This window comes from Borostomias antarcticus, assembly GCF_949987555.1.
Source record: "Borostomias antarcticus genome assembly, chromosome: 21".
Classification (NCBI taxonomy): Eukaryota; Metazoa; Chordata; class Actinopteri; order Stomiiformes; family Stomiidae; genus Borostomias; species Borostomias antarcticus.
Window position 1 is genome coordinate 11,533,042 of NC_140254.1, and position 144,179 is coordinate 11,677,220.

A 144,179-nucleotide genomic window follows, 5' to 3' on the forward strand; every position below is an offset into this window, starting at 1 on the left:
CGTCTCTATCTTCACTTCGATTATACCTTTTTCCTCGCCTAACCCTACCAGAACACTTCCTATTGTTTCTCTGTCGCCACTGTGGTCGTTGTTGGTTCCAAATTAAACTTAGCCTCAGATATAGCTCTAGCCAATTCTTCCTTCCTGACCTGTTCTTGTTCGGTGTAATACTTCGTAGAAAGGGGCGCGCTTAACTCGTATTGTAGAGGGGAGAGAGAAGGGACGTGGCTAATGGCGGGAGCATGAAAAGGGGGAACAACAACAGCCTGGTTGGGCGGTGTGAGCACGGGGCAACGAGTCGAGGGGGACAGATCTAATTTTAAATCAGAGTTATTCTGCTGGGGAAATGGCGGAGAGACCGTCTGCTGAACCTCCTTATCTTTCCTTCCTGACCTAAAAAACCCCTCTCGTGCTACTCTCTCCCAAATCTTAAAAGCAGACCAGTCTATAGAATTAACAGGCTTTTCCCTTAACCTAGACATCTCAAACACCTCTAGCCGAATCTTAGCTAAAAATTTAACACTAAGTCTCAGATGGGGATGTAAGAAATCGAAAATGCTTTAGCGCATAACGAAATCTCATCAGGGCTAGACAAATTGCAAGCTAGCAGTAGAATCCCTAATAAACACGACGCAGCCTAAAACCCCAAAACAGCAATGAAAAGAAACCTTATAGTTAACTCACGGCGGGAAAGAATACAATCTAAAATAGCAATGAAACTCAAATACACAGGAAATAGAAACAATTTCGAAAGAAACAAAGACACATTAAAGACACATTAAACCGCTAAGTAACTCACCCAGCAACTGGTCCTTTGTTCTCCCTCTGGCTCGATGGCGGATCACCGGGAGAGCGGAGTGGTGTTTTCCTGCGTCTCCCAGACAACCAGCTAGCCTACTGGAAATCTAGCAGTTACGATTTAACAGTGTACAAAATGTGAACAATACCTACCTGGATAATAGGCGCGCTTAACAAACAATACAAGGCAAGAGCCGAAGCTCAAAAATGCAATCAAAAATCCCACTGAGCCGGCGAAATAGCGCTAGACAAACACAAAGACAACACAACCCCGTTCGGGGACAAAAACAGACACTCCGGAGATTAGCTGGTAATCGCACTCACTGCGAACTTCAACCCATTTGGAAATCGCACTCACTGCGAACTTCAACCCTGTGGGAATCGCACTATCTGCGAACTTCAACCCTGTGGGAATCGCACTCACTGCGAACTTCAACAGGTTCCCTTCTGTGCTAATTCTGGAACATCGAACTAAAGCAACCCAATACGTTATTCTAGAAGTGCACTCTCACTTCTTAACTACAGCCGAGCCGACAAACAATCTAAACTGTAGTCTACATCAACTGTAAGGGAGCGAGTCCCAAAACCAAAATTACACCTCTTCTGAAGAGAACCCCGGTAGCCTAAACAAGGACGAAGTCAGAGAACAATGCAATATCACCAATCCTAAACTGCCACTGTTAAAAACAACGCCTTATCGCCACCACCTTCCCCGGGGAGTTTGCTTTCAACAATACTGCCAGACCCACAACACAATCTGAAACGAAACCAAGGCAAATACCAAGCATAAAAGGATTTGTTTTTCAACGTACCGTGAGTTTAGCCGAGTGAAACCAAACGAGGCGGACTTCTCCGAACCAATGCCAATAGGCGCAAAGAGAGAAGATTTTCCAGAGCTCGCTAATGCTCCGCACGTCTGGCTTCCTTCGTTGTTCACTCCAGGCGAACCTCACAGCAGCCGATCCCGTCCCGAGTCGTCAAATTGTAATGGAAATTACTGATCTAGTAAAAAGGATTTACCAAGATTCGCTCAAAAGGTTAAGTGTGGTTTATTGTGAAAACATACGAGCGCAAGGACTTCCTGAACAACGCAACAGAGTGGTTTATTCAGCGAAGTGCCGGCTCTGGGCTTTGCTGTGCCTTATATGCAATCAAAACACAGGTACGGTGCTTCCAGGATGTGATTGGCTACTCCATTGTTCGTCATATGAAATGGCAGGCGTGGCCAAGAGTACAGACATGTGACATGAGAAAAAGGCGGCAATTGGGGACAAAGGATGGTTATTCTGTTGTAGACAGCACAGCTATGTGAATATTTGGGGGAGGTGATGAATTACAAAAGGAGAGAGAGGACAAAGGTTTAAGGTGTTTGGATGTAAATTCCTCAACACTTCACAAACTGCCTTTGGTAGAATAGTAATGTTTTCCTTCATGTTTGCATATGTTCTCTTTTGGACATCCAAATACAAAATTTGAAAGACAAAAGCCTTCATGATTGTGCTTCTCTATTCTCAAAAGCAAAAAGCCTATTCAGTGCACCCTGAAAGCTATCATTGCAGAAAATGTGAAAAAGTACATGACGGCTGTCTCTCTCTCTGAAACTCATGCTGTTTATGGGGAGGGGGGGGGCAGGCGGTTGTTTACTGTCAGCGGACAGAGGCAAATGAGAGGTGCTGCTGGGCGACGCGGAGTGGGTTGGCGTGCTTGAGGCGTCAGAGGTGTTTAAGGCATCCGCCAATTTGAAAGGATCCCAATTCTATGCAAATGTAAGAGCAGCGGACAACCAACCAATTCTGCAAACTGCTCACAGATTTCTGCAAGCATTTTTAGGTACAGCAGAAAATCGCCACTTTGTGAAAGGTAACAAGTGTTGGTTGGCTAGATTATTATAGCTCGCACCGCATACACATATCACCAGGGGTTAAAGTGGGATTTGTTATGTGGGGGGGGGGGCTGTGTTAGCAGGGTTGGCAAGGGTGCCCATGGGTGCGGGCAGTGGCAGCAATGATGGTGGTGCTTAATACTGCTTCATAAATAGCAAATATCAAGCCTTTAATGATCTATCGTTGAAATTAAATTATTCTTGATTAGATACAAGTCTAACACTTCGCTTCTCAACCCTTTGCTGTGCTATTTCACCCTGCACTGCATCACTCTCTAACTATTACTGGATGTGGTGACTCATTCCTAGAATATATAAAAACACTGTACAGTTTATCAAACTCAGCCTATGATAGGCTAGATTAATCCATGATCAGATTACCTGAAGCTAATTGAACTCGCTAAAATAATAACTTCTACAGTCCTTAAGCATCTGTAAGTTTTCTCCTTTTAACTCCACTCTGTCTCATTTCTGTTTTAGCTTTTAAAATAATGTAACTTAAGAAATGAAAGGAAATAATTAATTTCTGCACTGCCTGAGTAGGAGCAAAACATAAAATAATTTAGCCATCTTGCTAACGGTAAACTATAGACCTACCTAGATAACGTAGCTGGCCTAGCTAACGTGGCTGATGTGATAGCTTGCCATGTGGCTTCATTTAGCTAATACTGTACAGTAGCATGGCTACCGTTAACTTGATAGCTTGCCAGCGATTTCTGGCAGACTAAAATCTCGGTGTTGTTACAGAAAACATTGTTTAATCGGAATATATCAGACGAAATCCAAGGTATACTCACTCATAAAATGATCTGAGCTTCCTATCCCATGCCATGAGTTCACAGCACTTCTAATCTAACAACTGGAGCGAAAGTGAAGAGTAGACTAGCCTACCCAGGCCAGTGAAAGTGATGACGCAATATCATTTTAAACTTGAAAAAACAGTAACTAAAATGAACTGTGATTTATTTTAATGGTGGACACTAAATGGTTGCATTATTAGGTGTTATTCTAATATCTATTACTCGTGATATTCCCACTATTTATTTCTTTCTTTCTTATTCTTTTTCTCCTCAGTTTTTTGGCCCTTAACTACTTCTTCATACTTTGTGCTAGAAACTTCATTCAAACTTTAAAATGTTCATCGTCTTTAGCTGTTTCCCAGATGTATTCAGATTTTTTATATTTTTTTTATATTTTTTTAGTAATTTTACTTTTAATAGTATTTTTTGTGCCATTGAAACTGCTGGTGGAATGTTCAGTATCATTATGTTTTTAGAGTGGTGGCAGCTGTTGCTTTGAAAATATTCACACATTTTGTAAACTGCTGGCACTCCTACAGTTTTGAAAGCTCACACACATACATCAAAACATTCACACAACTGTGCTGATTCGTACAATGTAAGTATCTAAGCTGTGTGACTTATAGTTTTCATGGTATGACGATTTGTTCGGCAACTGCGCTCCCCATTGAAACGTATGGTGCCGCACTTTTGAGCTTCTAATTTAGCATTTTTACCCTTTTTCTAACTTGTCGCCATGCCTACAGTTTTAACAGCTCATACACATATTATACATCAAAACGTTCACACAACTGTGCTGATTCGTACAATGTAGGTATCTAAGCTGTGTGACTTACCGTTTTTGAGCTATGACAATTTGTTCGGCAACTGTGCTCCCCATTGAAACATATGGTGCCATACTAACTTTTGAGCTGCTAATTTTGCATCTTTACCCTTTTTCTAACTTGTCGCCATGCCTACAGTGTTTAAGATATACAGACATATTATACATAGAAATGTTCTGCAAGTTCTCAGGATTCCTGTGGTGTCAATATATACGCTGTAACATTTATAGTTTTCGCGATAGAGCTGTCTGAAGCGGACCATGTCTAGGATCAGAGTGTCAGTTGGGATTAGAGTGGTGGCAGCTGTTGCTTTTTTTTAAATTTGTGTGCATGTGCAGCTGCTCTTAAAGGTTGAGCACCCTTTTATAACTAATGTGGTAGCACAGAACTCAGCCAAAGTGGAATAGAGACACATGATCTTTACTGGTGACCACCGGCCTGGTGGGTAGCCCGAAGAGGAGTACACCGTCCCTGACTGGCTATGACCAAAAGGGGCGGAGCCTCGCCACCACGCCACTATTCACGCCACAGAACCCACTTTTCAGCCCCTGAGTGGGCTAGAGACACAGAGTCTTCAATGGTGGATGTACACTTTCCCCGACTGGCTCTGACCTGAGGGGGCGGAGTCTCACCACCACGCCACTATCCACGCCACGGACCCCACAACTCAGCCCCTGAGTGGGCTAGAGACACACGGTCTTCACTGGTGGAGTCAGGTAGGTGGCCTGGAGAGGGGTACACTGTCCCTGACTGGCTCTGACCTGAGGGGGCAGAGTCTCACCCCCACGCCACTATCCACGCCACGGGCCCCACAACTCAGCCCCTGAGTGGGCTAGAGACACATGGTCTTCACTGGTGCGGGCGGGGAGGTGGCCCGGAGAGGGGTACACTGTCCTCGACCAGCTCTGACCTGAGGGGGCGGAGTTTCCCCACCATGCCACTGTCCATGCCACAGACCCCACAACTCAGCTCCTGAGTGGGCTAGAGACACACGGTCTTCGCCGGTGGGTGCATGGAGATTGCCTGGTCCGTAGTAGTTCTAGCAGTAGCTGTTACATACAGTTGCAGGAGCTAGCCCACCTCACATTTTCTCCAGGAAATGTACTTTCTAGTTTTAACAATGAAGACAAAGAAAAAATGTAAAAATAAATTAAATGTTGATGATAGGGCCTAGATGTTCTTGGGTTGAGCTCTGGCTGATGACATTAGGGAACCTATGTGCCGGGGCTGAGCCCCGGATACCCCCGGCCCAATTTATCCCCTGCATATCACACTGTATATATAAACATCACACACATATTACACACTGTACACTTACTGTATATACACTCCATTTTGTATTTAGTATTTTGTACTGCTCATTTGCACTGTCCTGTCTTTGCACTGGACCGTCTTGTTCCTGCACCTGGACCTCCATCAGTGTTATGCCTCATTGATCGAAGCAAATTCCTAGTATGTTGCAAACTACCTGGCAATAAACAGATTCTGATTCTGATTAGAATATTCGTACAAACCGTAGCGACTGAGGCTGATGTTGTACCATTCTGTGAATGTATCATCTTAGGCTACTTCTATGGCAATTCAAGAAGCTGTCATTCAAAGAGAACTTGTATAATGAACACTGTACTGTACTGACTGGCAAACATCTCTTGGTTATGCATTCCGCCCCCCATGTATGTATGCACAGTGTGGGTCAATCCTCTAGCAGGGAGCTCATGCCATAAGCCACGTTTTGATCACTCCCTCGCCGGAGTGCCTGCTGGGTCAATCAAGGCAGTGGGAATTTCACTGCTTTCAGTGCACCTCTGACGCCTGATTGCAATGCTGGGAGGCCATAATAACAGAGGCCATAAGGACAAAGTCACTGTGTGGGGAACAGAACAACAGATTGCTGTATTACCTCCGCCTTGGTCTGGGGCCATTTTATGATATGTGCCTGATGCATGAATGTGCCTAGGAATCAAACGGTGCTCCAAAAAAATTGTCAATTAAATGTCTGATGCAAAACCGCTGTAGTGGCTTCAAAGATGTATCTGGGTGATACTGCACGTTTCTTCAAGTACTTCTTGAAAAACTTTGTTTGGTATGTCCATGTTTTATTTTATCTTGTAGCGGCAAACCGGATGCATGTTCACCTGTTCACTGATGGATCAGGCTCCGGAGATTCTGAGCCCGCCCGGGTTCAAGAGGCGGCCACTCACGTGGAGGACATCACCGACCCATGCTTACTTTGTGCTAGAAACTTCATTCAAACTTTCAAATGTTCATCGTCTAGCTGTTTCCCGGATGTATTCAGATTTTTGATATTTTTAATAGTTTTTTAGTTATTTAACTTTTTATAGTAATTTTTGTGCCATTGAAACTGGAGATTGCCCGGTCCATAGAAGTACTAGCAGTAGCTGTTACATACAGCTGCAGCAGCTAGCCCACCTCACATTTTTCCAGGAAATGTACTTTCTAGTTTGTTTTGGTGTTTGTGTTATGTCTGTGTCTTATTTATTTTCTGTCAGATTCTGGCATTGTCTGTATTGTACTGTTTGGTTGTGTTTATAGTGATCTTAACAGAAAATAAAAAATTTGGATCACAAAAAAAGAAATGCAAGGCAGTCTCGCCTGGAGGCTCGCAGGGGAGGAGGGGGATTGCTCAATGCTTGCTGCCCGCACACCTCCTGGCAGCTGTGAGCATTTGATGACATGTAGCGGAGTTCCTGCCCCTCCTCCCTCCGGATGATCCATCAACCCCTGCACACCCCAGTCCAAACCCTGTCTCTAGCGCCCCCACACAAGGAGTTGGCTTCATTCTAAGTTTTCATTCAAAACTACTAAACTACTACTATAAAACTCAGTGGAAGGGTGCAGCATGGGCCAACTTAGAACCCATTCAATTTTAGAGCAGATCTGAATCATGGGGCGGGTCCACTAGCTGCCCAAACACGGCCGGCCATTCACCGCCAATTCATTATTTGGACCAGGATTACACAAAAACTACCAGACCAATTTTCATGAAACTTGGTGGAGAGGTGTAGGATCGGCCAACTTAGAACTCCTTACATTTTGGAGTAGATCCAAATCACCGGGCGGGTCCACGAGAAGCCCAAACATGGCCGGCCATTCCCCTCCATTCATTTTTTAGACTAGGTTTACGCTAAAACTACCAGACTGATATTCATGAAACTCGGTGGAGGGGTGTAGCATGGGTCACCTAACAACCCATTAAATTCTGGAGCAGATCTGAATCAGGAGGTGGGTCCACAACAGCCGCAGCAAATTAAGCAATACCAAGCATGTCCTGCTCAGAGCCACAAAATGCATTCATGAGCAGAGGTCTTTGCTCTCTGAGCAGCATTTCTACTGGACATGGTTTCCCCCACTAACGGGCAAGATTCAGGGGCAAGCTGACCTCAAATCTGTGCAGGGAGAGGTAGGGGTAACTTAGGTAGCTCCAGAGGTATTGCCCCTCCCTTTCTAGGGCTCAAAGGTCATTCATGTGTCACACTACAGATCCAGTGTCTCATAGCAACAGCCAGCTGTCGTCACAATATGTCACTTTGCCATCTGCAGCCATGCATTCATGCAAATGAACTGCGATTAATTCATACACAATGATTTGTTTGCACTAATACCCCCCCTCGACAGTAGCAGAGATCAAGGAGGATAGCTCTAGGGATTTATTTTTTTTCCTTGCTGACTCCGGTCTCTTGGTCTGACCTCCTGCTTGTCACTAACTATCTGGGATATATTTCTCACATTACAGTAGAGCGGTTCTCAACTGGTGGAGCCTCAGGACCCACATTTTTCCTTATCATGAAGTCGCGACCCAAATTTATTCCACAGCACTCAAATTTATTCCACAAAAATAGAAAAAGTCTGTGACACATAACACAACATTGGCACACGCTAAGGTTAGCCCACTTCCTGTCATGTCTCATAAATAAATTATTGAAATTATTGAATTGAATTGAATTGTGTCCTGCAAAATAAAAACACAACATTTTCTCTATAAATATATATATATATTTTAAAATCCCTTAAAAAAAAAAAGAAAAGAAAAGGGAAACCGCCCACAAGGCCGCAACCCAATCAAAACGGCTCCGCGACCCACCTTTGGGTCGCAACCCACCAGTTGAGAAACGCTGCAGTAGAGTGTGGTTAGCTGCAGTTTGAGTTTGCCTGTCAACAACAGCACACATCAACTGCATCATTAATAGCAAGGGGAGTTGGTCGTTCTTCAGTGTGCGTCAGTCTTGACAATTGTCCTCCGAGAATAGACAGTTGGGACAAAGTCCTCAAACGGAACTAGCACACCCAAAACCTGGTTGAGACAAAAATGGCAGCTCTGCCTCATGCCTATTACCTTGCTATGGATTCAGCAGCAGGGTAGCCTGGAGCTGAACTAAACCTGCTCAATCCAGGGTGAGCGTGCACTTAGGGAGAGATCTATGAGCAACTTCGACTCCACAAATCCCAACCTTGAACACAAGAGGAGAGAACTAACCTGACCTAGGAACAGTTTCAGAGAGGTGACTTCATCCCACTCCCAAGTTATCCAATGCACTTGAGATGATGGTGACATATAGTACTGTGCAAAACACCTTGGCCCCCTGTTCTCCAGACAGATGGCATGTGCCAGTTAAAGTCTGCATCCGGCTGTTGACAACAGATAACACTGCCACCAATTAGTTTTAACTACCATCCACCATCAAAATTACATGACCAATATGCTCCTATTTGGGAAAGCATCTGCAAGATACATCATTATAGCCTATTTACATCATGCTGTTCACATTCAATAGAGAAGACTGTCTGCAGAAGTCGAAGAGTGTGGTAATAGGAACGAAAGAAACCCCACTTATTCATTAAACAGGTTGTCCTTGACAAGTGTTATGGAGTGTAGTTTAGCTTGTGAATTTGACTATAACAAACATGATAGTTGATTAGGAGTAATTATACATAAATAAATGGTTGCCCTAGCCAACAGTCTGAAAAATATCATTCAGTTGACAGTGAACTAGGCAAGGGTATGTGTGTGTGTGTGGGGGGTGCCCCCCCCCACTGCCACCCCACACACGGATGGCAGGCAAAAAAAGCCCCAAAATTGAGAGCCTCCATTCATTCAAAATTCATGTGCAGCTATAAAATGCCATAAATTGTTTTATTTCTTCCCCAGAACACATTGTACCCCAAGTTCTAGTTCCCGCGAGAACAGTGGGAATGAATGTCAGTGGGAGCGCTGCTGAAAAAAGAAACCACTGGTGTTACACTAAGACAACGGACCACAGAATACATGACCAGCACAGTTAGGGAGAAAGCCTGTGACTGAAAATAACTGTTTGCAGATAATGAATATACTGCTAGTCCATTGACACATCACTCCCCCTGCACAGTCATATCGAACGTGAAAATTGGCGTTGTGTGCAGTGAGATTTACTTTCTCTCAAAACATCCCCCATTAAAAACCAGTAATTACCCAGCCCGATGGTTGTATACAGTACGTGTTCGGAAAGGCTAACAGGAAATTTTCACAGTACAAAGAGCAGGGAACGCAAATCAACTCAAAGTACTGTACTTCCTTCCTGCTCGTTAAGTAAGATTCCTCAGCTTCAGGGTTCTTTAAGCTGTTTCTGAGGGACTTGGAAAAGCTGATGGTTTAAAGCCAATGAAGGCGATTCCACTTAAAATCAAAGAACTTTTATAAGGCTAACTGATTCTTAATCTTTCCAGCACACTGATTTTACAGTACCTTGCTCTAATTCATGCATCACAGAGGCCTAATGAGAATTCTTTCATTTTACTAACAGTGTGAGTAATAAACTATCATGGATAGTTTATCCATGATAAGAGCAGCTGTTAAATATAAAATTAACAACTAATCTTCTTATACAATATTTGCATAATTTGACACATAGCTTAACAGAATTAAGGAGATGTTTAACCCTTGCCCTGAGGGCCAACTTGAAGAGGACACTGTGACCAACCATAATTAAGAAAGAAGAGACAGCACTAAGTTAAAAACAGTACATAATTATCCTCAACGAGCGCTTTAAGCAATAAGGCATATTACCTCTGAAATTAATTAAATAACCCTCCAGATGTTTGGATAAGAGACACTAATTGGATTGATGACAGAAAAAATAATTTAAAAGAATATGCAAATGAGGAGAAATGAAGAGAACTAAGCTAAAGTTAAGACTGAAAACTCCAGTGTTGTTAGTTTCGTAGCACACAAAGCTGACCCAGAAGAGCAGACAGGAAATGCAGCTGCTCAAACAGATACGATTACAGGAAGAAATGGTAAGGCTGTCATAAGGGCTACTTTTGGCCTGACTGATATACTGCCCATGTCCTCTAATTTAGTTATGTCATGGTGCGTGAAGAGTACAAAAAATACTTTATTGTTCGCTGTATAAACATGCCTTTGACTTGATACTAGAATATCACAGAGGCAATATCCTGAATAACAGTGACTTTCAGTCTGCTGTGCTGCATCTTGATGTCTAAAGTTACACGTCTAATCAATCATGTCCCTTAATGAAAAGCTATTACCGTTTCATTAATTATCTCATCTATGAATTGATAATTAACAGTTCACAGGAGTAATGAAGTCCCCTAGACCTTGTCATCATGTCAGCCAGCGCAACCCATTTAGATGGATTCTCACAGGGTTTGTCTTCAGAGACTATGCCTACAGAACACACATAAACAAACAGGAAGACAATGGAGTCAGATAAAGCCTGGAAGACAAAGGGGCCCCCTGCCCTGCCTCTCCTGCCAGCAGGCGCCGGCCACGTAGCCACGGACCTCACACTGGGATTGTGGGTAATAACAGAGAGTGGTGGCAGAGTCACAGGTTCTGGGAAAGAAGTTGACATTAGTTGTGGGAAAAACGAAACATAACCTCAAACCAGCAACTTCAGAGAACCCTTGCCCTTTGCAGACATATCCAGCTAAATATGACATTGTCACACTCATCTCATCCTCCACTACCCCCCTTGGTCACTAGTCAACAGACCATGCCTCATCCTGGCGCAAGACCCTGCATGTGTTCGTAAAGTGAAGCACAGAGGACTGACTTGTCATTCTCGACAGCTATTACTCACCCTCTGCATGTCAGCTGCAATCACTACCTTCAGTCCCAGCATGCCTCTGTGTTTGCCCAGTGTGGTGCTGGGAAGAAGAGATTGAGGTTGAATCATAAAACACTTGTCTTGCTTATAATGTGCTTTTGTGTTAGGTTTTTGTGGCTCAAAGGAGGTAGCCTGGCTGGCTTTTTTGTGTGGTCTCTTGATTCACCTTTAAGGTTCTCTAAGGCTCAGTTTTCAGTGATTTTTCCTGATTTGGAAATGTTTCCATTTAATTCACACTTGATTGCCTGTTCGTAACTAGAGAGGAAAAACTTGTTTCTGGCGCCAAGGGTGAACTTTGAGAATGGACTCTAAATTGCTCTCACCACCAGTCTTGGAAATTACCCTGTTGGTTTTGCTTTGATATGTGTGTGAGAGAGAAAGAGAGAGAGAGAGAGAGAGAGAGAGAGAGATATTGGCTGAAGTTTGTAGAAAAGGTGGATCACAGGATTAACGCTATCTATTTCTTCAACACAGTGGCATAGTATGCAGTACATTACAATAGACAACTGTCTTCCAATGCAGCATGCAATCATGACTCGATCTGCATTCTATCGGTAACAGCGCATATGCATATACCTGTAGGCAAGCGTTGACAGTTGAGAATAATTGGGTGTGCTCTAGTCTACCCCGTGCCTTCACATCCCATCAGGTGCGAAGGCGGGAAAAGGTTGGTAATAGCAGATGACTGCACTTGTTCTACTGTAACTGTGAGTCAGAAACTATACGCAGAACCCTCCAGCTGCACAACAAAGGAAGTGTGCATAAATGTATACACCGAAAATAAACCCCTATTTTCTGCATTTGCTTTTTTGGAATCCAATAAAGCGGTAACATCATGCGCCCTTCTCAGGGCCATATGCGCCCCCCAAATTAACAAGAGGTGTGCACATGCACACACATTCACACACATTAACTGATCATGAGTCCTCTCACTCTCTCAGCAAACAGACACACACACACACTGAGCTCATCCTCCCACACTCTCAGCATGTCCTCTGGACTGTGATCCCCAGGAGGGCAGAGCAGGGGATAGCAGTTGTTAACTATGAGGGCTATCATGGTGTGAACAAACTAATCCACTGCTTCCGCTTATCAAATCAGATGACTGCCTGGCTTGACGCACCAGTCTCTTTACATGCTCCAATGTTCCTCGCCATTGATCCAAGCCAGGAGGAGAGCCATGAATGAGAATGAACAAAGACCTTTCTCCCGTTATTGAATGAATGGTGAACAATAATGCCTAACACAAAACTGTACAGCAAATGGACACAGGATATAAGCCTAACAACTGTATATCTGTTATACCCTTTAACTCAACACTGAAAAGCCATGAGCATTCTTCAAGTGGGAAATAGAGTGCGAGTTGAGGGCTTTTCACACTGTACTTAGCCTAGGGCTAAACACATTCTTAGAGCCTTCTTAGCCCCAGGCTAAGGGAGCTGTTAGCCCCAGGCTAAGAAAGCTTTCACACTGGCACCATCGTGGCACATTCCAAAGTGGGCTAACCCCGACTTTAGCCTAGAGCTTGCTGGCCTGGCTCCGGAGCAGGGTTAACCCCAAGTCTGCAGGGTTATCCCCTGAACATCCACTAAACTCTGGGCTAAAGTGCCAGTATGAAACGGGGCTGAAGTAAACAATGGGCTTTGTATCACGTTTTTGTTTGTTTTGTTCATCACTTCATTACAGTAGGCACTATCAACCAGAATCATTCTAACTACTAGCAACATCACTAAAACAACAATAATATGTCCATAAAATATTTTAAAAGCTCAAATTGATCGCAGGCGGAAACAGAAAAGTCAGTTCAGAACAAACTAAAGTTGCTACTCTTAATGTGTAGGCTAGTCACAGGTCATTTGATGTAAACATTAGTCGCATGTTCCAACATACATTTAACCCAGGGGCAGGGCTAGTAGAACTGCAGTGTGAATCATATAGCCCTGTTCTTAGTTTAACCCTGGGTTAACAATGTGTGTATCAAAATGGGCTAAATTTACCCAGGGTTAACTCTTCGCCCAGGGCTAAAGATAGTCCTAGGCTAAGAATATGCAGTGTGAAAGCCCTGAGTAAAGTTGTTATTATTCAGGAAAGGCTTAGGCTTGATAATGATGAGATTGTGAAGGTAGGAAAAAGATAGCAGTTCAAATGCAGGATGTAAACATTCATTTACTTGATTTGAACAATTGATACAGTCATTTGATCAACCTAGTCCAACTTCACAAAATTATTCTAAGACATGACCTGAAAGGCTCAATCTTTATTTTCAAAATGTAGCCTTGACAACGTTTTGAGCTAGGTTGTTAAATTAGAGATTCAACAGTCATTGAATGGTTGAAGCTTGATTTAAAATGTTAACAAATCTATTGACAGATGAAAGCAAATAATGGAGCATTGGTTATGCGAGGCAAACCATCTGGCGTGTCAGTTTAACTGAGACTGGTAAAATTACACCCTGTGCTTCCCGTCTCTGAAACATTTTCAACGCATTTACGGGTGCCCCATTGACTTCCATTTTAGCCCAGTGAGATCCTGCAGAAAAACTGCAGCTAGCTCAATACTGGAACGATTAGTGAAATTATTATATCTCAGATTCATGGTAGATAAACTCCAAAATAGTGAACTGTAGTGACATTGCCCAGTGTCGACTGTGACTTATGAAACACACACACACACATATATATACATATATATATATATATATATATATATATATATATATATATATATGTGTGTGTGTGTGTGTGTGTGTGTGTGTATGTCATCATATATTAATGTAAATCATATTTGTACTTTATTGTTTCGTCCCTCTAAGAAATGCATCTGGACACTCTAATTTGGCTATTCGACAAAAGTGAGTGTAACGCTCGTGTGGATTATGGCTGATTCGCTAGATCCAGCAACTTCACGCAGCAGCATGTGACACTTGTCACTGACTGGTTCGCTTTTAATTTCCCCAACACGGTATGATTAGCGAGCTCTTATAGTCTCCCTCTCTTTAATTGTTTACAGCCAGTTTCAGCAGTGGAAGCTGAGGGTGTCATCAATCTCTAGTTGAGCGCGTTTAGAGACTGACTTGTGAGTCCAGCGAGCTCCTGGATGACAGCTGTCCTGCCGACCTGGTCATTTCTCCTCTTCTCCATGATTAAGTCCTCCAGACTCTGAAATTCGAGCACGTGTGACTGTTTCTCTGATATTAATATGTTCAACCTGTATGGTTGCTTTCCTATTCGTATCTCTCCGCCCACTTTGAGCTCTCTCTTACCGAACCTGCACCAAACCGCAAAGCATTCAGAGTTCCTCCAGCTCAGCTCGCGGTCTTTCAAGCCCACCTGTTCCATGGCATTCTGCACGACCATGTCCGGGTCGAGGGGTTTAAATTTGTACAGTTCGTTAACAATCCTACATCGTCTGCCTTGACTGGCATCTGTCAAAAAGCTGTTCTTTACCTCGGAGCGATGCAGGTGGACCACCTGAAAGTCTCCTACGTACACGGCCCAGTGAGGGTACTGGCCGGTTGCCACAAACTCCACCAAGTCACCTGCTTTGCACTTGTTGAGTAAATTCTCCGGAGAGTACGTCTCCAGGTCTGCGCTCTTGATGCTCTTCTCGTAAATGCACTCGTCTCGGTTGTAAACGGCGCACTCCACCTCGTTGCGTTTGTCGTAGTGCTTCTCTTCCTGGTTCTGGTCCCTATCTGCTCCACCCGGATTCTCCTCCAGTTCATCGTCATCATTCGAAAAGATGTAAGACACTCCGATCCGTGTTCCTTCTTCGGTGTCCACGCCGTTCGGATCCACTGTCGGAACTTCTGCGTAACTTAAATGTGACAGCTTGCCCACTTGATTTCCCATGCCACCTGCCCCGGGAGCAGCTTTGAAATGTGAGAGATGCTGCTGGTGGACTCCACACGCACCACCTGTTACCAGACAGGGGCCGTGGCCATCTGGAAACCAAACCGTAACGCACGACCGCGCAAAACTTAATAAAACCTTGACAAAGGTCTCCGCTCCATCTGGAATTGCCGGTCTCTCAAAATGCGCAAAGACACGAAGCAGTGCACACGTACTGCCTACAGCAACACGTGTCTTGTCGTGGATGGAAAATATAGTGTTATATTTCAGCGAGTCTTCTCCATCCAGGTGTAAGAGTCTTCTTGCCGCACCTGCTTGATCTCCGCGCAAAAGTTATAGCGTCGTCTGTTGCCCAATAATAAATATTTAAATATTCCGACCTTGGACAGAAGAAACAAAACGATGCCGCTAACCCACCCAGTAAAGTGCGCCAAAATGTATTTCCGCACTGAAGCTACACTGGAGATCCCGATAGTGAACTGCAAGTGCGTACTGTATGAGGTGGTGGCAGGCAGATCTCGAGCCTGACACAGCTACAGCGACTCTTATGGACGGCTTCTCATTTAAAGTGGAAGTGCGCAATTTTAAAACCAGTCAGCTGGCATAATCTTTGATCTGATGTCCATTAGGCTTTTAATGATAACACATTGACGCATCATTTTATTGTGAAATATATTTGAGGCTACAGGAAAGTAAATGACTGTTATTACATTTAGGCTACAGTATGCATTCCTTACAGTGCTGGCACCAGCCTCTGCGCAGGCTAGTAGGCTACATTCTAATTCATATTTGATGAACCAATACATAAGAATGGTACCTTAAAGCTCTCAGATGGTAAACAAAGCTCTTGATGGATCTTTACCAGAAATGTATGTTGTGTGGAGCCAGCGGGAGAGCATCATCCCAGACTCAGATGGGTTTCTAACACTCTCCCACAGCCTGTGTGGATGAGCTCAACAAATCGCTGAAATGAAACAATGCTTCTGTTATAAACACCTGTCCAGGATATATAATACATAAACGTGTGACTGTGTGTGTGTGTGTCCGGGTCGAGGGGTTTAAATTTGAGATAAACAAGACTATGTGTGTGTCTCGTAGAAAGTGAGACTGAAAGATGAATGTAGCTACAGCAACAGAAGGTGTGGTTGTCAGACGTGAGAAAGTGTGAGTTTTCCCACCTGGGTGGAGCAGTCGGAACACGTTCCTGACCTCAATATGAGACGGATGTCACTAGGGGGGTCTGGCAAGTCGATGCTATATTACACTGTCACACCCTGGAGGTACTGTCACCAAGGGCTCATCCCAATAATCTGTGTAGGCTAGTCTGTTTCCTATAGTTTCACATAGAACAGTTTGAATATAATAGGATATGATAGCTTCAAACAAGACTAGGCTTCTAGAGGATATACCTGTCCAAGGGCTCCATAATGAGAAAAAGATGCATGGTGAGGTGATCACCTTAGAATATTGAGATACAGTACATCCCAGGGACAGAGGGTGAATCAAAGATGGAGATTGACTGTACAGAGTATATGACAAAATGAAGTCTCAACACAGGAATTTAATTGAGTTGAGGTGAGTTCGAAAGAGTTTGAAAAAAAAAGTGTATGATAATCAAGCAATAAGGCTTAAAGCAAGACACCTACTCTGCTATAATTCACAAGATAAACCCAAAGCAATCAGTTGCATTACGATTGCATCATGGCTGTGATTGGGTTGTATATCCCAGTTCCAGAGATCAGCTTCCTTCTTTTTATATTCATTTTCCGCTGAGACATTGGCTAGGAGAAGAACACTTTCCCTGGCACGTCCCCATTAAAAATGTCGGTTAGGATGGCAAGTAACGTTGAGGAATCAAGCTGTTGCATTATCAGTTTGCCATCATATTCCATGACATTCCAGTGGCCCTCAACTGTGGGTGCATCTCGATAGTTTGCGCTGACTTCCTTCTCCCTGTCTCCCCGTCATATCTGCATGCCAATATGGAAAAAAACAAAACAGACTGCTAACAACTGACAGTACATTTGCAGTAGCGACTCAACCACATCTTTCTGTGATTGCAAATTTTCCAGATCAAGTACGAACTAAAAGAGATGAGCAGAGGAAGATAGCACTGGAGTACACACAGCCCCCATCTGTACCGTCAATTGTCAAACCCTGGCATCCTTGGATGGCGTGACCCAGTTTGTGCCCTCTGTACCCCCTGGCACAGACACAGTATCATTAATGGTGCTGGGAAATGATTGAGCAGGGAGACCTGGGAGACTAGTCAATTAGGTTGGCAGCATGTGGCCTGACAGAGGCACAGCCAGGGGCAATACCCTGCAATCCCAATTCTCTACCCTTCTTCCCTAAGGTTGCGCTCCTCTCCACTGATTTAAGAGTATATGATTGGTAAGGGGAGAAGCTAGAGAAAATTCTTGCCATTTATTTCACTACTGTAGTCACTTTCCTTAAATCTATGAAGGGCAGTCAGGAAGTACAAACTTGGAGCAAAATGTTGGGTTGGGATATAAACATAGCCATGGTCGGCACACAGCAGTATGGTCCTGGGGTCAGGACAATGTCCGCACTGGGGATGTTCCTTCCCCAGGGTTATCAGGTACTCAGGTGGGGTATCTCCCCGGGGTTGTCAGGTACTCAGGTGGGGTATCTCCCCAGGGTTTACAGGTACTCGGGTGGGGTATCTCCCCAGGGTTGTCAGGTACTCAGGTGGGGTATCTCCCCAGGGTTGTCAGGTACTCAGGTGGGGTATCTCCCCAGGGTTGTCAGGTACTCGGGTGGGGTATCTCCCCAGGGTTGTCAGGTACTCAGGTGGGGTATCTCCCGGGCCTTTCTGTGCAAGTTTGCATGTTCTCCCCGTGTTCACAAGGGTTTCCCTAAAGAACCCAATATGAAAAACATGCAGAAATGAAGTTTCCGACGTACTTCAGGCGAGGCACGGATGTCAACGCCGGGCTAATCGACAGAGGCTAATCAGTCACACCCCGTATGACGCAACCCACCAGCTGACTGTCAGCTGTCATAGCATTGGTTCAGCTCGCTAGAGAGCATGTATTTAAGCTGTCAAAACATGTCATCGTTCGCTCTTGCCATTACTGCTGATCGCTCGTATCTGCGCGCTCACCCCACCTGCTCCCCTGCTCCGCCCGTGTTCTGTCGATGTCATCTCCGTTGTTGTTGTTGCTCTCTGTTCCGGGGGTATTGCTGCATTCTTCTGGTATTCCACTATGCGTCGGCTAGTGGAAGCCGGGGAATTACACTAGCTTAGTCTCTGTGGCGCTCCGTGGTGATCGTGGGCCGAAACATCTCCGAAGGGCCATCCAGCGGTCCCTCCGGTCACCATGGAGGCAGAGACTCTAGGCTGTATCTCCTTCGCACTCCACGAAGCGCTGGCCCGTTGAGGCCAGGGACTATAATGTACAGCAGTCCTCCTGTGGCGCTCTTTGACGGTCTTAGTGGGCTGAGTTACCTCCGAGCGTCTTCCCGATCGCGGCCCACTCTGATCGTCATAGAGGCAGGGGGCTAGATGCCGTTCCCTCTTCCAGCACTCTGGGCCAAGCGGCCCAGAGGGGGGGAACATCTAGATTGGAATGCGTGGAAGGCATGGGGCCCCCCGAACAGATCACACCGCCAAAATTCATATGCGTAAAAATGTATATGCCGTATATATTGTTGCATGCTAATAAATGGGTCAATTTTGCCTTGTGGCCAATAAAAATGACCTTTGAGGTCCTGTGTAATGGCACTACCCCCCACCCCACCGCAAAGCATGCAGCGTTAAGATACCAGAGACCAGGACAGGTCACATGGGATGTCCTCCTGAGACCAAGGTGAAGAAACTCCGTTCGAGAGAGATGACAGGCCAGACTAAAGCACTCCTCACCTCCCTGCTGCAGGGACAGCAAATGAGACACCGCACGCACCTTCTGGGGGGAAAAGATTGTTCTTATTACATATTTATTTATATATTCATATACTTTTTACATAATTTAGTTTTGTAATAATAATAATAACACAGATCTCAAGAGGAGGAGATGTGAAGGGGATGTGGTGGAGGAATGTCATCAATTCATTATTATTAATAGTCATCAAACAAACTACACAGATACCAAAGATTTCCTAAAATGCAAGTTGACATTATATAAAACTATCTTATTTTTTGTTTTGTTTTTCCTTCTCTCTAACACTGGTGGACATAGAGGTGGGGGTGGGGAGCGGCATTGGGGGCTGACTGACCAATACGGATCTGCCAGACAGATCTGGTGGATTTGATTGGTGGGCATGTGGTGGGTAGATACTGGTGTACAACATAAACACGCACGCACATACACACCATGGTCTCTACTCCTCATGCTTTGACCGGACCACATTAGTCATTTTTTCATCACCATCCTTATTATCCTTATTATTATAAACAACAACCATTATGGGGCCAACATGGGGGAAGAAATCTTTCAACAAAAAGAGAAAAGGAGTAGAGATCACTGTAAATACTGTCTTGTCTACGTGCTAAATACTACATGCTTTGCTCAGAGCAGCTCTCAAAACTTGCTCTTTTCTAGAATTTAAGGTTAAACTCAAGACAGCACAATTAGACACATTAGATCCTGTGACTTAGTGTCTGACTATTGAGATACTATTCCCTAGCCGGCAGACCAAGATCAAATACATTAAATACATAGATCAAATACTTGTATTTTAAAGTAATTCAAGTGCATTTGTTTTACCTCAGCGTTTGCTCCTTTTGGAACCATCCCATTGGTTGTGCTGTACTGGGTAAACAATCAAGTGCACCCCCAAGACTCTGGTCACTGTATTTGCACCTTGTGTTTGACCGTGCTCTGCTCCAGATAGCTTTTTAAACTAAACTGTGTTTGACCCAGCTCTGCACCAGACTTGGATAACAGATTTTTAAACTAAACTGTGTTTGACCCAGCTCTGCACCAGACTTGGATAACAGATTTTTAAACTAAACTGTGTTTGACCCAGCTCTGCACCAGACTTGGATAACAGATTTCTCCAACATGGTTGTAAGCAGAATCCCTCTGAGGGCAGGTTGAACTGGCCAAGAGTGCTGGGGCCGAGCCAGGGAGAGGCTGGCAGACTGCACTTGCCCCGGACCAGGGTCACATCCACATTTGTTCCCTTTCTACCACTTTAGGTACGCTTGGTTTAACACGCTGGCCGAGAGGGCCAGGGTCAGCATTTGGGGACTATTCAATTGGTGCCATGAGAGCCAAACCAAATGCAAATGGAATAAATGCATGTTTTACAGTAGGGGACAACCTTAAGGCAGTAAACATATATATTTTTAAAAGAAGTAAAAAGCAACATAAAAAAACAAAAATTTGGTCTTTGGTGTTCCCTCAAACAGAAGGAGAAATGTTAGTGACACCCCGCCCCCCCCCCCGGGCCCCCCGATATGAGAACAACAAGTTATAAAACAAGGTATTTCATGACAATTGTGCAACGAAATCATGCATCAGGTCACTGAGAATGTGAGACAATACTAGTAGTTCTGGTTGGTATAGTGGGGTAGGCCTGAGCAGAAAAGTCCATCCCCACTCTGGTCAGCAGTAAGGTTACTGTGTGAATATTTTTTAACATCTATTGAATAATCGCATTATTTAGCAAAACACGGAACATCCGTTTGACACACGCTTCCTGGTTCTGCAGAACATCTTTGTTCCTCGCACGGCGCTTGTTCCAGTAAGGTCCTTTTTATTTATTTTTTAAGGTTGCCAGGTTGGGTTATTACACCAGCACCACTTTCACAGACCATCACGGACTGGGCTACCAATGCCACAGCAGCGGTTCACAGTGCCTTTAAATGAACACGAGCAATCACGTAGGGAGCGGCTTGGGAGCAGGGCTAACAAGGGCTTGTCCTTCAAGGAATAAGTGGATAGAAGTGGTGGAAATGATGGGGGGCGGGGGATCGGTGTGTCTTCTTACAGGCAGGTGAGGAAGTGGAGGGGGTTGGTGGGTTTCCAGATGTTGAGACTGGGAGGGAGGGAGAGAGGGGGGCGGGCCTTAAGTGAGCTGGTCCTTATGCAGGGCGGAGATGTGCAGAGGAGGCGGGGCCCGTCCGCTCCACTCCCTCAGTGCGCCGTCCTTGAAGAGGAGGTTGACGGCAGGGAGGGGCACGCCGGACTCAGCAGGGGGTTGGCTCAGGGGGCCCGACACGCCACTGTCCGGGTCCGCCGGCTGGCTGCCATCCTGGGGGAGAGAGGGTCAAGGGTCATTGTCACTATAGACCAGAGCATGGGAACATTATGCCGAACAACTCTGAACCTGAATGGCAGCAGGTTGAAATGGGTCGTGGCTTGTTCCCATGAACGCACACACCTAGCCCCTTTCGGGACTATAAGGTACGGCCATTCGCCTTATTCACATGGCGGCCATATTGGTCAGTCTGAGGTGCGGATGCGGAAGTGCCCGTTGACTTCAATGGTAAAAGTTTGCTGTAAAAACACCACTTCAAGTACCGAAATAGTCAAAATAACAGGCTGAATACACTATCGGGGTTACAAACTCATCATTACCAGACTCTGATTGTTTTTCACTGCCGTTGTTTTCGCGTTTGGAAATACATGGAGGTGAATGAGCCATAGTTAGCCGTCAGCTGCATTCACTCCGATGTATTTCCAAATGCGAATACAACGGCAGTGAAAAACAATCGGAGTCTGGTAATGATGAGTTTGTAACCCCGATAGTGTATTCAGCCTGTTATTTTGACTATTTTGGTTCTTGAAGTGGTGTTTTTACAGCGAACTTTTAACATTGAAGTCAACTGGGCACTTCCGCATCCGCACCCCTAATTACGTCAGACTGACCAATATGGCAGCTGAGGTGAATAAGGCGAATTGGACGAGCTACCGCTCTCCGTATCTACAGTCCCTTGTCCCTCCATAGACCAGCTGATCTCCCGCTGCTCCAATAAGTGGCGGTTCTCAACAAAATGTCACAGAGAAATTTCAAAGATACTCACTCACTCAGGATGGTTTGGCCATAACTGGCGCTGGGTTTCGAATGCTCAGAATTGCTAGTAAACAATTTTAATGTATGTTATTCATCTTCTGTCTAACTGCCTTGCCTAGAAAATGGTCGATCTTCTGCGTTTGTTATTGGTGGTGCGCCCTGCAATCACTACACTCGCTAGCGCCACAGAAGACTGACCATTTTTTAGGCCAGGCAGTTTGACAGAGGTCGAATAAGATACATTAAACATGTTTATTAGCAACAGGGCTGTCGCCAGTGCTGTGCAAGTCGTGCGGTCGCACAGGGCCCCTCGCAAGCTGGGCCTCACGCGAGATAGACTAATAGACTAGTCAATCTGTGATAAAAGGGTCCAAATGTGGAAAACATGCAACATACCTGTAAATGTTTGGGTTTTTTGTATTTTGTTCATGAAACCTTCCCACTTAACATACCTAGAAGTTATTGTTCAAAAAAATCTTTAAATGGAGACTCACAGAGTTCTCAACTGTTACTGGGTATAGGCACCGATAAGAACGATAAATAAAAATAAGCTGTTATTAGACCAAGGACATCATGACAAGTGCACAATGTGTCTGCTGTTTGCTGAAAGACAATGGCAACAGAGAGCGAGAGAGAGAGGTGAGAGAGAGAGATGCAGAGAGAGAGGTGAGAGTTATGCAGAGAGAGAGAGATATGCAGAGCAAAGTAATGTGCCATAGTCATAAAACAATTGAGACACAAAGAATAAAGAGTGAATTTCATTGAGTTGACGTGATGATATAAAGCCAATTGTTTTCAGTTGTTTTTATTTCCTTTTAAAAACTATAAAACCATAGCTGATGCATGATAATGCTGTATTATAATGCGTATGACCTTGATTCGTGTGCATATTAATGGGCCTCACGTGCCAAGTTCGCACAGGGCCTCGCACCCCCCTCGCCACGGCCCTGATTACTGTAGCAATTCTGTGCATTCAAAACTCAAAAGCCAGTTATGGTGAAACCTTCCTGAGTGAGTATCTTAGAAATTTCTCTGCGCCACTTTGTTGGCCTCTGCATTTACTGGAACTCGCCTTTACCAGTTCAAAGTTCCGCCCTGATCCCACCTCGTTTTCACCCGAAAAGGGGGATGTCCACATGCATGTACTTCATATTTACTACAATATGATGTAATAGTGCTCTGGTCTATCTGCACAGTGTACACAGTACAGTACATTCATGTATGGAGAAATACAATGGACGGTATGTCAGATTAGGATACATCCTAATGTATTTAATGAACATGTCAAAGAAACAAATACCGGGCTCACACTACAGGATATTTTAAACCCTAACCGATTTCGAAATCGGGTTGCATCACGCTCATAAGGAGGATCTCAACAGGTGTTCTTCTCTGGAATCTCAAACATGAGCACACTACAAGATTTGAAAATAACGGCTCATCACTCACTAGAGAATATCGTGCCCGATCGATCCTCCTTCTTAAGCTCTTTAGTTTGCTATTCTTGCACTTTTCTATTCAGTACTAGATTATGCTCTTAGTCACTTGTTTTAGAAAGGAGATGCACTTGTGAGTTCTGGCAAGTAGTAGTACACTGACTTTTCCTACCTTAAATGCAATTATTGTAAGTAACTTTGGATAAAAGCATCTGCTAAATCACTGTAATGTGCCTGAGCCACTCAACCAACCACTGCCATCTCTTGTAAAATAGGGACGTAATAATCAAAATGTCAAACATGGTATACGATTGGATCTGTAAACCCCTTACACTATAAGGTAATCTAGGCCGACCATCGGTACCGACCAATGGTTCAGACCAGAATTCTCCTCCGATTGTCGGGAGGGGTAAATTTGGGATAAATCGGCCCAAAAATCATGTAGTGTGAGCCCGGCATAAGGAACTAAGTGTAATGAGTTAAAATGACTAAATGTGATACAGTAGATTGAATAAACAAGCCAAGTACAACGGTCGGTACAGTTTCCCGTGTTTCCCCTACCATTGCCTTGGAGGGGCGGCCCGCCCCCCAACGGAACCCTCCGTCCTCCTGAAAGACCCAAAAAGCCAAAAATAGCAAACTTTTAGATAAATTAGCATCGCGGCTATCTGATATTTTATGACTGGGAATGAGAGATGATGAAATGAAAATATGTTCTATTACTGTAGCTAGCTACAAAAGTAATGCAACTTAGTTTAGTCTATGTCTTCTGATGTTAGTAACTATGTGGGGCACATTGTAGGCTTACATTAGCTATGTGTTGTGGACTAAATGGGTTGGTTCCCATTTTTCCCTATTTAGGCAATCCATTTTCAGTAATGCTTCTTTTCAGCTGTTCAGCATTCACACACATTTTCTGCAGGAAATGTTATTTTTTTCTAGAACTATGTTTTTATTTTTTGTTATATTGAAATTATTATTATATTGTCTTTGAAATCGAGAGTTTAACATGTTTTTGAATGATTTTTCAAGATGCCCATCCCCATCCATTGTATGACCAAAACGGTGGTAGAGCAATTATTAACTTTCTCGAAAATGCTAGCTTTGTCAACGTTTTGATCTGAACCATTGTATATGATCATAAGTAACCTTAAAACAGGGCTAAACATGCATTTTCCCTTTACTACTCCTTTAACATTTTCTTTACCTTTGTTAAGTGCACTCATTTCATTTCAGCTCAGTGTAGAGAAATGCACTGATAAACTCCTTACCGTGGGTGTCTATGACGGCACTATTGATACTATGTATCTGTGACACGCCCGCCCTGCGACAACACTAATCATTTCAGGGTCTACCACCCCCCCTGAAGAAAATCCTAGGGGAAACACGGGTCTTTGACTGTTCAAATGCTTCGTTGATCTGATTGGAGAGATAGGAGGGAGCTCACACCTGGAACGACTGCACAAAACTCAGAACTTTCAGCGAGAGTTTTCTGCTGGAGTGAAGCAGCTCTTGAAGGCTGTGAAAAGAGAAAAAAAACAGAGGCTTTGTGTCTTTGCACTTTTGGTAAGCTGGCTTCAGAAGCATGACAACAGGAGCATGCTTGTTTTAAGCTCTTCGGCTACCTGTCTTTGCTGCAGAGCTTGTGTGAGGCGATCTTTCGACACACTTTGCGGTTGAGCTCGGAGCTGAAGAGGGGCATCCCGAAACACAGCTCCAGAGGGACCCACTCATCCTCGCTCGATGACGCTGTGTGAGTGAGAGGGGCGCGGCGGGGGGCCCAGGTTGGGATAAGAACCACATCAAATACTACCAAATGTGTTTATGTACAATATGCCTTGCTTGTTGAATGGGAGACGCAAGACACATTTCCATAAGGTGACTCAATACGGTCAAATAAGTTCTCATATCAGACCACATTAGTCTTGCTTACTACACTCAAAACAGAACCAGTTTTGAGTGGTCCACCAGGGCCAGGACCTTACACAGCAAAAGCAGCTTCTTCACCACGGCCAAAAGCCTCATCAATAAAGCCCTCTGACTCTGCCCCTTCTGACTCTGTCCCCTCTGCACACAACCTCTGAGTGTACTGCACATAGGCTCGCACACCACACACATATCACACCGGCACACACATTGTACATATAAAAACATCCCACACACATTCTCTATATTGTATTTTGGATATGATTGTATAACGTGCACTGCCCTGTCTTTGCATCTGGTCTAGTGTAGTCTCCATCTGTGTTATGCATTGACCCCAAAAAAATCCTATATAACTCCTAGTAAAACTATGTGGCTGATAAACTGATTGTGAGTGGTTAGTGGACCTACTGTCTGCTCCAGTCCTCCCTTTGCTCTCTGAGTTGTTGTCTTCTGTGACCAGCTCAAAGGATTCCGTACTGCCGTTGGTATCGAAGCCTCCGCCCAGATGAGTGTCCCCTGCTCCACACAGAGAGAGAGAGAGAGAGAGAGAGAGAGAGAGAGAGAGGAGCAACATATCAGAGTTTTCACATGGACAATAACGTTGTCTATTCTAATCCAATCTGAGTGTCTTCATTGGACAATCCACTGTGTTGTCATTCAAACCTTGCTGTGTATCGCAGCCTGTATTGACACACATCGTTTGTGAGTTTCAAAAACAACAGTGTCAGGGATCAAGGAATTGATTTTGCTGTCATTATTTCAGTCTAATCCGCTTCAGGTAAAGGGTAAGCCTCTGATCCACATCCATTAACAAAGATCAGCACCATTAGGGAAACAATTAGCAACACTCATAATGTGATTACACAAGACTGGAGACAATAGTTATCAAATTTGCAACATCAGTGGCAATGGATTTGGACTCTGGGTGATACTCGCTAATGCGTTGTGTGAGTGCATGCATGCGTTCGCTTGCCTCCATGCATGCGAGTATGTGTGTATTTGTGTTCCAATGCGTTCCATGAGCATTTAGTGTATGTGTTCCCATGCATTCACGCCTGTGTGTGTGTGTGTTTGTGTGTGTGCCTGTGTGCGCGTGTGTGACGCCCACCCCGGCAGTCGGTGGTGTCGCTGGCCCTGCGGCGGTGTCTGTTGTTGGGGTTCAGCATGGTGACGTAGCCACACTGGTGCTCCAGGTCCACCTTCTCCTTCAGGACCTGCAGGGCCTTGTGCATGCACATGTTGGAGCCGGAGAACTCTGCACCGAGACCACCACGGAAAGGAACATTACATTTACTTTGACTTTGACATTTTGAAAAGCACAGAGTAACAGAGCACTGTTTAAAGTAGGAGACGTGTGGACAGAGATGGAAGCAAAGAGGACTTTAATTTTCAGGTTGGCCAGCGCTGCTGTACATGGAGCCCCCGATATGTGGCTTACCTCCCTTCAGGTCCTCCTCGTCGAAGGGGAACGGAATGTGAACGGTATCTCCATGGCCGTGCATGCCGTGCCCCTGCACATATGGAGAGACACGCATTCTTATGGAGAGACACGCATTCTTTGCAGTGTGTGTGTGTGTCTACTCAGCACTGTCCTCCTTTATCTGTGTGTATATGCATGAGTGTTCTGTTTTTGTGTGTTTGTGTGTGTGTTTGTGCGTGTACTTGCGTGTTTCCCAGTACCTGAATGAGTACAGCAGAGTGGGTCAAGGCGTCGTTGAGCATGGTCAGCACATTGGAGGTAGGGACCACACCAGGGTCATGACCCCAGGAAGTGATCAGCAGCCTGTCGTAAGCCTGGGAGGAATGAACACATCCGCGCACGCGTACCCACACGCACGCACGCACGCACACACGCGCACACACACACACAATACGGGGTTTCCCATTAATAACCCTATTAATTACCCAATGTGTGCCGCCACAGTTTTATAATGAACAGAAAATATTTTTACACTTCTCAAAATAACATAAAAGATCTCCTACTTTCAGTTTTGCGCCCTTAAAGGTATAATATGTTATATGTGGATTAAAATAAACATTTTTTCAAAAATAATACATCCATAGGGCTTTGCGAAGGCTGCAGAGTAAAAGTATTGCTTTTCCATAAAAAATGATATTTTGTCTGAAATTATTACATTATGAAATTTTGACGGCCCGACAATGACATTCTGTTGATATCATACCAGCCAATAGTATTACAGCGTTGGTACTGCGCGCTGGGTTGCCAGGTACTATTCTAGCTTCATTACTGAGATTAGCAGTAGCCAGCAAAGTTATACTTCTATGAATTAGCAGCATTATAGATGTTGGTTAGCATCAAGTGTGTGCGCGACTATAAAACGGCAGCTTTTCCGTCCACTTCCGCTCACTCTTTTCAGCTAAACGTTTGGTAAAATGGTCGAGTTTTGTCGTCCTGCTTCTCCGCCTGAGCCCCGGCGAACCGTGCAATACGAATCTGGTAGGTAGAGCAATTATCAAGTTTCTTGAAAATGCTAGCTTTGTCAATGTTTTGATCTGAACCATTGTATATGATCATAAGTAACCTTAAAACAGGGCTAAACATGCATTTTCCCTTTACTACTCCTTTAAGAACCACATTTCACACAATCCCCCACTCACTCGCTGAAATAATGGGAAAAAAATTATAACAAATGCACGTGGCGCAGACTGGATTGGAAGATTGTAGATACTTTCGGGAAGGATGGCTTGAATGCAGGTAAATACTGGTCTTCTTTCTTTTATGTGCATGTAGATTTTGTTTCGTGGGGCAAAGTGTTTGTTGTCTTACTTTTATTGTGACACGCAAAACGTGTAACTTCCGTTTCCACCACAAGATTTTCCGTCAGTGTACTAGCCAGTATACCGAAATTCTAAAATAATAAATTCACAGGGTCTCATGCAGTCTCATGTCACGAAAATGGTTGTTGGGGTCTTGCTAAGGCCAATTCATAAACTAATAGCAAGTAAAGGTGAATTTTGAACCATAAAAAAATTCTAATTGAGCTTTAAATTACGGAAAATAATGAACTTTCCGCAACATTCTAATTTTCGGAGATGCACCTGTACATGTTGGTTTGTACATACAAATATACGCTTGCTGTCTCACTAATTCTACTCAGGAGGAGGTCTACTCAGGAGGAGGTCTACTTTCTAAATCCACAGAGGTCAGAGCTTGATGTGTATAGTAGCTATTTTGTGCTTATTCTTAGTTAAGACCCTATAGAATGCATTGATCCACTATGGAGCAGTAACAGACAGCAGAGGGAGGCATAGACAAAATGAACAGTACATTATCATCTATCATCATCTAACACATAAATGAGCAACTCTGTATCAATGTCTGCATCTCTGTCTGTCCATATTTTCCTCGGACACAAGTCGGCCTGACTGCATTCATATTTGGCATGGGTACTGGCAGGGGTCCTTGGCGGATGGTGAGGGGGACGGATTTGTAATTAATTCACGTTTTGGCTAATTTTCAGTTGGGACTTAGGCTCAGGAGCAAAATACATTTCTCCATTCATGCTCTATGGCGCGAGGACCGATACCCGTATCTTGCGTTCTGGGGGGGCGATGGGCACATAATGGACATTTTACTGACTAAATGGCCAATTACTGACTGTGTGCTCCATCAGAACTAGAACCATCTTATTGTATGGCCCGTTTTCAAAGACCAAACAAAAAATATGATGGGTCTATATGCCGACTCTATGGGTACAAATCTTAACTAGATAACCCACCCCACTCACATATGCCCCCTGCCTTTGGAACACCCTGCCAATAAGAATGTCTGGGACCGTGGAAACTTTTGAGCGAGATCTTAAAACATATTTTTAACATTGCTTTTACTACGTAGCTTTACTTGTCTTAACATCCTAGTGTTTCTAAATTAGCTTTCTCTGTTTTTGGAGTTTTTATTCTATTTTACTGTATCTTTAATTTTAATTTTTAATTATTTTAATTTGATTGTTTCTTTTCAATCTGTTCTGTTTTTATGATTGTTTTTATTCATCTCGTTTTATGGAAAGCACTATGTGGTACATTAATTTGTGTGAATGGTGCTATATAAATAAAATGACATTCAACAAATGTACATGTTGACGACGCAGTAAATGGTAAATTAATCTTTTATCCAAAGCACTTTACAATGACCCAGTCTCACACACATTCACACACCAATGGCGGCAGCTGCCATGCAAGGTTCTTGCCTGCTCATTGGGAGCAATTTGAGTTGAGCATCTTGCCCAAGGACACTTCAAAACAGGTTCACTGTGCACTTGTTGTGATCTTCTAATATTCGTGTTCAAGTGCTGCAATAAATAATGTGTATACAAATCAAATGTGAAATTCCCTTACGTTTCCCTGACTTTCAATGAGTAAAAAGCTGAATTTCCATGACCTGTATTGAACGGAAAAAACTGTTCACACGTGGGAAGGTCATACATGGGCGCTGAAATATCAAGTAACCATAACAACCACTCATGCAATACGGGAAACACGTCAAATAACCTGAAAAAGAAAAATACTGCATGGAAAATATTACATTTTGATAAATGGCTAAAATAACTAAAATCTAAACATACTACAGACTTGGCTCAAAAAATGATCAAATCCCATGACTTTCCATGTCTGGAATATACTTTTTAAAATTCCATGATATTCCCGAAATTCCATGACTAGAGGGAACTTTGTATATAGTATTGTGTCAACACACTACAATAAAATAATGTTTGAAATGTGTTGTCCAACATTTCGATTGTTACATGTTGACATGCCAGCAAACAGTATGAAGGCAGCATAAGCCATAATGGATTTAAGCGCATGACTGCTTATACAGCCACACTTGGCTTATGCATTTGTACGTCATTATGATTTACATTCATGTAACAAGTATTTTATCTGAATGGGGAATGTGATCACGCCAAGGTGAAAGAAGAGCATGTCATCATCAGTGTTTGGCAGTGTGATTGTGCCAAAAGGCAAAGACAAAGGGACAATGTGCCGAGGAATGTGCTTGTGCAACGGGCCGCTGCATTCCCTCTGTTGTTCTGCCAGAACCTGTATCTGCCGCTCGCCTTCAGAAAGACAGCTGCGGGGTGGTGGCGCCTATCAAACCTGTCCCGGTAGTTCGGTGACGTTCGACGCTTCAGACGCCATCTATCACGTGGTCATTGTAATCTGACACAAGCTCCGACACACTTTTGTTTGGCATTGGCGGCACGCGCACAGACACCTCGGTGTCGGATGACCCATCACTGGACCTGGCTGCATCCGAGACACCGAGGCCTTTTGAGGACACAACATTGTTTCCTAGAGGGTCAGAGGTCGAACCGCCACACTTTCACAAAACCCTGCGTGAACTCTTGAAGTTCAGGATCTAGATACTGTATGGCCATACTGTATCTAGATCCTGAACTTCAAGAGTAAAGACCCTCAAACCCAAGGACAAATATCTTCAATCTCCATACACACACACACACACACCTGGAAGATGTCTGGAAGTTTCCGGAGACGGGAGCCCTTGGAGAGCAGCAGGGAGGGCGGTCCCTGGCCGGTCACATGGTACAGGTAGAGTTTGAACCAGATGGAGCTGACCTCCGGGATGGCTGGACCGATGTGCTGCAGGAGTCACACACACGCCGCCCCCCCCCCACACACGCACGCACCCCCCACACCCCCCACACACACACACGCATGCAAACATGTACGTACACACACACACGCGCACACACACACACGTCGATCAGTGAGGTAAGGTGCAACTCAAACACAGTTATGACGAGATATGAAGTTTTGAGTTTTGTAGACCCCAGAGTCAGAAGCTGTTGCCCAACTGTCAGCTAATGGGCACCAGAATTAACAAACAAACAAGGATAAACAAACAAACAGGAAGCAAGGCCAAGCAAACCACAGCATGAGGAGGAGAACAACAGCTTCAGCTCTCCCTCTCTCCTCCATCAAAGCTAAGCCACTGACGGGAGGGTCTGGAGGCGAGCCAGCTACCGGGATGGATCTGGAGCCTCTGCTCTTCAGGGCCATATTTCAGGCTTACACACAGGCACACACACACGCACACACACACGCACACACACACACACACACACACACACACATACACACACGCGCACACACACACACGCACACGCACACACACACACACGTACGCACGCACACACACACACACACAATCACATACTTTTTTCCAGCACTTTGAGATTGTTTCCAAAATGAAATGTGCTATATACAGTAAATACAATTAATGATTATTGTTATTACACACACACACACGCACGCACGCAGGCACGCACGCACCCCACCTGTCAGGGAGGGGCACCCCTCATCACGCTGCCTTGAGCTGTGAGAGTGGGGGACTGGAGGAGGAGGGGATGGGGGGGTGCGGGGGGGAAGAAAAGTTACCTGGGGAGTGCAGCTGCTGATTGGCCGGATCTCGTTACTGAGGGGCGCCATGGAGACCAGCAGCTTGTAGTTCTTGTTGAGGACGCGGCTGCAGGTGGCCGGGTCCAGGCCCAGCAAGCTTTCACAACGCAGCAGGTCCAGCGGCAGGCCTGGGGGGGGGGGGTTTGAACACAACGCTGCCAGAGTCGTAAACAAACACACACTATCTAGGGTTGGAGTCATATAGTCCTTGACCAGAAACGACCTCTTGGCTACTATTGCTCATATCTCTCCCCATTACCCTATTCAGAACGTGTACACCTTCTTGAATGTAACAAATAATAAGCAAGATGAGACACAATGAATCGGTGTGTGTAAAACCGCAACAGGTGAAACGATATGGCCGCTAGCTTCACCTGACCCTATAATTGGGCGAGTAGTTGTGTTTATATCAACCTAGGGTGTCTAGGGGGTAAGGGGCTGGGTTATAGTGAGGGCTGATTTTCGGACACAAGGAGACACCAGACCTAGTCTTATCTGGAACATCCAAACAAACAAACGCCCCATTCCTTCATTCTGGATACTGTAGAAGATTTTTAACTGATCTAGTCAAAAAGGATTTGCCAGGATTCGCTGAGGTGGTGAAAACTACTATTTCTATGACAATACCCTGTTATGTTTCTGAACCTGGGGCGAGTTCATGGACGACCCCCCTGAAAGTCGAAAGCTTCCATTGCGTTTGGCTGGCAGATCCTCCGTTGACAACATGAATACGAGACGGTGTAGGAGGAGTACTCGTGTGTGTTTTACCGATGTTGGGCAGGTCGGGCCCCTGGTCGGAGGTCAGCTCCTTGTTGTAGCGCAGGAAGAGGATGGTGTTCCTGAGGGTCAGGGCGTGGTCAAAATACCGCTGGGCCTCGCCCTCCGCTGTGCTCTCCACCTTAACAGAGAGGGACGCCTTCAGCGTGTGTGTGTGGACAGTATACAGTATGCAGTGTACATTGTGTGTGTGTGTGTGTGTGTGTGTGTGTGTGTGTGTGTGTGTGTGTGTGTGTGTGTGTTTGTTTCAGTGTCGCCGCCTCCCTACACTGTGTGACATGTGCAAATAAAGATGTTTACTTCGGTATATTGCAAATGTATTGCCAAAAATGTGTGTAGTGCTAAAGATTGCAGAAGCCCTTGTGTGTACTGGTTAGCCCCTCCCACTAGGGCAGCGCATCAGCAGTCACCTTCTCCAGCTCCGCCAGGAAGCTGTCCAGGGTCTCGTCAGACAGCTTCCCCACCTCGAACATGGTCACTGCGTGGCTCTTCAGGTTCTGCCAGACCGAGACACACACACACACACACACACACACACACACACACACACACACACACACACACTGAGGTTACATGGTGTCAGTGCAACAAGTCAAATAAATGATACAGTATAAGCGTTTGCTTATTTAGGTCCGCATTTTCAAAATACTTTGCAGGGGCCCAAATATAATTCCATTGCTGTCATGTTTTTGGGTCTTTTAACATGTCACATTTCATAGATACAAGCAAGCTTCTAGGATGGATTCTTGATGGTAAAATATACATAATAAAGTATATTATACCACACACACACACACACACATACTGTACACACTCTCACTTTCACGGGGGTCACTCACAGGGGAGAGGTTGCCCATCATGAGGAAGGCGGTGAGGGTGGAGTCGAAGAGGAATGCGATCCTCTTGGTGGGCGGGGCTGGGATGCCGAGGCTGCCGATGCTGGCTGTGTCTGCTGCCAAGGGAAAAAAACAACAAGTCCCATGAGCCATAATCCCTTTGGGCTGGCCCCAAGGCCTGCTCATGGGGTTCCACCCAGCAGTATGAGCCTGCAGAACAGACTCAGCATGACAAGACTGTACACACACATCCAGAAACTTTTTCAAAAAGTACCAGGTGTTACACGGTTATATATTATATTGATTCAATAAAATCATACAAACTGATTTTCTATATCTTTGACATATAACTGCCAACAGTGAGCAAATATTACATACAATTACGTACTACCAGGATCCTCCCTCTTAAGCCTCGATTCTATTTACATTTTCTAATCTTGCACTTTGGCTTTAGCACTAGATTATGCTCTTAGTCACTTGTTTAGAGTCGAGATGCACTGTTCTGGCGAATAGTAGTACACTGACTTCCTACGTTAAATGCAATTATTATTGTAAGTCGCTTTGGATAAAAGCATCTGCTAAATGACTGTAATGTAATCGGCAGTGGACCTGCATCAAATCAGGGTCGATTATATATTATAGAGCAATTACTAAATGTATGATTTGCCTCACAGTTGGCACTCGTGAGTCTACCCCATTGATTTCAGTGCAGACAGATCAAGCCCAGATGTGCTGCACCTTGGTCCTCCAGGCTGGTGGTGTCCGTGTCCGTGGCTGAGGAGCCGGCCTCCATCACAGGGCTGCTCTGCTCCCAGGACAGCAGCATCTTCTGGGGGTCCATGGTGCTCCTACCACGCCCCACAGGACCACATCACTCAATCAGTCAGTACAGTACCACAACATACAGGACCAGATCACTGAGTCAACTAGTACAGTACCACAACATGCAGGACCACATCACTGAGTCAACTAGTACAGTACCACAACATACAGGACCACATCACTGACTCAACTAGTACAGTACCACAACATGCAGGACCACATCACTGAGTCAACTAGTACAGTACCACAACATACAGGACCACATCACTGACTCAACTAGTACAGTACCACAACATGCAGGACCAGGGTTGAGTTTCCAAGAGGCATCGTAGCACTATGTTCATCGTAAGCTACGGTGTTCATCGTAGCGCTACAATGAACGTAGCGCTACGATGCCTCTGGGAAACTCAGCAACTGATCAGAGTCAGTACCATAATATAAGGACCAGATCACTCAGCCAGTGTGCCTGTGTTTGCTTGGAAATTACTTTTGTGACAAGCAATACACTCAACACCAACTCCGTACTCTATTACTATTACTATTTGCTCAATGTCGGGATTTGAGGATGCATATTGAATACGTCTAAATATTTAATAGCTTTGGTGCACAGGATGGAGGTATGGATGAACGAACGAATTAGAGGAAGCCATGTATGGATAAATACTGTACATAGATGAATGCATGAATGAAGAGATGTGGTCCAAATCCTACTTGAGTCTGTTGACAGAGGGGGCGCTCTTCCAGCTGGGGTGGAGCTGCTCGGAGCTGAACACCTGCCCCTTCTTCAGGGCGAAGCCCAGGCGACAGTACATGGACACAGCATTCTGAGAACAGGGTTAGAATACACAGTGGAAAATCACTACCGTGAAAGCCGACACAACACTGCACACGGCATTCTGATTAAAATATTCACACTAATATTTAAGTCCATTCAGTCTAGTGATAACATATTGATTAGTCTAGTGATGACATATTGATGATGCTCTATCTGCTCATAATCATAAAAAAAAAAAAAAAAAAAATCAATGTCATTCACAATTCAGTCAAACAAAATGGGTAACCAAGCATTATAATTCTTCCTAATGCTTGGTTAGCATCTAGAGTATTTTGAAAACATCTATCATTTTACAACTTGTCAAAACTTGAAAGTGTGAAAGAAGTTAAAGGTCCAGGCACTCTATAAGGCTTTTTAACTTTTTGCCAGAAGAGTGCCTTGGACTTTTTTCTTCTTTGAACAATTGTGTTCCCGACCAAAGAGCACCTTCATAATACCTGTCTGAACTTTAGAACACTCCTGCCCTTTTCTTCTTGAAATTACGAAATTTGAAAGTTCCTGCATTGCGCGACTCATTTCGAAGCGACAGTGTCCCTGGTAGCCTATCTGGCCTTGATTTTTTTTTTTTTTTTGGCGAGATCACTCTAGGCGCATAATGGATCTCCTCCCGCTGCTATTCCTATGGCTGGCGCTTCACCTGGCCAGGTGTCTTATGCCTAATCGGATTCAGTACAGCAGGGAGCTTCCCAGTCAAATAGATCAAGGGATTTGTCCCTCAGGCCTGTCGGCGGTAATCACCGCAAATCACGGACTATAGCGAGGGAGAAGAGGTGGCATCCGTCTCAAGATGAAAGGTGTGTCCCTCTCTCGCACTCCTCTTCCCTCTATCAAACCGATGAACTGCAGGCTCAGGTGCGCTACAGCCATGAATTTAGGGATGCCTGTATTCTGGCGTTGTCTGAGTCTTGGCTATCGGACAGAGACTTGGATAAGGATTTGGCAATCGAGGGATTCGGAAAAACGATTCGGTTGGATAGAGACGCTGTATCCACGGGCAAAATGTTGGGTGAGGGATTATGTATTTTTGTCAATGAAGGTTATTGTAACGCGAAATCCGTTATCATCAGAGAGAAGCTCTGCACGGCGCATCTCAAACGGCTCTCTATTTCTCTGGGCCCCCGTTCTCTTCCTTGGGAATTCCCACAAGTATTCGTCACTCTGGTGTACATTCATCCGAGGGCGAATGAAGGCAACACGTGTGAACTTATCCACCAAGTGTACAAAACAGGCACAAAAACTCCTTCATACCTGTCTCCATCAGGATCTTAAATGCTTTGGGTCAAATGTAGTACCAGTTGTTAGTGTTATTGTTGTTGGTGCGGCGCTGCGACAGTGGTATGGTGATGATGATGATGGCTACGACGGACACTTATTACTGCTGTTTCACAATGCATTGTTGATGATGTGTCTGTGTGTTTGTTATGTGGTTTTATATTTTTAAGTTGCTGTAACACAAATAGCCCAGTTTGGGACAAATAAAGGGAAGGGGACTTGACTTGACAATTTTCAGTGTTCACCTTGTACCACGCTCCTCATTACACCCGGGTGGTTCCATCGTGTGCTACAGTGAAAAGCACTCTGGGAAAACTAGGTCAGAGAGGACGTGACTCAAGCAGCACCTGAACCTCCGACAGTTAACTGGCTGCCCTGGTGCCATGGGGGGAGCAGTGGGACTGACCTAACTGTATACGTGTGTGTATGTGTGTGTGTGTGTGTGTGTGTGTGTGTGTAGGTGTAAATCACAGCTTCAGAAAATAAAAGTATTTGCTTCTTCCATGCATTGAACCAGCTGATTACATGAATTAGCTCCCCTACCTGGCTGAAGGGGTCTTCTAATTAGAATCAGCTGGTTCAGTGCATGGGTGGAGCACACACATGGGTAGTATTTTTCCTTTCTGAAGCTGAGTTTTACATAAGTGTGAATTATATCTAATGCCTGTAGCTGCCATTGGACAATGATACTAAAACCATTACATACATGGTTTCATTCTTAAGATCTCATTTACCAATCTGGAGGTTACAAATTATACAGTCAATTTCACTTGCACAACTGTTTGTGCCTGTGAGCCCAATTTCAAAATCCATCAGAAAACATGACTGCAGTAGTCCAACCATTTTAAATTGCTTCTCCGTTTTGTCAGCATCAATTTGGGAGACAGATTGAATCTCAGTTTTATAGTTGGTTAGAATGGTGCCACTATTAACCGCTCCGATGCCATCTTCTACAGTCTAAGAAACACCCACCTTCACTAGACCCAAGTCAATCTCTAGCACGTTGGCGAGCTGGAATTTTAAATGAGAGAGAGGGGGGGAAGGGGGATAGAGGGAGAAAGAGAGAAAGAGAGAGAAGGAAAGAGTCAAATTGCTTTGAATGTCTGATGGCACGGAAATTACTTCTAGCTTACGGCTAGATAATAAACAAATATAAATAAATGAATACAAAGACAAACAAGCAAACAAAATTGACCAACAGAGCCTCAGACGGGTGTACAGTACAGTGTATATATAAATGTACCTACCTCTGAAACATTGGTCTGCTCGTCGATGGAGACAAATATTTTGTAGAGGAGCGTCTCAAAGTAATCGCCCTGGACCCGGTTCATCACAAATCCTTCCAGAGGGGGCACTGGAAACGGAACATAACAACAGCAAGGGGTTTGTCATCGGCCACCGCCAGGGAACAAACAACCCCCCACCCCCACAAAAAATATGACCAAGATAGAAGCCTTTCAGAGCTTAAGACTCTCTAAATGTTTTCTCTCTGTTTATCCTCCAAATGGATTCATGATGACACAATTACCTCAGGAATCAATGGGCACCCATTTACCCATAATCCTCGACAATGGGAGCCCTAGATTTGGCTGAGATAAAGACTGTAGAAGGTTCGGGCTCATCATCGTGAGGTAAAAACTCTTGGGAGGACCAGAATAGCAATAGCGGGAGGATGGAAAGGAGCCACGGACACACAAACGCGCACACTCACTCACTCACTCACTCACTCACTCACTCACTCTCACACTCTCACACTCTCTCACACTCTCTCACACTCTCTCACACTCTCTCACACTCACACTCACACTCACACTCACACTCACACTCACACTCACACTCACACTCTCACACTCACACTCACACACCTGAGATGCAGCTGTCATCAGATATGGGCACGTCTAGGTAGATGTATCCCCTGTTGTACAAACCTGAGGGAACAGGAGAGGGAGTTCAGAGCAGATGTCAACGCAGGCCTACTGTGTGGATTTGAGCCCTACTGTGTGGATCTGAGCCCTACTGTATGGATCGGAACTGTGACAAAAAAACATCCCTATTCACGACACAGAAGCATGTGAGATTACGTGATCAGGATGGTGAAGCCAGGCTAGTGGGTGTGTATTATTTAAGTGCAAAAAAGTGCTTTTCATACAAAATCTGGGGGGCAGAAAGTCTCGCCACCACGGAGAAAAGGCTTTCATCGTTCAAAAATCGTCTTCGCTTTGCTGAGTGAAACGCAGTAATGGAGAAACGCATTGTGCCTGACAGGGCCTAAGGCGTAATCAGGGTAATGGCAGGGGAGGTATCGCATCAGTGGAAATTGTTCCCCATTAAATTCTGATTTAACTGTGAAGCCAGACAGACAGCGATAAGAGACACCTCCAAAGGTTGTGTGTGGCAGGCAGAGAGGGGGTCTGTGGGAGGACACTCACTCAGAACCACGTTGTACTCCATTGATCCGGCCAGCTGGGGACCAGAGTCTATCATCTTATCAATGGCTTTCTTCTCCGCCGAGGAGCAAATCTGCAATCAGACACACACGGCCGTCAATTATCATCGCGGATCTCCATGAACAAAATAACAAAGTTGAAAATCTTTATTGATTACATTGTACAATTTGCAGAGAACAAAATTATGGTCAATGGAAACCAAAATCATTAACCCATTGAGAGCTGGATGTGATTAAGTGTGAGTAAGTGTTCCCTTAATTCTTTTGAGCAGTATGTATATATATATATGTTACGGTGAATGTGAGAAAACGGGGAATGTGAGCTTTTCCCGGTTAATGCGCACATTCCCCGACCTCGCGGGGAATGTAGGAGAAACATGTGCGTTTCTCACATCTCCCGGGTAATGTGCACATTCCCCGACCTTGCGGGAGATGTGAGAAATTGGTTAGTATTTCTCACATCTACCGCACGGTCGGGGATTGTGCACATTAACCGGGAAATGCTTACAATTCCCGACCTTGCGGTAAATCTAGGAAAGCGCAACCGTATGCAAAACTTCTGCGCAGCCGGGTGGTGGGAGAGGGCTTATGTGATGCCTCAGAGGGCATGCACCATAAGAGGCACCCACGGTAGTTGGGCTAACGTTACTGGCGCACACCTGTGAGAGATTTTTCGTTCCCACCTTCCTGTTGTTGCAATGTTCCTTTTGCGTTTGTTAACTTGATCACCAGTGTATCCTCCTAATACTACTTAGACTGTGTGCAGCATAGGCTATATTACTGTTCAAAGTAGACCACAGACTGTTATTAACTGTAGGGGAGGACCGGGACGAATGAAAAACTTTTTGGTTTGATCAGATTTACACAGAAATTAATAACGATGGAGATTACATTTTTTGATGACAAAATGTCCTTTACTAACCTATTAGTTGTAAGTTTCGTTCTGTGGTGTAACAGTTCAATTCAAGAGAGCCGAGAACAGAAGATGTGTTGTTTCTCTTGTCCCTGCCGTGCGGGGCGAGTGAAACAGAGGAGTGGGACTAGTGAAACAGTGAGATTGTTTTGCTTATTGTGTTGCGTAGCCTAGCGGCTTGTAGGCTAATTATCTTAACTTTCAACACATGTATAATTAGACCCAATTTAATGTTTCCATTAATGCAATTGATGTTATGTATTCGAAAACCATGGGCAAAATGTCAAGCGCCTCTCGTTCTAAGCGCACGAGCCCTCTCCCACCACCCGGCTGCGCAGAGGTTTTGCATACGGTTGGACTTTGCTAGACTTACCGCAAGGTCGGGAATTGTAAGCATTTCCCGGTTAATGTGCACAATCCCCGACCTTGCGGGAGATGTGAGAAATACTAACCAAACCTACGTATCGTTTGGTGAGGTCCTTGCAAATACCCAGCCCTAGTGCTCCTCAATGCAGCCATTGCCGACAGGCAATCCTGTCATGCTGTATCAGAGCAGGTATATTACTATGAAGGCAGCGAGGAAGGGAGCATATTCAGAGTATTTCTCTACGAGTGCGTCATAGCGCACATGTCATCGTACCCTGATGTCGTCCTCGGTGATGTAGCCCGTCTGTGCCACCCACCATGGCTCCACAGAGATCTCCACTGGCTTGGCGGGCAGCAGGTCCCGCGCCGACTTCCTACGGAAGAATTTCTGACAGCAGGACACGCGAGAGAAAAGCGGTGTAAGCAAGTTCAGAGACAGACATCGGAGAGTAATCATGTCATTATTTTCAGTCATTATTTTAACACATTCATAAATCTAAGTTTAAATTCAGGTAATGGAGTTTTAGTTCTTAATTCAACCTGTGTGTTCCTCTGTGGAAGATGAACTGAAACATTAACAGGAAGTTAAGATGATCTTTGACGGTTACTTGATGAAATGTCCAGAAAGACTATTCAATACAGCAAGTTGTTGACAAAAAAACAAAACTTGAGTCAATCACAAACGCTGGTCTTACTTTGGAGGACCTGCACTGGTTCATCAGGTCGATGTACTGGTTTCTCCCAATGCCCAGCAGCCTTAGACCTGTGGGATGATGGGAACATGAGTTCAGGATCCATCCAGCTGTTGCCTTGCGCACTTGTATTCAGAGAGCATAAGATACAAATTTAAAAAAATCAATGAAATACAGTAAGTGGCGTATTTTGCTGATGCAGAACCATAAGCAAAATTATCCCACAGAACCTGAGTCTGATACCTACAGTAGAATATTGTAGATGGGGAAGTGCCTCAACAAGTGTGAAATAACAGTGATATTCTGAGTACTGAGTAGGGCTGGGTATCGAGTCGAATTTCAAGAATCGATTCGATTCCGATTCACAAGGTTCGGAATCGATTATCATGATTCAATTCGATTCGATTCGATTCAATATCGATTCGGTTAGTGTTACTTAAACCAGTTTTTTTTTTTAGCTGTAACCTTAATTACATGACTGCCAAGTTATTCAACACATCAATACTAGGGCTGGGTATCGATACTGATTTCCAAAAATGAATGAATGAATGAATCATTGAATGAATTAATGAACTATTCATTCCTTCATTTATTCATTCATTCATTAAATAAAAGATAGATTTTGGGATTCATGAATCGATTCAGAATCATTTGATTCAGAATCGATTCATCGATTTTTTAAACCCAGCCCTAGTACTGAGGTTGACTTTGCTCAGTAGTGCTTGCACATTATGGCCTATGCCTTTTCAACTCAGAGAAAAAAATAAGGTAACAAAAAGCTTTCTCGAATTGAGTCATATCTCAGAGAGAGCTGCTCTGGAGGGAGACTGTCCGATGCGCTGATGAGAGTGACTCATCCAAACTCTGCAGCAACAGCCTCGTTATCCAGGAGCGCCACCAGCCTGTCTGCCCGCACACACTCTGAGAGACCGGTGTGTGTGTGTGTGTGTGTGGGGTGGAGGTGATTTGAATCTAAAGTCACTGTGAAAGTGATCTGAAAGTGATCGGAAGAAGTGATACTCGTCGCATCGCCCCAAAAAAGGAGGGAGTCGTAGTGCCGTTGTGGCATCATGTACTGGGACCACTGCCAGAGCTCCCTCTCATTCCTCCTATCCTCTACCCCCCTCCAAGAGATTAGAGCACAGAACACCCCCCCAACAAACCCTCTCCAAGCGCCACTATGGCCACCTGCGAACTGCCTTCTGTCAGACAGGGGAGGGGCCAAGCCCCGTCAGGATTCCCTCCCTCTCTCGGTCAGTCTACCAGGTGTCCCACTGCCAAGACCGGGTTCATCTGACAGCTAGAGGTCTTGGAGCTCTGCTAATGGACCATACTGTAGCACCTTGACAGTAAGCCACCATGGGTGAAACTAGGACACACATCTACTGTAATTCATACGCTCTAATAGGCAATAAATCCAAACAAAGTTGAATGCTTGAAGGATATCCCAAAAGTAAGAAGGTGCAAGGTAAGCAAAAGTTAGTTTTTATATTTTTGAACCACAAAGCTTTCTTTCAAAAACAAATGCCAACGCAGTCCCTTCCCTTAAGCATTTGTCCTAGCACTTGTCAGTCTACGTGTGATCCATCAAGCATTACTATGTTGCCAATCCCATCGTACTAATGATTGTGCGTTAATAAATGTGGTAGATAAAAACAATCATCATTTAAATATCAAGCCCCTACATATTCTGGGCTGAGTTTCCCAGAGGCATCGTAGCGCTACGTTCATCATAGCGCTACGATGAACGCCGTAGCTTGCGATGAACGTAGCGCTACGATGCCTCTGGGAAACTCAGCCCTGGTCTATTTTCTCTGACTCTTGTCCAATAACAACTCTTCACTCCATGGAAAAATTACGGAAAACCATCTTGCATTTTACTATTTTATTTCAAGGGGTAGTTCACGCATGTAAATTCACACAACCAGAGAGTGTGCAAGCTGGGCAGCATCCTTGTTTAATTGTGATTGTAACTTTTGCACATTGCTGTCAATTTTAGGATTAATAATAATAAATAAATAAAATAATAATAATAATAATTATTATTATTATTATTATAACTTAATTTTACCTTCAATATAGACAAATATATTATTGTGACAATAAATTACAAAGTAACACAATCTCAAATTAGAGCTAACACCTGTGTTAATGTAAAATATCATATTTCAACCAGGCCTATAGCAACTGGTGTGCGTCAGGTTGATGGCCTACCTCGCTCGCCCACTCCTCTCACCTCAGCTGAACGATAGGACGCGCATAGGTCTTCTAGAACATGGCATTACCGATATAATGGCTGTCAAAGCTCTTATTTAAATATGTGACCGAAGCCTACCCATTGCTTTTCGTTGGTTAATTTTGATTGCTAGTAATTATGTCACCAGTACATTGACTGATTGGTGTAACATTAATTTTGCTTTCATTTTAAGACTTGTAAGGCTGCAAACCAACACCTGTTTACCCTGTTACTTGCAAACAACTGGAAAATACCCATTTATGTTTGGGATATATAACACATAGAAGAGGCCTTTATACAATATACCATTTTGCCAGAGGGTAGGCTACATATTTTGAAGTGATGAACAGGCATATGTGGCTGCGCTGCTCTTGGATACCGGTCAGAATCAGTATCATGATACTGAAACTTGCTACACAAGCTGAGACTTGACGTGAACGCCGAACTTGGCGCGGAAATGACCATACACCAAGTTTTCTGTCCTACGATCGCTTAGTAAATGAAGGCCACTGCCACTGGAGTCTCACTTAAACACTATCTGGAGGTTACTGTGGTGAAATGAAAGTTATATGACTACTAGTTATACACTGTGTGTGTGTGTGTGTGTGTGTGTGTGTGTGTGTGTGTGTGTGTGTGTGTGTGTGTGTGTGTGTGTGTGTGTGTGTGTGTGAGTGAGAGAGAGAGAGAGAGAGAGAGAGAGAGAGAGAGAGTGAAAGAGACAGCGAGAGAGAAAGACAGTGAGAGAGAGAGACGGAGAGGGAGAGAGAAAGAGGGAGAGAGAGAGAGGGAGTGAGAGTGAGAAAGAGAGTGAGGGACAGAGATAGCGAGAGCGAGAGAGAAAGAAAGGGGACAACATGAAGAGAAAGAGAAACGTTAACCCTCCCTGAAGAGGATGAGGAATTGTAGAGCACATAAGGGTAGAAAGAGAGAATGAAGGAGAAAGAGAGGAATAGAGGACTCACAGTCAGCAGCAGTGAAGTTGGGCAGGGAGTCATAACTCTTCTCACTGTTCATGATGTCCTAGAGGTGGAGGGAAATCACAAAGAACAGAGAAATTAAACCAGTTACTCTCCCTGTGACGCCATTTCCTCAGCCCTGATTAATCATAGTGTGAAATGATAAAGAGTGCCATGCTCATTTCCACTCCCTATTTTCATTAAGCGCATAAGAGGATTATCAAATTACCGTAAATCCTCTAATAGTGGCCTGTATTCAATTATAGGCCGGGTATTTTCAGAGTTTTCCGCATTGTTACTGACGTTTTGGTGACGTAGATCAAGGAATATTATCATAGTCCCGCCCAGGTCCCGCCCTAGTGGCCAGGTTTGCTTCCGCTCTGAACTCCACCATTTTTTTCCAGCCGAGTCGAGCGCGTCACATCAGCAATTATGCCGCATCGCTGTTCTGTTTCCGGATGCAAAAATCCACACGTATCGCTACATCTTGTCCCAACTCTTCATGAAGAAATTGGCACCCCTCCCCTGCTCCTCCCCCTCCATCTCATTGGTCAATGGGGCTTTCACAGGAATCGATTCAGACAGACGAAGATAGCTCAGGGGCGAAATGTGAGTTTTTTTCTACATAGGACATTAAAATTCACTTTTCTGAGACCCCAGAAACCGATTTTAGGTAGGTAAAAAAAGCATGTGCTGTGCCCTTTGGGAGAGCAAGCCGCAAAGCACTTTGGCATCGACCCGAAGAGAATCAGATACTGGAGAAAGCAGAAGGATGAACTGTGTTTAGCTGACAAGAAAAGAGTACTGCTAGCTGGTGGTTGGCAGAAGAAAACTAGCTTTGAGCTAGAAGCTAAACTTTCAGACTGGATCTACTCAATGCGGGACAAACACAACCGAGTCTCGAGGAAAATTATAGCGTATAAGGTGGTTTTAACGCCCGCACTCGGGAGAGGCGGTCGTAGCGCCCAAACGCAGTGACAAGACTGATTTCTGGGCTTGTGCTTGCAACATTTTAAACTTCAACGGAAAAGTAAACGACTCTCCTACAATTACATATCATAGACAGTCTACCTTCATATTTTCTGCTTGTTATGTGCATATTTAGTTATATAAAAACAACCACAAATCATCACTATGAATTCTGTGAAGTGTCGCCCTGAAAATATTGCTTGGCGATGCCTCGTCATTGTATGAGAATTCCATATTACTGTACCAACGTTACTGTCCATAGGAGTTGGTGGAATGGGAGTTAACGGAGCCCCCCTCCAGAATTCCAAATTGCAGCACTATGGTCAAAATTAGCAACCCAGTTTAAAACCGACACAACGCCGCTAGATTTGAATACCGGAATTGTTTAGAGGACACTTTGAGCTACAAAGTAAGATAAATTGTTATCACCACACAAATTGTCTGGTTTTATACATTTAGTTTTTGTGACGTTGTCGCCTCAGAGTGGGTGTTAACGTAGCCCCTTCCTCTACAAAAGTTCTAGGCTTCAGTAGTTGATGGAGTGTGTGAATGAATGTGCTGTGAATGTGATGATGTTATATTGTTAATAGGTAAACTGGCTGTTTACACACCGGTAGGCCTCTTTGATTTGTTTTGTTGGATGACACGGGGCATATTTTTTGGTTTGTGCAATGTTTTTACAATAAAAGTCCTGAAATTAAGGGATTATGTCCATGAGAGTTGAATTTTAAGAAATAAAGGCCTGCCTCTAATATAGGCCTGCCTCCAATAAAGGCCTGGGGCTCTCTGCAGCTCAGTAAATAAAGGCCCCAGCCACTATTAGAGGATTTACGGTATAACACATCCCTCCTTTAGAAATGTACATCTACAGCTCGGCAGAGGGTGACTTTACGAGTAGGCAAACTGGTACGTTTTTCAACCTGATCCATACTATTGTTTGTCAGTCTGTTCATATGCAATGGAAAATGCATGAACATGTGCATAGCTGTTGTTTTCAGTGGCTTTTTCCTGTGAAATGATGGTCTGCCTATTTTGAGGGGAAAACAAGTACTAGCTTGCCACTAGCTAATTAATTATTAAAGAATTTCCTTACAACATTGAGCAAAACTACACCCCTAATTATTTAGTTACAGCACACATTCAGACACACACAGGCACACTCAGCCGCTTAAAGTCCAAACCCACTTATCATGTTAGCTGAGCTGGCCTGCTTCAGACTCCAAATAATAACTTCAACTGACTTATCTTAACTTTAAGTCAGGGTCAACACAAACTACTGTTGAAACTGGAATAGGCTAAATATATAGTTGAAATCTGGTTCTGATTCTGATTCAGTCTTTGCCGTTCAACATAAGTCTGTTTTTTGGGGAACACAGGATTGGGATCAGTAGGCAGCCTAGTACATGACTGTATTATTCTGTTTTGTACAGACAATAGGCATTGTCTTGAATGTGTACATAGACTGTGAGTGACACCTAGTGCCAGTTTATGAAAAACAGCAGAAACACTAAATACACAACACAAGCATGAGATCGAACTGAAATACAGTTTGATGCAAAGCCACTCTACCCCAATGATAGTGTGCAATTCAATTGCTTCAAATTTCACTCTATTTCATATTCTGTTCCTATATATATTTTTAAAGGACTAGTTTGGTATTTAGCATTATAAGCCATGTTATAAGGTTATTTACGATCCATATTAAAATGCTGACAGACTGTGCACCCTTGAGATATTAGTGTTCATTGCTCATGTCACAGCTAAGTACACAATGGATCTATATGGGCATATATATATAGGGGTGCTCCAGAGAATCGATTCTTGAAAGGATCGCAATTCTTAACGCCAAAATTCCAAGTCCCAACTCCCAAGAATCGATTATTCTTCTTTTTTTCCTTTCTCTCTCTCTCTCCACCGAGAATCCACTGTGCCCTCTCTGCCAGAGAGGTGGATCGCTGGAGCACATCCTGAGCTGCTGCCCAAGGGCACTAGGAGACGAGCGTTACCGCTGGCGCCATGACCAAGTGCTGCGGGTCATCGCAGAGGTCATCAGCACTGGGATCTCCACCAGTTAACACCAACAAGGCAGTCCATCGCCTTTGTTAGGGCTGGGGAGAAGCCACAGCAGTGCCGGAGTCAAGCAGGGGGGCTGCTGGCAACAGCTCGGGACTGGCAGCTGAAGGTCGACCTAGGGAGACAGCTCAAATTCCCGGAGAACATCGCAGTGACCACACTCAGGCCAGACATGGTCCTGGTGTCAGAAACAACAAGGCAAGTGGTCCTGTTGGAGTTGACTGTTCCCTGGGAAGACCAGATGTGGAGGCCTTTGAGAGGAAGAGGGCCAAGTACGAGGAGCTGGAAGGCGAATGCCGAAGCAGGGGATGGAGGACCCGATGCAACCCCATCGAGGTCGGATGCAGAGGATTTGTCGGCCAGTCTCTCATCAGAGCACTCAAGATGTTGGGAGTGAAGGGACTGCACAACAAAAGAGCCATCAAAAACATAACTGATGCGGCAGAAAAGGCATCAAGATGGCTGTGGATCAAGCAGGGAGATCCGTGGACCACACAAGCTACTTAGACACAAGCTGGGGTCTGATGTTGCGAGACCAGAAACACCCAGTGAACCCAGGATACATCACTGATGATGTGTCTAAGTTGCACCAAAGTGTTTATTAGAACCTAACAAAAATATTTGTATCCCATTTATGTAGTGTGAAAAGCAGCAGAAGCACGCTGGACACTTTTGTGCAGAAGAAGCAGACATGCACCCCCCAGCAGGCGACTGCCTTCACATGTGGCCTCGTGTTTATGTTTACCTTTATTTAATGTTATTTAATGTGCCTTGGTTTACAGAACCTTATGCCGGTCCTTGTTCAAAACAATGGACAAATATTTATTTATAGTTTATACACACTGTACAGACATTTTTTAAATTTTATTTATAGTTTTATACTTGTACTATCAGCAGAAGGGTAATAATTAAAAGATACATTTTTGAATGAAGTTTGTTCTTTTGTCTTGCGAGATTTAAAAGCTGATGGCTAAATATACCATAAGAGCCATTTTATATTCATGCTGGTTATTTAAAAAAAAAAAAAATTAAAAGGAAAAGATTAGTCGACTAATCGTTTCAATAATCGGTGACTAATCAACAATTAAAATAGTTGTTTGTTGCAGCCCTAATAATGATACCAAACTACTCCTTCAAATGAGGCCTCTGGGTTGAAGTCGAGGGAGGTATACAAACAGAAGGGTCAGAGACTACATAAATTTGGAACTATTCTGAACTACTGCTGCACTAGAAGCCAAAATGAAGGAGTGTGAGCCGGGCGTCGTACCTCCATGATTCCTATGTAGTAGGAGAAGGGGGTGACCCTCAGCCCCTTGACCATGATGTCAGACAGGTGGTAGGGGTACAGCATCAGGTGGTCCCGGCTGTACTTTAGCAACTCTTCGTAGTACTTGCGTTCATCCTTCCTCACGTGCCTCACTGCACACGGGGGAGGAGGGACAGCACAGGAACAGGTCAGTTTGAGGAGCCAACAGTGTCAATGCATACAAATGGGGTAGCAGACCAAACAAGAAAACTGTGGGAATCTGTCTGAAAGCATAAAAGACGGTGAACTTGTCCAAGCGTTGGCTTCCTGCTCCTCAGCCCAGCAGTTCAAGAGAGTTACTTTTACTGTACAACACGATATAATAGCTACTGTAACTACATTCAAATGCATTAATGATGTGAGGCATTGTTGTTGTTTTTTTCTCTAGAAATTACAGTGCAGAAATAATGATACTTTAGTATAGTACAATAGTAATGTAACCTACATGTATAAGGGGCAACCAACGTTTAGTATTTGCAGTAACTTTGTGTTTGGTTGAATGGAGTGACATTTGATCGGGCAGGAAGCTCACCTAGGTTATTGCGGAATCGTAGCTGATTGCGAATACTATATAGCAGAACATGTTTCTCATATTCGCGCTGAGAATTCCCCAAACTCTGTGAATAAAAAAACAGAATATCAATGCATACACAGATGCCATACGAGATGGTCGTGAGGGCTGTATTTACGCTGGCATAACTTGACATAATGCATTCGTTTCAAGCACTGGTATGCACCGCTTGCCGCCTCCAATTACACACGATATCTTGGCACACGATAATAACTCCATCGTTTGAGGAGGTGGAATTTATCCATGAGAACGAGATAACTTTGGCTTCCTGCAACACCTTTCCCCTAACATAATAAAGTGCAATACAGTGTCCTTTAGCCAGCTAAAGCAAATACAAGTGACATGAATTCGATACCATCATCATACCACCTGTCAAATCATGTGATGGAGATTAGCTCCAGCTAGCATAGCTACTGGACCAGTGCTCTGATGATGGTCAACTCTGGGTTTCGGGTGAATCTTTCATTGCAGGTGTAGGTAACTAGTTACACACATCGTCCACTCACAGTGCTTGTTCAAGGTGAGAATATTTTTTACCTGTTTGACATTTGCTGGCAGCTTGTTCCACGGATAATTCTGCCTAATGTGGAATTCCACGTCCGTGTTCATTGCTCCTGGAATCGCGATTCACACAAGATCGACAACGGGATTTTGGGCAAGTCCAGGGTGACTATACCCCCCGACACTTGACAAAAATATCAAATAACTTCACAGTCAACGATGTTTTCAATATGAAGGGATTCTCCTTTTCAATAAACGACCACTTCCTGGTTGTATTTTTGTGCGACCGTCCGTCACGCTTTTGGATATGCTCGTCACTTCCGTATGAGGCGTGACCAAAGGCAGTTGGAGGAAAATAGAGCGCTTCAATACCAGAGTAATGACACTTCCATTGGCTCCCGTGGTAAGCGTCACGCGCCCCCTAGAGGGACATTATGGGCATTACCTTTGTGACAAGAAACCCCATTCACTGCCGTTGTCTAGCACGCACAAGCTTGAAAGTTGATGAAAACGGCTGTGTTTTTACCTTTAGATGTCTTGGTCATATTAAGTCATGCTTATAATTTGTTTATTTCAAAATATAGAGTAACATTATGGTAGAGAGCTGTTTTTAGAATCTGACAAGTGATTGGACAAACATTACTATACTGATGTGCTATTATTGGGATCATAATTCATGCACAACAACTTGCCTATTTACCGTCATAAGCAATTAGGAAGTTATTGACATAATGGCCTACTAGTTGTAGATATGATCATGTGAAATAAATAAGGCATTAATAAGTGCTTTATGGATAATAAACAGCTAATGCGCTAATATGCATGTAATAAGCACTGCAGCAGCTAGTTAGTGTTAATAAGTGTAAGTGAAGTGTTACAGTAGGGCCAACAACATATTACACTCAACCTAATATAATAAGGTACATACAGGAGCCTACATAATTATAATAAAGTCAATGTTCCATTGTTTTCAAATAACTTGATAGACCATTGAACACATTCTGGTAATACTTCAGAAAATACTGTACAATTATGAAAAAGAGAAGCTTCTGATCTGTGATTGAAATATTTTATTAATGACTGTTTTCAGTTATTGCATTGTCAAAACACAGCTCAATTTGTCAAAACACAGCTCTTTGACTACAACATGACTAGAATGGACATATCAAATCATTGTGTTAACATGTTAAGCAGGGGACATAAGCGCTCCTTTTTATTTACATTAGGTATCCAAAGAGTCGCTGTCTTGAAAAGAACATGGCGAGCAGCACAATGAGGATCAAAGACTGTTTTGATTCCGTTTCACTATAGCTGTGTTCGGAATCGCTCCCTATTCACTATATAGTGCACTATATAGGGCGTCAGCCATTTTGTTTGCAGTGTCCGAATTCTCCACGGAATTTTCGTTCCCTATATAGTCCACTATTTATTACCCACAATTCACCTTGATTTGCAGGGAACACAGCATGTACCCTACATTTTCTCAGTTCCCTAGGTAGTTCACTACATACATACACTATATAGTCAGGGCAAAATTGTCATGACATGGTATATGTGGTGTGATTTTTTTCAGAATTTTAACTCAAAATTTGAATTTTTGAAAATATGTTTAATTCTGTCCTCTGAAACCAACACTTAATACAGAGAAAACTACACTACCCATAATCCAACGCAAGCTCCACCAATCGGAGACATCGCTGTTTGCAACCCTACCCAACCCCTGCCGAGGATTACAATGACTAAATCGATTGATTGGCCACTGACTGAGCACACAGCTGCTGAAGTTAATGTTCAATTATGAAGAAAAGCAAACAAAACCTGTAAAAATGAATAAACATACTGTATCTCATCACACATTTTTCAATCAATTAACACCAAACTTGCTACACTGGATCTTCAGACAGTCATTCACAAACTCATTGACCAGATTATTGAATTATCAAAATTGATCTTACAATGCATCAACATGTTTTACAATACACAGTACTGTCAACAGCTTTCTCTTTCCTTTGTGGTATATTATGCGACTCTGATCACTTTAGCCACTCATCCACATTTTGAAGGGCATACCATCATTATATGATGCAACTTCTATTGTTATATCATTTGTTTCAGTGTGTATACTTTAATCAACAAACATCTTTTCACGTGGCCTTTTACATACACCACACGTTCAGTGTTTTATGATTAAACCAATTATGACCTCTTATCCTGCACCCTGGTGACTGGCTTAGTCCATTTTGTGAAGCCAAACATGAGTTGTCACAGGGGCGGCTATAGCTCAGTTGGTAGAGCGGGTCGTTCAATGATCGAAGGGTCAGTGGTTCGAATCCCAGCTCCGACTGTCCACATGTCGAAGTGTCCTTGAGCAAGACAACTAACCCCAAATTGCTCCCAATGAGCAGGTTAGCACCTTGCATGGTAGCTGCCTCCATTCGTATGGGTGAATGAGAGGCCATTGTGAAGCGCTTTGAGTGCTGCTAAGGTGGAAAAGCGCTATATAAGTGCAATCCATTTACCATTTACCATTTGTTGCTAATTAGCTCAGTGAGATAGAGGATGTTGCTTGGTGTTAGAGGTTACAAGTTCAATTCTCAACTGATGCAAAATGAACATTGGAGTGTCAACTTTCTTGTTGTCTTCCTATTCTATCGCTTATTGCTCCTAAACTTGTCTGAAATTGCCTGGTCCCGGCTAAACGATGCATAGCTGCTTTAATTATATTTCAGGGGGCAATCAGAGGGCGAGAGGGGAAGGGTGAGAGCGGGGGTGTGGGGGGGGCGGTACCATCAAACAGCACTCGGCTGGGCTCTTAATGATCATACACTAGAGCACTGGCCCGGCGGCTTGGTAACAAACAGATTAAGTCACATGAGAAGCCTGGACTGCAGGAGTGTGTCCCAGGTTATTCTTAGCTGCAGGAATGTACACAGCGGCCCCAGACCCGTTTCCAGAATGAAATGCCAGGGGGGGCCTTCAATATGTTAGGGGGGGCACACACAAATTGTTTGGGTGCTTTTAAGCCCGTTTTAAGTCGTTTTTCAGCCAGATTTAGAGGGATATCTCATTTCTCATTGTTATTCTAAGTTCTCACCGACACCTACCTCTGTGTGTTTTTGACATACGTGTATATCTATCTATCTGTCTGTCTGTCTGTCTGTCTGTCTACCTACCTTACCATTACCATATCTTTGGAATGTCTCCTCACTGCTCTGAATTCATCAAAACTGTCAAAATAAGTTGATTGCTGTTATATGGAGAATATGCAAAAACATTTTTGTAAAACCTTTTTAAATAAAAAAAACACTAAACGTATCAAGTCCATCATAAGTGATTCAAAGTACTGTACATGCAAAAGGGCATCCCTGTTGTGCAAACAAATAAACAAGTTTTCCCCAAAAGAAAATTGCAGTTTATGAAACTAGCATCTTCAGCCTTATTTGACGAGTCACTTAACCAGCCAACTCTCCTCTCCAGATAGGTGGGGTGACCTGAGAACCTAAACCCTGGGTGGATAATTGTAAAGTTAAAACACGTTAAAAACGATTGTAATTACTAAAATGTTTTTATCAAGGCAACTAAGTCCTGGCGTCTGGTGGGTCCTAGAACCGGGTAAGTCAGGACCATTTTGGGAGGGATGCGCTTTCAAAGCCCTGATGGGAGGTTTCACAGCACCAGAAGGGCGCTGAGCAGTGGCATTTTTATATGTAAAAAACATACAGAAACAACCAAGCTTTTAGGGACACACTAAATAAACTACAGAGCCATTATATGACAACAATGGCCAAGCACCACGAAGAGGAATGACAGGACGATAAAATACACCCCCTTAGGGCACAGCACTCAATAGCCTACTCTCTCACTAATCAGTGTTTAGACTACTAGCCTCCTTATGGCGCGTTCCAGGCAACCCGTAACTTCCCACCCGGCAACTGGGAGTACATCGATCTGTACGAGTTCACGGGTGGGAAGTTACGGGTTGGACTGCCATTCCAGAGCATTTTCACGTGTAGGAGGTCGGAAAAACACGAGTTACGGGTTAAAAACCCGAGTTACGGGTTGAACGCGCCATCAGCCCCCCGCTCCAGGAAGCAAAGTTCACGCTCTCGAGTGCTGATTGAATCCAGGCAAAGCAAAACGCACAGCCATAACAACTGGCAATTAATCACAAAATACCTACCTTGTATCGTAACCCAAACTCGTTTAATCCACTTCATTTTGTAATCAATTTTCAACAAATAGCCTACTCAAGATCTGTTTTCAATGTTCATTGATGCTGCCAGTAGCTATATAGCTAAAGTGGGTCACGTGATTGACCAATAGGTGATGTGAATGACGGGACAGTCAAGTTGCATCTTTTTACCTGGCCTACAATGTTAAGTGAATAACGAGCTAGTAAGACCGGTCAACGGACCGTAACGTGGACTGTATTTTCATGAGGACTGTAGGGGGAGACGGAGCACTTCCAAAACCCTAAACACGGATGAAAATGAAGCGATATGGCAGAATACAAGACGCATTTAAGACAGAAACAAAGTCGATTTTCGTGCCTTCTTTCACTGAAAGAAAGCGCACAGATCAAGTTTTATTTGGATTTGTATGGGTAGCCTAAGCCAAGGAGCAATCACCACTAGTTCTGAATCTTCTGACATCCACTAATAATTCATCCCATGTAAGCAAGTTTTTGCAATAGTATGTCGTTAACATTACCAAAAATAACCGCGCGGCACGGAATGAATGATCTGCCCTACTCTGCCTGGGATTGGCTAATATGGTGCCTTCCTTGGTTGAGATTGGTCAGGTTTTAGTGGTCAGTTCGATTGGTTAAAGTATATCAGATGCAGAATAGCCCGGGGTCATTCCGTCACCACAGAGATTACGTCTTTCGCGTTTCGTTCAGGGCGGGCCAGCTGATTCAGTGGGCGGGCCTGGCCCCCAAATGCCCGCCCTTGGAGACGGGACTGAGCGGCCCTCATGGCAAGCTCCAAACTTCACACTGAAAACCTCACAGTACCTCTCATTCCGCTCTGTGCTCTCCCTAAGATGTCCTAACATTAGCTTTGTATACGTTTGTTCTCACCAACATTTTGTGCGGACAATGTTGTGGCTTTCTCGGGGGTGGTTCTGATTCCAGCCACACTTGCGGGGGATTGTGGATGTAATTAACAGACCTGGAGAGGTAAGGAGATACCCCAAACATGATGGCTGGTTAACTGATGTAGTTATTAGTTTATGTAGATTAATGTATACAAGTCATAATTGGCGTTTAGTGGCATTGCCAAGTTTATAGAGCTAGCCTACAGATCTATTCTGACACAGTGTGACATCTGCTCATGCATGTTGATCTAACGTAACCTTATTTATGACCTTAACTCTGTGTTGGTATTGGGGGTTAGTGCACAGGCAATGTAGGACATTGTGTTTGTTTTAATGCCAAATAATGGAAATATCTTTATGGCAGTAATTAATCACTGACTTCATAAATAAACCTATGGTTTCAAATTCATGTGGAATAGTCTTTGATCATACATTTCAGTTGACTTAATAAATCTTTGTGGCACAGAGTAGATGTTTTTGAGGAAACATTTAAAGCTTACATGCAGCAATGACATACGAGGTTCGCTAGAAATATTCCAATGTTAAATAATGTGCGAGGATTTGGGGGTACAACACCAACATAACATGCTTGGGGAATACCACCAGTTATGGGACGTCACTTGTGAGCGACAGCTGTTAATAATAAAGAATAATGATTAGGTTCCAGATATAGCCCGGGCAGGTGGGCCCTGTGTGAACCAGTAGCTCTCGGGGTGATTAGAAGACTTAGTGTTGATAATAGCCCTATGAAATGCCCCCGGTCTAAACGCCAGGGCTGTCAAGGGCAAACCCACCAAGGGAGAGAGAAAGACAGCTGCGGCTGTGACATACTCTAACCACTCTGATAAAGTTAGCCATGACGAGGTGAGGACCGAGAGAAATGTGGCCAAATGCTACATGCGACGCATTGAGATGATTTAGGAGCAGGGATGGAAATAGAAACCTGTGAGTCGGTGGCTGCCACATCAAGTGCGGATGCTCCTGAAGAGAAGAGTTGGGAGTTCAGTCGAGGGGAACGTTTGTTGGTATCATACTGCTACTAAGGCAGGAAGGGGCTGCAGTATTGTTTGGGGGGGGGGGGTCAAAGGTCAGAATCGGGTCATATGCCAAATTAGAGAACGATCTTGCCCTTGCCACTCGGAATACACAGCCCATACAGTACATTGCTTAAGTTCTGGACCAGTATGCTGGAGAGCACATAGATTTTGAGCTCCATTCATTTTAAAGTGTGTTTACCAGGATTTCATAATTCATAATGAGAAATATCATGAGAAGTATTGTAGTACAGTATGTTTACGGTCTGACAACTGAGTTTCCCCTGTGGGTAGTCAACAGTCAACACAACCAAATCCACACATGAATTCACTCTCTCTTTCATCATCCTTCTATATTGTATCCCTCCACAGAATGGCCTGCGCATCATGTGAGGTCTTCCCATTCAAGGATCTGGAGCTGCCCAGCCACCTGCTCTCTCAGCTAAACGTTCTCCGCCAGGAGCGAATCCTGACAGATGTCCTGCTCTGCACCGAGCACCGGGAGTTCCCCTGCCACCGGAACGTCCTGGTCTCCAGCAGCCCATACTTCCGCGCCATGTTCTGCAACAACTTCCTGGAGAGTAGCCAGACACGTGTCGACCTGAAGGGCGTGGCCCCTGATGTGCTGAGCGGCATTGTGGACTACGTCTACACGGGCGCCATCACCATCACCATGGACATCGTGCTGCCGCTGATGCAGGCGGCATCCATGCTGCACTATCGGCACCTCTTTGAGGCCTGTTCGGTGTTCCTCCAGGAGCAGCTGAGCCCGGACAACTGCCTGAGCATGGTGCGCCTGTCTGAGATCCTCCACTGCGCCAGCCTGAAGGAGAAGGCCAAGGAGATGGCTGTCCGGAGCTTCTCGGACGTCGCCGCCTCCGAGGACTTCTGCGAGCTCTCGCTGCCCGAACTCATATGCTACCTGGAGGACGATCGGCTGTGCGCCGAGGAGGAGCAGGTCTTCGAGACGCTACTGGCCTGGATCCACCACGACCCCTTTTCTCGACGTGGCGCCATACATGACCTCTTCAAAAAGGTGCGCCTGCGCTACATTCACCCCACCTACCTGTTCCAGTTCATCGCCAATGACCCCCTGGTGCAGTCCTCCACCCTCTGCACTGAGATCATCGACTCAGTCCGGCGCCTCATGTTCTCCGTCAGCACCAAGTGCGGCCGTGAGCTCAAGCCGTTGTGGACCACGCCGCGGCGGTACACCTGCCGCGAGACCCTTGTGGTCGTCGGTGGGCGCAAAAACAACGAGCAGACATCGCGCGAGGCCTTGCTCTATGACGAGAGGACGCAGCGCTGGCAGTGGTTGGCCAAGCTGCCTCTACGGCTCTATAAGGCGGCCTATGTCTGCATCCACAGCATCCTGTACGTGGTCGGGGGGCTGAGCCTCAGCATGGCATCCGGTGACAGCTCCGTCAGCGCCACCGTCTACACCCTCTCCCTGAAGACCAACCAATGGCGGACGGCTGAGCCCATGCTGGAGCCTCGCTATGCCCACCAGAGTGTCTCTTATCTGCACTTTATCTTTGTCCTGGGAGGCATCGGGGTGGATAAACAGATCTCCAACTTAGTGGAGAGGTACAACAGCATGTTTAACCAATGGGAGGCCATGGCGCCCTTGCCCACGGCAGTTCTCCATCCGGCCGTGGCCGCCAACGACCAGAGGATCTATGTATTTGGAGGAGAGGATGCCATGCAGAATCCTGTCAGGCTAATTCAGGTAAAGGAGGCCTCTGGCTCAAGTTTTAGTTTGTTGACATGCACGTAGCTTACAAAACAAAGGGGAATCAGTAGGCATGACCAATTATAAACATAGTCTATTATGTGCACCTAGATAACAGGTAAAAGCACACTGCTCAAAAAAAATTAAGGGAACACTTAATCATCACATCGAATCCTCGATGGGTTAATGATTTTGGTTTCCATTGACTATTCTTAGGTCATTCTGTTCTCGACATCGATGTCATCAATAAAAATGTTCAACTTGAATATTTCGCTCATCAGCGATGGTGATTGATGATTTAAATGTTCCGTTAATTTCTTTGAGCAGCGTATATACTGTACTTACATATATACAGTGCATCCTGAAAGTGCTCACACCCTTTCACTTTTTCCACATTTTCTTATACTGTATTACAGCCTTATTCCAAAATGGATTACATTTATTTTTTCTCCTCAATCTCCACACAATACCCCACAATGACTAAGTGGGAACCGTTCTTTAGACTTGTTGCAAATGTATATATAAAAAAAAACTATCCTGTTTCCACTCATCATCCTTGAGATGTTTCTACAACTTGATGGGAGTCCACCTGTATTAAATTCAATTGATTGGACATGATTTAGAAAAGCACACACCTGTCTATATACAGTATAAGGTCCCAAAGTTGACAGTGCATGCCAGAGCAGAAACCAAGCCATGAAGTCAAAGGAATTGTCTGTGGACCTCTGAGACAGGATTGTATCGAGGCACAGATCTGGGTACAAAAAAATGTCTGCAGCATTGAAGGTCCCGAAGCGCACGGTCATTCATAAATGGAAAAAGTTTGGAACCACCAGGACTCTTCCTAGAGCAGGCCGCCCAGACAAATTAAGTAATCGCCATGGCCAGGGAGGTGACCAAGAACCCAATGGTCACTCTGACAGAGCTCCAGCGTTCCTCTGTGGACATCTGAAAACCTTCCAGAAGGACAACCATCTCTGCAGCACTCCACCAACCAGGCCTTTATGGTAGAGTGGCCAGACAGAAGCCTCTCCTCAGTAAAAGGCACATCACAGCCTACTTGGAGTTAGCCAAAAGGCACCTAAAGGACTCTCAGACCATGAGAAACAAGATTATCTGGTCTGATGAAACCAAGATTGAACTCTTTTGGCCTGAATGCCAAGCATCAAGTCTGGAGGAAACCAAGCACTGCTCATCACCTGGCCAATACCATCCCTACGATGAAGCATGGTGGTGGCAGCATCATGCTGTAGGGATGTTTTTCAGCAGAAGGAACTAGGAGATTAGTCAGGATAGAGGGAAAGATTAATGGAGCACAGTACAGAGAGATCCTTGATGAAAACCTGCTCCAGAGCACTCAAGACCTAGCCTGGTACGATCATCCCATTCTCGCGAGCTCACATTCTGTTTCACTAACGCAGAACGGTCTGGCCTTCGCCTCCTCCAGAGCGATTATGCCAAAATCCAGACCATACCGGGCCAATCAGGGACTGTGTTTTAACTGCTGTCCCGCCCCACAGTGGAAAGCAGCCCCTGATTGGTAAGTGTCCCTGCCGCTCGCTAAACAAGCATGGCGGCTCCTGAAGCAACGAGTGGTAACGATAACATTAGAAGAATAAACGCAGCTATAAGTGCAGTTATTGCAGAAATAGACTTAATCACAACATTTAGTTTAGTTTAGTTTGCTGAACGCTCATTGGCTGGAGGTGTTTGTCTGTCAGGGCAAGTACCCCCTCCCACATAATCGCTCTCTATGGGGCGAAGGCCAGACCGATATTGCGGAGCGAAGCAGTGAGCTCGCTAGATCGGGATGGTCATACCAGGCTACTCAGGACCTCAGACTGGGGTGAAGGTTTACCTTCCAACAGGACAACGACCCTAAGCACACAACCAAGACAACAAAGCAGTGGCTTCGGGACAAGTCTGCCTGATGTTTATGGGTCCAGCAAGAGTGTATGGTGTGGTCGTGTAGCTCCGCTTGTACCAATAGGAGTTAATTCTGTGTGGCAGATCTCCACTAAATAGAACGATGGTTATGTATTGTAACTTACGTATTCTGTGAGTGGAGTGAAGCCCCACACGGCACAGACTTGGCTGAACCTGCAGTCTGCTGGCTGAAAGTGTCGGCTAGGAGCAGCTGTCCTTGAGTGGCCCAGCCAGAGCCCAGACTTGAACCTAATTGAACATCTCTAGAAAGACCTAAACATAGCTGTGCAGTGATGTTCCCCATCTAACCTGACAGCACTTGAGAGGATCTGCAGAGAAGAATGGGATAAATACTCCAAATACAGGTGTGCCAAGCTTGTAGCGTCATACCCAAGAAGACTTGAGGCTGTAATCGCTGCCAAAGGTGCCTCAACAAAGTACTGAGTAAAGGGTCTGAATATACTTATGTCATGTTATATATATTTTTTTTATTTTTTTTGTTTATTTGTTTATTTTTTGGGGGCCAAGCAGCGAGGCTGCGAAGGCCTCCATTGTTCTTGTACCTTTTCTTATTATTATTGGGGGCCAAGCAGCGCAGCTGCTGCAGCACCCATTGTGTTTGTACGTTTTTGGGGGCCAAGCAGCGAAGCTGCCTAGGCCACCATTGTTCTTGTACCTTTTCTTATTAGTGTGAATGCTGATTCAGCATTCACACTATTATTCTCCAGTTCTTTATAGTTTATTCTTACTTCTTCCGTACGTTTTTTGGCTCTCTGTAGCTCCTTCATACTTTGAGCTATTTAAACCATTCAGGTATCAAAATGTTCAGCTTTTTAAGGACATGCGTGGACTTCTTTCAGATTTTTAATACCTTTTATACTTTTAAAAATATTCAGCTGGGGGGAGTTTTGAAACCTTCTTCAGCCTCCAACTCCTTCATACTTTGAGCTACAGAAACCATTCAACTATCAAAATGTTCAGCTCTTTAGGGTCATTATGGGACATCTTAAAGATTTTTTATAACTTTCATACCTTTTAAAATATTCAGATTTTTTCAACTTTTTTTTTTTTACAATGGAAGTCTATGGGCGGACCTTGAAATGCTCTTCAGCTTTGAAACCTATCTCCTCCTTCATTTTTTGGGCTAGAAACCTCATTCAAAGTTTAAAATGTTCAGGACCTTTAGCTGAGTAAAACTCTTATTCAGATTTTTTAAATTCCTTATAGTTTTTATGTAATTTAAGTTTGTTTTGGACCTTTTTTAACATTTTAACAAGTGGATGTGTGGAATGTTCAGTTTTTAGAGTGTGGCAGTTAATATAAAGAGTTAATATAAAAAGAATGCAGTAGATAAGAATGCAACTAATTTGTATTTAAAATGTATGTTACAGCAAAGCTTTTTTGGGTGGAGTTACTGCTTGTCTTTTAGTTAAATAGGTTAACAAACACTCATGTTTAATTTGGAACACGTTTTTTAATACAAATTGAATACTTTTGTAAGTTTTGCTTTTTGGAATTGCTGTATTCTTGAATAGCAATTTTCTGTTAATGACTTAATTGAACATTGGTATTAATGTATAGATGTTTTGTTAGTACTTTATTACCATCTTTTCTTGGAACTGTAAGAAGTTGGAATTCTTCCAATCCAACAAAAAAATTATTTGAAAAAAATGTCATACTTGTCTGTCTCCTTTATGAAGCATTGTGTACAAATTGATACAAGGGACAATTGTCATACTTTGATGACCTTAACAGACAGAAATTGAAGTCCACGTTATGATTTAAACTGAATTGTCTGTTTTTACTGATTGGTCTGTTGAGACTGAACTGTGTAGGCCTATTTCTAGTTATTTCTTCTGCCATGGCAGCCTATAGAACCATATGGTATAAAGTTGTGAAATTTGGCGCTCATTCGGCATACTCCCTGATTGTCCTGCCCAAGTCTCATGTCCACAGGTCAAACACTAGCGCCACCAACATGTCAAAGTTGGGATCACATATATGCTTGTAACTTTTGAACCGCATTTTCATGATTCAGGGGTCATTTGATTCCTTGCATTTGAGTTCAAAGGATCCCATGGTTTCATTTTTTGTTCATCTTTTGGATTGCCTTGTGCCAATTTAAACAACACCCTCTTGCTCAACTGAGGATGCAAAGGCTGACATGGCTTGTGGACTACGGCAATTAGAATTTGCAAAACCCGGCGTAGCACAGCGGGTTGCATGTCAGTTTCGCAAGCTGTGGGTTCAGGGTTCGAATCCCGTTCATCCAAAAGTCATTCTTATAATTATTGTAATTATGCTACCGTGGAAGTCAATGGCAGACAACAGAATTGTTGTCAGTCGCTGCTGTCAGTTAAAAGTTGTGAAATTTGGCTCACAGACCAGGGACTGTTCTGTGTCTCTTGTTTAGAGTAAGTAATATGTGTGTATTATGAATGTTTGCCATGTGGGGGAGGGAGCATTACATATTTGAGTGTGTCATGGGTCACACCTTTCAAAACATTAATAACTCAAGATCATTGTTAACACAATCGGCTACAACTCTGTCATGCCTGATTTCAACATCTTTAAAAGGTAAAGTTTATATATATTATGATATGACAGAAAAACATAAATCATGAAAATGTATTTATTAGCACAGTTGATGAACAGAGGCAATACAATGTGCTTTGCAGACAGGACTTTACGCCAATGTCATTGTGGGAAGCAATAATAAAGCTGTTGATATGTCAAGTATTACTGACCACTTCTGGTATCGGCCACATCTACACTCTTTGAGACATTTAATAATAACTAACGGTAATTGTTAATGCTGTGGCAACACAGTACAGGCAACAGGTGTCCCTAGGGGAGAGACGAGGAGACCAGGCGGCAGGTTCACCCAGCGGGCGATTAAATAAACTTTAAGAATTACAACGAAAAAATCCCAGTCAAATGATGGGTCAAAATTCAGGAGAGAAAGGCCAACAAAAAGGCATCAGATTGTATATTATCAGAACATCTGATTCAAATTAACATGTGCTGGGTTCTGGTAGTACATTTGTCATTTTTTTGCAGATGCTTTTATTTCATTTCAAATCTTTATTTAAACTTGGAAGCCCAACTGAAGGAGACCCTCATTTTCTGTGGGGCCAAGTGCACAACACACACAACAGAAAGACAATAATATAAAAATATACATATATACAATATAACCGGTCCTCCGCAGCGGCTACCAGGTGGGCTCTGCTCACTCCGGTCCGTTCTGGGGCACAGGGAGATAAGAGTTAGTCCTATGATGCACAACAGCAAAACACATCCCTCATGCACAGCCTGTCTACCTGTCACTGTTCCCCCGAGCACCTTTCCTGTGGTGCCTTTTGTGCTGCTGGGTTGATGCAGGGCACCTGCCGCAAGGCCGCCCCTCGCTGCCCAGGGTGCTGGAGGGCTGGGTGCTCTTCTTGGGGTGGTGACACCTGGAGCTGGCTGGTCAGGACCGGCCGTGGCGCTTTCCGGTTGCTACAATGCAGCTTTTTGTTTATTTTACAGTCCCCGCCTACACATTCAGTGAAGCAGTTGGGAGCGTACAAAACTCAAAGGCGGTGCTGTCTTTTTGATCAGACACTGCAATTATCATAAATAAATACATAAATACCCATACGTCTTCTACAGAAATGCCCACTTGCAGAAAGTAACCATTACCTATAAGTGCGTGTCTAGTTAAAAATAAAATAATTATTATCATTATCATCATCTGCTTATCCGGGGTTGGGTTGCAGTGGTAGCTGTTGCAGCAGGTTAAATAAATCAATCAATCTCCAGGGCCCATATCTGGAGCAAAGTCTGGATGAAGGGTCTGCCAGCAAGTGCCTGGAGGCAGGGCTCAGCATGAAAAAGCAAAGTAGTATCACCACCATTTCCATCTTCAACTCATGGGTCTACCACTCATGGGAGGAAATGTTGGGGTCGGGTCCAGTGCCAGCAAGGTAGCAGTGAAGGCAGAGGGCGTCGACGGACTGGACCCAGGTGGCAGAGGTTGGCTCTGGAGACATGGAACGGAACATCGCTGGGGGGGAAGGGACTGCAGCTGGTGCAAGAGGTGGAATTGAATGAGATTCAATAGTACCCAGTGCTGATATCTGCCACAGCTGGTGGAACATGTCAAAAAGAGAAAATGTTAGCTAAATTGCTTTAGAAATATTATGATTATGATGAGGATTATTATTATTATTATTATCATTACTATTAGTATTTACCCGCAGTAGTAGTTACACCAGAGCTGTGAAGAATCTGAGTAGGAGGACAAGTGGTAGCAGTCCTCATAACCGTGTAAAATTCGTGACGTTTTTCCCTTTGTTGACGTCACCCTAAAATTTGAAAATCCCGCCTCCACTCCCCTGCACCGCCTCCAACAGAAACCTGTCTGCCTCCCGCACCTGCTGTCTTTGCGCCGTTTCACCATCTATCCAACATGGTAAGGCAGCTCTGAACCCTTTCTCATCTTGAGAATAATTGAATAGTTGCAGTCTCTTAATTTTATATAATTTGTACGTTTTATAGGCCTAATTGTATTTGTGGTTGTCATACATATTGGGAAGTTTTTACCATGATCTCCGTGTCTGAGTAGCCAACCTAGCTAATGTTAGATAAATAAACCATAACGTTAGCTGTAATTGGCAACAGTTTTTAAAAAGCTGTCTGATCCAGCTAGCTATTTGTCTTTATCCAGCATGTTGATGTTAGCTAGCCTAATGTTTGGAATGTCAGCTAGCTGTGTTAATTATCCTAGCATGCTAACGTTAGCTCTCAATGCATTTGCTTTTGGTAACGTTAGCCCTCCAGTGCAATGGCAGAAACACAGCGCACCATACTGTACTCTTCCCTGGCATCAAATCTACTTGCACCAGGTGCAAACTGTGCTGTAAGGTTTCCGAAGCGATATCCTACCAGAACTGTTGTGAGCGTGCTTTGTTGTATAGGCCAATACAATAGGCAACGTTACGAAGTCAAAGTTGGATATAAGTCAGTTTGTCTCCACAAGAATCTCCCTATTATCTCTCGCTCAAACTTAATTCGATATAATGTAGACTTACTGATAAATAGCCTATTGTTGTAATTTATGCTGTTTTGCATATGCAAAATAACGATGCTATTACTAATCGCTTTTATAATTTGCCCCCTTTTCTTGTAGCCAGATCACTAACTACATTTCCAATACTGGGACTCAGGAGGTCCAGGTCCCGCGCTTCAGGGCTCTGGAGGTGTGCAGGTCCTGGACAGGTTGCAGCCAATGTCACCTAATGATATTATAAATGTTACAACACCGCCCTGTTTTATGAGAAAGTAGCCTATGTCTTAATTTAATGCCATGTTGTATGCGCAACAATTACCTCGGAAAATAAAGACGTAGTCCTACCCGTGCGGGTTTTTGTCATTTATTTATTCTCACATTGAGATCTTAACTTGATCAAACACACCTGCTGTGTACTGAATCGTTTGTCCTAAGGTCTTGTATTGCAGCGTTGTGATGCGCATATAGAGGCTACTGTGCTAAAATTATGACTACATTTCAGGGTGGGTGGAGGTGAAGATATTAAGTCAAGTTATGTTCCTTTCATAATTTACAACTCCAAATAATTGTAATTCTGCAAAACATTCTGAAAGTTGTGTAAGGCTTATCATCACTGTGGCATCTGCTCCACATAATGTTGATCATCCCAGCACCTCGATCCGACCCAACTTCAGGAAGCATTGCGCATTTTGGGATTAAACAGCTCCAGTAGCGATATTCTATTATAACCAGAGGGCATTACAATACCATTCAAAACGAGATCTATTGACTGCATGACCTGTTAGTCTCCAGACTCCGGAGTAGGCTATACCCCTTGACCTGTTAGTCTCCAGACTCCGGAGTAGGCTATACCCCTTGACCGCTGCGCTCACGGCCCTCTGTCTCCAAACTCATCGATTATGTTGAATCGCTGCGCTACGCATGCAGTCTGCCACATATTAGTAGGATCAGTAGGCTAGCCTATATGTAGGCTACATCCCCAGCCCCTTTCTGCAAAATGTATTGTGTTGCCTTTGTATGTGAAATGAGCTATAATGATTTAATTGATCTGACCAATAATCAGTTATTGCAGTGGTATTCCGCTCGATTCCTTACATCACCACAACTGACAGATGTTGAACCCAGAACAGTAACGTTTCAGTGTTCAACTGGCTTTGTTGGACACCTACTAAGATAAATAACGTTAGACTGGTGAACAATGCGGATGTTATGTCGGTTTCACAGCGCAAATGATCTGTCTTCTGGCAAGACCCACAATTGCAATTATTTGACTAAATAGGTACTGTTCGTAGCTGTCTGAAAGCTATAACGTTAGTCTAATAGCCCAAGCCTCCAAGCTTGCTTGGCCGGCTGCAGGGTGCTTTTTCCTCTGTGTCGTGGGGGAGACGTGTCGTCGTTATACTTTTATCGTACTTTTCCCAAATAGGCCTAATGCAAATTCGAGGATACGGCCTGTTAGGTAGCGTGTATCTTTATAATGTTTGGTGGTTAATATAATATTAAGGACTTTGTAAATGCCCCTGGTTAGCAGCTAGAAAAATGGCTATTGATCTGGCTGTTGTGCGATCTAGCTCGTGTTGTCTAGCTCGGAGCGGTGGTAGCTATGGTAACGGGGCACACGTCTGTCAATCATAATGATTCCAGTTGGTCATTTGCTCAGAGAACTGTCAATCAGTTGTAATGAATCACGCCCAGTTTTGAGTGAGTGAACTTTTTGAGTGGCAGATTCAGACCTATAAAAACCTATTTTAAAATAATTTTTATGGATGAATTCTGAAATAGTTAAACACATTTGTTTTGTTGTTGCCTAAAGATATCTGGAAAGTGTTATATTGAATTACCATGTTAATCCTTTAAGGTAATTCGAGGAGACATGTTAATGTACAAAAAGTATACACTTGCATAATATACTGTATCATATGTAGTATGTATATGTTGGAAATATAAATATACTGTTAAAACTATGTATACTCACATAATGTAACTGTCTTTGTATGAGAGAAGATTGTGAGAGTATTTCTGACACGGTCATTCTGAATGTTGTCGTAGTTCAGAAGGTCAGAAAACAGTGTCAGTCATCTGGGAGGAACTTGGAGTAGAGCTACGATTCCTTCATGTTGAGAGGAGTCAGTTGAGGTGGCTGGGGCACCTAGTAAGGATGCCCTGTGTGCATCCCTAGGAACAGTAAGTGTGGTCATATCTCAATAACGTTTTGATGTATCATAACCACATTAGGCACACTCATCGGGGACAGTCCCGTGACCCCTGTCACCAAGTCTATGTCGACACCTCAAACTCTCTAGTGCAGGGGTGTCAAACTCTGGCCCGCGGGCCAAATTTGGCCCGCAGTGTAATTATATTTGGCCCGCGAGGCAATACCAAATGACTACTAGAGCTGGCCCGCCAGTATTATACAGCGCATTCACCGCTAATACTACAAATCCCATAATGCTCTGCTGTTGTTTTGGCGCGTCAATCAAGACAGGACCCAGAAACGCCCTCTCTTCTGTGACAGTAGTCATAGCAATCTCATACTACAACTGTAACCGTTACCCCTTCTTAAAAATGGCAAAAAGAAAGGCAGAAAACAGAAGCTTTACGTCTCACTGTGATAGAGACACCAGTGTTGACCTAGCCGGTCGCTGTGTTTGCTCTGTTCCTGTTCATTCAATCCTGTCTGCCTTCTTGCCGGCCTGTCTGCCTGCCTGTCTGCCTGGCTGTCTGTCTGCATGCCGGCTGTCTGCCTGTCTGCCTGGCTGTCTGTCTGCATGCCGGCTGTCTGTCTGTCTGCCTGGCTGTCTGTCTGCATGCCGGCTGTCTGCCTGTCTGCCTGGCTGTCTGTCTGCATGCCGGCTGTCTGTCTGTCTGCCTGGCTGTAGGACAGTCAGGGTTTTACAAGCTTCTCTACTGAGCAGATGGAGCACCAACACTTGTGTCTGAGGGCGTATTCACATATGTTAGTGCACACCATTGATGCGCACCAAAAGCGAAAGTGATAAGTGCATATTCAATGTTAAAGCAAAACTTGTTTGGGTCCATATTAAAATTTTCATTTGTTCAATGTTGGCCCGCGACTTTATTCAAGTTTTAAATTTTGGCCCACTGTGTATTTGAGTTTGACACCCCTGCTCTAGTGCAACCAATCTGTCAAAGTTGGAAGTGCGTTTATTCTGAACTGTAGGGCCTGATTTTCAACTGTGGTAGTAATTTGAATGCGGCTATGGCGTGTTTCGTTTGTTTTCTTTGACGCACTGGTTGCGCGTCCTGCTTGGCCCCCACATTGCTGCTTGCAGCTATTTTTTTATATATATATATATTTTTATATATATATATATATTTTCCAAAACATTTTTGAGAGAAAAAAAAAATTTGGGAAGAAGGCTGTAACATAAAATGTGGAAAAAATGAAGGGGTGTGAGCACTTTCTGGGTGCACTGTACTATATGACATTCAAAGATATTAAAAGAAGATATGATTACTGTCTGTTTCATTTTTATGCTGAGGGCTAGACAGATGATAATTTATGAATGTAACTGACTTAACTGAAAGTGTCTGTGGTTCTCCTTAAATCAGGTATACCATATCTCCAGGAACCTATGGTCGAGACTTGAGACCAGGACTGTAAAAAATGTGTGTGCACCTGCCGCCGTCATTGAAGACAAGATCTACATCATAGGAGGTGAGCTTTGAGGGTGTGTGTGTGTCGCAGGTCTCATGTAGAATATTTCACCAGCTGGCGTATGTTTCCACATGGGAAGACCACATTAATTGTTTAGGAACATTCAATGTGGGCAGATCACAATTTCAATAATCTCAATGGAAACCTTTCATTCCTAGGGTACACCCGGCGAATGATAGCTTACGACACCAAAGCCAACAAGTTTGTGAAGTGTGAGAACCTGAGGGAGAGGAGAATGCACCACAGTGCCACGGTCATCAACAACAAACTGTATGTGACTGGCGGGCGCTTCCTCAACGGCCACGACGTCATCGAGGACTCAGACTGCTTTGAATGTTACGACCCTAAGACGGACGTTTGGACCTCGAGGGGGACGTTGCCATACAAGCTGTTTGATCACGGCTCTCTGCCTTTGGTCTGTGTCTCAAACAGGCCCAACCCACCCTGACCCACAATCCCCTTGGACTACTGCCCACCCCCACGCCCCGCACGCCAGTCACATTCACTGGCCTCTGTCCAAGCTAGTATGGGAAACGATCTGAAACTTGATGCAATAAAGTGATGCATTCATGGCTCAGTGATGGCTTTGACGGCACGCTAGGCTAACTGTCATGCTAGGCATGCCAGCATATGCAGCATTTTTAATCTACACATGGGACCTGAGCTGGAAATCACAGGTGTCACACTGCACCCCAGAGAGCGAGCTGAGGACCCCACAGAGAACAGGCAACACCTACACAACATACCGTTGGTCAGGCACAAACCTGATCCAGTACCTAGAAATCAACAACCTAATAATCAATCAACCTAAACTTTTTTTTTTTTTTAAGTATATCTGTGCTTCAATCCTTGTATAATGTATATTTCTATGAGCTGATGTTTGGATTTCAGTCAAACTGGACTACCTGTGTGAACCTTTAAAAACAGTGAACGCAGGACATTTCAGCCTACAGTATGTTGCAATGATTCTGCAAACTGTCTAAGACTTTTAGACATGTACATAGCCACTTTATATAGAGATTACATTCCTCCTGATTCTTGCTAATAATCTTGCCAATAACTTTCTTATGACATTCTTATATGCATCATTTTACCATACTGTACCTGAATATATGTTTTGTGTACTGTGCAAAATTTGATTATATTGTAGCGACCCAGCAAGAGAAGTTCTGATTGGCGGATCAGCAGGGGACGGAGGGTCTGTTGTTCTATATAAGGAGACTGTAATTCCCATTGTCTCTCTCCCTCGTGTCTCTTCCCCTTTCCTCGTGTGTATACCCTGAGAGCAGTCTGTGCTTCGTGTTTTATGTATAAGAATGTGGCCAATAAACCCAGGGATTAAAGTTCTGTCGCTACGACGATTTTCCATCAATTCAAAAACCACCTGGTGTAATATGATTTGTTGATGTTGATTACTTTATTGATCCTCCTCCGAGGAAATTAAAATAGTCAGCTTCGCATACAATACAAAAACACTTACGAAGTGCAACATACACACACACACACACACACACACACACACAACAGACATCCACATTCCCAAGTCGCATTCCTCTGGGGCATCAAGAAAATGCTAAAACACAATCACAAAGAACACAATGTAGTCGCTAAAATAACAATCTGCAATATATAAAATCAAATAATAAAAAAAACACTCACTCAAGTGGCCTATACATACCGCCCATGTGTACTGTTAAGTAGTCTAATGGCCATAGGCACAAAGGATTTCCTAAAGCGCTCAGTAGAGCACTTTGGCAATAGCAGCCGGCCACTAAACAAGCTCCTCAGACCACTTAACACACCGTGCAGAGGATGGTCCTCATGGTCAAGTATGGCCTTCAACCTTCTCCTTCTGACTTCCATGATATTCTCAGGAAGATCTGATGGGCAACCAACAATAGATCCGCCCTTTTTGATTAGCTTGTTTACTCTGTTCTTATCATCGGCCGTGAGGCTGTTGCCCCAGCATACAATGGCATAGAACAAAACACTGGCCACGATGATTGATGATACGGTCTCAATCGGGTTACCATTGATGCAACGTTCATTTTCCAGTCTATGTAACGCAAATTTTCCAGCTAGCAAGCTAGATTGTTAATTAGCTACCAGCAACGTTACCTAGCTAAAGTTAGGCTAGCACTAGCTAACGTTAGCTATATAGGTTTGCATGTAACGTTAGTCAGGCCAATGTCATTGAAAAACGGGACTGTCTTAAGCTTAGCTAATATGTTTGTACTCTTGACTTTCAGGTCATGAGTACCAGACCAATATATACATTCTTCAAGAAGAAAGTGAGAGTAGAAGCAGATGAAGAAACTGCTTCGGAGCCTGAGGTAACGTTGGCTTGCTAGCTAGGATAACGTAGCAATAGATGCCAAGTCAATAGCCAAACATTGCCTATGAATTGCCTATGAATAATTATTATTCATACGCTTTTGTCAAAAAATAAAGTGGATTAACGAACGGTGAAATGTTTATTTACAACAGGAGAGATGGCTTCTCCAGCCAGCAGCCTCAACCAGCAGCCAGCAGGGCACGACACTGGATGTTATTTAATATTGATTATTATGTATTAAGTCCTGTCTCGTTTACCATGATTTGTGTATGACTACCTCTTTGCCATGCTCTTTCATAACCAAATGTGGTCCAATGATTAAATTGCTATGGCTTCTTGATTTTGCTCTCAAAGTGCGCCAAATTGATGCATTTAAATTAACAATGTTAAAAATTCTCACAGGGGGACATGCCCCCGGACCCCCCTAGAGGGTCGGAGGTCCACCCCCCATAGCCGCCCAAAATCCTGTGGGAAACACTGATGTGTGTGTGTGTTAACTAAATGCTACGACATCCACAGCAGACACAGGGGTATCTATCGGACTCAGGGAGGTCTGCTGGTGACAGTGGGGCATCCACTGGACCTGGTTAGAAGATAGGAGGGAGAGAGAGAGGCATACAACATCCACAGCTGACACGGGGGTATCAATAGAACTCAGGGTGGTCTGCGGGCAACAGTGGGGCATCCACTGGACCTGGTTAGAAGATAGGAGGAAGAGAGAGAGGCACTAGGGGAGGCAGAAAATGGTTAGTAGCACGCTGAGCCATTGAAGCAACACATATGTCAGAACAGAACAAGCCTGTTTCAGGGTAACCAGCTTCTGTACACTACTTGATATACATACAGTGCATAGCAGAAAATACACCAATGTATACAGAGGATTCACAGGTAGGTTTGAAGCTGCCTTTCTGTGTCTCAAGGTCCTGGCTAGTGATTGTAGGCTAGGTCGAAAAGGTACGTCTTGAGATCTCGCTTGAAGACCTCCGTTGTTTCGGCCCTTCTTAGGCACTCCGGCAGGGTGTTCCAGAGGTTGGGGGCATAGAAACTAAAAGCTGCCTCTCTGTGTCTCTTGGTCCTGGCTTGATCTTGATCTATGATCATATGTAACCTAAAAACAGGGCTAAACATGCATTTTCCCTTTACTACTCCTTTAAGATCTGAGTCAAGAATGATTAGCCTGGATTTTGGTGTCAATTGCCAGAGTTTTTAAATGTGCAGATAGTTTCTCGCTTTCAGCTTTTCACCAATGATCAGTAGGCCTACTCTGTTTTGTCTTGGTTTAGCTGGAGGAAATTGTGACATCCATACAGGGGTGAAAATTAACTTTTAGGCTCACGGTGAATCACCTGCCAAGTGGATTGTAGATGAAAAAATCTACCGGCCAAGTATATATTTTTTTCAGATAGCCTTACGAAATCTAGTCGCCAATTGGAAATTTTACCTGCATTTGGCCGGTGGCAGGTGTTAATTTTCAGCCCTGCATCCATACATTTATATTGGTAATACACTTAACAAGGCAGTTAATCAAGCTGTAGTTACTGGGTGTTACAGAAATATAGAGTTGGGTATCATCTGCGTAGCTATGGTAGCTAATGTTGTGCCTCCTGATGACACAGCGGCAGCATGTACAGGCTGAAGAGTAGAGGTCCTAGGATCGATCCTTGGGGCACCCCACAGGTCATAGGGATCTTTCCTGAGCTATGGTCACCGAGGGCAATGGAGAAATCACGACCGGTTAGATAGGTCCTAAGCCAATTAAGGCCAACCCACTTCTCCAGTTTTGATGAGGATCGCATGATCTACAGTATCAAAGGCTCCATGAAAGTTGACATCACGTGAGGTGACATTATTTCCCCTAGATGGAATATGGCTAACGCGTCATAATAGATCAACTATGGGTAACACTTCATTGACACTGATAAAGACATTACTGTAATGTTAAACTAACTCTCTGTGACGGAGGTTTGCTGCTTCCTCAAACACACACACGGACAGACGGACGGAAGGACGCACACACACACAGATCCTTATAAGGATCTGCTAGCAGATAAACAGTTGGAGGGCTGAGAGAGTGTCTCTGACAGCAGTGAGTGGAGGAGAGATAGAAATCAACAAATGACTGCAGCTGCATTCCTCCATTCAGTACCAGGACCCAGCCTTTTCCCCTCACACACACACACAACTACTACTGTACTGTGTGAATGAACGAAGAGGAGATGGACAGAATGAAAGAGAGTCATCAGAAGAGAAAGCAGAGGAGACCGCAGAGAAAGATGCTGAGTAAAAACAAGTGAGTGCTGAGAGGCTATGGACAGGAGAGAGAGATAAAGAAAGAGAGAGAGAGAGAGAGAGAGAGAGAGAGAGAGAGGAAGAGCAATAGAGAGATCGTACCACTGGGGAGTGTCCTCATGTAACAGTGAGATCTGATAGGAAGTGTGTGTGAATCGGAGCAGTCAGAGGGACAGGGTAGCACGCGCCGGGCATCGTGGGTAGTACTGTGTACCGGTTAGGTGCTGCTGGGCATCGTGGGTAGTGTGGTCTCTTGAGACCCTACATGTGAAACACCCACCAGTGTCCGACCACCTGACTTCCTGACTCACCCGAAGAAAGACTACAATCTGGAGCCAAGGGTCCACACATATACAGGTAAGGTACCAAAACTCTGTGTGTGTGTGTGTGTGTGTGTGTGTGTGTGTGTGTGTGTGTGTGTGCGCGTGAGACTGCTGAGGTGCTGTTTGGACCTGAAGAGATGCATGCTGGGTTGAACGGACAGAGATTGAGAAAACATATGACGAGGTGGTGGTGACCAACTATGATTACAGTCCCTCTTGAAAACCAGACCCTGACACTTGAAAACCAGACCCTCATCTGCGTGTGTTGTGTGTGTGTGTGTATGTGTGTGATTTGTGATTTGTTGGGTGGGTTTGAGGCAGTTCCATGGTAAGAGATTCATTAGCCATAGACTAAAACATACCACCAACTTCTGCAAACATTTTCATTTCTGCCTTCTGGCTGTTGCAAAACAGGAAGGAAGTGAGACAGGAAGTCAGACACTTCCCTAAAAGTGCCACACTTTTTAACCCAAAAAGACAGAGCCAGAATATAGGTCAGATGTCAGCTACAGCAAAGATTTCACTTCATGCAACCAAACCTCTGTCTTATACTGTAATCTTCACGTGGCCACTCACTGCAGTCAAATCAGATACACTTACTGTAGTTGTCAGAAAGAGAGCTCCTTTTAGAAGTAAATGTTTATTTTTTTAGCAGGTTTCACATCTGCTTCTCTACATGTGGACAGCAAACCTGCAGAAACATTCATTCATTCATTTATTGTTTATTTGGTAGGGACAGATGCATTAACATGAATAAATTATTCGTGCAACACCATGGCATTTTTAGCTAAAGCTAATTTCCGATGCTCGTCCCTAAAAGGTACCTGTATAGGAAAAACAGGTTAAAAACAAAGAATTCAGTGTAAAATACTTTCAAATACTATTTAAAATACAAAGCAACACATTCAATACAGTAATAGGCTGCACTACCACTGCACTCTCATTCATTCATCGATTCATTCCTTTATTAATTCATCCATTCATTCATTCATCCACTACTACCCTACAATCTATGACCCTATTTACACCTGATCAGACCATAACGAGACCATAACCAGATCCCACCCGGCCACTCAAAAGTACAGCTGCACAAGGCCCAGAGTGCGGACCGAACCAGACTTAATCCAGATTTGGTCCACACCCGGGACCGTCCACACCCGGGACCACCCACACCACCACGCGACCCGACCAGGACCCGATCGCGATCCAATCCCGACCCAATCAGGTGCAAACATGATGGGGACTGCCCTACACAACCTACCCTACTACCCTGCCTCCCTTCAATGGACACATACTTGACCATCTTTTAGGAGGGCCTTCAATTTAGATTTGAAATATCTATAGTTTTGCGCATGTTTTAAGCTCCTTTGGGAGTTTTTGGCAGATGCAGAACATGACGTTCGCTCCATGATTTATTAAAAGAGGAAGTCGGTCTGGACACGGGACCTCATTCCTGAACATTTTCTTAAGTGTCTTCTTAAATGTCTTCTTACGAACTTCGTAAGACCAACCCTAAGAAAGATCAACGCCGGATTCATGAACGCGTGGAAATGTGTTCTTAAACCGCCAGTGAAGAAATTTCTTCTTAACTGCATTCAGGAATATGAGGTCCATTGTTCATTCCTGCAGTCACCAGCAAGAGGAATGAACACATAGCGGTGCATAGGACACACACACGCCAAATTCCATTCTGTTGTATCTGAACCTAGTTCAGGAAGTCCACACGACTGAGCCTGACTCAGCCAATCAGCTCCATCTATCTAACTTGTTTATGGACACACTGACGTCGTTTCATCGTTTATCACACTTCCTGTTGGTATCCCGGGCAACTGTGTTGCCCCTCAGTCCCCCGTGCAACTGTAGATCAAACAGATGACATCACGTCCTGTCACAGAGGACACACCCATCTCCAGGACACATTAGATCACTGTCTGGAACTGGACTGAGCGTGGCCACATTAACCCTTTCAAAACAGATTATTCATAGGCTATGGTTCTATGGAGAGGGAGAACGAGAGGGAGATTGAGACAAAGAGAGTTGGTGTGAGGGCAGTGGAGGTACATAGTGATGGTCAGAGGATGATGATCTAACAGGAAGTCCATAAAACGGCATCAAGGCCAGCAGGAGACTCAACACACTCACGCCTGACATCTGTCCCCTGACAAAACTAGAGGAACCCCCTCTCTCTCTCATGCGCGTGGACACACACACTGTATGGTGACTGCAGGTCTGTTATAGAGATGATACTGTTCTTTTGTCCCTTTTGGAGGGTTCATGCTCAAGTAACAGCAATGCTGTCTCTGCCTTTGTCAGCTGGTGTGCCAAAAATTGTCTTGACTCTAATGTGTCTAAAACTAAAGAACTTGTGGTCAATTTTACAAAGAACCAAAGCAAACCTGCTGCTAACTTCATCCATGGTTGAGATTGTAGAATCCTACAAATACTTGGGAACTGTCTTTGACTCACAGTTCTTCCCTCCTCTCTCCAGTCCTCCCTCCCTGCCTTCTCACCCCTCCCCACAGGGTAGCGATGGAGGGCTTCAGCTCCAAGGACCTGGCCATGAAGGCCCAGAAGAAGCTACTGAGCCGCATGGCCTCCAAGTCGATGGCGCAGCTCTTCATCGACGACACCAGCAGTGAGATCCTGGATGAGTTCTACCGGATCTCCAAGGAACATTCAGGGAACCGGCAGGAGGCCCAGAAGGTGGTGAAGGATCTGGTGAAGGTTGTGGTGAAGGTGGGGGTGCTGTTCCGGCACGACCGCTTTAGCCAGGAGGAGCTGGGACTGGCCCAGGAGTTCAAGAAGAAGCTGCACCAGGGCGCCATGACGGCCATCAGCTTCCACGAGGTACTGTACTACCACACAGAGACAGACAGGGTGGACTTATAGATCTCTAGACAGACGGGGTGGACTTATAGATCTCTAGACAGACAGGGTGGACTTATACAGCTCTAGATCATACAGAGACAGACAGAGTGAACTTCATCTATAGACATGAGGTACCGTACCACACAGAGACCGACAGGGTGGACTTGTACTGTAGATCTCTAGACAGACGGGGTGGACTTATACAGCTCTAGATCATACAGAGACAGACAGAGTGAACTTCTATATCTATAGACATGAGGTTGGTACTGTACCACACAGAGACAGACGGGGTGGACTTCTACATCTCTAGACACAAAGGTAATTTAATTACTTTTTATTAAGTGGATAGAAAGGATTGTGGTGGAAGTGTTGGTCATCACTCTCACCTCTCAAACGTTGCTTTATTGACTGGAGTTGTATATTCTCCTATCTCCCCTCTCTCCTCTCCTCCCCATCCCCCCCCCCCCCCCCCTCTCGTCTCTCCAAACATTTCCTCTAAAGTAAAAAGTCCCAGTGTTTCCAGAAAGCAAGCCTCTGCTGTGCTCTAACCCTGCGTAGGTGGAGTTCACCTTTGACAAGGCTGTGATGGAGGAGCTTCTGAACGACTGCAGGGACCTCCTCCTCAGACTGGTGGACAAACACCTGACACCCAAATCCCACGGACGTGTCCGCCACGTCTTCGACCACTACGCCGACCCCGGCCTGCTGACCCACCTGTACGACCCCCAGGGGGCGCTGTGGCCCAACCTCACCAAGATCTGCCGAGGCCTCAACCAGCTGGTGGAGGAAGGGAAGCTATGAGAGGAGGAAGAAGAGGAGGATGAGGAAGAGGAGGGAGAAGAAGATTCTATGAGAAGACAGCAGGAGGGTGACAGAGGGAATGTAGAGAACAAGCTATGAGACAGAGGGATGACGAAGAAAGGATAGAATCTGAGGTGGAGGAGGCTGAGATGAGGAAGAGGCTAGGAGAGCCTACAGACTTTCAAGGTAAAGACCCTCCAACTGTAGCGAAGCATCGTCAGTTACTCCGAGGATTCGATTCCTATCATGGTCATGTGTCACTTCAAGCCAACTCTCTGCAGAGTAACTTTACAGGTTTATGTGTGAGTGGACACTTTTCTAATGGATGTTAATGTGTACCGTATGCTGTATGTAGACCTTCTATACACAAGACATTTGCCATCCTGTATGTGCTACTTGTTGCGTACCTCATGCTGTATCGCCTCTGTGCTCATAGGTCAGTGCTGCCACCTAGTGGACTGGATTAAGAACTGCACCTTTGTGTTGCATGTGGTTACTGTCAGTGGCACTTGGGGCTTATGGTGTACCTTCCTTGACATTAAATCAGATCTTGAATACATTGACCAGTCTGTGCTGTATGCAAAGCCCTAACCCCAACCACACCAGAAAACCCCTGAATGTGGCAGTGTCAGGGTCCGGGTGGAACTTGAATTAAATTGAATAAAATTTTCAAATTCAAGTGAGGAGTCAGTCACTAGAGCAGCACAGATGTCCTTTTGAAGGGAATCCAATTAGAGCCCAATAGATTGCAGTGTGGCGGACCAAAGAACACAGAGAACACCTTCATTTCCTGCTAATGGATTTGTGTTTTTAATGAGGATTAATTCCTTTTTTTTCTTCTTTTTTTAAAGGCCGTTTAAAGAGCAGACTCTATGGGGGAAAGGTCCCAGGGTCAAGAATACTCTCCCATTCAGTGATCTACCATTAGACCAAGACGTCATCCTCATACTCCTGAGACACCACAGGTTCCAAACCACCCCTGCTGTCCTATTGCTGGCCATGTGCGGTGCACTGGAGGGGGGGGTCATATTTCTAATGAAACGGGCCCCAGGTCACTACTTATAATAAGTCATTTTAAACAAGGGACAGATGATTACCAATATTCTGCAAGAATTAGTTTGAATATGTTTTAGAATTATATTCACACAGGGATCAAGTTGTTCGTCACGGGGTTGAATTCAAAACAACTTAGGTGACAAAGAAATGCCTATGTTTGGGATTTCATGCCTAAGGGGGAAAGTATTTTCTCAGAGGTTTAAATAGTCCTTTATCAGATGCAATGTTCAGAAACACAATTATTTGTGGTATTTTTTTCAAAACCCATACAACCCAATGTGCACCGAATTCAGAGAATCGCCCCTACGCAAATTACGCTACTGACTCCAATACTCAATTTACAAATGACACAATAAGGACCATTTCTATACAGTATGTAGATAAGATCAGATAAGGGTACCTATGTTTCGCAATGCGTTTTTTGCTGTCCGATTTCATATCAGCCCATTTCTTTTTTTATTTCAGCAATTGTGCGCCCTTCTCCTGATACTATATTAACTGCATGGGTGATCGCTTTATTCTTTTCTGTTGCTTATAGCCATACACTACTGAATATGACCGCCCGTCTGCCTCATTCACCAACGAAGTAAAGACGTTCTTAAGAAGCATTTCTTCTTAAATTGTAGTTACGCCGTTTTTAAGAAAATTCTGGCATTCACCAATGGTTTCTCGTCTGGGATTTGTTCTCAGCTAAGAACAGAATATACGAACACTGAATAGCAGTCGCAAGTAGGCCATTTGAGTGCGGAAATGTAGACTATGCAAAATTGGTGATTGCGGTTACCTCACTTCTACAGTTGGATGATATGATTGAAATGCAATTGTATTTGCATAATTCCCAATAACGTGTCCTAATCATAACCATAATTTCCATTGTAAACGTGTGCGTCAGAATATCTGATATGTCATAGTTTAAATGTTTAATCTTGAGGAGAGATATGCAGGCCACTGGAGGGGGGGCCGGCGTGCCCACCGTTGTCCGAGTTCGACCAGCGCGTTGGTGCCATAATAGGGACAACAGCACTGTTGGGTGTGCGCGCCGCTGGCAATATGGATAGACACCAGGGACACGGACTACCACCCTCTCCGCAGCAGACTCTCCGTCTAGCGCACTAACACACATCCAACTGTAGAATTAAGGTGACCGCAATAACCTATTGATGAAATGGTCATGGTTGGTATATATACAGCGAAATCTCACGGTGCTTTTGCAGAACGGTCAAATAATTAAAACAAAACACTCATTAATTTACACCAAAATCACAAATTATTAACACACAATCTAAATATTTTATAACACGTTTACAATGGAAATTATGGTTATGATTAGGACACGTTATTGGGAATTATGCAAATATAATTGTATTTCAATCATATATCATCCAACTTTAGAATTGAGGTGACCGAAATCACTAATGTACTGCCAGAACTCACAAGTGCATCTCCTTTCTAAAACAAGTGACTAAGAGCATAATCTAATGTTGAAGGCTTCTTGAAGAGATTAGTTTTGAGCCTGCCCACTGTCCTGACGTCAGTGGGCAGTTTGTTCCACCACTGTGGGGCCAGGACAGAGAAGAGCCGTTACCTTGTCGATCGACCGCAACCAGTCGCCCCGGGGTAGCAGAGTGTAGCGGTTGAAAGGGAGTGTAGGGTTTGACCATGGCCTGGAGGAAGAGGGAACTGTTCCTTTCATTGCTCTGTAGGATAGTACCAGAGTCCTCAACGCTGTTCTGGTGTGTGTGTGTGTGTGTGTGTGTGAGGGGGCGGAGATGTTCTGGTGTGTGTGAGGGTGCGGAGCTGTTCTGGTGTGTGAGAGCTCCTGAGTGCTGTTCTGGTGTGGGTGTGTATGAGTGGGCGGAGCTGTTCTGGTGTGTGTGTGTTAGCGTGTCAAAGCTGTTCTGGTTTGTGTGTGTCGCAAGACTCCAGTTACCGTGTGCTGCCACGTGGAGGTAAGGCGAGTCGTCTTGGTGAAGGAGAGGCTGTGTACTGTCCTCGGAAGATTTACGCACTCGGCTTCCTTTGCCGAATCTAGGGTTGGCCAGCGGCAGGGACTAAGAGAGAGCACTAGACGCAACACTGCACCCTGCGAGCGAGCAAGCCAGCTCTCTCTCTCACTCAGGGGCGGATCCAGTTTTTTCAGGAGGGGGGGGCACAGGGGGGACCCACTGTGAAGTAGGGGTGGCACCAATGCGAGCGTGGCAAAAATTTTGGGCACTTAAAAAAAAAGAAAAAAAAGAAGCATAAATAGGGTTTTAAACTACAATAACATCAGATGATTTCAAAATTCCCCATTTTCACATAAAAATGAAGGCCTCTATCAACCTCTCTCAAAATTAAGATGACAAAGTGGAAACAATTACACTGTAACTGTACAATTAAGAAAGGTATGTCTTCATGTATTTCTTAGTTAAATTATTTACCTGGTAAGGAAGGAACATGCTTCATGACCTTTTCGTTTTGTCAGCATTAAAATTCTGATGTCCACTTCTTTAAATGACACTCATCATCATCATCTTTCTCATGTTAACTCACCATCAGTAGCCTAAAACAGACTAAATAGGTGCAATGCATTTGACAAGAATAACATTACAGCAGTCAATTTTAACACATTGCGATGTTTATTAAATGTTTGTCCTACTATATACATGTAAGTAGATCAATATAATTATCATTAGAACAATAGAAACAATTTTCACACATTGCAATGTTTATTAAATGTTTGTCCAACTATATACATGTCAGTAGATCAATATAATTATCATTAGAACAATATCATAAGAAATATTTTGATTGGTGTGTGTGTGTAGACATTAACTTAGTAAGAGGTCTATGTGTGGTGTGTGTGTGTGTGTGTGTGTGTCTCAGATTGTGTCCAGATTCCTTGGTCTCCTACACAGACACAGAATTCAAAACAACTGTATTTTGCGATTTCTGTGTCGACTACTAAACAACTTTACAAACAGATCCATGTCCAAGGCCTTGGCTCTCTTGGACTCCACACTTAGCACCCCAAGGTCACTGAGTCTAGCATTGTTCATGGTGGTGCGCAAATGGTTTTTTATTAATCTCAACCTAGAAAAGCTGCGTTCACAAGTAGCTGTGCTTACAGGTAGGGCCATGGCAACTTTGCACAGTCTGAACAGTTCATGGAAGACCTCACCGAATGGCTCCAGGAATACTGTAAACTCAAGCATATTGGTTAGATCCGCCATTCCAGCCACCTTCTTCCTCTCCAAGACCCGTTTGGCTTGATGTAGCTCATGCTTCAGATCATCAAGGTTGTGTTTGAGACAATTTGAGTTGTAAGCCTTTCCTAACAAAAACAGAGTTGTCTCGTCCAAAAAGGTCTCACTTTTGGGGTTGAGTGCTTGAATTCCTTTCATGATATCACAGTTGGTTTTGGAAAACCGCCTCGTAAGCTCAGCATTCACGGTGTCCAAGATAGGATAGAAAACAGTCCTACGAAAATACTCCTCGTCTTGATCTCTGTCTAGCTGTCGCTGACCAATAGTGGATGTGACAACAGATCCACAAAGAGCAGAGCTCATCTTTGGCTGCCTTTTGGAAACCCTCTCTGTGCTAATGTTGCACTGGCGAGCAATGTCCAACACTTCAGTCCACAGCTCCCCAAAAAAGGCTTCTTCTCTGTACTCTACAAATGTGTCCTGTAGTGACTCTGAGGTCAACTGCCCTGGCTAAATCCAATGACAAGGATTGCAGCATATCAGAAAGAAACTTTGTGTCTCCCAGTATCCTCCGAAAAGTTGCCAAAAGGCCAATGAAGTTTAGGTCTATCTGCCCATACAGCCCACGTGCCTCTACACTTCTGTCTCCACTGTTCTCCTCATCAATCTCCTGGAGGACACAGAGAACAGCTGGAAGCCGGTCCATCAGGTTTCGACAGGCAAAAAACCTGCAAGCCCATCTAACATCACTAAGTTTGGGCAACTCTCGCGGCGGCTGACCCTGGGTCATTTCTTGCTGTATGTCCTGCCACTTTTGGTGTACATAAGACCCTGAGAGAAATGTGTAAAGGCGCTGCAACAAAGAAAAAAAACATGATGCCTCTGGCACTGCTTTCACTGTGTCCACAATTACCAAATTAAGGCAATGTGCGTTGCAGTGCACATAAAAAGCATGCTTAGCCTCTGACTGAACCCTTGCAGACACACCAGTGTGTCTGCCGCTCATCACCGACGCTCCATCGTAGCCTTGCCCAACTAGCTGCTCTCTATATTCCAACCCATACTTTTGGAGGCTATTCACTATCTTTTCTGTAAGCCCAGCAGCATCAAGCTTTTCAGCTTGTTCAAAATGCATGAAACTTTCATGCACTGTTCCCTGGTAATAGTATCTGAGTACTAATGAAATTTGTTCTTGTTTTTTGAGGTCTTTTGTCTCGTCAGCTAGGACGCTAAATGCCCCACTTTGTTTCACCTCTTCAGCAATGTCCTTCCTAACCATCTCAGCCAGCACTTCCAAAATCTAATTTTGAATGTTATGACTTGTGTATTTGGCATTGCCATGCTTTATTTTCTCTTTTACTAATGGATCATGTTTGGCAATGAGTTCCATAATGGCCAAAAAGTTTCCTCTGTTGCCCGAGTCCTCTGACTCTCGGTGGCCACGCTGCGCTATGTTTTGGGTGGCTGTACACCGCAGGACATCAGCAACAGTCTTAATGTACTCTCGATTTTCTTCAACTTTTTTATTGTATTGGTTATCCAGTACCTGGAGCAAAGATGTATCATTTTCCACACCTTTTTTATACTCTGCCCATGCCATCATGGCATTAACATGGTGCTCTGACTTTGCATGCATTTGGAATCCGCCATCTGTATACATGGCCTTTTTCCAGTTTGAAAAACCAGTGCCTGAGGAGAATATTGTCTCGGGAGCATAAGGCAGTGAAAAATGCCTGCATAGAAAACAATGTGCGTTGTCCTTGCTCGGAGCGTACTCAACCCAGGTGAAGTCTTTGAACCAGGAGGCATTGAAGGATCTTGTCCTCCCCTTTCTGACTGAGTTCCAGGGTAGTTCTTCAGGATAGGTTGAGCAGGGCCCGCAGCTCTGGTCTGAGAAATGTCTGGAAAACATTCAGTTTCAAAATGAGTCTGTGGAAACTAATCTGTATGGTTCATGCTGAAATTGGCCATCATTGGTGCTGATCTGAGTTTCTGCCATACCTGCCGGTCTCTGGCTGCATTCAGGCTGCTGATCATCTCTTGTGGCACTTTGAATTTCTGCCACACCTGCTCGTCCCTGGCTGCATTCAGGCTGCTGATCACCATCTCTGGGGGTACTCTCTGCTGCCTGACCTGCACTCTGACTGTCCCTGTTTTTTGCCTGCCTCTTGCCAAAAAAGGCGGCTATGTCTGCTGAAGTCCCTGCTGCTGGTCGTTTCATCTTGTTTCCCTGAGAACATGCATGCACACAAACCATTCTTTTATTACCCTCTCTCTGTCACACACACATTCATACATCAATATTCTGAATACTGTTTGCAATATAATTCGGCTAGACGGTACAGGCGGGCTGAGGCGCTACGGTATAGCTGGCTAGCTTACGTTAGCATTAGCTTGCTCTTGCATGGCAACATAATAGGCTACTCTAGCTAAACACTCCTCTAAGTAACGTTAGTCATTTCCAACATACAGTTTCGTTGTTTCATACAATGCTCACCTGTAATAGACATTACACATACACACATAGCCAAGATGCATCATGGCGGCAGCTGTTCCTATCTAGCAGCTAACGTTAGCGTTAGCTGATGTTAGCGTTAGCGTTAGCTAACGTTAGCCAAATGCATTTGAACCACAGCAAGAGGTAACCACAATGCATTATCCAAAGTACTCTAGTCTAGTACAAACATACTTTACACAATGAAAAGTATCATTTTTCTTACATTTAAATCAAACAAAAACGGACGGGCTAGCTGTTAGCTTTAAAACTGAACACCAGACCACGCACATGCAAGCTAAGCTGACTAACTGTTAACGTTAACCACATGAAAACGTAACCTACGTTTGTCCAATTGATGACATTTCCCCATACAAACGAAACCAAAATAATTCTACCACAGTAGAAATTAGCAAATATCTGCTAATGTTCTTACCTCAAAAAGTAAAATGTCCCACCCGGTAATGTTACCATTGCATTGCCTCGATGACTCGATCCAAGTCCAACTGACTCCTCTGCGAGGTAAAATACTTTTTTTCTCTTCATTCAAAACAAAAGTAGAGAAGGCTTTTTTTTTTTTAAGAGAAGGCTTGCTCAGCGCGCGCTATGCACGTTCAGCTCAGCAATCAGTGATTTACATCACTAAAAGCCAATGAGAATGGGGGGGCACACGGGGGGGCCAATCAGATCATAGGGGGGGCGGGTGCCAGCCCGTGCCCCCATGGTGGATCCGCCCCTGCTCTCACTCACTCACACACACACACTCACACACGACGACAGAGTGGGGAGAGCAGCGCAAAGACCTTTACACAGCTTTCATCGACCTCAGCAATGCCTTTGACACCATAAACCATGAGATGCTCTGGAAACACCTCTCCAAACTTGGTGTACCTACCAAGTTTCTCGTCGTGCTCCAGCAACTGCATGATGGGATGCAAGCCAGAGTCCTCACAGCAGAACTCCAGTCAGAGTCCTTTGAGGTGATGTTGGGGTGAAGCAAGGCTGTGTCTTGGCCCCAGTGCTCTTCAATCTCCTCTCTGCCATCACCTGCCTCTTCCACCGTGCCCTGGGACATGAAGGCGGTGTTCATCTGGAATATCGCTGCATAGTCCCATGGATGTATTAATAGAACTGGATACAGCCACTTCATTCACTGACCGTTATCAAAAATGAAGGCCTATTGAACCGCGCCATCTTGGCAAATTCTGTGTCGTTTGACGTATGTCTGGTGACTTTTGTACTTGCGCAGTTGTGCTTTTCTGAAAAGCACAACTGCGCAAGTACAAAGTCACCGGACATACATTAAATGACGCGGAATTTGCCAAAAGCACAACTGCGCAAGTACAAAAGTCACCGGACATACGTTAAATGACGTGGAATTTGCCAAGATGGCGCGGTTCAATAGGCCTTCACTTTTGAGTTCTAACCCTGGGGTCTTGCATAGTCCAGAGCATGCTATTCCAGCAGTCACATCACTGGGCAGTGATAAAAATAAAAGAAGATGGCGGATCTAGAAGTCACCAGGACCGCAGCGGGAGCTTTCAAATGTAAGTATTGGCTAAATTTGTCTGATTTTTTTTTTTCTTTCTGTCAGATATCTTAGTTATAACTACACAGAGCTACAAATATTACAAACACAAACAAATATTTTGTGTATATATGCGAGTTAGAAATGACATTTCGAAAAAGAATGTCGATTTTTTTATTTTTTGTCCATGTCACTTTAGGGACTCCGTAATATAGGCCTACTAAGTCTCATGACAAAAGCTACTTAGGGTTTTAGTTTTCCATTTAAAATATAGCGTGAATAATGACAAACAGAAAAAGTAATATGATACATAACACAATAATACAATTAAGCCTGCAACTAAATCAAATATTCTAGAAACTAGCAAAATGAACAAATATTCTCTGATATTCAACGATATTATGATTCAATTTCCCATTTTAATACTACAAATGTGAAAGGGTCTTTAGGCTAATACAAAAATATATTGTAGACACCATTTTCAAACCAGTCCCAATTGGAAAAATACTTCAAAATAACATCATTGAATTACTACACTTAAACCCTTAAATGTTTGCTGTTATTACATCAGCGAGGTTTCAGAGACATCAGCAATCATCTTCAGAGCGCTTCAATCCAACCAGTTTGGAAACATGTACTGAGCCTCTGCCTTCTGATACAGGTACATTCTACATCTAAACACCAACTCAGACAGTCTCAAAGTAGGTTCCCGTTCCTCTAAAGCTGGTCACACACCACATCAATAAAGTGAGTACAGGTGCATCTCGGAAAATTAGAATATTGTGTTAAGTTCATTATTTCACTATTTGAATTACATTATGGAAAATAATGGACCTTTTCACAATATAAAAATTTTCTGAGATGCACCTTTAAGTATCCATCCATCCATCCTGTATGTCTATCCGCAGCGTTTTTACTTCTCATGATAGTTCACTTCTCTAATATCCAATAGCAGTTTCCCTTCTACCTCAGCCATCCCTCATATTCCTCATTCTCATATCCCTTCTACCTCAGCCATCCCTCATATTCCATGCCAGAGGACTGTAGTGCTGGCTGGGCCTGGTCTCCATGCATGCTGCAGTCAGCCCTGAGGGTTGTGGGGTGGGAGAGGTGTTCAGTGTCTGTAGCAGTACTCTGTTCAAAAGTCTGTTCAGCGACGGCGTCTAAGGGTTTGTAGTGGTCTGTGCCCTGGTAGTCTCTTTCTTCCTCTTTTCATCATCATCATCACTGAGGAACAGCAGGGGGAACATGCCCAGGATGCAGCCGATGGTCACGCCAATGGCCTTGCCCTGCGTACACGCACACACAGCAGCACAGGGTTATGTGTCATAGCCACAGCTCAGTGGCCTAGTGCTAGAGTGTCTGCCCAGAGACTGGGAGGTTGTGGGTTCAATCCCCGGCCGGGTCATACCAAAGTAGGGATGTGCGCGACTAGTCGTTTAAACGACTAAACGGCGCAGCTTTAGCTAGTCGTTTAAGAAATAATAGTAGATTAAACGAAATATAATAGAATTAGATAAAAATAAAAATATTTATAAAAAAAACTTAAATAATTAGTCACCTCATTCATTCATCTGCGCAATTCCTATTGTTTATGCTGCATTCCTTTTGTATGGGAGCTCCGGATTTGGCGCCTATATTTATAGTTCGTATACTTTTCAGCTCAGCACCTGCCCTACTCAGGCTTGGATGTGCGTGTTTGTACGTTTTTCAATTAGGAACTTTATTGCAGACACGCAGGTCCATATAAAACATTATATATAACACTTTCATAAATGTACAATTCGTCTAGGCTATTTTTTGCAAGGTAGGCTATTATTTCTTTCACTTTATTATTTGCATCATTGTTTGTGGACCAATGTTTCAATAAATTTGCCTTCAAACGTTATTGCCCTCTCTGACATCCGTGGTCTTTATGTGAAATCTAGTTTTAGCCTACTGAAACATTACAGGCAATAGGCTAGCCTACTCTTCTTCAATTAAACAAAATAAATCACATTGATATCTTTACTAAGTAATAAGCTGTAAGGACAGGCTGAACTACTGTTTTGCACTGGCAAACAGTGTGCGACAGCCCTGCGCAACGCGTGCAAATTGGCTGCCGCTGAGTGGTTGGGAAACATCAAGAATAGTCATGCATCTTAGCTTGCATAGTTTGAGAAACATTCTCAATCTTTCTAACGAGCACTTGTTGTAGAAACTTGGGAATCCTGTTTTTAGACTAGTCGTGTAATCGGTTACAAAACCACTGTCTAGTCGTCAGTGAAAATAGTCGCTGCGCACATCCCTATACCAAAGACTATAAAAATGGGACCCATTGCCTCCCTGCTGGGGGGTTGGATCACCAAATGATTCCCGAGCACGGCACCGCTGCTGCTCACCGCTCCCCCAGGGGATGGGTCAAATGCGGAGAACAAATTTCACACACTCAGGTGTGTGACAATCAGTGGGACTTTAACCTTTAACCCTGACTGAGGGATGACAGGTTTGTCCATTAGCTATCTAACAGATATGTATTTGTCTTGCAAATATTGTACAGTCACTTTGGATAAAAGCATCTGCTTAACGACTGTAATGTAAATTTAATGTCTGTCTATGAGAGATACAGTATATATTTGAGCTGGGTTCTGCAATTGACCCTTCCCAAGCCGCTGCCTAGAATGGCCACTGTCCAATCTTACGTTAGCAACCGTAACTAGGCACAGGAGGCCTCTCAAGCTTTCAGAACAAGCCCATTAACGTGGCTTGTTCATCGATGTTTTCAGGAAGCTCAGCCAACTTCAGGAAATATAGGCTACTGTAATCATTAGATTACTGTACTTCCTATTTCATTTGTTCCCATTTCATTTGTTCCCCTTTTATTTGTATAAGACAGTTATTTGGTGTGCCTTTTCTACAGTATATCTACGCTATGAGTTATACAAATATAGCCTAGTAACATAGGCTAGCTACAGCTGGCTAGCCAAAACAATGAGCGATAGCTAGCATGTTGTTAGATAACATGTAAAGAGCCTAAGATGTTTTTAATAACAATCAATGAATAACAAACAAAATATGAACTAGTCTTTCGTTTAAAAAATGTTCAGCTGTCATAAGCCCCATAGCTACAGCCCTCTCTCTGCTAGCTAACGCTGTAGCTATATAGCTAGCTCGCCTAGGTCTTACAGGCCATATATCATGATAGGAAGGTCATTGACTCGGGAATGTTTTTCTGACTCTCTGCTATCTACTAGCTGTGTTCTTGGTCTTCATTTTCAAAGAACTTTTTTTTCCTCAAAAATTAGGGGGTGGAGGTGAATTAAATTCCTCAATGCTCAGCCAAGGAACGGGCTAGACACCCCTGGGTGGTAGATCTCTAATCAGAATTGCTTGTACTAAATACCTGTGAAAGTTCATTAAGATTGGAGAAAAAGGAAATTTGGTCTGAAAAAAACACCTTAATGTACTTAAAAGGGTAGTGTGCTATTTTGGACCTTGATCCCTATTTGTGGTCTGTCTACCATGAACCTGAAACATTGAGACCATTATTTCACTGATCGTTCCAGAAGCTAGCTAGCTGCAGTTTTTATGCAGGCTCTCACTGGGCTACAATGAAAGTCAATGGGGCATATGTAAATGCGTTGGAAAAACTATTATGAAGTGGTTTTCCGAGACGGGAAGCACATGGTGTAATCTTACCAGTATGCTCTCCTGTTAAATGTATCGCAAGCTGAAGGTTTTTGCATGTTTGGCATGACTTGGACATAAGCATCCCCTGCCTTGCTGTTTTGTGCAAGTCATGACAAACACCTAAATATTCAGATTGCTATACATTTCACAGGAGAGCAATTGGTTTTAGAGCAAATGCACACATGTAGCCTAATCTCCTAATCAAAAAAATGTCTTTGTTAAGAAAGATTCAACAACTATGATACTATCGATTATAGACCTTTATGGCATACAGATATGTGTTAGCTAACAACATTGTTTTAAGACTGATTTGTGCATGACAGTCACACATTTTGACACATTTTCAGACAGACACGTGTGAGACGTTCTCTCACCATGTGTGAGCTAACTCTGGTCTGCCACATGTCGGCCTGCTTGGGTGTGAGGTCAGGACCCTGCATCCCTAGTCTAGAGACCAGGGCCTCCACATAGCCTGCCAACCTACACACACACACACACGCGCACACAGAAAAGATAGCATCAGATGTGGTCAGCATGGTTAGACAGATAACATGCATAACAGAAAAACAAGCTGTTCTCTGGTTTATGGCAGTTTCTATGAGGAACCATATGTAAAACAGGGAGGAACTGGTCCGGTGACTAAGCATAAGTCCTGGTTGCCTGTTCTCTTCCAACACTTTCATGAGGGAACATAGCAGAGTAAGTAGGACATGGTAGAACATGAAGGGACAGAGTAAGTAAGGCATGGTAGAACATGAGGGAACATAGCAGAGTAGGACATGGTAGAAAACGATGGAACATAGAGTAGGACATGGTAGAACATGAGGAAACATAGCAGAGGAGGACATAGAACATGAGGGAACATAGCAGAGTAGGACATGGTAGAACATGAGGGAACATAGCAGAGTAGGACATGGTAGAACATGAGGGAACATAGCAGAGTAGGACATGGTAGAACATGAGGGAACATAGCAGAGTAGGACATGGTAGAACATGAGGGAACATAGCAGAGTAGGACATGGTAGAACATGAGGGAACATAGCAGAGTAGGACATGGTAGAACATGAATGAACATATCAGAGTAGGACATGGTAGAGGTCGGTCAACGTACCCGAGTCCAGCCAGATCAGACACCAGGTTTCCCAGGGCAGCAGCTGGATGGACAGAGCAGAGGAGATCCTATTGTATTCTATACTGCACAGCTACTGTACATATGGATGTATATAGTCCCTGATATCCCTCTTTTTTATGCTGCTACCCCCCCCCTCCCCCTTCCTCTTATCTAACGTATTTCTTGTTACTCTGTATCTAGTGTTTTTCTTTCCAACCTTTCTGTAAATTTCAACTGCCGATACACCAAATTTCCCCCAGGGGGGATCAATACAGTATTTTATCTATCTTATCTAGAGAGGGAGGGAGAGAGAGGAGAGAAAACAAGTATTCAGAGTAGAGGTACTACGCTGTGACTACACACACAGGAGACCGCCGGACCATACAACACACCCCTCCCTCAGATAAATGATTTAATAAAAAGCAGCGGCGAAAAGAAAAATGTTCAGTCTTGATTTAAAAGAACTGAGAGTTGCAGCAGACCTGCAGTTTTCTGGAAGTTTGTTCCAGATATGTGGAGCATAAAAACTGAACGCTGCTTCTTCATGTTTTGACAGAAAGCAGGCCTGTGTCAGACGACCTGAGAGGTCTGGATGGTTCATAATGTAGCAACAGATCAGAAATATATTTTGGCCCTAAACCATTCAGTGCTTTATAAACCAACAGCAGTATTTTAAAGTCAATTCTTTTACAGACAGGAAGCCAGTGTAAGGACTTCAGAACTGGAGTGATGTGATCCACTTTCTTGGTCTTAGTGAGGACTCGAGCAGCAGCGTTCTGAATCAGCTGCAGCTGTCTGATCGACTTTTTAGAGAGACCTATAAACACACTGTTACAGGAGTCTACTGAAGATAAACACAAGGACAAGTTTTTCCAGATCCTGCTGAGACAAATTCTTTAATCCTTGATATATTCTCTAGGTGATGGTACTGTAGGCTGACTTTGTAATTGTCTTAATGTGACTGTTGAAATTCAGGTCAAAGTCCATGACTACACCAAGATTTCTGGCACATCCAATCGTTGATTTGTTCAATGCACATACGCAGTGCCTGTATGGGATTATCTAGGGCTAGAAGTGCTGGTCTAAGCAAGCCAAGATCAAAAATACGAAGAGTTAAACCGTCCCAGGATCATCGGAAGGGAACGCTCACTCCTGACTCCACCACCAAAACCTCAATGGACTGAGTGCCTTGTATGTTTAAATAGCACACGTTTCGTTTGAATAAGACACTGTGGTGGAAGACAGTGGTGACCCCGACTTGGACTGCGAGGAATCTGGGTGTGACCCTGGATGACCAACTGTCGTTCTCTGCACATATCACATCAGTCACACGCTCCTGCAGATTCATGCTCTACAACATCAGGAGGATTCGCCCTTTCCTCACTGATGAAACGGCGCAGGTACTCATTCAGGCCGTTGTCATCTCCCGCCTGTCATCTCCCGCCTGGACTACTGCAACTCCCTCCTTGCTGGGGCCCCGGCATCAGCCATTAAACCCCTGGAACTTGTCCAGAAAGCTGCTGCTCGCCTGGTTTTCAACCACCCCAAGTTCTCCCACACAACTTCCTTCTCCGTTCCCTACACTGGCTCCCTGTAGCGGCTCGCATCCAGTTTAAAACTCTGGCGCTAGCCTACAGGGCAATGAAAGGAACATCCCCCTCCTACCTCCAGGCCATGGTCAAACCCTACACCCCCTCCCGACCCCTACGCTCTGCTACCTCGGGGCGACTGGTTGCCCCGTCATGCCGAGGCCCCTGCGGTCGATCGACACGGTCACGGCTCTTCTCTGTCCTGTGGCCGCGCAGTGGTGGAACGAACTGCCCACTGATATCAGTACAGCAGAGTCGCTGCCCATCTTTCGTCGCAGGCTCAAAACTCATCTCTTCAAGAAGTACTACAACGATCCTCCCTCTTAAGCGCTTATTGTATTTTAGATTGCCATTTGCCTTCAGCACTAGATTATGCTCTTAGTCACTTGTTTTAGAAAGATGATGCACTTGCGAGTTCTGGCAAGTAGTACATTGGCTTTTCCTACGTTAAATGCAATTATTGTTAGTCGCTTTGGATAAAAGTGTCTGCTAAATGACTGTAATGTAATGAATAAACAATGCATTCAGGTGTTCAGATTCATTCCCTGGGTGTTCAGGCTCATTCCCTGGGTGTTCAGGCTCATTCCCTGGGTGTTCAGATTCATTCCCTGGGTGTTCAGATTCATTCCCTGGGTGTTCAGATTCATTCCCTGGGTGTTCAGATTCATTCCCTGGGTGTTCAGATTCATTCCCTGGGTGTTCAGATTCATTCCCTGGGTGTTCAGATTCATTCCCTGGTGAATCTGTGAATACGTCTCATATTAAACCGTGTCAGTGAATAATAATCTGTGAATACGTCTGATATTAAACCGTGTCAGTGAATAATAATCTGTGAAAACGTCTGGTATTAAACGGATCAGAGAGGGGCTAATCCCAGGACCTGGAGCGCTGGGAGGGATGGAGAGGCCAGACATCTGAAGCTCCTCTCTCAAAGGATTCTAAAACGATTTCCTGCCCTCTGTAAGGAGAAGTGTAACCGAGATGAATTAGGTAATCTCACTCCTCAGTGTAAATAGCTCACACCCGCGCCCATCAAATAGCTGTTCTTCAGTGGTGTGGCTGGCTACAGTTTATGGGAAGCGGTCTCAGGTGTCTGTAGTCAGAGGACTGTACAGTAAGTCGAACCCAGCACGAGAGATTGAACCCAGCACGAGAGATCGAACCCAGCACGAGAGATCGAACCCAGCACGAGAGATCGAACCCAGCATGAGAGATTGAACCCAGCACGAGGTGCAAGTGAGGGTGGAAGTGCTACTGACGAGCTACGCAGTGACACTTGATAGAGAGGCCAGGTGGACAGTAAATGAGAGGCTGTGTTTTGTGACCACTGCGCTTTGCTACCTCGGGGCGACTGGTTGCCCTGTCACTCAGAGGCCTCTGCGGTCGATCAACACGGTCACAGCTCTCCTCTGTCCTGGCCCTGCAGTGGTGGAACGAACTGGCCACTGACGTCAGGACAGCAGAGTCACTGCCCATCTTTTGCCGCAGGCTCAAAACTCACCTCTTCAAGAAGTGCTACTCACTCTTAAGCACCTATTATATTTCTATTTTTCTACTCTTGCACTTTGCCTTCAGCACTAGATCATGCTCTTAGTCACTTGTTTAGAAAGAAGATGCACTTATGAATTCTGACGAGTAGCAGTACACTGACTTCCTACGTTAAATACAATTATTGCAAATCACTTTGGATAAAAGTCTCAGCTGAATGACAATGTAATGTAATGTAACTTACCTGCCATGGTAGAGATCCCAAAGGTGATTCCTATAGACATCTCAATCTGGGTTCCCTACACAGCAAAACAATAGAGTGTTGACATCAGCCTTCATAGGATGAACACCAAAACCAGCACATGTAAAAATGTCAACGTCAGTTCAAACCCAGAGCATGAGAGGTTGTGAACCAGCGTGACGATCACTTACTGCTGCTATCATGATGGCGTTGTCAAGGAAACCAAAGCCTACGAAGGGGATGGCATTGTGTAGAAGAACTGGAAGAAAAGAAGAAGAGAGAAGTAGGCGCGGAGGTCAGGGGTCATGTGGTCTCACCCTAACATTCACCAACCTGCTCTGAAACCATCCATCCTGAGGGACTGTCTGAGTACTAGAGTACTAGAGTACGGTCTGTGAACACACCTGTGTGTGTGTGTATGCGTGTGTGTACACTATGCGTGGGGTGTGTGTGAAGTGGGATGTTGTTGATCTAACAGTGCAAGAGGACATTCTGGACTTTTTTTTTGTCCCCACCAAACACCCCCCCTCTTCGGAGGTCATCTTTATTTTTAATTAACATGATAATAATATATAAAAATGACAATAATAAGAACTTTAATAGAATGTATTAAAATGCCTCTGAGGGAGAGCAGACATTAACAGACAAGACAAGGACACAAGACAAGACAGGGACACAAGACAGACAAAGAACCAAAAATTGAGAGATAACAGTACTATATTTAATTAAATATGAGTATGGAATAAGGGGGGAGAGAGAGAGAGAGAGAGAGAGAGAGAGAGAGAGAAAGAAGGAAAGGGGATGTACGTGGCTTTATTTAAAAATAATTTATTCATGATTTCTATTTAATTAAATGAGTTATACATTTGTCCCAAGTGTCATTAAAGGCTGATATTTTGTTTTTGGAGTGAGCTGATATTCTCTCCATTGCAATGTGATCTTTAAGTAGATTAGTCCAGTGAGCGATGTGGCAGTTCTGTTTTGTTTTCCAATTTTGAAAGATTATTTTCTTAGCAATAGTCAGAGAAATTAGCAATGGATTTTTGTATTTAGTGGGAAAAGAAATGTGTGGTGTCGCCCAGTTGGCAAAGTGATGGGTACATTGGGATTCCACAGCCCAAGATAATGGAAAGTTCTTGGGTTATTACTGTCCAAAAGAAATGAACTGGTGTACAGAACCAAAGAGCATCTGTTATTCAATTCAATTCAGTTGTGGCTATACTAGCTAGCCCCCGGCTGAGCGCCTCTGTGCTGGAGTTCACCCCAGTGGACGAGAGGGTCGCCTCCCTGCGCCTTAGGACTGTGGGGGGGGGACTCTGACTGTCGTTTGTGCTTATGCACCGAACAGCAGTTCGGAGTACTCGGCCTTCCTGCAGACCGTAGACATGGCCACCATGATCTGAACCCGATTGGTGTTTTTTTTTTGGACTTCTGTGCTAGTCACGGTTTGTCCATAACAAACACCATGTTCGAACACAAGGATGCCCACAAGTACACCTGGCATCAGAACACCTTAGGCCGAAGGTCGATGATCGATTGTTATCGTATCATCTGATCTGAGGCCATGTGTTTTGGACACTCGGGTAAAGAGAGGGGCAGAGCTGTCCACTGATCACCATCTGGTGGTGAGTTGGTTTCGATGGCGGGGGAAGCTTTTGGACAGACCTGGAAAACCCAAGCGTGTAGTGAAGGTGAACTGGGAACGTCTGGAGGAAGAGCCTGTCCGGAGAGATTTCAATTACCACCTCCGGCGGAGCTTCTCAGGCATCCCTGTGGAGGTTGGGGACATCGAGCATGAGTGGTCGGTGTTCAAAGCCTCTATTGCTGAAGCTGTGGCTGGGAGCTGTGGCCTGAGGGCCATAGGTACCTCAAGGGGCGGTAACCCTCGGACACCATGGTGGACAGCGGTGGTCAGCGAAGCCGTCCAACTGAAGGAGGCCTTCCGGGATATGTTAGCCCGGGGGACTCCAGAAGCAGTTGCAGGTTATCGACTGGCCCAGAGGGCTGCGGCTTCGGCCGTGACCAAGGCAAAGCAGCGGGTGTGGGATAAGTTCGGAGAAACCATGGAGACGGACTTTCGGTCGGCACCAAAGTGTTTCTGGAAGACCATCAGACACCTCAGGAAGGGAAAGTGGGGGACCATCCAAGCTGTATACAGCAAGGAAGGGATACTGCTGACCTCAACTGAGGAGGTTGTTGAGCGTTGGAAGGAGCACTTTGAGGAACTCCTGAACCCGACTAATCCACTCTCTACGATCGAGGCAGAGCCGGAAGATGATGGGGGGCCATCGTCAGTTTCCCTGGAGGAGGTCACTGAGGTAGTCAAACAACTCCACAATGGCAAAGCCCCAGGGACTGATGAGATCCGTCCAGAAATGCTGAAGGTGCTGGGTGTTGAGGGGCTGTCTTGGTTGACACGCCTCTTTAACATTGCGTGGAAGTCCAGGTCAGCGCCAAAGGAGTGGCAGACTGGGGTGGTGGTCCCAATATTCAAAAAAGGGGACCAGAGGGTGTGTGCCAATTATAGAGGCATCACATTACTCAGCCTCCCAGGGAAAGTGTACTCCCAAGGTGCTGGAAAGGAGGGTCCGGCCGATAGTCGAACCTCAGATCGAAGAGGAACAATGCAGATTTCGTCCTGGTCGTGGAACCACCAACCAGCTCTTCACTCTCGCAAGGATCTTGGAGGGGGCTTGGGAGTTTGCCCAGCCTGTCTACATGTGTTTTGTGGACTTGGAGAAGGCTTATGACCGGGTCCCTCAAGAGGTCTTGTGGAGGGTTATGCAGGAGTATGGGGTGAGGGGGTCCCTACTTAGGTTCATCCAATCCCTGTACACCCAGAGCGAGAGCTGTGTCCGTGTCCTCGGCAGTAAGTCGTCTTCCTTTCCGGTGGGGGTTGGCCTCCGCCAGGGCTGCGCTTTGTCAGCCAATCCTGTTTGTGATTTTCATGGACAGGGTGGAGAGGTGGGTTTGCAGTTCGGTGAGCTGGGGATCGCGTCGCTGCTATTTGCAGATGATGTGGTCCTGATGGCATCATCTGCCTGCGACCTCCAGCACTCTCTGAATAGGTTCACAACTGAGTGTGAAGCGGCTGGGATGAGAATCAGCACTTCTAAATCTGATGCCATGGTTCTCAGCAGGAAACCGGTGGTCTGTCCGCTCCGAGTAGGAAATGAGTCCTTACCCCAAGTGAAGGAGTTCAAGTATCTAGGGGTCTTGTTCACGAGTGAGGGAACCATGGAGAGGGAGTTTGGCCGGAGAATCGGAACAGCTGGTGCGGTTCTGCAGTCGCTTTACCGCACTGTTGTGACGAAAAGAGAGCTGAGCCAAAAGGCAAAGCTCTCAATGTATCTTCGTCCCCACCCTCACCTATGGTCATGAAGGATGGGTCATGACCGAAATAACGAGATCACGGATACAAGTGGCCGAAATGAGTTCTCTGGAGGGTGGCTGGGGTCTCCCTGAGAGATTGGGTGAGAAGTTCAGTCATCCGGGACAGACTCGGAGTAGAGCCGCTGCTCCTTTGCGTCGAACGGAGCCAGTTGAGGTGGTTCGGGCATCTAGTGAGGATGCCTCCTGGGCGCCTACCTAGGGAGGTGTTCCAGGCATGTCCGGCTAGGAGGAGGCCGTGGGGTAGACCCAGGACCAGGTGGCGGGACTACATCTCCACACTGGCCTGTGAGCGGCTAAAGATTCCTCAGGCAGAGCTGGTTGTTGCTGCTAGGGAAAGGGATGTCTGGGGCCCCCTGCTGGAACTGCTGCCTCCGCGACCCGACCCTGGGTAAGTGGATGACGATGGATGGATGGGTATAATTCAAATGAAAAAGCTCTGATAGCCTTGGGGAAATATCTATACCCAAATATCTAATATTACCGATATGAACAGGAAGGGGAAATCTTGGGCTGCAGAATCCCAAGTATCCTCAGAGAGTGGTAGTATAGTTGATTTGTTCCAATTGATTGTAAAAATCACACATTTTAGACAGACTTAGCTGGTCGGCGGCAGTGGGAATGCTAGCATGAGTCAAGAGATGTCTCTGATGGCGGCCAGACATCAAACACACAGCTACATGCAAAGGCAGAGACCGCCTTTCCCTCTGGCCCTCTGGGGAGACCGGTGTCTCTGGCTGTTGTGGTCTGTTGGCCTCACCGTATCTGATCTGGGCTGCGTTGGGAGGGGACGGCTCCTGCATCTCTGGAAAAACAAAAACATCATTAAGTCACAATCTGCTGAGCTGCGTCTCTGCTTATTAACAGACCTGAGACCAGCCAAGATACTCTGCTTATTAACAGACCTGTAACTATCCACGATACTCTGCTTATTAACAGACCTGAGACCAGCCAAGATACTCTGCTTATTAACAGACCTGAGACCAGCTAAGATACTCTGCTTATTAACAGACCTGTAACTATCCACGATACTCTGCTTATTAACAGACCTGAGACCAGCAAAGATACTCTGCTTATTAACAGACCTGTAACTATCCACGATACTCTGCTTATTAACAGACCTGAGACCAGCCAAGATACTCTGCTTATTAACAGACCTGAGACCAGCTAAGATACTTTGCTTATTAACAGACCCAAGGCCAGCCAAGATACTCTGCTTATTAACAGACCTGAGACCAGCCAAGATACTCTGCTTATTAACAGACCTGAGACCAGCCAAGATACTCTGCTTATTAACAGACCTGAGACCAGCCAAGATACTCTGCTTATTAACAGACCTGAGACCAGCCAAGATACTCTGCTTATTGGAAGTGGAAACAGAACAGCGTCTCACACTGATGCAGCAGAATAAGTAAACATCGATCTTCTCCTCGGAGGTGGTTCTGTACAGCTGAGCACAGCCGGCCATTAAAGAGAAAGGGCAGATGGGACAATGCTAGACACTCATAAACAGGCGTAGATTTCTGCTGACCCACAGGGAAGCACTCGAACAAGAGAAGTGCTGAACAAACACTTGGCTACAAGACCCATCAGGTGAAACCTGTAGGCTAATTATGTAGGACACAGCTAATCAATACATAGGACATAGCTAATCAATATGTAGGACATAGTTAGTCAATATGTAGGACATAGCTAATCAATATGTAGGACATAGTTGGTCAATATGTAGGACAGAGCTAATCAATATGTATGATATAGCTAATCAAGATGTAGGACACAGCTAGTAAATATGAAGGACATAGCTAATCAATATGTAGGATATAGCTAATCAATATGTTGGAAGTTTAAACATTCAGCCATAAATGTTAGGACGACTCCCTCCCTGCTGAGCTCACAGGGATAGATCAACCCTCATGACTGGGGTCAGGCAGGGGCGGCGCTAACCCTGGTCTGGGGGTTGGCCTCGCTGGGGGATGACCGCGGTCAGAGTCACACATCTCTCTGAGAGAGGGAGGGAGAGGGGAAGGAGGGAGAGGGGAAGTCTGAGAGAGTAAGATGGGGGGGGGGGGGGGAGTCACAGAGAGTGTGAGCTAGGGAAAGAAAATATTGATTACATTACTGTATTTGTGTGTGTATTAGGGCTGCACAATTAATCGTGAATTAATCGAAATCGCGATTATGACCTCCACAATTAACTAATCGCAAAAGGCCGCAATTAATGTGATTAATAATTTTGCTTTGAATTGAGTGTGCTAAGACTACACAGACGAATCACAGGCGCTTATGCTGTCTGACCAATCACATGCGTTCCTGCTGAGTGCGCTGTGCGCAGCAATTTCACTGAGAAGACAGATAGCAGTAGGTCAAGACACAAGAGTACCTGCAGCCGTGAGTAGTGAAAAAATGAGCGAAAACTAGGTCAGTGAGTTAGTAGCAAGAAAGGGATTAACGTCCGTGATTTGGGAGCATTTTGGTTATTATATATTAATATGATATATTAAATATGAATCGCAATTACCATTTTGAAGCAAATAATCACAATTATCATCTTTTGTCATAATCGTGCAGCCCTAGTGTGTGTGTGTGTGTATATATATATATATATATATATATATATATATATATATATATGCCAATAAAGCCATTGAATTGAAAGTGAGATTGTGAGTCAGATCAGTGAGGCTGGACGGGGAGACAGAGAGCAATAGTCAGGTGACAAAGAAGAGGAGACAGAATGATTCACGGGTCAGGTTGCAATAAAGAGTATTTACAGCTCTTTATTTCAACCATACATACCAACCCTCCTGAGAAAACAGAAAGCCTGGAGAAAAGTTAACCTGGCCATCTGACAGGATGTGGCACCCTGAATACACAGTTAATAATCAGTCCTGGGAGGACGGCAACATGCCAGAGAGAGAGAGCAAGAGACCAGCTCAGAAAGAGCGAGTGAGAGAGACCAGGTAAGAGAGAGTGAAGGAGAGACCAGCTAAGAAAGAGAGGGATAGAGACCAGCTCAGAAAGAGAGAGAACTAAGAAAGAGAGTGAGACCAGCTCAGGAAGAGGGATACAGGGAAGCAGGCTGAGGTAAGAGGACTGGAAGAGATATTGTCTAGATATGAAACAATGATGTGGTTGGCCTAGATACATTACTCTGTTACACGCCACCACATCAAACACAGCGCAGAGAGCGCACTCTCACACAGTAATTGGGCACTGAGGGAGACCAGAAGAGAGAGAGAGGAGAGAGTTTACACATATTCCTCCACAGTGTGCGGCAGGCATGAATTTAGCCAAGCAGAGAAATACATCGAGACCAAAACCCACCAACATCTCGGTTGGCCATAAATGAGTAGCGGCCCGATAAACAGGAAGCAGCTGAAAGCAGGAACACCATACTGTCCCTAATACACACTATCACACCAAAACATCCTTAATACACACTATCACACCATGCTGTCCTTAATACACACTATCACACCAAAACATCCTTAATACACACCATCACACCATACTGTCCCTAATACACACTATCACACCATACTGTCCCTAATACACACTACAGACCTGCCAACCCTGAAGAATGTTTCCGAGTACCACTTTATCACAAAAAAACCTTTCGCATGTACATGTTGTACGGCCAAAAACGGACATAACACATAGTACATTTTGGATAACTAGACGTTAGTATCGGCAGTGAGTAGGGCTGCTCGATTATGGCAAAAATCATAATCACGATTAATTTGATTGATATTGAGATCACGATTATTTAACACGATTATTCATTGAATTTTTTTTTTAATCAAAAGTTTTAACATTTTCTTAACAAATCAAATTATACATTGACTTTGATAACAATTAATTTATTAAATGTTGACAGTGGCTTTTCTTTTTAACAATGTTCTTTGGATTAGATACATTTCTCCCATGGGAGACAAATAGTGAACCTTGACCTTGATAAATAAATAAATAAAAGTGCAAAAACTGATAAATAAAGAAGCTTCAAAGCACCGCCACCACCACAGAAGAAGACTACCTTGGAAAAATAATTTCACTCGGACAGAACGCGTCTAAATAAGTTATTTAATCGTAGCGCCGAGGCTTCAAAACCCAGCATTTGTTAATATAGACCCTTTTGCTTAGGAAGTGAATTTTCATGTTCATCTGACACTTGTAAATATGAGCGCCTCTCCTAAATAGGCCGACACCGATTTATTTTGACGGCAAAGTGAATGGAGCAGCAAAGGACTGTTGTCTGGCATGAGCGAGCGGAATGCGACAACGGGAATGAGAAGGGCTACTTTGAGGGGCAGCTACGACTGCGTAGCAAATTTTACACACCGTGTCAACTTGGTCCAAATCTGTCTCCGCGAACCCATAGTGTTTCCACAACACTGATATTGTTTTAGCTCTCTTGTCCACCTCTCGTTCTGCTGCCATAATCTTCTTCTTGTCGTGTTTTGTTCGAGAGGAGCATGCGTGCACTTCGCTTGACAACTCGTCTCGCTTTGAACTAAAGTGTTTGTTTTGGGGCTTTGGGGGTGGGGGAGGGGTCAAGCGCAGTATAGCACTACAGTGTAGGGTGCGCTTGATTTGTGCAAAATCGTTTTATGGCGATTATTTTGTTTTAATGATCGTTGACAGCCCAAATCTTAATCTAGATTAAAATCCGATTAATCGAGCAGCCCTAGCAGTGAGGTGCAGGCCACACTAGCCAGCCTCTGTATATAATAATAACAGACAGGTAAATCTATATAATAATAACAACAACAGACAGGTGATTCTATATAATATTAACAGACAGGTGATTCTATATAATAATAACAGTGACAGGTAAATCTATATAATTATAATAACAACAGATAGGTTATTCTATATAATAATAAACGGACAGGTGATTCTATACAATAATAATAATAATAACAGACAAGTGGTTGAATCACTTGTCTGTTATTATTATTGTATAGAATCACCTGTCCGTTTATTATTATATAGAATCACCTGTCTGTTATTATTATATATAATCACCTTTCTGTTTATTAATATATAGAATCATTCTACATATTAATAAACAGAAAGGTGATTCTATATAATAACAGACAGGTGATTCTATATATTAATAAACAGAAAGGTGATTCTATATAATAACACATTATTCTATATATTAATAAAGAGAAAGGTGATTCTATATAATAATAACAGACAGGTGATTCTATAATAACAGACAGGTGATTCTATATAATAATAACAGACAGGTGATTCTATATAGCAGTGACAGACAGGAGTGTTAGGAGTCAGAGGGTGACGGGCTGTCCTGGTAGGGTTAGGGCTAACCCTAAACCTGTCCTGGTAGGGTTAGGGCTAACTCTAAACCTGTCCTGGTAGGGTTAGGGCTAACCCTAATCCTGTCCTGGTAGGAGAGAACCGGCCTGCCCAGGAAGGGGGGTCAGGTCTCGGCAAGCGGAGAGAGTTGGTGTTTTTACAGAAGAACATTCTGGAACATAGAGATGGTATGAATCACCACAAAAGGCCTGCTCTGTGGACTACTGGGGTGTGGCTGACTGCACACCACGCACACACACCATGCACACACTCTCTCTCTCTCTCTCAGGTACAGTATGCACAGTTTTTCCATTACCATGGAAACGGGGGTATCAGCAGTACAATGAAAATGTATTTTACTTGTTATCATATCAGCTTATTAAATATCTATTACTATGATTGAATACTAGCTTATATCAGCTTATGTTACTATTATAGCTTGTGCTAGTTTTGTGAAATCATTTTTCAATAATGTTCTAGATCTCCGTTTTCCATGTTAATTGTTTCCAGTAGCTAGCTAGATAGCTAACGTCACTGTGATTGACTAGCCTCTGTCACCATGCTCTCCTCGGGTGATTGACAGCCAGATGAATGACAGAACAGTCATGACAAGTTTTGATAGGATAAACCGTCCCAATGTTAAAATGTCAATGGGAATTCCAATGTAAGCACTCCGAGAGCTGTCTTACCCTACGCCCACTTTTAAGCATTTTGCATAAAATTGCATTGCATTTACAGATGAGGGTACATTTCAACTGATGACAACATTTTTTTGCGGTTTTGTATGTATGGACTAATTTGATTGGTTGATTTTTCATTTGGTCTGGATTTCCGTAAGCCAGAATCCTTTTACCTGGCCTACAATGTTAAGTGAATGACGAGCTAGTAAGACCGCTGTCAACGGACCGTAACGTGGACTGTACTTTCATGAGAACTGTAGGGGGAGACGGAGCACTACCAAAACGCTTAACATGGATGAAATTGAAGCAATATGGATGAATACAAGACACATTTAAGTCAAAAACAGTCTGAAAGTCGCAAAAATCTAGTTTTATTTGGATTTGTATGGGTAAGCCAAGCCCTGGCTTATAGGAGCAATCGCCACTGATTATTGTACAGGTGCAGTTTTGACCATCCCAATTGTGTAAATTATCCAGTGGCTTTGGTGTGAAAAGGATAGGAAATAAGTAAGCTTTACTGATTCTTGCAACAACTTGACTGAGTTTATGTAACCGCATGTAGAGTAGTTGGTGAAACTCACTCTTCAAAGGAGCTTTGACAGTCCCTCCAAGAAGGACGTCCCTATTGGCGCAACTGTCAGCGTGTCCATCTCACAAGAGCTTGTCGAACAACGGTTCAAATCCCGCCCTGGGCAAGCCCTTAACATGGGTCGAACTGATGTTGAACACAAGCAGAAGAGAGAGCACGACGGTTACATGGGCTTACCTTGGGCTATCGCTACGGACTCGAAGCTCTGTAGTTCTCCGAGCAGGAAGGAGCGCTCCTTGGGCCGAAGGCTGTAGATGAACTCTCGCGCTCTCTTTGGGGAGTTCAGCGGCTCGAGCGGCTCGTTGCGCGTGTGCGTCCCCATCATCCGGCGGCAGCAGCTGTGTACATGCACGCGGAGCGGCTCGAGCGGGGTTCTGCTGCGCGAGACCAACGAAACTCCAGCCCCGGACTGGACTGCGGGTCGCAACAGGACCTTCTGTAGACAGAGCTTTATCATGGCGGCGAAGCAGAGGTTCCTGCAGTTCAACTGAAACGAGAGAAACCTCAAATTAGTTAGTTGGCAATTCGAGAGGAGTCTCTAGTTTGACAGCTGATGTTGGTGGCTGGTTGAGGGAGCAGGAGCCGAGCACACCGACGCCGGTGAACCTTGGACGTGCAGCCAATCTTTGGTATATTACGGTAGTTGTCTGTGTATGTTCGCCAAGTTAGCTAGCCAGCTAGTAGAAGCCAGCAAAGAAAATCATTGTTTAGCCGCGCACTTAAGAGCAATTCAACGTTACAAAAATAAATCACATTTAGCGAGCTATTAGTGGCTAGCGTTGGCTAGTCCAACTACTAGTACTACTTAACAATACCTCCTGTCTACATAATACAATCACCCTTTCAGCGTGGCGCCGAGAGCCAAGTCGTCTCTTCTTTTTCACAGGGTTAAGTTAGTAGCGTTGCTCTGCTGTGATAGAATGCATTTGATCTAGAACCAGGTGTATCTTGAACTAGCTAGCGTTAGACTGGCGTGAGTGTGCCAAGATGGAATCAGGCTGGCTGTAGCAGCACTCCTGCGTTAGGCGCCTCCCCCTAGCTGGATCTTCTTTTGGCTTGTGGGAGGGAACTTCACGTATTCTCCGACCCAAAATAACTTATCCAATAGGCTCTTTGCACAAGCTCCACTACTTCCCGAAATTCTACAGGCATTATTATTTCCTGTCCTATACCATTGGATGTTAGTGATTAATCAGGTGTGCGGCACACCTGATTAATCACTTCCATGGTATAGGACAGGAAATAAATATGCCTGTAGAATTTCAGGAAGTAGTGCAGCTTGTGCAAAGAGCCTATACCCAATATACTGAGAAAAACCAGTTTGCATAACTAGGGTTCGCTGTGTGGTAAGTTAGCCTGCTAGTCTCCAGTCTTCCCGTCACACCCATACCAGCCCCGGTAGCTCCTGTCCTGGAAGCTGTTCTGTCATGGAGTAGGTCTGGTCTGGCTGTCACCTCGCCTCGCCTTGTTGACACAAGTTTGATCAACTCAAAGTTAGCCTCCTTGCACACCAGTTCACACAAAATACAATGTAGGTCACGACAAAGGACGTGTTACATTCTAAAACGATAGCCTATTAAACAAGGTATTCCACTTCCACGACCTTTCTCATAATCCTACATGGGCGATCAACATCACAGGGTTAGTAGTCGCGTTTTCAAAAATGCAGTAACGCCGCCACCCAGTGGTCAAAAATGGATATACATGCTGCTGTGCTCTGTGGTTATCTGCACGATAAACCGATTTCTATGTATGCGACGTGGTGTCTTGTTTTGCAAACGACTTTATAATACGCATATGAAGTGAAAGGCCAATTATCTAAGTACACATTCGGCCTGTGATTTGTTTTCTGTATCTGTATGTGGTAAATGTGGACACAATGACACATTCAACAACATTCATAGAGTACATTGCTTCTGCAACAATGCTTCACCTGTGGACCAAACCATTATTAAAGGTGATTTTATTTACATGAATCTCTTTTTAAAACAAAAGGCAAAAATGAACAAGTTTACCTTTCAAAAAGCTAACAACTAATCCAAAGATCAAAATCCTTCATGGTTGAAACAAACCAAAAGCAGCAGAATCAGTCTGGCCTGATCAGGACAAGTGGTACTCCTCAGCAGCATCACCTGGTATCATTCTCGTTCATTATCTTTGTAATGAAAATAACATTGAAATAAATTCTTTAAGACGTTCTTGCTATGGAAGCCGTTGCAATTTCTAAATAACATAATACTCAGTTGTGCTTATTGATAATTCATGCAAAAAAAAAGTGAAATCAAGAGCCTATATCAACTTTGCAGAGATGGCAGTGGATACCTTTGCGCTTGATAACTGTCTTTGAACAGGGCAACTGAGTTGAAAAGCAGAGTTGAGCTATTAGCTGATCTGGTCTGAGTGTGGAGCTGTGTGGCCCTGGTCTGTCTACTCAGGATCTCTCACCCGCATTAGTGGAGCGTGAATAGTCATCTCAGAACACTTGTATTACAATACAATACAGCCTTTCTCCTTTGTCTCTAAGGGAAAAGTGTGTGTGTGTGTGTGTTTATTACATGTACAATAACGTACACAATTGAAGCAAGGTCACACAAGAGACCAATAGTAATGATAAGAGGTATATCTGTGATTACAGTAGTCACCTTTAATCAGACCTCTCTTGGTGATGAGGAGGAGCTGCTCTCCACTCCCTCCTTGTCTTTGTCTCTGCTCCCTCTCAGCCCAACGGCATCCCCAGGAACGTAGGTCTCTCAGTGAGCTGCACCTCTCAGGACCCCCCTACCTACCTTACCCCGGCCGCCAGCCCACCCTGCATATGCACACTCTGTAGCAGCCCCCTCTCTGGACCCCCCTACCGTTACCCCGGCCCACCCTGCCTATACACACTCTGTAGCAGCCTCCTCTCTGGACCCACCCCCGTTACCCCAGCCCACCCTGCCTATGCACACACTGTAGCAGCTCCCCCACGACGCCCTTGGAGGAGCAAACCCAAAGACAAACAGAGAATAAAAGTAAGAGAGAGTGAAAAAAAGTTCCCTGATGTTGTAGAAATTAAGATGCTTTTCTTTTCTCATTTGTTTTTTAAACTTAAATATATCTCTATATATATATCTATCTGTCTGTGTTCAGTCCCCGTTGGAGTCTGTGTCGTCGTTAATATAGTCCTCCTCTATGGGCGTGCCGCCGTTCTGCGTCCCCCACTCCTCCTCGTCGTATTCTATACTGTCATTGTCCTCCAGCAGCTCGTTCTCAGGCTCCGCCCCGCCCGCTGCTGCCGGCCCCTCTGCCCCCCCCCCCGCCTCGGCAAACTCCCCGAGGTCCTCTCCCCCTGGCGGCGCCGCCACGTAGCCGTTGTTGTTGGAGAACGGCGGGCGTTCGCGCCCCTCCTCCTCGATGTACACCTTCTGGTGGCACATAGGGCACGTGTCCTGGATGTACAGCCACTTGCGGAGGCAGAGGGCATGGAAGTAGTGATGGCACGGCGTGATGCGTGCGGACGTGGCAAACTCCTGGTAGCAAATGGCGCACACGTCCTCAATGTCCCTCAGCTGGCCGCCCTTCACCTCAGGCAGGGAGTTGATCTTCTTGACGGCCGTGCGGCGGTTGATGAAGGTCTTCCAGCCGTTCTTGGCCTGCAGGTAAGGATGGCAATGGAGAACCGACATCGTTAGAGAATCGGAGTCGTTAACTCTGAGAATCAACATTGCATGCCTCCATGCGCATCACTTCTTTTCATCAATGCCGGCATGTTTTTCTGACAGTTGCCCATTGCAAAACAATGATGTCATGTGTCTACGGCGCTTTTAAAAAGGAAAAGATATGGAGCGTTGTAATTCATTTTAACATGTTAAAAATAAATTATATTAGGCAGACATTCATGCCTTTTCTTCTACTCTGTTTCTACACAGACTCAAGTGATAATAAAACAGTAGAAAACCTGTGTAGGCCTACTCTTTTTCCACACTAAAAATTGATCAGGAATCAATAAGGGAATCGATCAGACCAATAAGTGGAATCACTAATGGCATTGGTATCAATAAAATCGTAATAGTTCCCACTCCTACCTGCAGGTAGATGTTGAAGTAGGCGTGAAGGCACATCATGCAGGCGCGAATCTTGCTGCCCGACTCAAACGCCATGGTGTAGGCGCCGTTCCCGAACATCACCACGCCGAACACGAACTCCATGACGTTGCCGGTGGAGCGGACGTAGTACACGTAGTCGTCCAGCTTCTCCCAGAGGACGTTGTAGTATCCGTCCATCATGAAGAGGGCGTAGACGGTCAGGGACACCACCACCTTGAGGCAGAGCTCCACGCAGAAGGCGGTGACGGCGAACAGCCAAGTGTTGAGGGCGTAGTGGTGCCACAGCACGTAGCTCAACGCCACGGGCAGCACCAGCAGGCCGCCAGACACCAGCAGCACCGGGAAGTGGCGGCGGAAGGAGGAGACGTGCGAGGCGCTCAGCGACATCAGCACCGGGTCCGTCATGCCGTGGATGAAGTGCAGGATGGCAGTGAGCAGCAGACACATGTTGCGGCTGAGCCTCACCAGGCGCTCCTCAGGGTGCAGCCCGCTGAGGCCGGTCTGCAGCGCCAGGATGAAGAACAGCACCGGCGCCACGAAGCCCAGCCGCTTGTCCTCCTCCTCGGTGGAGCCGATAAACGCCAGGATGCTGAGGCCCAGGTAGTGGGCGACGGACGAGATCACTGCACTCATGCCCAGGACTGTCAGCGTGGAGTCACAACCGCTGATGATGAGGTTGCTGGACAGGTCCCAGAACACGTCCCACGTCAGGTAACCGTGGTGATCGCCAACCCTGGCGGCGCCGCCGCTCTCCACGCTGCCGCCGCCGCTCTGGTGGCGCACGGCCCTGACCACGTACACCAGGATGATGGCCTGGGCGGTGACGCGCGTCAGCCAGAAGACCCGCAGCACGTCGGGGAAGCGGATCCTCTTCCAGGTGTCCTCCGCCAGCAGCTGCAGCCCGTAGATCCGGTACATGTGCCGCACCAGCAGGTAGACGTAGCGGCACGAGTAGTAGAACCACTTCAGCTTCAGTGCCAGGCACACGGCGGTGTTGAGGGCCAGCACCAGCCCAGAAGCCAGCGCCACCTGCTGGCGCACATCGACCGGCAGCTCGATAATCAGCCCCCACAGAGGGACCATGATGTCCAGCACCACCAGGGCGGCGAAGACAGACTGGACGTTGAGCAGGAAGACGTAGCCCATCCCAAACAGCAGCTGCACCACGGCCATGCCCAGCCAGAGCGTTGGGCCGTTCCTGGGCAGCAGCCGGTAGCCCAGAGCGGCCTTGTAGTAGGCGCTGTAGAAGTCTATGTGGGAGGTGGCGTGGTAGTTGATGAGGACGGCCGCCGCGCCCAGCAGCACGGCCAAGAAGAGGGTGTAGAACTTGAACAGGGCCTTCTGGGAGAGGACAAGCACCACGCTGGACACCAGGATCCCTGGGATCAAGCACACAGACGGAGGAGCAGCAAGGTTATGGTTGTGGAGGTAAAATTGTTTCACACAGAATGTAGGCTAGGCAAGTCCTCCCAGACTCTGACAAGTCATGGGATTGTGTTGATAACTAGGTTACAGGCTGGAATGTTATGTTAAGAACTTTTCTTCATCCAACCCAGACTCCACATACATAAGGGCAAGGGAGCGACGGTAACCTGCAGCCTGACATAGGTTAAACGAATGATATGCCTGTTTTGGTAGTAACTTCAAGAAAAGGCAACAAAACAGATTGTTGGGCAACTAGCAGTTTGACCTGATTAGTCAGTAAATAATCAGTAACTCTTGTGGTGTTGTTCTTGAGGGCAGGGTGAGAAACTCGGCAAACAAAACCGTGGGGCGGAAAGTCTGAGAAACTGTTTACTTGTCAGTGTTGCTGACAGGCGTCTGCGAGTAATGACCACTCTTGCAGCCATTAAAGACTGCGTTGGCAATTGCAAGGCCCCAACAACACACCGATCACCTTGCTAGCTTCCTGGCTAACAAGCTAAGCTCGACATAATAATATTGAGGGAACGTGGCAGCTTTAGAGAGCTTAGGGTTGGGGGTATGTCTGTGGTTTGCTACGGATATGACTAACGTTAGTTAGCTAACAAACAGCTCAGACAAAAAGCACTTGCAGGTTGTCGCCGGTGACGTTAGCTAGCCAGGTTAGCTTAAATCGGCTTTGGAAGGAGGGAGTGAGCTAGAGGCCATTGACAGGTGAAGCGTGTCACTGCGCATGCTAGCTAGCTGTCATTTTTTGCTGAGCATGGATGACACTGGTTCGCCGTGTAGAGAAATCTAGTTAGTGAAAACAGAACATTGCACACACTTGTCTTACCCATAACTCTGATTAAAATCTTGCCAGCAGCCCCAGCCCATCCTGACCCGGGGTCGTAGTAAGAGTTAAAAATGGCGTCGATAATAAAGATGCAAGGTACGCGAAGTGCCACATCCAGCACCGCCAGGGCCTGCTGGCTGATCCGGAGCTGGGCGGACGCCATGTGGGCTCTTTGGCTGAAGTCCTGTAGGACTGCAGTCACCCCGGATAATAAATATATATATATTTTTTTTTAAATCGGTCTATTTGTCGTCTGTGTCAGCCTCCCACGTTACTTGACGGGGTCCCTGCTGTCAGCCATCTTCGCTGTCCTCCTGTTGCTATGCGAAGAACGCGGAAGTCACTCCTGTTTTTTCTCCCAGTCGTGACGAAGTGCAAACGTGTAAAGGTGTGGGCGTGGCTCTAGCCGTTTCTAACGTGGAGCTAATACAGTACTATCTATGATTCTACTTTCTTTGATATCACTGACATATTCCCGAGATGGCTTATTGATTAATGTTCAAGTTAGCTCTGTTAATATATTAATAATTGTAATGTCTTGTAAATTACAGGTCATACATTTACCAATATTTGACAACCCCACCATAATCACAATCACTAGATTGTTCGATGGATAGATCGATCAATGTATTCTGAAAGTATATTTATTTGATCATGACATGTGTGCAAACCCTTTTTTTGTCTGAGAAAAGAAGAGCACATGCCAAACAAATATGAATTACATCCACCACATATTCAGCACAGCAGAACAATCCCATGCCTAATCTTCTTTCCATGCAAAGCAGCACCAGGATGAGGCATTTCTGACTGTCAGCCACTTGACTGACAGCAACAAGTGGTGAGACGAACAGTCAGGCCTTCTCTATTTGTGACATGGTGGAAATGTACACCACGTCTCAGAGGAGCTCAGGAGTCATCTCCAGCTGAAAAACACTTTCATGGTGTTGTTGTAGATGGTGTGGGCCATCTCCACTGGGTCCTCATTCCTGGCGGCCGCCATCACCTCCAGCACTTGTCTGAAACAGAGTAGGTATAATGTGACATGTTATAATGTCACAGTCCCCTGCCCAGGTACCAGTTCCCACCCCCAGGTGCGCGTACATGATGTGGCATGGCTCGTTCCTGTCCTTCAGACAGTGTCCCGTCTCCCACTTCTTCTTGGTGGGAAACGTAGTTTTGACGTGTCTGGATCCTGCGTGAGTGTTCTTGACCCCACACCATGGGGCGTCTGGGAGACAGAAACACACAGAAACATTATATTAACTTCTGATGATTGTTTTCTAGCTAACTGAGAAGAGTAGAAAAGAGGCATTTTTCATGTGGGTAGTGTAATAAGGATGTTATTAAATGCATTGCTGTATACAGCATACCTGTTTCTATCATCAGTCTCTCTGTGGGGATAGACTTCATGGCCTCCATATTAACATCGGTCTTCAAAGAACTGAAATGGTTTGAGAAAAAGGCAGGATTCAGAGTCATTTGTGAATAATTGGTTTCAATATTGGACATTATCATTCCATATAATATAATCTTACCATCCATTTATTCCAATATAGAGGTCCAGCTCTGTAAGGGCGGCAGCATCTTCCGCACTTCCATCAAACGAATGGACCTATGGGGGGTTGGGAAGGCAATCAGGAACACATTAGGACTTAAGTCAGGTCATGGAAAATAAGATAAACATTGACTAGAATGGCTCATGTGTGAAACTCTCCTTACCACACCTCCTACACATCGGTCTCTGTTTCTCTGCATTATGTCTGTGGGGATGAGATAGATGAGTCATTGACCAGCATTGATCAGCCATCGAGGGGTAGATATTACTTACCTGTGAAAAAGATATAAGGCACGCATCACTGTCCGCATCACTGGTATAGCTCCCAATTAGTTTATTAAGTTAACACCCTAGCGTGTGTAACGTTTCAAGCCTTCCCGGCTCTTCCTCAGACTCGCACGAGTTGAAAAACAAAGCACCTTTAGTACCTGGTTGGCCAGGTCACATGACCTGACCCGGCTGGATTACATCAAGCAATCACAAAACGATACTACGAGAGAAAAACAAAGAAATGAAAACAATGCAAAAAACAGACAATGCTTAGGACAATACAGACAATACTTAGGACAGTACATAGACACATAGTGCCTCACAGCATGGAGGCAAAAATGGCCCCTAGTTTTGCAACCCTCTACTGTGGCCACCTTGAGCAGGAGGTTGTCTTCAACCAGGCACGCAACCCGTTCCTTCCTTGCATCTCTAACTGGAAGAGGTACATCGATGACGTTTTTTTCATCTGTTCAGGATCAGAAGCATCGTTAAAAGAATTCCACAGTTACATCAATACCAACAACTATCATCTTAGATTTACTATGGAATTTGACACACACACAAATTAACTTTCTAGATATCGTTGTATATAGAGAGGGTAACAGACTGGGCTCTGACTTGTACCGTAAACCAACTGACAAGAACTCCATCTTGCATGGCCAGTCCTTCCATCCGATTCCTCTAAAAAAGAGCTTACCCATCTCCCAGTACAGCCGTGTTCGGTGCATTTGTAGTTCGGATGCAGACTTCCAGCGTCAAGCTGAGGATTTAGACCATCGCTTCTCACAGAGACAGTACAAACCAGAGTGGATCCAGCAAGCACGAGAGCGGTTTTCTAATGTCACACAGACAGAGTGTCTTAACCACACAACCTCCAGGAACGTTGAACCCAGGATCAATTGTATTATAAAATACTCACCTCTGAGCAGGGAGTTTGGACAAATAATTCGCAAACACTGGCACATCATAGTCAAATCCAGCTCTAAGTGACCTGTCTACACCTCCACTAGGGCTGCACAATTAATCGTGAATTAATCGAAATCGCGATTATGACCTCCACGATTAACTAATCGCAAACGGCCGCAATTAATGTGATTAATAATTTTGCTTTGAATTGAGTGTGCTAGGACTACACGGACGAATCACAGGCGCTTATGCTGTCTGACCAATCACATGCGTTCCCACTGAGTGCGCTATGCGCAGCAATTTCAATACCCGCAGCCGTGAGTAGTGAAAAAATTAGCGAAAACGAGGTCAGTGAGTTAGTAGCAAGAAAGGGATCAACGTCCATGATTTGGGAGCATTTTGGTTATTATATATTAATATTATATATTAAATATGAATCGCAATTATTAATCGCAATTAGCATTTTAAGCAAATAATCGCAATTATTATCTTTTGTCATAATCGTGCAGCCCTAACCTCCACGCATTGTTTTTAAAAGACCACCTAATCTGAGGAGTCTACTAGTAAGATCAGATCTCCCGCCACTTAGGCAACTTCACTTTTCTAAAACAATCCCATCAGGTAACTTCAAGTGCCACAACTGCGTTCAATGTTACCACACCTCTAAGACAGCTACTTTTAATCATCCACAGACTGGTCAACAATTCAACATCAGGGGAGTTATCACCTGTAATACAAGTAACATTATCTATATGCTCAGGTGCCCTTGTAATTTGATCTATATTAGGAAATCCTCTAGACTAAAATCCGCATGTCAGAGCATAGATCCACTATTCGGAACCACGACTCTAGGAGTCCTGTGGCAGTCCATTTTGCACAAGCGTCCCACAGCGTATCGGATCTTAGATATGTGGGCATAGAGCAGGTCAAGCTCCCTCGCTGCGGCAGGGACATCAACTCTTTATTATTGAGACGTGAGGCCTATTGGATATATACTCTCAACTCACTCTCGCCCAATGGGCTAAATGAAGACTTTGATCTTAGACCATTCCTCTAGTGCTATGCTTTTCCCTGGGCCTTCTCTCTGGTCATGCAAGATCATGCCCATGATCTTCTTGGAGTCACATGATCTTCTTGGAGTCAGGTGTTCTTTAAATAATCCATTTTTAAACCAGGATTTTTTCAGACTGTAATTTTAAAACTTAAAACTAGGATCTTTTCATACTGTGGTTGTTACATTGGCTCACTCTCACATTGTGGTCGCACTTCATATAATTTTGTATTCTATAACTTTTTAACATCCAGCCCAGTCAAGACAGTTCAGAGGTGCCTCTAGGCAGATTATCATGTATTTATTTTTTCCTCTTATTGGTTCGGCTGCTGTTACCTACATTTATGATGGTTTCACCTGATGTTCTTGTATGGTAACCACAGACGTTTTTGGCATGTATTCCTGTACAGTTCTATATTATTGTTGTGTATTATTAGGTTGGGGTGGTGTAGAAGTGATGCACTGCTGCTGTGTGTACTTATATTTACTTGCACTTATATTTACTTTCACTATGTGTCTATGTACTGTCCTAAGTATTGTCTGTATTGTCCTAAGTATTGTCTGTTTTTTGCATTGTATTAATTTCTTTGTTTTTCTCTCTAGTATCGTTTGTGATTGCTTGATGTAATCCAGCCGGGTCAGGTCATGTGACCTGGCCAACCAGGTACTAAAGGCGCTTTGTTTTTCAACTCGTGAGTCTGAGGAAGAGCAGGGAAGGCTTGAAACGTTACACACGCTAGGGTGTTAACTTAATAAACTAATTGGGAGCTATACCAGTGATGCGGACAATCTATCTTTCAGATATTACTTACCTACCATTATTTCAACAGGGAGTGATGTATTTTACAAGAGATCAGTGTATAAAGTACATCATTATATACAGTATAGAGTATGCATGTATATGCACATAAAGATAATGTGTGAAACAAACTTGCCGAGGAACTCCTGATGAGAGTTTCTGCAGTGGAGGAACATCGGCAGCTTCGTCTCCTCAGCCAAGTCAAACTGCTTCTCAAAATATCTGGGCCAAGGGAACAGGGAAAAGTGGTAAGACGCATTTTCTTCGGTAAGGAGTTAGAACATCATTAAGATATTCACAACCAAAGTTGTAAGATGGACTGTACTAACATGAGTTGAGTTTCTTTTGGGCAGAATTCCAACCTGTCAAAATCTGTTTTTGAGTGTCAGAGGAGAGTAGATGTGTTACTTTATATCCGCGTATGAAAGCAGGACATATAAACGCGCCAGAGCACGAACTGACACAACATGTGCTCCGTCTTACCTAGTCCACATTCACCGATGGCCACCACCTTCCCTTTGTTAGTGGTGGCCAACTCTCTGAGTCCAGCAAGGTACTGGTCAGGTCCGTTCTGCTCAAACTCACTGCAGCGCGTTGGATGACACCCGACTGTACTGTAGAACTCCTCTGGGGGAAAAGAAAAGACACTGATTCAATCAACATGCTTGTAAACCACGTCTGACATACAGCTGTAGCTCTTTAATACAAACATATCCTCATAATGACACAGAATGAATAGTAATTTCTCTAACAGAATCTATTGACTGAAGGACCAATATGTTCCCATAGTGATGACTTGGGACTCTGGTGAGTGATCTGACCCGTGTAGTTACAGCTACCTGTGGACTAGTGAGTGATCTGACCCAGGTTAGTACCGCTGGACTAGTGAGTGATCTGACCCAGGTTAGTACCGCTGGACTAGTGAGTGATCTGACCCAGGTTAGTACCGCTGGACTAGTGAGTGATTTGACCCAGGTTAGTACCTCTGGACTAGTGAGTGATTTGACCCAGGTTAGTACCGCTGGACTAGTGAGTGATTTGACCCAGGTTAGTACCTTTGGACTAGTGAGTGATTTGACCCAGGTTAGTCCCTCTGGACTAGTGAGTGATCTGACCCGTGCACAGTTAGAGCTACCTCTGGACTCTGCTAGTTTCAGGGCCTCCTTGCTGTCTTCAAGACTGCCGCCAGTGATCATAAACTGAAATGACACAGAAGACACTCATCTATCAGGCACATAGATAACATATGGGCGTGCCAACATGAAATGAAACATAAACAAACTTTACCTTTTGGACTCCAACTTTGAGAGCCCTGTCAATTATCTGGTCAAAGTCATCTGCAATATAAAAAAAAAATGCTGAAGTTGGTTCAGTCTCAGTGAGTGAGCCTGTCTCAGTGAGTCCGTGCGTCGCTGATTTAAATTCGGAATATACCAAATGATTACAATTGCCATGTATACAGGAACATTCCTTTTTGCTAGCGCATGTAAACTCCTTACTCCTAATGTTTCAATAACCGGAATATGGACAATAAACCGAATATTGAGTGCATGTAAACGAAACGGAGTGAGTACGTCTGTCTCAGTGAGTGAGTACCTCTGTCTCAGTGAGTGAGCTATCTCAGTGAGTGAGCACATCTGTCAAATGTCTCAGTGAGTGAGTAGCCTACCTCTGTCAAATGACAACACGTCCATCATACTCACCCTCGTGCTTCTGCCTTCCCCTGTATAGACCCCTGAACATGGGATCCGTCAGATTGATGCCGATGTCTGGGAAAGACAACGATACGCTGCTGCATAATCATCATCATTATCTCCAACAGCCTCACAGTCGGTGAGAAATCAGCTAGGGTATCATTCTTTTACTCATAGCTCCATAACTAGCTAACAACATCACTAGGCAGATCATCATAGCCATCCAACACTGTAATGCTATCAGACGTCTTCACAGCTGGGGTGGCTGTGATGTCGGGATCATGTCTGTAACTTGCTAGCCACACAGCTAGCTACAGTTCGGTACAGCACACAAGCTCAGCTACAGTGAGCTTCGTGCAGCTACAGTTTTGCTTCTGTCAGCATTGACAAAAAAGTACAAATGCATACGGCTTGTAATTTCTTACCTATGATTTTAAAGTCTGACATGTTTTTTGAAAAGCTGCTAAAAAAGATGACACATTTGGATCTGATCATTCCCATAATTCTACAGTACCGTACCCATGATCATAGATGCACGTGTCTGAAAGAGAAGACTAATTATCTTTGTCTCTCTCTCCAATAAATGCAGACAACGATAAAGGTCAAATTCCATATAGGCTTTCATTGTGGGTATTATTGTAACGAAGTGAATTACCCCGTGAAAACAGTGCGGTGAATAAACACTGCACAACTATTATGCGTAAACGGTAATGTCAAACGTTTTACGCATCTAATGTCCCACAGTCCTCCTCGCCTGTAGGGAAGGTGACAGGGGACACTAAACATGGCCACTGCGTATCTCACCCATCACCAAAAAGTCCTGAGGCTTTATAAAAAGTCTCTGCGGCACATCGAGTCATGGTGCATATATAGGTAAGTGAATCTTCAGACTCTCCGAATACATATTTGCTGAGTGATATGAAACTGGGATGTGAAGCGATCGTGCATCGGTATCAAGCAAGCTGGCTAGCTAACAGTTAGCCAGCTAGCTAGGTAGGTCACTCATTTAGACTACGTTAGCTAACTACGCTGCCAGAGATTAGCGAGCCAAGTCCGCTACGCCAGTTATGTAGCTAACGATCTCCTCCTAGCACTGGCCCCTGTAACAGCTAACATTAGCTAACTGGTTCCTACTGCTATAGCATTACTTTTTTCGTCAACGGCAACTTGTTAAATCAGACGCGACATGCTAGCTAGCAAATCCAATTATGTTGTTGTTCCTGACACAGTCCGCTAACATGTTTCTCTTTGCTTTCCAGGGACAAATATCGTTTCTACGCGTGCCTGCTGAGGGCGCGCTTCGACGACAACACGAACGAGAAGGACATGGTGAAAGCCACGAAGATGCTGAAGGCAGGCGAGGAGGAGTTCTGGGCCAACCAGCATCCACAGCCCTACATCTTCCCTGACTCTCCAGGAGGAACCTCATATGAGAGATATGAGTGCTACAAGGTAACTGTTTCATAGACAGTAGTCTTGTTTGATTAATGTGCGACCAGTGTGTGTGTGTGTTTTTGTGAGTTGGCTTAGCTTTTGAAAGTTTGTAAATAAACCCTTCCAAGCCGATATGGTTTAAGATCTGATCCCTTTGCCGTTAAAATACAACACCACACCCAGATTTAGTTGTTTTGTGGCTGTCCTGACCTCTAACTGGGTTGTTTGTTGATTTTTTGTTTGTTTGTCTATCCCCAGATTCCTGAGTGGTGTCTGGACCACTGGCACCCTTCTGAGAAGGCCATGTACCCTGACTACTTTGCCAAGAGGGAACAGTGGAAGAAGCTGAGAGAGCAGAGCTGGGAGAGAGAGGTAGGCTGGAGAGAGGTTGGCTGGAGAAAGAGGTAGGCTGGAGAGACAGGTATGCTGGAGAGACAGGTAGGCTGGAGAGACGGGTAGGCTGGAGAGACAGGTAGGCTGGAGAGACTAGGCTAGAGAGACCAGGGTTTCCGTTAGAGAAAATCGGTACCGGTCAATGTGTCCGGGAAGATTAGACTTTTCCGGACAAACTGGAGAAATTCCGGTCATTATATTATAATATGATATTAGGCCTATTATAGGTGTTTGTCGCGGTGATTGGCCGTTGTGTATCTTATATATGCCATTTATTGTCTTATTTCACATCCGTATGATTAAATGTGTGATAGGCTGTCATGATTCCATACGCTAGGCCCATATGTAATTGCACAGCCACAAAAATAGTCAGCTTTGAATTGCGACTGTAGGCTAGAACATGAATGTTTATTTCAATTGCATGAATCCGATTTGAGGATGTAGGCTAATTGGTTTGGGATTCGCGACAGTAATATGTGTTTACTAATTTCTCTTTCCAGTTTTAGCCTACCCTTTTTATCAATAAAACAGCGTCATTATAACCATGGACATTGCAGTAGGCTATGAGCTTGAGGAGGACATAACTGTTGAGAAACAACTGATAGGCGGGCTGGGCTAAATAAAGAAATGCCACAATGCATGTCTAGTAGGGCTGGGACTTTTGCCCCAAAATCATATTCGAAGTTCGTTTATTTATTAATAATAATATTCGAATATATTCGAATTATTATTAATAATATTTTTACCATTAAATTCTTACAGAAAGACCTACCTAGGTATTAAAATAAAGTTGTGCACATTCTGTCCACTAGTGGGCATTGTATCATAAGCAATATCGATAAGCAATGATGTTTTCAGAAGCAAATACAAGTCTTTGTCAACAACCGTTCTTTTAATTTATGTCAGACCCTGGCTTGAACAGTAGGTTTTCACTGTTGACAAAAACAAATAAAAATAAGCCAGTCAGGCTAAGGAACTGAAAGACAAATAAAAGATAAATAAAGGTAGTAGGATGTATATCCCATTAATCAAACATGTAGCCTAGGCTAAATCAGAACTTGCCATTATGGGCTATATGGCTGCAGTATGTAAGACTCAACAACCCTCGTCAACCAGGAGCCGGTTGCACCAGTCATTACTAAGTGGTGACTAGGCCTATAACCTAAGTGGTGACTAATTCGAGATTTGGTCACTACTAAATTTAAATGGGTTGCACCACTCACGACTAGTTCCTACAACTAAATATGTACACCACCCTGGGAGGTGGTGTAAGTGATGACTAGTGCGAGGAAGTAGCGTCTTCAACTCTGCTATTAGGACGGAGGTGGGCTGAAACATTGTAGCTAAATCTGTCGGTGGAAAAATTATTATTTTTAGCAGATGTCTTAGTTATCAAGATTAAGCTAACTATTGGCACCGGTGTGCTTATTGGTGTCATATTTAATAAGTTTGAGTAATTTCACGATCGAGCTAGCTAACCACCTTTAGCTCAATTGGCTCAGTTGCTGGTTAGCGATGAGAGGGGGAGTCCCAGCCGAGTTGATAACCCTCCGTTGCGGGTTGGGAGGATGCAACGGTCGGCTGGGATCCTCATAGTTAACCAGCAACTGGTCAGTGGACTGTACCAGGCAGCCTACGTTATCAGTGGACTGTACCAGGCAGCCTACGTTATGTCTGAATCAAAGGTTATCAAACAAGCTTGGGAACTAGCTGGCTAGGATAATTTAAGCATAACAATCCAACGGCTAACTCCCCCAAAAGAACCCCTCCACTGCACAAGCACCAAGTCCAATAATAATAATAAGCACAAGCTACAGAGTGCAACGTTAGCCTTGCTAACGGAGATAATGAATTTGGAGGAGAGTGTTGCAGCTGGTGCTAAACGAGGCAAAGGAAGAATATTTTGTGGACTATTATCACATCCATTTCACAGTTGGGATTATACAGAAAGGTGAGGATCGAGCCTGTGTTGGATGACCAACTCAAATGCCTGGCTAGCTCAATATTGTTGTAAGTTTAACATGAATCGCATATGCGAGCCGGAGCCCGTCGCTTTCACTGGATGACTCGTGAAGCATGCTACATTTATCTCGCATACTAAACATGTTTTCGTGGAGTAGTACAGGTATGTACTAAATCGTATGTAGTAGGCGAGTTGCAGTATGTACTATATAGTATGTAATATGGACATTCGGACACGGCCCAAGCTCCTTGGTAAGGGCTGGGTAAGGGCGATCAACCTCCTTGTTTACATTTTTACTTGCTTACCGATTGGCTATTTGGATCCTGCCGTCACAGTCATACAACGACTATTTTTTAGTAACTAGTTAGTAGTTAGGCCTACTAGTTAAGACAACGCCTAAATTGCCGTGGTGCAACCGAAATAAGATACCAAGTAATATGCGACTAACTAGTAGCAACTAAGAGTTTAGTCAGTGTTTAGGCGTGACTAAATGCTTGGGTTTAGACAAACTGGTGCAACCCAGTCTAGGGGTATAGATTTCGATCTCCTCCAGCGTGATTGTGGGCGTTGGCGAGGCCATTGTTCTGCTAACTAAGTGCTAACTAACGTCACCTCCTACAGGTCCAATAGCCTTGCTAATGAGCTCGCGATTGCAACTTCACCAGGCGTGAAAAACCCTCTGAATCTGAATCAAAAGCAACGTTTGCTAGCCAACACATTTACAAAACTTACAGGTTCAAATATTAAGGGCTGCCTAATATTCGTTCGAATACCAGTATTTCTGTCAATATTCGAATTATATTCGAATCCCGAAGTTCGGACTCCCAGCCCTAATGTCTAGATATATAACATTTATATTTAAAAGTGCGACATGTAGGCTTCTCGTAACATTTTAATTTAAGGCCTACGGCTGCGCTGATTGGAATTCATAGGCTAGGCCTATAGCCTAATTTCGGCCTTTTATCAGATAGGCTAAAATAGAACAAAACTCTTTGAAAATAAATATAGCCTCCTTAAATAAAGTGAGAGAACTTACAACCTGCATAGGCTAATTTCCATTCGATATTAATGGGCCTATGCATTTTCGCCTCAAGCTCCGTACCTCGATCGGGCTCCCTCTCGCTTGCTATGGTGGCCCGCTAGCCTATAGGCAGATTTATCTTACGGCTATTTTTTCATCGCATATGCAGTAGCCTAAACATTAACGGAACAAAATGAATAGGCCTATTCGTTTTTTTATATTCAAAAGGAATCATAATGTATGGAAATTTAATTTTAGCCTATTGTACGCCTAATACAATTAGGGGGATTATTGTGTCCGGACATTATGACCGGAGAGATTTTAATATATCGGACTTCAACAGATTTTTCCGGACAAAAAACGGTAATTACCGGCTAACGGAAACCCTGAGAGAGACAGGTAGGCTAGAGAGACGGGTAGGCTGGAGAGACGGGTAGGCTGGAGAGACAGGTAGGCTGGAGAGACGGGTAAGCTAGAGAGACAGGTAGGCTGGAGAGACGGGTAGGCTGGAGAGACGGGTAGGTGGAGAGACTGGTAGGCTGGAGAGACGGGTAGGCTGGAGAGACGGATAGGCTGGAGAGACAGGTAGGCTGGAGAGACAGGTAGGCTGGAGAGACGGGTAGGCTGGAGAGACGGGTAGACTGGAGAGACGGGTAGACTGGAGAGACGGGTAGGCTGGAGAGACGGGTAGGCTGGAGAGAGAGGCTTCTTATAAAAACCCATTGAAGAAGAAGAGGCCTGAGGTTCAGTGTCACATTGGAACGACATTGCATGTTTCAAGATGAGGTTTCACTTCTCATACCTTCATCAATGAGTTTTGAGATGTTGTGAAACATCAGCCTGGTCACTCCCTGATGGTACAGTAAAGGTACACACACATGTACACGTGTGCATCTCCATCGAACTGCCCCATCCCAAGTTTTAAGCCCATGTCATCTGTGGTTCCAGGTGCAGCAGCTGGAGGCTGAGGCCGGCGCCATTGGGGTCAGGACGGAGGCCCTTCCCCCGGCCCGGAGGGAGGGCGACCTCCCCCCTTTGTGGTGGCAGTTTGTCACCCGTCCCAAGGAGCAACCCTGTTAAGACCCTTCCCCCTCCACGGGTCTCCTGTTATTTCCATGAGGGACACACCTACCTACCACCTCCATAGAGCATGCACTCTCACCTCCCTCTGAACCACTGTCCAGCTGGACAGATATGGATATAATGGAGTAGTTTTGAAGAGCTGGCTGTATACAGGATATATGTGGAGACACCTGTCACAACGTACGATGGTTCTGTTGTAGTAAAAGTGGTTTACTTTGAAATGTACAGTTAGCTGTACTACATCCCCTGTAAAAGAATATCTGTTAAAATAAATATATAATGACTAAAAGCCCATTTCACATTCATTGTTTAACTGAAAACCTTTAGTTAACCAGGTAAGAAGCACATTGAGAGAAGACCTGAGAGAGACCTGGCCTAGTGGGTCATACATACGGTTTCTAGCACCACTGGTTCTCAAGGCTACTTTCTTAAATATGAACAAACAAACACACAAATATGAAACACTTGAAGATTGAGATTGCATAGGAACAAATTAGATACAGAGACAATTTCCAATACTTTCAAGTCCATTACGATTGGAAAAAAAACTATTCTGGCAGTTTGTCTTTCTGTCTTCTCCAGGCAAAGGGGGTAGCATATGTAAAAGTTTAGGTGATGCCCAAAATATGCATGAATATGACGTCGATTGAATTTGCCTTTTGTCTGTTGTTGTGTTGTGTATTGCTGTGTCGTTCTATGTTGTGCTGTGCCGTGAGCTATTAGATACATATATATTCCCCAAGGGGATTAATAAAGTATCTAGCTATCTATCTATCTATGAAGCAAAATAATTTAGTTCATGCAGTATAGATAAAATTACCCTTCTCTGGGTCGTCCTCAGACGAGCCCTCCACCGGCGCTTCCTGCGGTCGTCTCGATCCTCTGTGTGTTTGTTTCTCGCTGCTCCTGCATCTTTCTTGAGTACATCCACGTATGTTAGTGATGGACGCCCTCGTGACCGATGCCTGTGTGTTGGCTCCCACAGTACCAGTTGTCTGGCAGTGACCAGCCAGCCTCATTCTCCTAATAGCTATTTGCTCACTCACCCTTGGTGTCCCCCAATACAGATGCTTGTTGGTAACATGCTCGCTCTTGTCAGCACACATCATTCTGGTGTAACGCCCATCTAGGGACTTCTGCAAGGTGGGATTCCGGGTCCAGCTTTCACAGCCATATAGGAGAACGGACTCCACCGTCGCATCGAAGAAGCTGAGCTTGATTTGTCGTGGGAGGTTGGAGTTAAACACTGGCCATGTCGTTCAGAGCCTTCCACACAAGCGCCTTCCTCACTTTAAAGTCTTGCTCGGACGAGTTGACCCATGATCCCAGGTATTTGAAGTCATTGACTTCACACAGGGCAATGCCTCCACACCATTAAATCTATAGTATAGATTTGCTACACCTTTGGTTTCACCGTCTGCATAATGGGAAACTACTGACATTTTTTCAGTAGTAAAACTTATAAAGTAATCACTGTCTATGATTCTATTATGGGCTGTGGCAATGATTCGGGGTTGGGGATGGATGGATAAGAGGAGATTCTATAAAAAAAAAGCTCAGAGCATCGCATTAAAATAAACCAGGCCAGGTCACGCCTGGCTTATGTGTGTTGGCTGGCTTGTTTCTGTGCGGGACTGGTAGGACGGTAATGTCTGATAAATAAAGATGGGTCTTTTCACCTGGACACATTAGTTCCTCCCTTCAATGGACACATACTTGACTATCTTTTAGGAGGGCATTCAATTTAGATTTGAAATATCTATAGTTTGCGCATGTTTTAAGCTCCTTTGGGAGTGCGTTCCATTGATTGGCTCCTTTTATTGAGAACGCTGACCTGCCGAATTCTGTTCTTCGAAACGGCACTTCACAGTTCCCTGCAGTCATGCTCCTGGTGGATGGTCCGGTGGCCTACATTGGTCGCACCAGGTCACACAACCACCAGAGGGGCCTTACCTTGCAGGCACTTACTGATTAGATTGATATTAGCAAATTTTATGTTGTTATCAAATTCTAACATTTTTAGATCCCTCAGGATGGAACAGTGGTGTGATTTGTTTGGCTTCCTTCCCAGGATTTGAACTGAACGGTTGTAGAGTCTCTCTAAGGGTTTTATTGTGGTGGGACAAGCTTGGGACCATGAGGTTACACAGTAATTTAGATGGGAGAGAACCATGGAATTTGGCTGCTGAATTTGGCTGCTTCAAATGTTAGACAGTCTCTAATACAGTATGTCTGAACACAAACCGAGTTGCCTTAACATTTTTAGTGACTTTTTTTACAGAACGTGGTCCACCAGGCACAGATTGGGCCTGCTACCACAGCTGATATCAGGGACAGTCAGGACTGCCAGGCTGCTCTGAGATCTGACCTATCAGCAGATTCCATCACAGCCCTGTTCTCACCAGACGCCATGGCGATGAGAGCAGCGGCCTATCGGGAGCGAGGTGGGCGCAGCTCAGCCACTCAGCAGACGGCAACATTCCTGCCATTCAGCTCCCTGGAATTTTTCGCATATTTCCCAGCATTCCATTCCATTGTCCGTGTCCCAGGCGGTGCGGCTTCCCCGCCGTGCCGCCCGAGGATGGGCGGAGCTCGGGGCGGCGTGGGGGCGGGGCGTTGGAGGATGTTGAATAAAGGATACGTGCCCTCATGTTACAGACACTGAAGGCCCTTTCAGAAGGCCTGATACCAGTCCCACAGTGGGTTGATCTTCTCACAATAACACACCGCTGACCCTGGTGTCCAGTGTGAACACTGCCAGCCATTGTCTGAACGTCATAAAGGCAACGTTCATCATTACAATGATGGACAAACACGCAGTCGTATGGACTGATGCTAGACACTGATAAGGTTCCATACTGTACATACATACCAGATGAGGCTCGTCCATTGAGGCAGGGGAGGACAGTCCTCCTCAGTTTTTGGAGAGAAGAGAGGGATTAAAATATAAATATATGTATGTATTTATTCATAATTAATATTATCTCAGTTTTGTTAATAAAGCAGGTTTTCCCTATGGATAAAAACCCATTATTGAAATTCTAAAGCTCCAACAGTGACATCTATAACATGCAGCTGGAGCTTCCATAGATATCTATGGAAGGGAGGCTAGCCTCCCTTAGGGCGGGTTCTTTTCTCTTAAATCAATGTAATGCCTTTTCTTCTTGCTAATTTGTGTTTGGCCAAAACGCTGAAAAATTACCGCAAGGGAGGCTAGTACTCCGGCCCTGTCTGAACAGGATTCAGATATTGACATTTTGTTAGTCCAATCACATTCCAGATTCCAGATTTACCACAGTGAAGGCTGATTGAGTCGGCGTTGATGTCTGTGTTTCTCTTCCCTGTGCCATTGGAGACTTTTTGTGTGTTCGTAGCTCTATAATATAATACATCCGAAAGTATTATGGGACATATTATACATCAAACTGTTTGTCTATTTGTCTTGATTCTAGCCATCTAAATATCTACGCTGACATAAATACTTTAGAGCCGTCTGAACACAGTTCCACTGGCTGGCTATTAGCCAGTAACATTAGCTACTGTACGGGAGCTACGAGGTGCACGTCAGGCTACGGTATAGGCAGGCACGCAGATTGGCTGGAGGCGAAAACTCTCGGCAACTCGTCCAAAACATTTCTAGAGACTGGGTCGCAACACCGGATTGGAGAAATCCACAGCCTGGCTCCTGCTTGCGTGAGAATTGATCGCTTTGTGGTGCTTATTCCTCATCCAGTGATGGATGGGTGGATGGAAAACTTTCAACTGAATATTCATATTGTTCTGATAATTGTAGGCTATAGCAAAATAAGAGTGGCAGCTTTGACAGCAACCCAAATTAGCTAATCCCATAGCTGTACCATTGCTAGCTAGCCATGAGTGAACTGTTGGATACTGCATTTGCTGTGCAACGTATTCCATTGTCCAGTTGTCAAATCTATTTGCCAACAAACTGTTTGAGAGCCAGCACACCTCAGTGTCCCTAATCAAAACGTTTTTCATATATCACCTAACCTCTCCAGCACCTCACCAATATCAATTATTTTCTCTCTTTAGAGAAGAGTACAATCTATTACAACAACTATTGCTTACAATGTTGTTTTGTAATATTTTATCATGAATATGATAAATAAATACTGCATGTAGTTAAAGAAAGTGTTATTCAGTTTTTCATGCTAAAATTGACTGTAAATCCACTTTAAAGCTGATATTTCAAATAATAACTGACTGAGGGAAAATGCCCCCCGGCGCCCATGGGCGGTTCAGCTCTCTTCCTCCTGTCCTCCTCAGTTTTTTGAGTCACCAGCCGCCACTGATACATACACTATATTGCCAAAAGTATTCGCTCACCCATCCAACAGATGACAGAGCGGGGTCAGCGGATGCTGAGGCGCATAGTGCGCAGAGGTCGGCAACTTTCTGCAGAGTCAATCGCTACAGACCTCCAAACTTCATATGGCCTTCAGATTAACTCAAGAACAGTGCGTAGAGAGCTTCATGGAATGGGTTTCCATGGCCGAGCAGCTGCATCCAAGCCATACATCACCAAGTGCAATGCAAAGCGCCGGATGCAGTGATGTAAAGCACGCCACCACTGGACTCTAGAGCAGTGGAGACGCGTTCTCTGGAGTGACGAATCACGGTTCTCCATCTGGCAATCTGATGGACAAGTCTGGTTTGCCGATTGCCAGGAGAACGGTACTTGTCTGACTGCATTGTGCCAAGTGTGAAGTGTGGTGGAGGGGGGATTATGGTGTGGGATTGTTTTTCAGGAGCTGGGCTTGGCCCTTTAGTTCCAGTGAAAGGAACTCTGAATGCTTCAGCATACCAAGTGATTCTGGAAAATGCCATGCTCCCAACTTTGTGGGAACAGTTTGGGGATGGCCCCTTCCTGTTCCAACATGACTGTGCACCAGTGCACAAAGCAAGGTCCATAAAGACATGGATGAGCGTGTTTGGTGTGGAAGAACTTGACTGGCCAAATGGGTTTCTGGAAGAATGGTAAAAAATTCCCATAAACACACTCCTAAACCTTGTGGAAAGCCTTCCCAGAAGAGTTGAAGCTGTTTTAGCTGCAAAGTGTGGGCTGACGTCATATTAAACCCTATGGATTAAGAATGGGATGTCACTTAAGTTCATATGCGTGTAAAGGCAGATGAGCAAATACTTTTGGCAATATATATATACGTTCCTTTGTGCCAGCTGCCATCAGACTCTTTAACAGTGTCTGAGCTGTATGTATACATGGATGGATATTCTTGCTTACTCACTACTATGTTAATTATGTATTCTGCATTTCCAACCTTCTACTGTAATTTTCCCACTGCTGAAATGCAAAATGTCTGGGGACTATTAAAGTCCATATCTATCTGTCTCCATTCTAAGGAGCTTGCGTTGGATTAACAGCTCTAATGCTGCAGACGTGACACACTGATACACAAACCCCAAGAGCCCCGTTCTGAATTGATTTGAATATTGGAATTGCTCTCTGCGCAGATGAGAGACAGCGAGATACTCAGGGGTCGTCTGACACACACAGACACACACACAGTCTGACTCCGTCTCTGATGGCTGATTCAGCCAAGATGCCGCAGGAAATTAACGTCCGACTGGGACACTTGTTTCACACGTTGCTCAGTACTATAACACACACAGACACACACACACACACAGACAGACAAACACACACGCACACACACACACAAATTGGGGGGGGCAAACACACAAATTATATCACAGTGCGTGCTCTAGATACACAAAATATGATGAATACTGTAACTTCCACCACCAGCTGAGTGTTCAGTCCTTCAACGCAGAGGAGAAAGATGAAGTATCTGAGTGCCTCCAACCTTGGAGAGCTGTTATTGAGCTGCAGATGATTTATATTCCATTATGGAAAACAATATTGTCCCTTCACATTAATGCTGTGAGCCAGCTGGCTGGGTAAATGTGCAATACAGTATAAATCATTTATGATGTGCAAGAGGGTGTATGAGGTCTTTCATGTGTTTGTGTGTAAATGTATGTTTCATGTGTTTTTGTGTTAATGTATTTGTATGTTAATGTGTTTGTGTGTTCATGTGTGTGCTTGCGTGTTAGAGAGGGTGTTGCACAGAGGATTTTGTGAGTGTGTGTGTGTGTGTGTATGTGCGTGTGAGAGTGTGTGTGAGTGTGTGTGTGTGTGTGTGTGTGTGTGTGTGTGTGTGTGTGTGTGTGTGTGTGTGTAGGTATGTGTCTGTGTGTGTGAGAGTGAGTGTCTGTGTGTGTGTTGTGGCATCCCTGCGGCCGGGGGGCAGGAGGCTGCCCTAAGTGCAATCCCAGCACAAGACACCCCGATTCAGCCCCGTGGACAACGTGGCCAGGTTGCAGCCCACCTCAGGCCAAGTCAGCACCATGGACAGCGTGGACAGGTTGCAGCCCACCTCAGGCCAAGTCAGCACCATGGACAGCGTGGCCAGGTTGCAGCCCACCCCAGGCCAAGTCAGCACCATGGAAAGCATGGCCAGGTAGTGGACGGAGTCCACCGGTCGTTCCTGGTTACCACGGCAACCCTGGCACCCAGGCACAGCCGGTTGAGTGATCAGGCTCTGCCTGTGAGAGCCCCAGCTTAAGCCACTCAACTGATGAGCCACACACACATTCAAAAGCCCAGACTGGGAAGCCAACAGCAGTCTTGGATTTGGTAAGTATAGGTAGATTGCATAGCTGTCAACACTCTCGTCTCTGCTAAGTGACTCATTTTTGCTGTTCTTTCTGCTCTTTCAGAGGGTGTGGACAGAGAGAGAGAGTGAGAGAGAGTGAGAGAGAGAGAGAGAGAGAGAGAGAGAGAGAGAGAGAGAGAGAGAGAGAGAAAGTATTACTGTATCTCTCTGTGATCCTCCAGTCTGCTTTATGGGTGTTAGAGAGCTGGTCTGAATAAACAAAGAAAATCTAATTTACAGTGAGCCTGGAGGCCCCTTCCTCCCTCCCTCTCTCTCTCTCTCTCTTTAAATATACCCATCTCTCCCTCTGTGTCCATCTCTCTCCCTCTCTATCTCTCTCCCGCTATTGCCCTCTCCATCTATCTCCCCCCCACCCCTCTCTCTCTCTCTCTCTCTCTCCTTATCCCTATCCTTATCACTCTCCTTTATGTAAACCCATTCATATTTAACTGGGAGGCAGGATAAGGATGGAACGGTGGTTTGGGGATGAGGGGCCGGAGCTTTCAGAAACTGAGGAGCATTGAAATGCTTCCGCCAAAGCCACCCACACACTCCCTGTCACACACACACACACACACACATGCACAAACACATGCACAAGCACACACACACACACACACACACAAACACACAGGCACACACACACACACGCATGCACAAACACACACACACACAAACACACAGGCACACACACACACACAGGCACACACACAGGCACACACACAAACAGAAACTATTTCAGTGAGAATATCATTTAACATAAATTTTGCTCGGCAGTAGATTTCCTCATCATCTCCATATCAACCCCATTCCACTGATCACATCCCATAATATAATACATGGATTATGGCTGAACACATTTACACAGCCTGCACGGCAATATGAGGCTCTAGAGCCACGTTACACCCCCATCTCCAGTCTAATCCTTGTCTGAACCCTCCCTCCCTCTCTCTCATTCCCTCCTTTCTCTCTCTCTCTTCCTCTCTCTCATTCCATCCATGTAGTATTGGAAGGCCAGTGAAACAGGACGCCAGAAGGTGCTGGAGCAGGGATCAGGGAGAGAGCTGCTGGAAATGGGACCTGCTTGACTGAGCTTAATAACCTGCATGTATGGAGGAGAGGAATGGAGGGAGATGAGGATGAAGAAGAGGATGGGGAGAAGACAGAGAGAAGAGAAGAGAAGAGAAGAGAAGAGAAGAGAAGAGAGGAGGAGAAGGAAAGTGATAGAGATGAGGAGAGTTTGTGTTTGACTATCCATCACCCTCCTACCCCTCTTCTCTTCCTGTGGCATCATGGGTACTGTAGTGTATGAATCAGTGAACACAGTCGGGACAGCAGTGAAGAGAAGAAGCTGTAGAAGCTGAGATATATATCGTCTCTGACCTGTAGTAGCTACCAGACAGCACTGGTTCAATACAGCCCTCTGGACCACACTGCCGTGTATCATCTGAATGTGCCAACAGATCAAATGAACCATGCTACAATAGTGTTTGTGTAGCAGTCTAAGGGTTAGAACTATGGAAATATCACTATGACTAGGTATAATTTATGATTATACCGCGGTTATCACAAATATTAAGGACTATGGATTTAATACATTAAATTCGTATGGGGCACCACCCTGTTCTGTACAGCGAAATAGATAACCTTCATCAATAGTCTAATTTATCAATCTCAGTCTGAAGGAGGAAGTCTTGACTCAACCAAGTGACCTAAAGATCATGTGATGACGCTAGGCTGTGATCAAAGGTTAATAATATTTTATTAAAGTTATACTAATCAATTATCAAAATAATATGAAAACACAATTAAATATAATAGATGGAAAAACACGTGGCAATATGAAAACACAGCAGAAATGAAAAGAATGACGTCATAGATTATCACAGCCTATCCTAAATCCTCTAAGCTTAAACAACACTTGGCATCACACCACATCAAAGGAGAATGCTGGATGTCAACCTTACGGGTAATGTTTTGCGAGGTATCTGGAGGTGTGGTCTGGCTCGACGAAGGGAAGAGGCACGTTACTGATGGTCGGTCGCTCGGTTTGATGCAGGGTGTAGCGCGCCTGCGCTCCCGTTGAAACAGTGATGGTAGACTGTTGCGCAAACGTTGGTGTTCGCGGATGTTAGAGTTCAGTTTCAGAGTTCAAAAGTTGCAAATGTCTCGTTCAAAACATCTGCTCTCGCCAGAGGTGGATCGTTTGAAGAGTTTGTGGAAATTCCTAAGACCCTGGTGTTGACTACATAGATCTTAGCTAGCGGTTCAGCAATTCCACAGAATCAGATTGACTTTCATCAATCAGGCACAAGCTTGGATCCTGGGGTTACAAGTTACTTGGAGAACACAAACCCTGAGAGACTTGAGGAAAAACTTGAGAGAGAATCTGTCTGGTCCCTACTTAAAAAGGGCCAGAAAATTAGGTGTCCTGTTTGCACAGCCAGCACCAATTGGTCACACAGAATGACCCCTGCTCCTGTCATAAAAGGGGAGCCAAGATTCTCTTAGGAGTCTGGAATCATCAAATATCCCTCTTATGGTTTCAACATATTACAATTCCCCAACATGCATAATCAACTGATTCATGATTTTATCTTCAGATTGATACCAAACGTTGCTAGGTTGATTTACCAGTATATAACCAAGTATTTACAACACACAGTAACACTTGGTTACAAATACAATGCATCAATGCTCATATATTATTTCCAGGGCTTATTCTCGTGGTGGTTGCATCACATGGTTTGGAGAAAGTAATTTCACTTTATTAAAGAAACAAGAAAGAGAATGTCATTCCTTTGTCTCACTGTGAGTCTGCTGTTGAGAAATCTTCCTTGGAATGTGTGCCCTGGGTTTATTACCATGGGGGATGGGGAGAGCAGGATGTCAGGCCTGCAAGATCTTTATCAGGCGTCACCAACATTCCATTCAGTGAGATGGTCTCACAATATGGTCTGTAGAATATGTGTCATGTCCATAATCTGCTACATTTGTGTGCTACAACAGTGTGAGTGTGTTCATTGTGTGTGCAAGTGTGTGTGTGTGTGTGTGTGTGTGTGTGTGTGTGTAACAGTAGTGTGTGCTATGGCGATGTATCCCACAGCTGCCTGTAATCTGGATTAAGAGAATAAGGGTCATAATCCCTGGGTTACAGCCTTCTACTCAGATGTCATAATCTCAATTCAACAGGATTGTTCAGGATTGTCCATAATCCGGAAATCATTTTTCGGGATTCTATCCTGTTTGAGTCAATCAGAGACCTGCTCACTTCACAGCATCTCCTAATATGGCACTAGGAGAAGCAGGTTTCACAGCAGTGCTTAATCTGACAGTATGCATCAGGCTACGGCCAAGACAGGTTATGTATGGAGGACCGGGATAGCTGGAGACAAAGATGGAAGGCCTGACTGTGGACGACCCGATGATAATTATCCGGCAGAGTTCTCAGTGTCGTGTTGGCTCATTGGTTTGTTGGCTCTTTAGCAACATTACGCAAAAACTACCAGACCAATTTTTATGAAACTCGGTGGAGGGGTGTATCATGGTCCAACTTAAAACCGGATCCGAATCACGGAGCGGGTCCATGGGCCGCCCAAATACGGCTAGCCATTCACCTCCATTAATTTTTTGGACTTAGACTCTGTCATAGTCAATGGGGGGAATTGAAACGGCCATATCTCGACATGGGAAGGTCACAGAGACACAGGGCTTGGACTGGCATGAAACTCTCGACGAATAAAGCAATACCAATCATATCCTGCTCACACACAGAGATATGATATGCAGTCATGTGCCAGACAGATGTTCCAGAAGCTGGTGATTTATTAAAGAATAATCATTCTAGTTACAAAGCAGAGTTACAATTACAGAGTGTTGCGTGGCAGAGTGGCTAGGCGGAAGTAATCCGGACGGAGCGCAGTCTGGAAGAAGCGCTAGGATGAGCAAGCTAAGCTAACATACGGACGTTTGTCTTTAAGTAGGTCCTAACTGGGTCAGAAGACAGATCATGTTAGGGTGTTGAAATGCAATCGTGCTCGATATGGCCATTTGTCAATCAGCCAGGTCAAGATTAACCCCATTGCTAGGACGACCGGAACATTCGAGGCTAGTGTGTCCAGTCTGATTACCCAATCCTTGCACCTGTCGGGTTGTGCAACTGGTCAGCTGTTGATGGTCGACAAGTCAGCAAAGAATATTCTACGAGCTTCTGTTGCCCTACATGGCTCAAACTGTGTGGCTATTCCTATGGCCTAGAGGTCAGCTAAATGCATTATATAGGAAACAGAAAAAGGTGAAGTTTTGCCCACTTCACAACATTTCTAGTTTTTAATATGCTCTAATATAACCACGTGAGACCATCTTGATCTCATGAGCTCACATTCTGTTTCTCTCACAAATCAGTCTGGATATTCTCCATAGAGAGCCATTTGTGCCAAATTGGAAAATGCCAATCAGCACTCTAAGAGGGAATACAAACAGCTACGCTGGGTACAGATGTGGGAACATAAGAATGTAACTTGCTGCAGCATTTCACGTCGCGGTATTTGGCAGGGAAATCCCGTTGGAAATCTCGTGGGATTTCAGACGGGTGTTATTTCGTTTTAGTGATGCACTACCGCCAGGTGGCGTCTTTGAGTAGATTTAGCAGGCTGGGCTCTGTTTTTCTCCTATAGTCTACGAATGAAGCATCATTAAATTTCACATTCTTTAATTTAAATGCTCTGTTGTAAAGCACTTTGAGCTGAAGGTATCTGTATGAAAGGGGCTATACAAATAACGTTTAATTGTTATTATTACCTTGTTCTCAAACACATGTTTTATCCACCTCGATGTAATTTAATTATTACGAACACCTATAATATATCTAGGCCTACAGTAGCCTATCTATCTCGGCAACTGACGTCGGGTCAAGACGTGGAGGCTGTTTGGTCAAATGCGCAAAATAACAGTATTGTAAATATATTTGTTAGTAAAGATATGGTGAACGTGAGGGTTTTGCGTTTTGTTTCTGGAACGCATTCAACTGTTAGGCTACTCGTAAACCCCGGAAGTAAATTTGAAGACAGGGCATAATGTAGCCAAGTCTGAGCGCAGTAGGCTATATGGCTTCAGCACGATACAAAGAAAAAATAAGCTTGATCGACTTGTGGATCCATACAAAATTGAAATAGTCGCCATGAGTAAAGATCACTCATTGCCAATCATATCCGGACATTAACTATCTTGTGCATAGCGGCAGGTTTGACAGTGAGACATCAACCGATAATTGTAATAATGCGATTATTGAAATGGTCTTGTGAACGCCTTTATCTGATTTCCAAAATCGGGGTAAGGTCCATAGGACGATTGTGGGTTTTCATTTGCACATAACTATATTTTAATAAAACATTGAAGTCCGCCTGTCAATGACTTTCCCTAAAATTGTGTTCTGTTGCACCCCCTATTGTTAAATTATAAATGAAAAAAACATAGGCTACACAATATGTTGTTATTTGAATGATCTTGAATATATATATTCAAGATCATTCAAATAACAAAATATCGTGTATGTTTTAATTTATTTATACCGGCCGCCAGCTGTTCAATGAACGGCTATAGGGAATGCGCAGTTTCGCGCTGGCTACAGCCTATTATATGAACAGTTTCGCGCTATGTAGGCTATTATAAATAGGCCTAAGTATTATTCATTGGGAATAGCTTGGACTCGCTGGGGACTGGTGGAGAGACACAGAGCCTCCCCAGACGCGACATCTCCAGTTGGCTGTGTATTTGAGCTGCCGCCTCAACCGTGCGTAAGAGCAGAGCGCATCGCTACAACTAGTAGCCCATAGCCATTAAAACGGCTTATTGTTTTATTCATATATCAACTAGATAATTTGATAATAATGAGTAGCCTAGTAGGCTATAAAATGAATTCAATAGGGCAAGCCTTAAGTTGTAGCCTAGGCTACAGTAGCCTACAATCACAAGACGCATAGGCCTAGAGGGCAGTCTACCATAAAGTGTATAACCATAATGTAGCCTAATATATCTAGACTACATGCATTGTGGTATTTCTTTATATAGCCAATTGTTTCTCAATAAACAGTTATGTCATCCTCTGAGTCCGAATGTAGGCTAATAGACCGGCAGCTCTAAATGCCTTCCCAATCAATGAGACATGGTTGTAAAAATGATGTTTTATTGATGAAAAGGGTAAAACTGAAGAGTCATTGCATTGATCGATGCAGTCCGCTACCAGCAAACACTGAAAATACAGGTCCTCCAGCGAACCTGGACTAGACTATTGTAACCCCCCCCCCCCAAAAAATTATTTTATATTCAAATAAACTGGAGGAACCGGTTTCCCTGGATCGTGGGAGGGGGGTAGCCTGCGTTAGCGGGTGCTTTGCCATGACCGGCCATTGAATTTATGTGTTGCCATTCATTTAAACCACCATCTCATCTAGACTAGGCCTACTTCTGTTGCTGCATTTTTACATTTATGCTTTCATGATTTTAGAGCGCAATAAACATTTTTGCAGGATTCCAAAAAGTCCATCCATTCATCCAACTTTGTTCTGAGCGCAGCGCAGGCTGGTAGCCTACTGTCAAGGCTCACGACTGATGCACTCCCTTAACACGTCTCTTCCCAGGCCATCAAGATAATTTCAATATGAAAGACCTTGGGATTCCAGGAGTCAAGGCCGTTTCAGACGGGGAGCGACATTCCGCCTGCGTTCTGCTCGGAGCGGGGGACGCACGCGTCCTGCGCGCAGCGGGGCAAGCTGACTACAATTCAGCTCTTGTCGCGGGCGGGCGTGTGCAGCATAGTTCCATATGAGAACACTCCTCGGTCCAATTCCGTATAGTAGATCAGCCTGTGTAGCCTACTTTCAACGAATGTATTATTAGACATAATATCATAATAATATATAAAGCCTTCAACGACCTCCTGCTGCCTGCCTGATGGTCTCAGGGCTAAAGAGACCGCGCGATCATTCCTCTAGCTGCTTTGCTGCTAATGCGAGTTCGTCTCCGTTCCTGCCCGAGAAACAGAAGTTGAACTTATAGCATCAAAATAGCTACAGGAATCAACGTTGTAAAGTTATCTATCTGCTTTTTAGCCACCGACAGCTACCGTTAATATTATGGAAGCTGCTGTCGTGAGCTAACGTGCTATCACGGTCTCATCGTGCAGCTTCACAGCCTGCTATTAGCAGACAGCATTAAGTTGACAAAATCACACTTGCACATCATTAGAATTCCAACCATTTATATGGGATTTATCATTCAACTAAACATGGAACCTGAATACTACCTGATATTTCAACCTGCTGCCATCAGTGATCGGCGCGTCTGCTTGTTTGAGTCATGAATATCTTACGCAGTTACATTCCATGTGTCCCAAAACTGTTAAATCATTCCCCATGTAGTTCACTATGAGTCGCACTCAATACATCCATGGTAATAGGGAGGGAGTGAGTGAACCATTTCAAACACATCTCTGGTCATCTCCGTTAGCCATCTTCCTCGTCCTGATGCCATGTTCCATATGAGAACACTCAGCCTAATGTATTAAACTTCTACTTGTCCCGACAGTTAACAGATATAGACCCGGCGACAGTTACAGAGATAGAAACTATAAATAGATAGGCTTTGTTCGTAATAATTAAATTACAACCAGACAGACAACAAGGAGTTTGAGAACGGTAGGCTCATCTAATGTGCGAGCCAGCAATGGGTCAATGAGTGGTATTACTGCGCCCCTATGGGCAGGCGAGCGGTGGTGCGGAATGACGTAAAGCGCCTGTTAGAATACCGCGGGTCAAGTTACATTCTTATGTTCCCACATCTGTAGGTTAGGTGTGACGACAGCGAGGAGTGGTTGAAGTTAGCGCGTGATAGACAGATTCATCTAATCACCTGCCAAGTATTTTTGAAATGTGCCTGCCCTTTTCCAAACAGTTTCCAATGGAGGGTTCCCAGAGGGTTAGATCTACTATGCTCTCTCACCGGTCTGACGCATGCCAGATGGTTTGTTTCACAGAACTATTTGGGAAAGCTTCATTGGAAAATGTTTGGAAAAGGGCAGGCACTTTCTAAATTACTCGGCAGGTGATTGGATGAACCCCGTCAATCGCAAGGAAATCAAATTCTTACTGAAGCCAGTCGGGAGAAGAGCAAAAACATCTTTTCTACAGAGAAAAGCCTTCAGTGTCGTTCTTTGCTTTTCTTTCAATGAAGAAATACTCTCCAGTTCAAATATAACTGATGCGATAACAGCATCTACGCTAACCTCCGCCATTGTTGTTTTGGAGTGAACAGTTGATTGTCATTGTTGTCACACCTAAACCCCGACCAGCGTAGTTGCTAATGTTAGTATTTCCTCAAAGAACGCTGATTGGCCATTCGTTTTCTGACAGTGTACAAACAGATCTCTATGGAGATTTTCCAGACTGATGTGTGGAGTGAAACAATGTGAGCTCGCAAGATCAGGATTGTCCGACAAGGCTACTGTATCACTGGATAGAAGAATGATCTTAACAGATGAGAACAGACCGTTAAAGATGCTGTATTCTGTAATGCCCACCATGATCATATCACTGACTGCAGCTTTAATGATGCTGTGTGCTGTAATGCCCACCATGATCATACTGACTGACTGCAGCTCTAAATAAGTAAGTAAGTAAAGTTTATTTATATAGCACCTTTCAAGATACACAATCACAAGGTGCTTTACAGTAAAATCGAACATAGTGGCAGACAATTAAAACAACCGCATACCAATTAAGACAAGTGCAACATAACCAAATAGAATAAAGCAATACAGAATGAAATAACACAAGTAAAATACAGAAGAATAAAACAATAAAAGCAAATACAGATTGTTAAAACAGGTAAAGAGGCACAAAATAAAACATAAGGAGACAAATTGAAACTCATGAGGGACAGAAGGGGACATATCAGGGCTAGCCAAACGCCTGTCTAAAAAGCAGTGCTTCAGGGGGAGCCAGTGCAGTGAGGCTAAGATAGGCGTTATATGAGCTCTCCTGTTGCTCCTGGTTAAAAGTCGAGCAGCTGCATTTTGGACAATTTGTAGACGGTCCAGAGCAGACTTGTTCAGACAGGTAAAAAGCACATTACAGTAGTCCAGACGGGAAGAAATTAAGGCATGGATGATCATCTCCAGTTCTGGCTTGGATACAACTGATCTTAATTTGGCTATGTTCCTCAGTTGGAAGAGACAGGGACGAGTAAGCTGACTGACATGATGATTAAAAGACAAGGCTTGGTTGCGTAGTTTAAGTTTAGCACATGTGCTTAATGACCCAATGCTGTGCTTGATGGTGGGGACTAGGTTATCAGGCACAAGTATCAGGGTTTCAGTCTTCTCTTCATTCAATTTAAGAAAGTTGTCAGTCATCCAATCCTTAATGGAGCCCAGGCAATCATTTAAAACAGACAATACACTACACTCATCTGGTTTAAAAGAACAATATAGTTGGATATCATCAGCATAAAGATGATAGGACATGCCCTTGAAGCGGCTGATAATCTGACCACGAGGTAGCATGTATAAGGAAAACAACAAAGGTTCTCAGAGCCCTGGGGGACACCACATGACAGAGGGGCAGAGTCTGACATAAACTGGCCCACAGAGACAGAGAAACTGCGATCGGCAAGATATGATCTGAGCCAGCCCAGTGCAGATCCAGTAAAACCCAAATCATTTAACCTACTCAAAAGAATACTGTGGTCAACAGTATCAAAGGCTGAAGAAAGGTCCAGTAGCACCAGTAATGAACATTTCCCGTCATCTGCAGCCATCCCAATGTCGTTAGTGACTTTAAGGAGGGCTGTTTCCGTGGAGTGCTTTTTTCTAAATCCTGACTGAAATTCATCATACAGGTTGTGTGCCACTAATATTTCTGTAAGTTGCTTGGCAACGACCCTTTCAAGGAGCTTGGATAAAAAAGGCAGCTTAGATATGGGACGGTAGCTCATAGGAAGAGGTGTCAAGGTTAGGCTTTTTAAGCAAAGGCTGAATTACAGCATGCTTAAAAGATTGAGGAACATATCCAGATGACAGTGATAAATTTATCATGGACACAATAGACGGGCCAATTGTATCAAAAACATTTAAAAGCAATGATGATGGAAGGGCATCAAGGGGGCTGGTGGATGTCTTGGTCTTAGCTAGTATTTCAGAGATCTCTCCCAGTGAGACAGTAGAGAAGGAGTCCATAATTGAAGAACAGTAGTTGCAGTAGGTCTACCTGCTTGTTTAACAGATACGAGAGATGGACGAGGAAATGCACTTTAGTCATTTTAGGATGTCCTCTAACCAAGCATATCCATGGCAACGAACGTGCCTTCTATCTAGCTATCCAATCACAGATGTGCGACGAAAGTGACGGCATCTGCGACATTAGAAACTACGACACAAAACAGTGTCGACAGTGACGTCATTTCTGTCTGTCGACACTTTCAAAAGTGTCGTACGACGAAGTATAAATTGGCCTTTAGACACACAATACATGACAATACTAAACAATACATAACAGTACAATTCATAACAATACATTACACAACAGTAAGACCCACTAGCCTGGTGAGACCATCCTGATCTGGCGAGCTCACATTCAGCTTCACTCTGCAGATCAGTCTGCACTTCCCCCTATTCTGAACGATTTCAGTGGGCGGGACAACCTGCATTGACTCATTCAGCCAATCAGCGGGACAAAACCTTTGACAAATCCAGTCGGAAGAACGGCGAAAACGTATTTCCCCCCCGAGAAACTTTGCATAGAAACTGCACATATGGCTGTTTATACTACTATACTAATGTTAGACTCACAAGTCGCTGCTCTCAACTACAGACTGAACCGGTCTAACAATCTCTCTCTCTCTCTCTCTCTGCTGAAGGGGCTGGAGGGTGGAGTTTGCCTTTTACAAACTGATGGGGAACAGGCGGGTTTGTCCGCATCTGGGGAGTGCAGGGGGTCGTCTGTGTGTGTGTGTGTGTGTGTGTGTGTGTGTGTGTGTGTGTGTGAGACAGAGAGAGAGAGACAGAGACAGAGACAGAGAGAGACAAAGAGAGAGACAAAGTTAGTCTAGTCAGTTGGTTAGACTAACACCACAGACTGGCTAGACTAACACCACATACTGACTAGACTAACTCCACAGACTGACTAGACTAACTCCACAGACAAACTAGACTAAAACCACAGACTGACTAGACTAACACGACTGACTGACTAGACTAACTCCACAGACTGACTAGACTAACTCCACAGACAACACCAGACTGGCTATAGATGAAAACCACAGACTGGTCAAACTTTAAAAGCAAAACTTTCAGCTCCTTTTCAACGTCAAACCCCTCATTAGCCCGGTATTAATCACAGGGTTGAAACTTCCGTTTTTATTCCATGTTTTCAGCTCTAAAAGCAGACAGACGGGCAGACATGAAGAGGGAGAGTGTAGAGATGTCAAAGAAGACAACGGGGGGTTCAGGGCACAAAACAACAAGTGTTAGGAAAAAGTTTGAGAAATGCGGTGTCCGTATGTTCAGCTCAGCAAGTTGCTGTTGTTGTTGTTTTGTTGCCTTTGTTGTTGTTTTGCCTTTAAGTTGGCAGTAATGGACAGGCTGTTCTAATCTGAACCCGCCGCCCCCTCTCTCTCTCCCTCCCTCCTCTCCCAGCCCCTCACTGCCTCTCTCTCTCCATCTCTCTCTCCATCTCTCACTGCCTCTCTCTCTCTCTCTTCATATCTCTCTCCATCTCAATCCAGACACCGTTATGGAACAACGGTCTGGGAGAGAGGGATGACGGGAGGCAGAGAGAGGGATGACGGGAGGCAGAGAGAGGGATGACAGGAGGCAGACAGAGGGATGACAGGAGGCAGAGAGAGGGATGACGGGAGGCAGAGAGAGGGATGACAGGAGGCAGAGAGAGGGATGAAAGGAGGCAGAGAGAGGGATGACAGGAGGCAGAGAGAGGTAATCTTGATATCGCAAGAGGGTAGATAAAGATGACCGTGTGACACACTTAAAATGTGGTCACATTTGTAGGCTATATTATTTAATAGAAATATATATATTTATAGTGCAGTTGTGTTTCTTTAATGAGCTACCACTATAGGACACAAGGGGGTATCAGAGGCCGCGTTTAAATCTGTTTCTAGTCTTGCACAGGCTTGTTGCTGTGGTTACCCAACGTAAGCGGAGCGGGGTCATCATTCTCTGAGATGAGACGATACTGGCAGCAGCTGTGTCCTGTTACTCATTTTTCCATTATCTTATTTCAGGTTGGTAAGGTGAACGCGAAGCATTACAATGGCTGTAGTTCATATGTTTGGAGTCTTTTTGTAGTTTTCCTGATAAGGTTTATGTCGAGAAGTATTAAATTATAGGGGTATTTATACGAACGTTGGTGGCCGTTTGGTGCTAGTTAGCTACCGGCGTTAGTTATGAGGAGACGCCCACTTCGTTTGTGCGTGTGGACATTTCATTATACGCTTCTACTCCCTTTTATTAACGTTATTATAACTAGTAAACACTCCCATGTAATAGTTGGCTTAATTTTATTTGAATACTATTGTAACTGTTGATGTGTTATTTTGTGTATGGGCTTATTACTGCCAAATGAGTTAAATGCCGGTTAAACCTAGCTGGTTGCTAGGGGGATACATTATAGCTTCCCTAGCTACAGTATTAACGGTTGGTGATACATTGTAGGTAGGCTACATTGTAATGTATGTCCGTTGTTATCAGAGGCTTAGACCAGTAGCCTACTGTACTGTATGTATGTAGTAGGTGTTTAGTATTTTCATAGAATAACTTAGGGGCCTACCTGAATTCAGTCTTTATCAGCTGATGAGTCATAGTTAGATCTTTATAGTATAGGAATAGCCTATTTGAAGTAATTGTGTATTTATATATTGTGTCTCTTGTTGACAAGAGTATATCTTTATTGTAATAAAAACAGTCATTCACTGAGATGAGACGATACCGGCAGCAGCTGTCTTGTTACTCATTTTTCCATTATCTTATTTCTGAGGGTCACAATAACTGTTTGCACGGTCCCTTCGTCTGGGACCTGCAACAACAACAACAGAGAGAGAACAGAGGGAGAGAGAGAACAGAGAGAGAACTGAGATTGACAACCAAAGATAGATGAAACACGCTGAAGAGAGGAGGGAGAGGAGAGAAGAGAAGAGGAAAAGACTAATCGAGCTGAGGTCTCCGTCTGTCTCTGTCTCTCTTTCTCTCTCTCTCTCTCTCTCTCACACACACACACACACACACACACACACACACACACACACACACACACACAAATACATGCAGTGTCACCAACCCCCGTCTGGTGTATGGATGGTTTGGACCCAGGATAGAGATAAACAAAGGTTATGGTAAATTGGTAAATGGACTGCACTTATATAGCGGTTTTCCACCTAAGCGGCACTCAAAGCGCTTTACAATGGCCTCTCATTCACCCATTCACACACACATTCACACACCAATGGCGGTAGCTGCCATGCAAGGTGCTAACCTGCTCATTGGGAGCAATTTGGGGTTAGGTGTCTTGCTCAAGGACACTTCGACATGTGGACAGTCGGAGCTGGGTGTTGTTCCCCCACGCCTGAGCCAGTCACGTTCCCAGTCCCGCTCAGCATGTCACCCTTGAGGTTGGGCCAGGCGTCTCCTGCCGCATCCGGTGTGGGCAGTTTCAATCAGGCCAGCTGAAGCCTATCACCACCTGGGCTCAGCTCTACTTAAGGCTGCGGAAGACAGACGTCGGGCGCTTGAACGTTGACAACTGTTGGTCAGTGATAGTCTGCCGTAGAGCCTCCTCGAGTACTTTTAGCGCTCCTTATCGGATTTACTAACCCTGTCTTCTCCTCCTTTCCTCCTAGGCTCCCTCCCGCTTAAGACCAGTGTCTCCCAGCTCCACCCGCGCCCTCCAGCGAACCCCCCTCCCAAGCTCCTACTCCTCCGCTCCTCCCAACCTTCCTCTCGTTCTACCCCCCGACCCCCTGTGCTTCCCAACCCCGGATCCCCTCGGACGGACCTCCTCCCCTGCTCTCTACCCTGGACTCCCTCCCGGACTCTCCCTCGTTAGTTTTAGTCCCGCAGCACATTCTCAACACGCAACCCTACATCTACACTCGCACCACACGTAGGTTACACATAGACACTTGCAAGACACACACATGGTCAAAGTACACATCTTTTTGACCACGCACACACACACACACACACACACACACACACATTAGGCTAGCTGGAATTTGTTTCAATAAACTTTTGAAACCTGTTCGGTTCTCCGTCTCTGCTTCTGGGGTCCCAGGCACATTTGGCTACTCAGCACCGTAGGGTCGTAACACTGGGATTCGAACCACTGACCCTTCGATCATTGAACGACCCACTCTACCAACTGAGCTACAGTCGCCCCATGTCGCCCTTTGTTCCAGCAAAGTCATGACACCACTAGCAGCCTAAGACAATCTCTCTCTCTCTTTCTTTCTTTCTCCTACTGTATCTCTCCCTCTCGCTCTCTTTATCCTACTGTATCTCTTCCTCTCTTTCTTTCTCCTACTGTATCTCTCCCTCTCTCTCTTTATCCTACTGTATCTCTCCCTCTCTCTTTATGCTACTGTATCTCTCCCTCTCTCTCTCTTTATCCTACTGTATCTCTCCCTCTCTCTCTCTCTCTCTCTCTCTCCTACTGTATCTCTCCCTCTCCTACTGTATCTCTCTTTCCTACCTCACTTTCTCTATCTGTCTCTCACTTTCTCTCCGTCTCCTATCTCTCTTTCTATCTCTCTCGTTTTCATCATCTCTCTCCAGCTACCCCTGGGCTCTTCCAGGTCCTCTACTCTCTCTGTGTGTCATCTGCTATTCAGGAAGAAGCGTGAGACAAAGAGGAGAAGGGAGAGGAAGAGGAGGAGGAGGGAGAGAAGGAGGTGTTGGGGTTGGAGAGCAACCATAACCCTCCAGTAACATGTCTAGTTGTGTACAGAGAGAGAGAGAGATGTCCTCTGATAGCTGAAGCTCTGCTCTGACCTCTGACGGTGCTCGCTTTCCCTCCTACTCTCTCTCTCTCCCTCTCTCTCTCCATCTCTCTCTCTCTCTCTCTCCCTCCCTCTGTGGTCTAGCTCCCCTGGTGAGTCTCTGTGCATTTGCTCTCCAGGGGTCAATGGAGCAGCTGAAAGAGGCTCAGAGAGAGAGAGAGAGAGAGGGAGGGAGAGAGAAGAGGTGGTGGAGTGGGAGAGAAATATATTTGTGAGGATGACAGGCAGACAGGTTGAATGGTGCTTGAAAATAACACTTAGTTTGAAAGGATGACCAAGTGTGAGGAGTGTGTCAGAGAGCTGAGAACAGGTGAGCAGGTGTCAGCTTCACTGCTGCCTTGCTGGCAGGTCAGAGGTCAGTCCATCCCGCTGGTGTTAAGCCCAGCTGTAGCTATCTCTCTATCTACGCACTCCTGAGGAGGTGAGCGCTGCCCACCTCTCCTGCTCCTGGACCACACCTACAGTACAGCAACCTGCAGCATTGGGAGGAGGAGATCCCTCACTGAACTAGAGGGATGATCGGAGAGCGCAGACCTCCGCCCTGATGATGCATGTAGTCAGCATGTGCAGTGACATAAGAGCACCGATACTTAGAGGCGACAAATGCCAAATATGCCGGTGGTGCACCACCATTGCAGTTTATGAGCAGCTGCGTTTGACACAGCTGGGGTTGGCCGAACGTTGGTACTTCAGCTTCCTAGCTACTTAGCTAGATATGACTGAACCCACAGCAGTAATCTAGTGCTAGCTACTAAACAAAAATGAAACGATTTTATTTGACTGACCACTGGATGGCG

General features: G+C 44.6%; 8 protein-coding genes across 9 annotated transcripts; 3 read left to right on the forward strand and 5 right to left on the reverse strand.

Moving 5' to 3' along the window:
* Positions 1-14,475: 14,475 nt before the first annotated feature.
* lratd2a (LRAT domain containing 2a) lies at positions 14,476-15,279 on the reverse strand (the record flags this gene model as incomplete). The annotated part of the gene is made up of 1 exon (XM_084454928.1): positions 14,476-15,279. The coding sequence occupies one exon, from the start codon at positions 15,277-15,279 to the stop codon at positions 14,476-14,478; it is 804 nt and encodes a 267-aa protein (XP_084311054.1).
* A 5,446-nt stretch (positions 15,280-20,725) lies between these two features.
* Positions 20,726-49,877, reverse strand: fam91a1 (family with sequence similarity 91 member A1). 2 transcript variants are annotated; one of them, XM_084454864.1, is made up of 24 exons: positions 49,671-49,877; positions 49,095-49,179; positions 48,524-48,675; positions 44,221-44,278; positions 41,026-41,093; positions 40,605-40,718; positions 39,035-39,125; positions 38,471-38,533; positions 37,853-37,959; positions 37,578-37,616; positions 35,210-35,322; positions 34,415-34,524; positions 33,680-33,789; positions 33,251-33,337; positions 32,832-32,961; positions 32,043-32,191; positions 31,110-31,244; positions 27,306-27,419; positions 27,064-27,136; positions 26,734-26,880; positions 26,034-26,141; positions 25,325-25,448; positions 25,149-25,218; positions 20,726-21,501 (listed from the first exon to the last, which is right to left on the reverse strand). In XM_084454864.1, exons 1-24 carry the CDS (start codon positions 49,740-49,742, stop codon positions 21,316-21,318), a joined length of 2,505 nt encoding a protein of 834 aa, XP_084310990.1. In that variant the 5' UTR covers positions 49,743-49,877; the 3' UTR covers positions 20,726-21,315. The 2 variants fall into 2 exon arrangements, with proteins under 2 accessions (XP_084310990.1, XP_084310989.1); XM_084454863.1 differs by having other exon boundaries at positions 33,680-33,792.
* Positions 49,878-56,138: 6,261 nt separating this feature from the next.
* On the forward strand, positions 56,139-68,603 carry klhl38a (kelch-like family member 38a; the record flags this gene model as incomplete). The annotated part of the gene is made up of 3 exons (XM_084454890.1): positions 56,139-57,494; positions 68,050-68,155; positions 68,314-68,603. The coding sequence occupies 3 exons, from the start codon at positions 56,139-56,141 to the stop codon at positions 68,601-68,603; spliced, it is 1,752 nt and encodes a 583-aa protein (XP_084311016.1).
* Positions 68,604-73,015: 4,412 nt separating this feature from the next.
* Positions 73,016-76,771, forward strand: LOC311323464 (tumor necrosis factor alpha-induced protein 8-like protein 2; the record flags this gene model as incomplete). Its single annotated transcript, XM_084455693.1, has 3 exons — positions 73,016-73,136; positions 75,591-75,949; positions 76,529-76,771. Exons 2-3 carry the CDS (start codon positions 75,632-75,634, stop codon positions 76,769-76,771), a joined length of 561 nt encoding a protein of 186 aa, XP_084311819.1. The 5' UTR covers positions 73,016-73,136; positions 75,591-75,631.
* An 8,438-nt stretch (positions 76,772-85,209) lies between these two features.
* On the reverse strand, positions 85,210-104,089 carry tmem65 (transmembrane protein 65). Its single transcript, XM_084455363.1, has 8 exons — positions 103,950-104,089; positions 103,288-103,597; positions 97,283-97,327; positions 93,324-93,391; positions 93,136-93,190; positions 89,815-89,857; positions 89,078-89,183; positions 85,210-86,323 (listed from the first exon to the last, which is right to left on the reverse strand). Exons 2-8 carry the CDS (start codon positions 103,565-103,567, stop codon positions 86,198-86,200), a joined length of 723 nt encoding a protein of 240 aa, XP_084311489.1. The 5' UTR covers positions 103,568-103,597; positions 103,950-104,089; the 3' UTR covers positions 85,210-86,197.
* A 1,965-nt stretch (positions 104,090-106,054) lies between these two features.
* rnf139 (ring finger protein 139) lies at positions 106,055-109,755 on the reverse strand. The gene is made up of 3 exons (XM_084455771.1): positions 109,453-109,755; positions 107,175-108,574; positions 106,055-106,742 (listed from the first exon to the last, which is right to left on the reverse strand). Exons 1-3 carry the CDS (start codon positions 109,613-109,615, stop codon positions 106,236-106,238), a joined length of 2,070 nt encoding a protein of 689 aa, XP_084311897.1. The 5' UTR covers positions 109,616-109,755; the 3' UTR covers positions 106,055-106,235.
* A 425-nt stretch (positions 109,756-110,180) lies between these two features.
* Positions 110,181-116,213, reverse strand: tatdn1 (TatD DNase domain containing 1). The gene is made up of 12 exons (XM_084455077.1): positions 116,153-116,213; positions 115,737-115,802; positions 115,321-115,370; positions 115,169-115,232; positions 114,517-114,660; positions 114,363-114,405; positions 114,170-114,255; positions 111,172-111,212; positions 110,988-111,064; positions 110,823-110,893; positions 110,554-110,680; positions 110,181-110,468 (listed from the first exon to the last, which is right to left on the reverse strand). Exons 1-12 carry the CDS (start codon positions 116,172-116,174, stop codon positions 110,366-110,368), a joined length of 894 nt encoding a protein of 297 aa, XP_084311203.1. The 5' UTR covers positions 116,175-116,213; the 3' UTR covers positions 110,181-110,365.
* Positions 116,214-116,484: 271 nt separating this feature from the next.
* Positions 116,485-121,916, forward strand: ndufb9 (NADH:ubiquinone oxidoreductase subunit B9). The gene is made up of 4 exons (XM_084455460.1): positions 116,485-116,600; positions 116,987-117,179; positions 117,420-117,533; positions 121,487-121,916. Exons 1-4 carry the CDS (start codon positions 116,512-116,514, stop codon positions 121,616-121,618), a joined length of 528 nt encoding a protein of 175 aa, XP_084311586.1. The 5' UTR covers positions 116,485-116,511; the 3' UTR covers positions 121,619-121,916.
* The last annotated feature ends 22,263 nt before the right edge of the window (positions 121,917-144,179 follow it).

Coding starts and splice junctions, on each gene's coding strand:
- fam91a1 (XM_084454863.1), bottom strand. CDS start 49,742: ATGAACACGGACGTGGAATTCCACATTAGGCAGAATTATCCGTGGAAC. Junction 35,323..37,577: donor TTGACTTGGGTCTAGTGAAG/GTGGGTGTTTCT, acceptor CCCTGTTCTCAG/AATGCTGTGTCCATGTACTG. Junction 27,137..27,305: donor ACTCTGCTGTACTCATTCAG/GTACTGGGAAAC, acceptor CCATATGTGCAG/GGGCACGGCATGCACGGCCA.
- tmem65 (XM_084455363.1), bottom strand. CDS start 103,567: ATGATAAAGCTCTGTCTACAGAAGGTCCTGTTGCGACCCGCAGTCCAG. Junction 93,392..97,282: donor CGCAGCCCAGATCAGATACG/GTGAGGCCAACA, acceptor CTTTTCTTCCAG/TTCTTCTACACAATGCCATC. Junction 86,324..89,077: donor CCAGAGTTAGCTCACACATG/GTGAGAGAACGT, acceptor GCGTGTACGCAG/GGCAAGGCCATTGGCGTGAC.
- rnf139 (XM_084455771.1), bottom strand. CDS start 109,615: ATGGCGTCCGCCCAGCTCCGGATCAGCCAGCAGGCCCTGGCGGTGCTG. Junction 108,575..109,452: donor GATTTTAATCAGAGTTATGG/GTAAGACAAGTG, acceptor GCTTGATCCCAG/GGATCCTGGTGTCCAGCGTG. Junction 106,743..107,174: donor ACTTCAACATCTACCTGCAG/GTAGGAGTGGGA, acceptor CCTTACCTGCAG/GCCAAGAACGGCTGGAAGAC.
- tatdn1 (XM_084455077.1), bottom strand. CDS start 116,174: ATGTCAGACTTTAAAATCATAG. Junction 114,661..115,168: donor GAAACTAGCAGAGTCCAGAG/GTAGCTCTAACT, acceptor CTTTTCCCCCAG/AGGAGTTCTACAGTACAGTC. Junction 110,894..110,987: donor TATATTGGAATAAATGGATG/GTAAGATTATAT, acceptor AAACCATTTCAG/TTCTTTGAAGACCGATGTTA.
- ndufb9 (XM_084455460.1), top strand. CDS start 116,512: ATGGCCACTGCGTATCTCACCCATCACCAAAAAGTCCTGAGGCTTTAT. Junction 117,180..117,419: donor AGAGATATGAGTGCTACAAG/GTAACTGTTTCA, acceptor GTCTATCCCCAG/ATTCCTGAGTGGTGTCTGGA. Junction 117,534..121,486: donor AGCAGAGCTGGGAGAGAGAG/GTAGGCTGGAGA, acceptor CTGTGGTTCCAG/GTGCAGCAGCTGGAGGCTGA.